Source organism: Parus major, chromosome 5, assembly GCF_001522545.3.
Source record: "Parus major isolate Abel chromosome 5, Parus_major1.1, whole genome shotgun sequence".
NCBI classification, from domain to species: domain Eukaryota; kingdom Metazoa; phylum Chordata; class Aves; order Passeriformes; family Paridae; genus Parus; species Parus major.
Window position 1 is genome coordinate 707,934 of NC_031774.1, and position 121,896 is coordinate 829,829.

The following is a 121,896-nucleotide window of genomic DNA, read 5'->3' on the forward strand; positions in this document are numbered from 1 at the left end:
GAACAGAGCACCATGAAAACTCCAGATTGGCGCTGTGATATCCATTACACAACATTCCACACGACATCCCACCTCGATGCTGCTCCCAACACAAATCCTGGAAAGGCAAGGAAATGCCAAACAAGTGGCAGCTTTCCTGTAGGTGTTTCACCTACAACAATCAGAGTGAAGGAAGGCTGATGGTGAGTGAGCAACACGAGTGAGTAATTAATTGGGGAAGGATGACATGATAATAATCTTATAAATGGACTGCCAATTAGATGAAAACAAGAAGAACCTTAGAAATTTTCCTCAGTTACCACTTATTTAATGGCCTGCCAGACTCAGAGGCCACACAAAGAGAGGTTTTCTGTGGAAAACCCAAGACACCGAAACACAACTTACTGCCAACAGCAGCCTTCCCCTCAGTGAGGAAAAATGGATTTTAAATCTCATCTGGTGGCTTCAAGACAATTATAAACAAATAAAATGGGTACAGTGATTAAAATTAAATTAATGGGAATATAAAGTATTAGTAAGTCTGAATAGCTTCTCACAGCAGTGCATCTGATGTTATCTGGCAATAATTTTAATATATAGGAAGCTTGAAGGAGAGCAAAGCACTCAGTGGCAAAGCAACATCTCCAGTCAAAAAGTGAACTTGTAATCCCAGCTTTAGAGCACAGCAGCAACAGATTTAGTTTCAACATTAAAAAAAAAAAATCCCTGATAAATACAGCAAAAATTGTATTGTGAGTCTCCTAAACAACAAAACCAGTGACATTTATGGTACACAAAAAAAATGAGTGAAACTTCAGTATCCTAATAGAAATGGTTCCATAATTCATATGTAAATGTTCCTTTATTTTTTTGCACATCCTGTAGTGATAATTCCCAGAGAAAATCATGGAGCTGTGAATTCAATAATCATGTTGTGTGCAAAATGAGGCAGAAGTCAATCCAGTAAAGTATTCCTCTATGTGCAACACTGGGCTGATCCTTTCACAAAGTGATATTTCAAAATATAAACTACCAAGTTTATATTTTTACATTTTACCAGACCTGCTGTTTGGAGGTGCCACAGCTGGCAGGGTGACTTCTCAAGGGGCTCACAGCAAGTCAGAGGACTTGCAACACCAAAGGCTCAGAGCCCTGGCTCCGAGCAGTCAATGCCACATCCTCCCTTCCTGGCATTTCTACTGACATGACATAAAGATTTTGTACAACAGCGCTGAAAATCCCATTTAATCAACAACTGAAACCTGCTGGAAAGTCGAGTGTTCCAAAATTAGAAAATGTTCTTCTTACAGCAGCCTTTGATTGCAGACCCTTTCCTCCAAATCCTTGCCTCATTCAGCAGAGGGACTAGATAGCAATCAGGAATTAAGATGTCAGTTCATGTTTTCCTTTAATCATCCCCTTCACACCATGAATTTGCCATATTTGCTGTGTGTGCCACGCTTCAGTCGTGAGTTCCTGTTTCCTGTTTATCACTGAGGATGCTGTCCCTAACAAAATTCTCTCAGCCATTCCCTAAATGGAAAAAAAAAAAAAGAAAAAGTCTTCACATCAAGAACTGAGGTACAGAAAAATTAGTGCCAAAATTTATCCGCTCCTCGCTGGTTTTGGATATAAAGTTGGAACCCCAAGAACCTGATTTTTCCCAAGCCTGTTGCTCTTGGGGTGTCAGAGCCCAAAGTAAATATTAAATATTCATTTTCTGTACTGTCTTTTAAAGAAAAAAACCAAGACAAGGAAATGTAAATAGAAATGTAAGTGACATATCTGTAAGTGCATGGTATGGGGAAACTGAAAGAACTCAAATCTTGTACATTTTCCATGTCTTACAGAGCAATCCACCTCTTTCTCTCTCTCATCAGGTCCTCAAAGGTGTTCTAATTCAAACCTAACTACACTCTGAGCACCTGTATTCAGGCATTTAACTTTGCAAGCTGCTGTTCTTCCTCCAGACCTAAAAGCTGCAGAAAGGCTTGTGCCTCTAAACCAGAAATTCTGTCAGCTCTGCAAGTTGTTCCCAATAAAACATCTCATTTATAAACATTGTCCTGCTTATAACCCTGCGCCATCCCAGCTGCAGCAGTGCCAGGAACAAGGGGAGTTTAAAAAGCACCAAGAAAAAGAGTCTGTGAGATGATCTTTTTTTCCTCCATCCTTTTATCCCCATCAGAGGTTTTGCATACATTTTATGGACAAAAGCATCAGCAGAACATGTAGAAACCCTAACCCCTAATAAGCCAAAGGCACAGGGAAGGGATGTACAAATTCACACTTATCCAGATCTGTACTGACAGCAAAGAAACAATTTTTCACACTTGGTCTGTGAATTACAAAACACCAAAGTCTTATTGAAAATTATCCCAGGATTTGCATCCTTTGGGGGAAAAAAAAATTCCTTAAAATTGTAAATACTGAGAGCAATATGGCCCACAGCTATTTCCAGTGAAGTTGGTGCTACATGGGAAGGTGTAAACATTTCTGCTGAATTAGGGAAAAGTCAGCTATTGATTGCAAGGGGTTAAAAATAGCTAAGTCAAGTGATTGCAAAATCATTAGTATTTGTATTTTCCTTTGTTCCTGTTGAATGCAACAAATATCTCATTTAGAGGAAATATTCATGGTAAAGAGATGGTTTCTTTGCAGAAGAAAGTGAGACAAATGGGGTATTTTTAGGAAATGTTATTAATTTCCAGAGTGGGTTTTGATGTGCCTCTGAATAGCCATATTTCTGGCTTGCCCACAGTTACAGAAATCAGTGTTTTCCCAGAGTCTGACTTGATGTGTGTGCTTCATTTTTCACACTCAGCCTTAAACCAGGAGGTGGGATTGGTATCCCTCTCTTCAAAAGACTTTCACATGTCCAAGCAATTCTTTTGTTTCAGCATCATCACAAAGTGTTTATGAAATAAACAAGTCCAGTGCAAGCCAAAAGCATTTCTGGAACTGTTCAATTAAATGTGGAGTTACCTCTGCTCCACACCCTGAAATCAGGAGATGAAAGCAGGCTCAAAGCTGATGTATTTGTCACTCCCACCAGGTAAAACTGGCCAGATTTTATCTGCCATAAATCAGTGTAAATCCACTGATGGTCAAAGCATGCCAGGAAAAGACCTGTCCACTTCAATATTGTCCCATAATCACTTAAAGAAGTTCATAATTCTCCATGGAAGCAATGTTTAATTGTTCTGTTGCAATTATTTAGCGCTTTAATGATGCTGTTACTCGTGACCGCCTTGCATGGAAAATATCCCTTTTAAGAGAAGAATTGGTGGTTTCTCATTGCAGTTTATTAAAATGTTTAAAAAAGAGCAAAGAGGGATTCCTTTGGAGCCAATCCTGGCTGTGGCACCTGAGCAGCACTGAAGGCATGGTCAGTGAGGCTGGGGTCCCTTCTCTATCCCAGGGGAGGAGGCAAAGGGAGAATTCCTGAGCCAGGGCAGTGGGACAGCAGCTGGGACAGGCCAGAAGGAGGTGAGGAGAATTTGGGTGCTGTGTGAAAGTGTGAGAAGAGCTGGAGCAGTGGGATCAGAAATGATCAGAAATGATGTATCCACACAATTTATCCAAATTTTCTCGTGGCACAAGCTGAAGTAACCCTTCCTGCAGGCACTGAGACAGCAAAGCCCCAGAACCCGCCCCACCAGGTGGACAACACAGAAATTAGATTTAAACTTTAGATTTAAAACTGGCAAGCTGAAAAAACAACTAGAGTGCTCCCTAACACTGGGTGATAGATTCATGATTAACTGAAAGGATTGATTTGAATGCACCTTAAAAAAGCAGGTGACAGAGCACGTGAGAAAGTCTTTAAAAAAAACCTCCTGGTGTTTCTCAGGGAGCAGTAGACATTTTCACAAAATGCACAGACATAATACCAAAAAAACCCAAAACAAACAAACAAACAAAAAAAAAACACCACCAAAATAACCAACTATTAAAATATTCATTAGAGAAATACAAGCTAAATCAGAATGTGAAGAGACTCAGATTTTGCTCTCAGGCTGTGGGATGAAGATTTTCAGGGAAGCAGCTTGGCTTGCATTTTGATAGTCAGAGCCAGCAGATATTCACCTGCATGTTACCAGCTAAAATTGCACATGCTGCAATTATATTCCACTTCAAACAATGTTTTTAAAATGTCTTAGAAATTCACTTTCCTGCATCAAAGTCACTGCAAAGTGGTACTGCAACAGCCTCTGCAAACATAAAACCTTATAGAAAGCCCTGTTATATCAGCTCTTACAAATCTGAGACTCATAAATCAAAACTCTGATGCCTTTTCTACAAAACACAAATGGGTTTTAATTAAGTGTGTGGTAGTTAAACCAAAAGATCAAAGGTATTTCATTTTGTGTATCCTGTATAGTCAGCAGCCAAGGGAATTGCGTGAGAGATTCCTGCAAATCTGGAATGGATTTTGGACTCCAGGGCTCAGCTTTGGACAATAATTCCTTGTGTGAGCCTCTGGACAGTATTTAATCCCTTCATGCTTTTGTGCCCCACTTGCAGGAGGTGTAAAGAGTGATCATGTGAGAGGCAGTGGTCTCATCTGAATTATTTTAATATTTACAGAAGCTCAATGAAATCCTTGGATACAGGGATGAATAAAGGGGTTGGCACACATCCTCATGGCAAACCTAAGGCAGAAGAGAGGTATTTCAGATCTGAGAGGAGTGGGGGTTTATTAGGAGAGGGATCTGCCAGCTAGGCTACCTGCCTGGTGGATTAGAGACCTCCCCAACCAGGGCTGTGACAGGGTGACACACCAAAGGAGAAAGAGGCAATAAAATAAAATAAAATAAAATAAAATAAAATAAAATAAAATAAAATAAAATAAAATAAAATAAAATAAAATAAAATATAAAATAAAATATAAAATAAAATATAAAATATAATAAAATAAAATATAAAATATAATAAAATAAAATATAATATGATGAAATAAAATATAAAATAAAATAAAATAAAATAAAATAGAAAATAATAAAATATAATAAAATAAAATAAAATAAAATATAAAATAATATAAAATAAAATATACAATATAATATAATAAAATAAAATATAAAATAAAATAAAATATAAAATATAAAATAAAATAAAATATACAATATAAAATAAAATAAAATATAAAATAAAATAAAATATAAAATATAAAATAAAATAAAATATACAATATAAAATAAAATAAAATATAAAATAAAATATAAAATATACTATAAAATATAATAAAATAAAATAAAATATAATATGATGAAATAAAATATAAAATAAAATAAAATAAAATATAAAATAATATAAAATAAAATATACAATATAATATAATAAAATAAAATATAAAATAAAATATAAAATAAAATAAAATATAAAATATAAAATAAAATAAAATATACAATATAAAATAAAATAAAATAAAAAATAAAAAATAAAATAAAATAAAATAAAATAAAATAAAATAAAATAAAATAAAAATCATAAATCTGCAAAATATATAATTAGTTTTCAAAGTTACTGTAGGAGCACTGATGCATAACAATTCAGCAGCACAAAACTCAGATTGAGATCTGTTCATTCCAGGTTTTTGTTTAGCAGAGTGACCCAGATGATCAGTCAGTACAGCAAACATTTCCATGCAGTTCCCTGGAAAACAGATCATAGCAATGAATAAGGCACAAAGTAAACATATCTTATAGGAAATTCACTCTCATCCTGCACACAGCTTTAGAGCTGCTGTTATAAATCCACTGCAAACAATCAAAACTCCCATCAGCCAAAAAAGAATCTGCCCAAAGCATCTCAAATTTGCAGGAGGTTACAGGAGGTCTGTCCTGATGGGATTAACAGCCTGGGTCTGTGCTCAGAACATTTCTATCGTCAAAAAAATGTAAATTTGGTCTTTGAAGTGGTCTTCCTATAATGAACCTCACTGGTTTTTAACCAAAGGGTATAGAAACTGCAAGACACAGAAATTGTAAAAATCAGTTTAGAGTTGAAGCCTTGATGCTACGACTGAGGCAACAATATTCCATGCTCTGGATGAAAGAGAGTAGTAATTTAGTATTGGAAGACACAAAAGGATTCATTTTGCTGCATGCAAGATCCAACCAGCATTGCAATGATTTATTTTATGGCTTTAAACAAATAAATATTGAATAAGTAAAGAAACAAACCCTTTTTACACTTCGTTTTCAAAGCACCTCTGAAGTGGCTGTTTTGGGGGGTTTGTTCTGATGTCATTTTTACTGAATGAGATTTGCTACTACCAAGAGATGGAGCCAACATCCCTGTCAAGAAGATGCAGATCCTCATGTCTTCTTCCCATGGCTAAGGAAATATTTTTACAGAAAATATTCTCTGAGGGAAGAGCTTTGAATTTTCAGCCCTTTCAGCACAAGCCAGCCCTGCAGATGGCAACGAAAAGAAATGAGTCTGGAGCCCACCAACCCAAAGATCACTTGTGCAGCAGGAATTTCTCCTGTTCACACAGAGAAGGAACCAAAATTCACCTGTGCTTTCAGCCATTCTGCCACAACACTTGCAATGCATTATTTCCAAGTGGTGAGTAAGGAGGCAAAGCCAGTGAATCCCAGCCCATGGATTAATGGAAGTTTTATGACACCACTGAGCTGGTTTTGGCTGCCCTTCTACTCATCAGGCCTCCCTCTTTGCAAATATTGTCTGAGAATTACCAACTGTATGTACATCACAAAACAATACCACGGCAATGGGTAGATCAAATTTGTTTTTATCTATCCTGTGCAGGGGGGAAAAAAAAAAATCTACAGCAATGGAAGACATGAAAGGCAAAAAGTTGTGCTAACAGAGACTTTGCTGCTTCCCAGGAGCACAGATTAACACTCAGAGTAGCTGGTGAGTGGGAAGATGCCTAATAGGCAACAGCAAGTGAGTTGGTAGATGTGTCACTAGAGCTCCATCAGCAGCTGTGTAATGCAAAGATTAGATATTGGTTACATTTTGTCAGTCCTCCCCAAAGGACTCAGAGCTCCGTTTCTGTCCCCAGGCTAGAACATGATCACCATCCAGTCAGAAATCTGCATTCTCTGGTGCACTGGCATGTATCCACAGTGGGGTGGGGAAGCCTGTTAGTCACAGCACAGAAAATGCATCTGGAAGATGAAAGTAAGCTGTGAAAGGGCTCAGGAGTTAGGAGCAATAAATAAAAATGCTTGCTGTCTTACCAAACACTGATTCATTCTTCCAACCTCTCTACATTATCAAAATGACTGCTACAGGCAACAAGTGCAGAAGCAGAATTAGGTAATACCCTCTCAGACATATTAATAATAATAATGCATCTTTCTCATCATATGTTGGCAGCAGGAGAAGCTCTGGGGCTTTTGTCCAGAGAATCCAGTGAATTTGTCACGCTGTCCAAACAGAAATGGATCTGCAGCTTCATGGTTTCCTTCACAGCCCAGATCTTACAGCAGTTCTCGGTTACATTCAAGCTTGTTTCGTATTTTTTTCTCCACACACACCATCTGTATTTTTTTTGGAGTGTCTGCAGGGCTGATTTAAGGGGCTCTGCCTATCGCAGTCAGATGCTGTTTCTCGATAACTTCTGGGTTAATCTCCAGAAGATGCACTGCTCCTCTCAGCTCGTGGGCTGTGAGAACAGCACGTGCAGGGGGTGGTTCTTCCAATGGTGTAGGATTTTTTAGTAAAGCTAACCCTCCCAAAAAAAAACAGTAGACAGGACACAGCAGTATTTTTTCCTTCTTAGACAAAGCTTGAAACTCAGAAAATGCCTTGAATGGATGTGCTGGGTGTCTCCAAAGGCACACTCAGCAAGACCACACTGAAAACAAAACACATGCATGTATAAAATAAAACACAAAATAAGGCCAGGAAACTTAACAGCTAACTTATTCCATGGTACAACAAGTATTTAAATAGAAGCAATAACCTAAACTAAAATTATAACACACTGTTCTTATAGTCTGGTTTTGTGGGATTATTGAACACAGTTCAGCTTCATTTTGCAGGTCCAGGTTTTATCCATTTTTCCTGTTCCATTTCCAGCACTGGATTTCTTAAGTTTCACATAAAGCACATGCAGCACAGAATTTCTTAGGAGTTCCTTGCTCTTCCACAATGACACTATCATTTATGTGCCATGTTTTTCCATTCCTCATTTAAGTGCATCAGATTTTCTTGCAGTTTATTTTACTTATAATAAAATCTAAAAAAAAACAGTTGACATCTACTAATGGGAAGGGATGTTATGAGTAATATCAAATGATTAAATTATTAAATTATTAAATTATTAAATTAGGATTTGCTTTGTCAGTCAGGAGTAACTGCTACATCCTCTACAAAGCTCTCAGAGTAACTGAGACTGAATCAGACTACAGTGTCTATAGGGCACGTCACAAAAACAAAATGAGAAAAAATCACCACTCTTACACACCTTAGAGAAGGAGATTTGAGGTGTTGTACTGATTTACTCCCAGAAAACATCAACCCAAGTGCAACTGTGGTGAAAAAAGGTTTTCCACCACGAGGCAAAGACAGTCAAGGGTTTCTCAAGCTCCATGTTCACTATGAAGTGCTTGGACCCCATCCCCACACTCACACTTAAATACTGTGAAATAACACATGAATCACCTGGGGAAAACGTAATTTTAGGGTTCCATGAAGCAGTTAACAAGCTGGACCAGTCTTTTCAGAGAACATTTTGTTGAGTGCACTGAAAGTTTCGATGCTTCTTCCCACAGCCCTGCCAGTCGAGCTTTGCTGCTGCCCACAGTTCATCTGAGAACACCCAGCTTTGGAACAAGTAAATAACAAGTGACAGGTGTGACTCAGCCAGCTCTAACTGAGACTGAAGCAGCACAGCAGCTATTGACAGATTGAGGGGGGGAAATGGGGGAGAAAGGAGAGTTATGGTGATGGTCTGAGCTTAGGAGCCCAAGGGATATTTCCACAGTCAGCAGATTGACTGGTAGAGCCAGCTCTAACTCACAGTGGGGCTGTGGAAAGCAGAGGAAAATGGTTTTCAAGAGATAGAGAATGACAAGGCTATGACAAGATATCCACACTGTGCCTGGCTGCGGGGTAATCAGTCCTGGCCAGTAAAAAATGCCATCACCTCTCACTGGCAAATAGCTGAATTTTATTTCTAAAGTGAAGTTGCAACCTTTCAGACACAATGAAAAACCCTGATAAATCTTAGGCTTCACGTTGACTTATCCACCACAGAATCATGAGGCCTTTTCAAAATAAGTCTAGCTGGAGAAGTCCTTGGTTCAGCTTGAAAAGGACATCCTGATTAGGCTGCAGGATTGCATGTGATGGTCAACATTATCTCATGTTTTCTCTGTCATCTGCTGGAGTTCTTCTGCCCATTCGCGTAGTTTTGCTCCTGAATACCAACTGATTCGATGTTTCAGTTGATTTAAGAATTACAACTGACATATTTTATCTTGTCAAAAAGCATTTGCCTCTTGAGGAAAGTCAAACCAGGAAGCAAAATAGCAGAGGGAGGTTCCTTCTCTGCCCCTGGAGCTGAGAGACCTGCGGGCTGCAAAACCCTTGATACCACTTGACATGGAAGGGACAAGAGAGGGACAGAAAGAGATATGGGAGCCAAGAAAAAGGACAATGGAAGTGCAGCCCTTCAGTCAGGCCAAGTGTGCTGTATCAGTAAAGATTAGATTTTGATTAAGCAGACTTGCTGTGTGGAGGAGAGCACCCAGAGCAGAACAGGGCACTGAGAGAGGAAAGAGTGGCTTCAGGAAACCTGAGTAGAACAAAAAAAAAAGTCCCTCTAAACACAGGTGCTTAACCTGCCAATAAAAATCTGTCACATTTCTGCATTGAACTGACCCTTTGGAGCCATTTGGAGGGGGCTGGAAGGAGCTGTGGGCAGAATCCTGTGAGCAGCACCACAGAATGCCTGAGCTGAGCAGAGCCAATTTGCTGCAAAGCATTTTGCTTCTACTTTTGCACATCTACTTCCCTCCCTGCCCAGTTCTGCTGATGCTGGATTTTATGTGCTCCTGGATCATTCTATGTAATGACCCATGTTGAAATCATTAGGAAACAGCTCATTAATGATTGACACAATAAACTGTGTCTTATTTAACTGTTCCGTTGTCAGAGCTTATAAATATCTCAGAGTTAAGCGGGTCAGTTCATTTCAGACTTAATTTTTCACTGCTTTTCTTTCTAATGGTCTTAGCCAAATCACACAGGGATACTTCCAGTGTAAATTAGAAACCCAGTGGAATAATCCCTATATGTGTATGGATAGGAAGCTGCAAGGCCAAATTTTACCTCCATGGAACTGCATAGGACACAGAGCGAGTTGAATTAAACCTGGAGTTGTGGAGGGTTGTTGAAGGGATGAATTTGAATGCAAACACTGATTGTGTTTGGAGTTGTGCTATAAGATTCTACCTTTCTTTGGTCTAATCACAGACAAAAGCCAAGCCCATAATAATAAAATCAGATAATCCCACTTTCAGATCTCAGTTTCGCTCTAGCAGCTCTAAAAATGCACCTGCTCCACATTCCAAATACCTGTCATGGTACCCTGCTTTTCAAGCTTAGTTCCTGCACTGCTTCTGTGGTTTTTAAGTTCCACACTCTCTCTCATTTTGTTTTGTGGGTGACCTCCAATTCTGCAAAGGGTTTCAGGTGTGTTGTTATAAATTTAAGTCTGAAATGAGCTGACCTGCTTAATTTAGGATGCCCATCGAGTTTAATGGAACAACTTAGTGCTTCAGGTTTTTTTGTGCCAAAGGCTCCTGATTTCTCACAGCTACAACAGAGACATCTAAACTCAAATTGTAATTTCTAATGCTGTTTGTAAAAGATTCTGCACAATCTGGTCACATCTTCAAAGCCTATTTCCCACAGGTGCAGCCATTTAGTGGAAATCTTGCTTTTTGTACTTGACTCATATCTTCCTGGAAAATCTTTAGTGCCTCTCCCCCTACTTTGGGAGGGGAAATGTGTTTGATAACCTCAGATCTTCACAAAAAGGTGGACTTGGTTGTGCTGCAGAGCAGCACCTGTGGTGGCCTGGAGAAGACACAACCTGTGTCACACAGCTCCTGGCAGGGCAAGGAAAAACGAGCTTGGTGGTCCATGTTTCTGAAAAATTCAATTCTTCCCTGCAGGCAGATGCAGCCCCATGTAGAGCACACCATCTTACACAAAAACTTGTGCTATCAATGTGCCAACCCCTTCTCCAACCTCTACCTTCTACTGTTTTCCTGAGCCATTTTGAAGCTGTTTCTTCATTATTGCCTTCTTCCAAGCAAGGCAGCAGAAGCCAAGCTGCTGTGGATGAGATCCTGGCACCATGCAGGGTGTTCATGGCTGAGACCAGCCCTGTTTGGATGATAAAATTCCTCCTTCCAGAAGGGGATCTGTAAATCATCGCCTCGGCCTCTGTGCAATGTTGCAGCCCAGAGTTATATATTGTATGGATTTGACCACCCTCACAGTAAAAGAGGTTTTTCTGCCAGTGAGGATGGCACAATGAGTAAGCTGGGGTTATAAACTTCTTTTTCTTGGTGAAATACTATGAAATTCAACAAATTTCTGTGTAACTCTTGAATGACCCTATAGGAATTCACTGAGTGCTCTCTGCTGAGCTGTAGAGATTTTTAAAGGAAGTCTCATTTCTGTAAAAACCACCAATTACACCCATCTAAAATTCTATAGGCCTATTCTCCTGGGGTTTGTTATGCCAGAAATCCAGGTCAAGAGCAGTGTTCAGCTACCATTCACTCCAAAACTCAGACTAACAGGGTTTGGGACTACACAGCACCTTCTGCAGCTGGGCAGATGCCTTGATCAGCCTCAGAGCTACCCCTGCAAGCACTGCAGGTGATATTCACATTTTTCCTTCAGTAATGAACCAAAATGCTCTGATCTGAGCATGGCAAACTGCTGCTGGAGAATTGTTCACCATGAGCCAGACATTTTCTAAACACTCATAAAAGTAATTGCTATTTAACTCTGGCTGCACATCAGTGGATGTTCAGAAAGGGGCTGGTGCAAGTTTTTGATGCAACAGGAGGTCCACAGGTGAGGGGCAGCCCAAAAGGTGCCACAACACCACGGGAGGAGCACCTTCCAAGGAGGGAAGGAAATTGTCTCTGTTCCTCTGTTTATTGCACCAGCAGCTGAGTCATCACAGCCTCAACAAACATCCCTTAATTAGACTTGTTCATTTTATCAATACTAAGGAGCTCTGGAGAAATAGCTGTAAATATTTATTATCATTTCAAGACTGAAGTGCTTTTGCCACACTGCATCCTGCCAGGTATGTCTTGGCAGCTCCTTTAGAGGGGAATGAGCATCTCCCTCCAAAACCAGACCTAATGCTGTGAAACCCTCTTAATAAAGCATCGTGAATCACAGCCCACTGAAGACTTAAAGAGAAGGGAAGGCAAGAAATTCCCCCAGTGCTGATGTACCAGACTGGTAAAGTGAGTTGAGTTCCCAGATCTCATCTGCAGCTTTGATGGTGGCACTCTGGATGTGACAGGCAGGGCTGTGGCAGAGGCATCCCTGCTAGGGACTCCTGCAGCAGAGCCTGCTGAATTCTTTCCATAATGCCCTATTTTCACTTCTTTCTGTTTTCTAAACTGGAATATTCAAGAGGAGGTTTTGTACAGAGAGGATCTTTAAATCAGACCTGGAGATAAAGGGACGTGGGTTTTCAATAAAACAGATTACAGAAAATTCAGGATGAAATTTGCTATTCTGTCCTCACTGAAGTTCCTGCAGGCTCTTTCTTTGAGAAAGCATACAAATTCTTCTGAGCAGGAGTGTGAAATACAGAAATGTGTCATTTACTGTCCCTATGATTATCCAGCCAGATCTACTCACTGTGAGCCTCTGAAAAATGACAATTCACTCATTCTAAAGACCTGTTAGAATTTGGCAGCATTGTCAAAACTCCCTCTTCTCAACACATCTTCTAAATCAGGCCCTAGATTTCTCAAGCCAGACACTCAGGAAAAGGGTAAACTCAAGTTTGGTTTGAAGCATTTTGCGTTAGCATGGCCAACAATCCCTCTCGTGCTCACTCTTTGCATTCAAAAGCACCAAAAGGCAGCTGCCTTGTCCCAAGAGACTTTTCCCTTTCTGCATTTGTTCTCCACAGCAAAAATCATCTTCCAAATCCTACAGCTGAGACAGTGCTCTCACTGATAACAGCCCTTGCTTCACAGCCCTGCTTCCTCCCCAGCTTTTGATCCATTATTTACTGAAACAGATAAAAACTTTCAAGGGTTTAAAAACTAAGTAAGAAAAAGAGACTGTGAGATGAGAGACTGTTGTGTAAGTATTCAAAAGTAATGTTTCCTTGTTTCCAGACTTCTGCACCCTCCTTGCAGCATCACTGCTGTGTCAGTGCATTTTCTCTGGTTATACACTAATAAAAAACAACAGCAGCTTCCCCTCACCACCAAATTGTTCCCAGGTCTGAGTATTGCTCATTAAGGCAAGATTCTTTCCAAGTGTATGGCCATAAAGGGGCAGGTCATGAAATGATTTTACTCCACAACCTGCAGTGCTGTCTGGTAATACAAGCAAGAAAAAAGATCATTTATCCAAGGAGCTGTTAAAATCTCCTTACCTTGGCTATAACTAGTGAGGCTCAGTGTGAGCTGTAAATTGTACTGGTTACACTTGCCACTTGAAATCCAGTCACTTCATCACTTAATTATCAATATGGCCCAATAATAGGTCACTTGTTTAGTTGCTGTAACAGGGAATTCTGCTAAATCTGTAAAGGTAGTAGTTAGCAAATGATGATGCACCATTGGAGTGCTGGGACCAAACTGGAGTGCTGTCAACAGCAATTCAACAAAAACTGTCACATGGAGGCTTCTCCTACCCTGATCAGCAATATTCAGCCATTTTCAATAAATTAATAGCAAATGAATTCTGCTTGCAATGCAGAAACTATCCCATAATGAGCACACTTTTGCTGGAGAGGTTTCATGGAAGATGCCTCATTCCACATTCTCCCTCCACTCCCTGAGCCCCTTTGGAGGAGAAATGAGCTGAGAGGCTCAAAAAAGAGAGTACAAAAGCAGGTATCCTGTGTTATGACAAAAAATTTCCAGGTGTGAATCAATGCCAGACCTCCTGATGCAATAAACCATTAATAACAGGAACACAGGCAATGTACACCTTGAGGCATTAGTGCAGTTCTGCTCATAAATGACATTAATAACACATTAATTCCTCACTGCAGGTGAGGAAAATCAACCCTGCCATGAAATCACTGCGTTCATTCAGGAATGAGCTCATTAAAAATTAAAAAAAATAATAATAATTAATGATTAGCCCTACATTGCATATGATTTTCCATTTTGATATGAATCTGGGCTTGTTACACTGCACTTTCAGTCCAAATATCTGCCATAGCAATTTGATATAATTGGTTTTTTCTGTTAATTTCACTGAATTACTTTCAGTGCTCTAAGTAATAAAATGCTGACTCCATTTCACTGCTGACTGACAGACTCTGCTCAGTGTACCTTGCTCACTATCAGGGTTTAAAATATGTTCATACAGCTTGAAAACCCTGCAAGCCCTAATCCAGCAGATTTGGGGATGTTTCCTGAGGATAAGTAGCAGCCTACCTTAATGTCATGTTTTACAACAACCATGTAGAGTTCAGTAGTTCCCCATGAATTAGAAATGCCAGAAAAGAAGGTAATGGAAGAGGTTTGATTGAAAAATATTACCTTGGCATAACAGAAGGCATTTTAGGAGAACTTCACTGTGTTCTCCCTCTCCTTCCTGCAAAATGATAATTGGAAAACAACCCTGAGCCACTGAGTTTAGAACCCATTATCCCAATCATGTAATGCAATGTCAACATTTACGGGAAGGATTAATTAAAAAATGCCCCATGTAGCTCCCTGAAGTAAATTGGCTGTACTTTCAGCTAGGAAAAGTGGAAGGCAGACATTTTCTCACTTGTAAATGCTTTCATCAGCAATGAAGAAAACAGAATGCACATCTGGGGAAAGGGAGGAAAATCCAGGTTTGTGGTGCCAGAAGACATTAACATTTCATTCCTGAACACCTGATCTAGGAACTGTGTGGACAAAACACCCACAGAGTAATTTGGGAAGTTGAAAGGAAGAGGAAAACTACTCCAGCTTAAGCTCAAAGCAGCACAGAAGGCTTTGCCCATCAGCAGTGGGCTGAACAGGACACAGCAGTTAGTGGTAAGAAGCCCAGGTTTAGAGAGATAAGTAGCAAATAAATAGAAATAAATGAAAATAGCTAGTAGTGAGCCTCTCTTCACTGCCTTGTTCACTTCCATGAATGGTAATTCATGACTGCAAAAAAACTCCATTCATCTTTTTCAGGCTGAAGAATTTTAATATGCTCCTTCCTCACGAAGCGAAGGCCAAGGATGGCAGTGATGGAGACACCCAGAGAGCTGGGCAGGCAGGATAAACACAAGTGTTCAAACATCTCCTCTAACACACAGCTTACAGAACAATTCCCATGTTCCTGTCACCTTAATTCCACTGCTGAGCACCAAGGAGAGCAGTGATGGGAGGCACAGGGAGCCACCCTGAAAACGTGCACGTCCCTTCTGGGTCACTGCACACCTGCAGAGAGCGTGTGGCACCTTTGGAGTGCTGCTCTTTATTCCATAAACTGTTTATTCCACCAGCTCTGGGGGTGCTGCAGGCAGCAGAGGCTGCAAGGCTCTCTCAGCTCTTCCCAGTTTTCACAATTTTGTGGAAGGGCTCTCTGGTGTGATTCTCCCCAGCATCCTGCCCAGTTCTCCCTGGCAGGGATGCATCTGTGCCTGGAGGGGAGTTTGGAAGGAAGACAAAGTCTGCAAGGGCAAGGAAGCAGTGTGAGGTTAAATATCCCAAAAACATGAAGAAATCCTGCAGAGAGGCCAGCTGAAGATGCCAGCTCGGTGTCTGGCAGAGGTGTAACCCTCTGTGCTCCTCAGTGCAGGGGAAGGGCACATGTGCACCCACACACACAGTGAGGAGGAGACTGCTCTGCTGCAGAGCTCTCCCCAGCTCCACCAACCTGTGAGAAGCAGTGTGGGTGGCTCCCGAGTCAAATGCAAATCAGGAGTGAATACAAATTTGAGGAAATAAATATAGGGAGAGAGCTAGTTTCCATTTCTTTCATATATTCTGAAATTGCAGCGATTGTTAATTCATTAACATAAATCACAGAGCTGGGCACCCTAAATCAGATCAAATATTCATGGAAACAGCAACTCTAAAGATATCACCTTCAGATAAACAGATGCTGGCCTTACAGAAACATGGGGGGAAAGGTAGGGATTCAGAAAAGCACATACATTTGCATACGAGCCACGCATACACATACAAATACATTCATTTAATATTCCAGTCTAGCACAGAATATTCCTTGCCATATAAAAGGGCATGAAACACATATGAACACATGCACAGGGCAAAGGATTCTTTCACCTTTAAAAGGGCATTTGTGCCTCTTGAGAGCAGAAGTAAGCAGCAGTCTTTGCTCACAGGCAGCACTGAATAGCCCAAGCATCAGCTCTGCCTAACTGCTGCAGAATTAACGCTGCTGTGTGCCAGCTATTTTTAATTCTTTAAGTGCAGGCAACACGAAGGGCTGGTGCTTTGTGCTTAACACTAAAGGCAAGCAGAGAGACTTTGAGCTGAGTGCAAGCTCCTGAAAGAATGACCTGCAATACGTAACCCTGCAAACAAACCGGAGCAGGCAGCGCCTGCACGGGTGACAAAACAAACACGAAATTAATACAGAGCTGGGAACAATTCATCACAAGGGCCTCAGGGGCAGATTTACAAATGAGGCATGTAAGTGCCTTGTAAGATTTGCAGGGGCTGCCAGCTAACTCACTGGAGAAACCAGCAGCCCCTTGAGGAGGCAGTGCAATTCCTGTGCCTGAATTCCTCCAGTGATCTTGGTTCCCATCTGCAGCTGCAGGCACCTAAACACCTCTGGAATCCTCAGCAGGCAGAGCTCTGCTGCTGCTGACTCACTGGAAACCACTCAGCCCTGCTGCCTGAACTACCTGTGGTGCTTAAAACAGCCTTTAGAAACCCCTGGGGACTTACAATGCTTTGTTTCTTTGGCAAAAATGACAAGAAATACAAAATAGATATTATATGTAATATATATATAATATGCATATATAATATGCATATATAATATATAATGTATAATATGTAATATATAATGTATAATATGAATATATTATATAATATATAATATATAATATATAATATACAATATACAATATATAATATATAATATATAGTATATAATATATAATATATAGTATATAGTATATAGTATATACTAAATAATCATAATATATAATATACAGTATCTTATATAATATATACTATATACTATATATGATATATAATATACAACATACAATATATACTATATACTATATATGATATATAATATACAACATACAATATACAATATACAATATACAATATTCTATATTATATATTCTATATTATATCTTATATCTTAAATATAATATATCTTATATCTTATATCTAATATATAATATATAATATATAATATATAATATATAATATATCTATTATAATATATAATATCTAGAATTTAATATATAACATACAGTATAGTATATATGTTTTATACTATATAAATTATATATGTATATAATATATATATAACTGGAAACTAAATAAAACCTCAGCCTGTGGCCCTCAAAAGCCTCGATGTAAATCTTGGCTGTAACACAGCACCCACTAATGAGGAGTAGCACTCCAACAGGTAAAACACCGAATATCAGCACACAGGGAGGAGCCACCCAGGTTGCTGCAGTAAATTGTCACATCCAGAGGATTACAGGCAGAGTTCAGCAAACTCAAAATAAGGATGAATTCCTGCTGGGATCCCTTTTCAGTCCTGTAACCATGGGAGCACCTTCACGAGTCCTGACCCAGCTCCCAAGGAGGGATGAGCAGGTTTTAGTTTCATTCCAGGAGGCAGCAACAGGGAGAGAGAAGCTTCCAAGAGCCTGACTTGCTATTTACTTCTGAGCATTTTCTGAAAGCTCCAACTGGAACATATTGCTATTTTTGCACCAAAGTTTATGTTAATTTCATCTTGTTTTACCATAAAAGCTTAAATCACACTTTGTGATAATGTAAATCACTGATCTGAAAACTCCCCACTGCAGCGTGTCTTCTTTTTTTTTGCTCTCTCTCCAAAGAAATGGCTGAGCACCAGTGATTTGCATCACCTCTTCATGGGATTACCCAAAAACTTGATACCAGTTAGCTAACAATTTTTGAATAATCTCTCAGAGGAAAAAAAAAAAAATCAGAAAGCTTATTTTGAGAAAGCTGTTGAGTGTTTGACACTTGATAAATGCAAGATATCTTGGAAGACAAAATATAATTGCGTATCATCTTTGAAATGTGCACTGAGGGAGTTTGGGGTGGTTGTTTGGTTTTGGGGGGGATTTTTGACAATGGAAAACTGCTGAAGAGTTTAAATTACTGCCAGAGTGATAAATGCAGGACCCAGAGCTGAAAGGGAGCAGGATAATGCTGATGGAATAAAAGAGGACTAGTGCATGTGCACATGTGTTTGTGTAAACAAGACCAAGTGCTGACAGGAGTTTTGTTTCAAACCAGAAAAGCCTGGAGAAATAGGTCAGACCTTTTAAGAGATAATTTGTATTTCTTGGTACCATGTGTTGGAGGAATGAAACAACAACTGTGCCAGCAATGTCTCTGCAGCTGCACTCGTGGTGCTTGGCTCCTGGGAAGTGGGGACAGATGCTCGTCATCCTCTCTGTCCCTACACCCAGAAGTGCCTCCTGGCTCCCCACCCAGCACCACAGCCAAATTCCAGTTTGTTTGCCATTCAGGGCATGGCCCAGTACCCCTCTGGACAATTAAACAGGAATTGATGGGGTGGTCACCCCTAGCAGAGGAATCCAGCTGGCCCACACCTTGGGAAGCCCCTTCCCCTCTTCCTGCCTGTCTCTCCCCATGCCAGCACCCCAGAGCTCCCAGCCCTTCCTTCCCCCAGCTTCTCTGCCACCTGAGAGCTGCTCCATCCCACGCTTGTGCTGGTTGGGAGCATCAGGAAATGTCAGATAAAAGCCCAGCATCTGTTATCAGCTCCCCTCCATCTCTGCAGGCACGGAATTTTATGAAAGCAGGAAGAACCTGAGACAGCAGACAACTCTATCTCTGACAAACTTGATGGAAACTGGCCAAAGGATTAAGAAGTTACTGAGAAAGGTTGTACTCTGTCAATCTGTCAAATGGGCTGGGAAGAGAAAGGCAAAATCCACGGCTTTAGTTTTGTTTCCCTAGGAAAGCAACCAAAACATTTCAAAACGTTACTTCGTGTTTCTGTATCAAAAATCAGTGCATTTGCAAAATCCCAGAGAAGTCAGAATCGTTTCTGTGAGAGATTTCTGCCAGCACCATCAGGCAGGGAGCTGCCTGAGGGAGGAGAAGCGTGTACCCCAGGGATCCAGGCAGGCTCTGAGCTACATCCCAGTGCTTTGGGTATTCCAAGCTTCAGGGTCAGTGCTCCCACCCTTTCCCTGGGTTCTGTGCCAGCCACTAAGCAGCAGAATCCAAATGTAACTCAAGAACAAAATGCTACATTTGTTTTGATCACATTAAAGTCAGAAGGAGCTATTAAAAGAAGTTGTAGCAGATGACTGGGTCTCAAAGAACCACGGGCAATAAATTCACATGGCAGTTTTGTTTCATAACTTCAGTCCTACTTATTCTTTCTTTGTCCATTCTAATTATTCCCTGATATGGAATTAATGTAGAAACCAAATTAAATGCTCGGGAAAGTGCATGAATCAGCTGGCCTGAAAGAAACAACTATTAAAAACAATTAGATAAAAAAACCATCAATTTAGAAATGTTTCTGCCTGAGTCAAAGAACAAACACAAAGACAAAATGGAGAGCTGTGATGCCAGGAGAGGAGCAGCCTCTCAGGCTCTTAGGGAGGTGTTTGATAGCACCATGCTGGCATCAGTTTGGTGCCTTCAGAGAGCATCAGGGCTGGCACTGAGGAGAAATACATTCAGATTTATATTGCTCCATCACAAATCCTCCCAAAAGAGTGCTGGGATGTCAGTCACAGGAACACTGGGATGGCAAACACCCTAAGCTTGGAGCAGGGACATAGCACTGGACCAGGCAGATTGGCTGATCTGAATCAACCCAAGATAACATTAAAAAGTGAAGATGAAAATGTGATGTTCTGTGCTGAGATTAGCTCCTCAAAAGCAGCCACAGGTAAGGAAATACATCACAGTAAAATGGATCAGGGCCCTCTCTCCCCTCTGGATTTAGAGAGAGAAACCAGCCCATGACCACTGTTCCCCAAGAAATACATAAAGAAACGAGGATTAATATCCAGAGATTTTTGAGTGCATTACTGACTCTGCATGGGTGGAGCTCCTGCAATTCATGACATTTTTTGGAAGTAAAATGTGCAATAGTGTGGACTGTAAGAGCCTGAGCTCCCCAAATGTAAATGCTGCACCTTGGAGCACACTCATTCTCCAGAGCTGATGGCAAAAATTAACATCATGTCATCTCTGAAGAGCTCTGCCAGGCAGAGTTGAACTGAAGTGTTGGAGTCAGAGGCACAGAGTGTGTGCCTTTATCTCTGATACCTGGCTCTGACATCCAGGAAAACACTGAATTTCATATAACACCATGAAAACAACTGTTAAAGTTGGATAGAAAAGCTACAAGTGTGAGTGTGTAAATTAGGGAGTTTTCTTAAGTCACTGAGTGAAAAAGTTAGAGTTTAAGATAGTTTAAGAGAGCAAAAGACAAGATGGACGATTTATGGTGTTGTCTTTTGTCCTTTTTTCTTCTTTCTGCTTCTTCTCCTAGAGGTTTTTGGGTAGTAATGAGTGATTGGATAGAGAATGCCACAGTGCAGCACTCAGGTGATGGGTCATTGGGTCATTAATAAAAATAATTTACCTGTCTATTGTTAATTGGATAAGAAAGAGTATAAAGATAAAAGAACTGCGTAGTTCAGGGCAATTTTGTGTCTTCAAAGACCAAAGTGAGCCACAAGGCCATTCTGTACCATCAGAACAAAATGAGCCAGGTTGCAGTGAATTAAACTTGTGCAGATAATTTGGGAGAGACCTGCCAGGTTTTGTGATAACATCCTAATAAACATGAAAAACAAGATCCTAACGAGCTTTGGAGTTTTCTTCTGACCCAAAGAACTGAGATAAACAGAACTCCCCATGAAGGAACATCCCCAAGGAGCTCAGCTGAGAGGAGCTGAGAAATCCAGGAGTGAAAAGCAGTGCAGAAGAAGCACAGCAGCAGGATCAAGAGAGAAATAAGAAACAAAAAGAATTTTAAAAAATTCTACAAAACAGCAACACAAACTCCTTGCAAGCTCTTGGGGCACCCACAGGAGACATTTCCTGAAGTGACTTCACCATCTCTCTCTTCTTGAATACTACATCTTTTCTCTGGCAAAGACAGCTTACCCAGTCAGCCTAAAAATACTCCTAAGAGCAATTTTCAGCACACAAAGAGATATGTACAGGTTGGCAAGTCTTTAAAAATAATCCCTATTGCACCCCACTGACAAAAATACACACCCAGAAACCTCACTAAATGCCACACTACCAACACTGTCAGTATATATTTTAGGAATAAAAAAATGAATTCTTGCACAAAACTCCATTTATTCTAGGTTTCCCAAATTGTGTTGCTGCCTCAGTCATAAGAATCCACTTGTATTGAATAGAAAACATTTCTGTGATCTGAATTGAGATTATGTTCCCCTTTTGGACCTGAAAATTATCAAAGGTGCAGTGTTAATAGTCATAAAAAGTCTTTTATGGAGACTTTGGCATTGGCTAAAGTAGCAAACCTTGAGTTATTGACAAGAACAAATGCCAATATTATCACTGGGAAAAGTACTGATCTAGCAAAAGGATTCCAAGTGTCACTCAGATGGGGCTAAGTCTTACTTCATCCAGAAACAGAGAGATAAAATACATAACTTGTCTTTATGGAATTGCTACCATTTTTGTATCATTTTTCATGTGTTTAAATAGCACTGAAGAGAAACAATAATACAATTCTGATATTAGAAAGTCTATAAAAAGAGGAATGTGCTCTGTAAGTGATAAATCTTTGTTTGCAGAGGCACACATTGAGTGCTGAAGAGGCAAAACCAAAAATTTCTATCAAGATGTGCTGAAAGCCCCAGATATACAAAAAGATACGGAAAAGGTGGAATTTGCTTTCACACACACAATTTGACTCACTCTTTAACTGGTAGTTTACTGGTGGGTGATGTGAGGTAAGACCACTTTTCAAGTTAATTAATGCCAAATTAGATTTCCACAAAGCAAAGGAAACAAGAGAGACCAAACTTTTTCTAAAAAGAGGAGGATGAATGAATATAGTTGTTTTCACTCTTAACAAAATTGTATTTGGATTTAAAAAAAAAAAAAATAAATCAGTGAGAATACTTATATCACTGTATTTCTTTCTTCTTTCTGGAAAGAGAAATCACCAATATCAAAACAACAACTGTGCACCACTCTGAACTGGAATAAAACTCACAGCATTCCTGAAAATGTCACACTCACACAGAGCAGAGGCAGAGATGTCTCAGAGCTAATGCAGCTAACTGATTTAACTTTATTAGTAATTTAAATAATGCAGGTTAGTCCACTTCACACTGTTGTCTGGCTAGCAATTATATTTCCCAAAAAAACCCTGCCTTTTATTGAAGGGGGAAAACCAATTTTAAGAAGGTATAGATAACTGAAATGCCACAGTGAAGTTATTTATCTTCCAGATAAATCTTTATTTATTGACATTGTCCCAGTCACTGAAAGGCTCAAGAGATGAGAAATACAACTTGCTGGGCACCTTAAAATGGCAACTTCAGTTTGTTTAAGCCTGCTCTTTGGGAGAGGCTTTAGGAGAGACTTTTAGGAGAGGATCAGTGTCATTTTCTATACTTGATGCTCTCCGTAAAAGTTTCACCTTCTTCCTTCGTGGTTGTTGCAGAACAAACAAGAAAAATCCTGAAAACCTCTGAAAACCTTCTGAAAACCTCTCCCAGCTGGAAGCCTACAAACTGAGAGGAGAAACAGCCCATTCCTCAGAGCCAGCTCACTGCTCAGAGACTCCGTCCCCAGCCACTGATGTCCCCAGGATTCCTCCTGTGCCTTCCCTGACCAGCCCAGACCTCACAGTCAAGATAGCCCTGGTTAGACCTAATTAGCCACAGAAATACCCAAGTATTTTATGCAATTCAACATCAATTCAGTGAATTTAGGCTGGCTACAATGCTCAGAATTTTGCTCTGTGTGCACAAGTAGATGGCATTGATTTCAGCCATAATTGCATAGAAAGACAATTTTAGAAACAAATTAGCAGTTAAATAATTGTAGAAATTATACAGAGAGATTTCTTTGATTGGACAGTTGTAATAATAGCTGCAGAAATCTGTTCTACACAGACTCTGCACAATATGCTACATTATTGTAGCCTAAAGTTAATATTGTTAAAAACCTCACCGCATTCTTAGACCGTGCTCCTGTAAAATTATTTCTTGGAGGTGATTTTAATTATCTGCATTCAACTGAAACTATTGGCTATATTGAAGAATCTGACAAACCCTGAATATTCCAAACACTATTATCTCAGTCCTGCTCCCGTTATCTGTTACTTTTAATTCACCACTGGTTTTTTATTCCGAGAGAGCTGCTGGTTTTCCAGCAGAACACACCTCCCAGCAGGGAGGAGCGTGGCACAGGAGTGTAATTTCAGATAAGCAGTGGATGTGCTTCCCTTGGAGCATTCCAAGGGTTTCATTAATTGCAGTGGTTGACTTGGGGCCTTTTTTGGAGGACAAAAATGAGATTAATATCAAGGTGCAGCTCCCATCTCCTACCTAAGGCACCGAGGCCCACGCTGCAAAGCAGAGGAAGCCAAAGCTCTCACAAAAGGAGGAGTCCTAGAGCCAGAGGGAGAGTGAAGCATCAATAAGGGTTTGGTTTGGGTTTTTTCCCTCAATTGTTGATTGTCTCCCTATTGCTAGTGCTAGGAGACAAAGCAAAGAAAGAACAGTATTTATCTTTGTTCTGTGATACTGTGACATTTAAACAGGGTAGATAGGCTGGATTAGCAGAGAAAGGATATGACTGATGGTGGAACAAAAGGAGGATGGAATAATTAATGCCCAGGATTGAATTTTTATGGACAATGAGCTACTTTAAATTCACTTTATATTTCTATCGGACTAAATTTTTGATCTAGTGTTCTTTAAATTTCAGCGAGGCATTTGACTTTATATCTCACATTTTGCTTAACAAAACATAAAATTGACACAGTGCATATGCAATAGGCTTTAAATGATTAAATTGAGCAGCAGTGCTTTTAATAGACTCACGTGGGGACTGATTCTCAGCCCTGAAGCCAACATTTTAGTCAGGAGGAAATCAAAACTATCTGATAAAAGCTCTCAGGGGACAAGTGGGGAGGTGATGATCAATGAATGTTGAGATGCAGTCAGGTACCAGACCACACATCTGGAAATAAGGACTGGAGACACCAATTTTACAGGGTAGGAGTGTCTGTGAGGGCAGCAGTGGTGGAGGGATGTGGCCACTGAGCAGCTGCCACAAGGAGGAGGAACATTTGAGCTGCAGGGTTGTTAATCTTGGTTCTCTCAATTCCACCAAAGTCTGCAGAGTAGACTTGTTCTTAAAAAAAAAAAAAAAAATGAGTCTTGGAAGCAGAGATGAATAATCAGATCAATGGGCACCACTACAAAAGCAACCTTAATTCAACTTTGGCATTTGGGAAGATCAGCACTACAACAAAAACCTGGATCTGGCGCTGCTGATGCCCATTGCTGACACCAGGGAACACCAGCCCAGCTCGGAGGCTGCAGCTTCAGAGGGACACCAGACTGAAAACACCTCAAAGAGAAGTCACAGGAATGGTGAAAGACATGGGAAATGCATCCCTGGTTGGGTTTTCACCTCTGAGAACCCAAAGCAAGAGGCATGACTTGACCACAGTGCAAAAGCTGCTGTGCCACGTGCCCATCAGTCACTGCAACAAAGAGAAAACTCAAGGCTCACGTTATTCAGAAGGCAAATTTCACACTGGTGGGCCCTTTGTGACCTAAATGCTTGAAAATGTTTTACCAGAAAAAAGTTTTCCCGTGTTCTGCACTCCTTATTGCCAACCAATACCCTTCTCCAGCTTGCACTTAGTTGTATTTTTGGATATGGGATTACTGGAGGAAAACTCCAGGTGTAACCCCATGTCAACAACATTTTGTACATGGATTATCTGTAAAACATAAAGGTTTTGCTTCACTCAACACAAAGAGCTTTTGGGAGGTGATAATCAGGTGAAACTCCTTTTGAAAATAACTCAGTAACTTCACGTTAATTATGTGGTAGGAGTTCATAATCCTTTAATAGGTGTTTCACCAGCCTAAAGAAAGGTACACACAGAAAATGATGCTTTTTTTTAATAGCAGGACAGCCACAAAGAGCACCTCATAAAATGTCTAATCCACACTCCCACTTATTTATTTATCAAGAGATCACTGCCTGTAGACAATTTAGAGGTCAAGTGCTAACAGCCCAATAAACTCAAACATTTGTTTTTAAGCAGCAACACATTTTAGATACCAAACCTTGCATAGGGCAATATACTGATAAATACAGGAGGCTGCAGCTTTGAAAACATCCCTGTGGTATCCACTGTGAGAGCTCTTTTCTGTTTATGGACTGACAGGTTGGTTTTTTTCCAGCTCTACTTTTATGTGTATCTAATTCAGCAGATACACTCAGTGAAAAAAAAACAAACAAAAATTTAAAAACCCCCAACAAAACCAACCGAATAAACAAACAAAACCACACATCAGGGTTTGAGACTTTCAGATCTGGTGAGCACCAGGAAATTCAGACAAACTGGGCAGCTACAACAATCAAGCCTGTAGCAGTCTAAAAAACATTCAAATAAGACCACAGAAGTACTTTAAAAGTTACAATATCATGGATGGCCAGACCAGAATATGTTAAATAAAACCAAAACCATCAGTTTTAAAAATTTTTGAAAACTACCCCTAAAAATTACAGCTCTCATCGAAGAGAATGACAGAAAAGTGTCCTGATTAGCCATGACCCCTATAAAAATCCAATTTTTCACTACTGACACATTCATCTGCCAAAGCTGCTCGTCAGATTAAAGGAAAACTACACAAAGGAAGAACTCATCAAGCCTGTAATGGCTTCTTTTAAATCAGTTTTTCAGAACTTGAGTGACAGAGAACATCAAATATGCTAAATCATTTTCATTATTTTCAAAACAAAGAACAACTATCTGGTAAGAAACTGCTTCCTCAGATAGACTTCCATATTTCAGCTCTTTTCTTACCATTTTTACATTGGTTGCCAAAATATTTTGCTGGTGTCAGTTATTTCATTGATTAAGATATACCACAGAAAAATAATACATCTTTGTTTCCCATTCCTTTGGAATCTGGAGGGGGTTTTTTTGACATTTTAATTTCAAAAATTAAATTTTTAACATTTTAATTTTATATTTAATTTCCATGCATTTAAATGCTTAGCCTTTTTCTTGTCTTAGTAACACTTAAAAATCAGTCTCTTAGCCATGTGAATGACATGCATGTATGTATCAATCTTGTATTCAAAATATATATATATCAATCTAGGAATTATCCCAGGTTTAATCTACAAAATCCTCACCTCTCAAAGGCAAGGCACCAATTTGTTTAAAGACTTCTCACACCTTTTCAGCTGAAGACACTGCAGTGAGATCATCACTAGGCAGCAGAGTGCTGCAGGATAGTTCTGCTGCTTTTTTTATTACCTGGGATACAGATGGGTTGCAATTTATTTATCAGCTCCTTCCAGGAAGGTTTTATCACCACCCATCTGCAGGAGCACTGAGGGAAGCACACCCCAGTGGGCATCCCAGGCACAAAGACTTTCCTGGAGAGCAACCAAAACCTCTGCAGTCCACACAGAGACTCTCCAGCCACAGCCAGGAAAATGCAGGGCGATTCAGGAAAAATATAAAATATATTTTAGATATATCAGCTAATAATTCAGGAATAATTTTAGATATATCAGCTAATAATTCAGGAANATTTTAGATATATCAGCTAATAATTCAGGAATAATTTTAGATATATCAGCTAATAATTCAGGAAAATGGGAGGGTGATTCAGGAGAAATTTCAGAAGAAGAGCTACAGCTGCTCCCCTGCTGACAACACCTGAAAATTGGAGGCCCAGACTTACGCTGTGTGTTTACAGTCTTACACAGATTCTGCTCTAATTTCTCCCACGTATTCTTCCCACTCAGACTCAGTGGGAATCAGCTGGAGTACTTCCCTAAAAAGGTTGCTAACAGGTGTTAAAATGACAGACAAGGTGTTGTCGACAGTTTCACTTCTGCAGCAATGAATGGTGGAGAAAACACAGAAATGGGCACTGACTTATGAGTCTGGGGTTTTGTTGATTTCAACTTTGAATATTCTTTCATTTTCTTCCTTCTTTCCTCCTGCTCCCAGAATGCAGGAAGGTATTTCTTGTGATTTAACCTCCAGATGGAGTAGAAATATGTGCATATTCTATTTGTTTTAACAGACTCACATGGGGACTGATTCTGTGTTTCACATATTTCTAGATGTGAAATGTGGTAACATTTTGCTATACATGCTGTATGTGCCTCTTAAAAGTAATCATTATTTAAATATATTATTCATATCAATTATAAATTATATAATATTACATAATAATATATTATCATATATCATGTATGATTAATTATATATTCTATATTAATATCTAATTAATAGCTATTAATTTCTAATTAAACACCCTCACTGGGAGTTTGCCTGAGTGCTGTTTGAGCTGAGAAATGTCCTAAGCCCCTCAGTGCTATCCCACCTTGCTGGTTTTGCAGTTCAGGAGGTGCAGAAGGGAGTGAGAATAGTAAATAACCACCAAAATGCTCATTTCTTTTTTAATGAAATGTTGACATGTTTGGACACTGAAGCCTAAATTCATCTGCAAACATTATCAGTATTTACTGCAGCAGAAACAACCTTTCCCACATGCCAGAGAAAATACCATAAACAGAAAATTACTCACAGTCCCCTTCCTCTTGTTCATCGGCCTGACCTCGAGCAAGTGTGAAAGACTGAAAAAAACAGAACACTAGGAGGATGCAGTACACTGCTGGGTGGGTGAGCATGTCAGGAAATAAGATTTAAAAGTTCTTTTACCATTGGCCTTAAACAGCCAGTCAGAAATTCCCTACAGGAAAAAACATGGATACCCTTCAGCCTCCCCTGAGCTACTTGCTTGTCTGAACAAAGAACAGCTTCATTGGAGTGGTTTCAGTGTAGATGAATTTAGAGCATTCTCTATCTGTGTGGATACTAAACCCCAGGTTATTTACTAATTATTGATATTTAATTATATAGCAGCTAATTAATTATTATCATCTCAGTTCCAGGCATGCAGTGGAAGAAGGTAACTCGCAGCTGGAGGATCTGTGCCAAGCATATCCATCAAAAACCTCAAATCCTGCCAAAGAAGCACCTTCTGCCTGCTCCTGGTAGCCCATTCTTGCAGCCCTGATTTGATTTGATTAAAATGAGGCAGAACTGGGACTTTTTGCTGTTCCTTCCCAGGGTGACTGAGATGTCTGCACGCATTTTGCTCTGGTGGGGTGATCAGAACATCGAAAGAGCAACAGGACCAATCTGAAACTATTGATCTTCCAAAATGCTGGGCTGATAACCATGGAGAGCAACCACAGGAGACAGAGGGTGCCTTTTCCTGTGTCCTCATCCCTTTCCATAAGGCAGGGCTGGATGTAGGGCAGGACTCGTGCCCCTGCAGCGGATCCTGTGGCGGTGAGAACGCCGACCCCTGCGCTTCCAGGCACCCCAAATCCGCTGCTTTTTGGGGAGTCTCAGGAGCTGAGAGGCACCGAGACAGGGCTCAGGCAGCTCAGGGAGTCCGTGGGAGCTGGAGCTGGCAATCCAGCAGCTGGCACAGAGCGCTCTCCGAGTTGTTCAATCAAAGCTCCAGCTGCGAGAAGCAGCCACGGCGCTGGAGGTGTCCTTATTGTTTGTGAAATCATTGTTAATTAAGGTGAGATCTCACTGTGCTGGTGTTCAGCCAACACAGGGAGAAATGGACCTTTCCCTGACAGGTTTATCATTCAAACTGGCTACACGAGCAAGCATAAAGGATGATTCAAAACGTAAAGGGGATATTTTATTGTTTCCGAAAACTTTATGTTGGCAGGTCCCCCACTGCAGCCCCTCTGATTAATCTCATGAGCAACATAACCATGAGCAATATGTGCCTTTCCCTCTGCTCTGCTCAGACAATAGTGGCAGAGGCACTGACTGGCTCCACCAACACCAGATCAGCTTTCAACAGCTGCCTTCCAAAACTGTGTCTCTCCCCTTCACCCACAATTCCCACCTCTGAGCCAGTTCTCCCTGGTTGGAGCATGGTAGGAGTCAACCCAAACCCTCACATTCCCACCTTTGACTCCTGCTGCTTTACTTTTTCTTTTTTTTTCCTGTAATCTTGATTATGGTGGGCAGTGTAACTTTGTTTTTAACCTGAACTCAAGCAGTGATCCCAGGGGTGACACACTGTGGAAATTTAATTATTAGCTCAGCATGTCACTGGGTAGTATGGCACATGGCCAGCTAAAGGAGCATAAAATACTTGTAAAACAACAAATAAAGCTTCTTATCTGATGTTTGAAACCTAATCACTCTGTAGTCCATGGTGAAAATGTCCCAGGGCACTGACCAGCACTGAGTTCTGGCTCTGAACCCCTAACACAGAGATAATCAATCCCCCTGCTCCCAACAGCTGGAAACCAAATGCTCCTGCTGCCAGGATCTCTTTTCAAGGATACTGTTGCCCTTTGAGTTGAATTTTTGTTGAAATCTAAGGAAATATGGTTGACCTCAGGGATCAGGAAAATTTTGAGCTGTCTTCTGAAGCAGCAGCACCAGAGTAAAACAGGTTTTTCCCTCCACACTCCTGGTTCCCCGCTTTGTCTTCACAAAACGCGATGCCAGGTGTTGCACACAAACCCAAAAGAAGACTGGAGCATTTATCCATGAGTGTGTGCATCTCTACAGATCTAATTTAGCCAGAGAGGCAAATATTGCCCAGTGGAGGAAGCTGTAGTAAAAATGGTTCATGACAAGTGCTGTTTACTGCATCCTGTATCCCCACTTGGACTCTGTGGCAGCACATCAGGTCTCTTAATCATACACATTGCTGTAGTAGTCACCAAAATGAGTAAAAGCACATTTGCTTCAAAGAAATCCAGGCCTAGACTGCTCTTTATAAACATTCTTAGACACAAATTACGTTCTTGATTGAAAATTTGGCTCTGCCACGTTTTGCTCCTGGTTTCAATGGGAGGCAGCATTGCAAGTGCTCTACGCCTCTGGGAGGCAGAGCTTTTAAGGTTAATTGACATCTAATTTATGCACCTCAGCAATCATATCCAGTGATCAGCACGGCACAGGAGTAGTAAAGTTTTATTTGCAATTTCAGCTGTAAAGCTCAAAGCTATCAAGTACAACAAATTATGTTTAGTATCTTCCTTTAACTGCCCAATAATCCAAAATTCCCAGGCAAAGCTTATCAGTGACAGTGTTTTCCTCTGTGTGGGCTGTGTACACCGTGATTATGTACTTTGGCTTGGTGCTGTTGCTGCTTCTCACCTCTTTTCCTCTTTTCCAAGCTGTTGGTTGTGAGACACCTACAAATATGGTTTTTAACTCTATTGGATTTCCTCACTTACAAATGAGATCATGGCTGTGCCATAAATCTGTGCCTACCACAAAGGAAGAAACAGAATATTAACTCTATTCATCCTGCTCTTGAATCTCACCCTGGAGCACCAAAAGGTGTCTTGTTGCATTGTCAGAAACACCTCAGCTCTGGCAACTGGGCTCTGAGAGCCTGGCTACCTCCAAGTGAAGGAACACATAACCCAGCTGTGGTGCACGAGTTCCTGAGAAATCCAGACTGACTTGACAAGCAAAGGTAAAAAAAAATGAGCCGTTCCTCTGATCATGGGTCCATTTGTCTTACACAGGTAAATCAGACCATGGTATTTACATGCCCAGCACAAGAAATGCAGTAAGAGGCACTGTTCCACCAACCTACAACCTGCAGATGACAAACCTTATTATTTTATGGCTGTAAAACTGACATCAGTCGGACACAATTACTGAACATACACGTTAACAGCTTCAAAACGTGGACTCACATCCCTAGACCTTTCTTAAATCCACAGGAATAATCTAGCCCTATATCAATTTTAGCCTCTTTTAGCATAGCCTCAGAATTATATTTGGCATCTCTATCTGGCACATACAATAACTGCCAGCAACAGGAACCATTTCTGCATTGAGGTCACCGAGTATATCCACCGCTGGGAGAAGTCTGGAGAGCACAGGACACTGCCCGACTCCAAAAGTCCAGGGAAATAGGAAAAATATAACCCAGAAATTCTCGGAGCTTTTCAGCCGCATTTGAGATGAAGCGCTCAGATCTCAGATCAGAGCTTGCCCTCTCCTAACCCCTCCTTATCTTCCCCTCCTCCCCACCACACACACACAGAGAGAATCACTAGAATTGATTCTCCGGTTTAACAAAAGCCTCTCCCCGTCCCTTTCTCTGCAAGGAACGAGACCTAACCCAACTATCCCGTCCCATAGGAAATGCGCCAGGCAGGCAGCCGGCGGGTGGCTGTGTCGGGGAAAGGCACAAAACGCGAGCATCCCCGGTGCACAGAGAAGCCTGTGTTCCGCCAGCAGTAAGAAAGGATGCGGCAGACAAAGAGAAGCGCCCGGCTGTGGCCGCTCCCGGCGGTGCCGGGCACCGGGCGCGCTCTCCCCGCGCCCCTGCGGGAGCGGCTCCGCAGCAGGTGAGGCAGCCCCGGGGAGCCCCGGGCGGCTCCGGCCCCGGCCCCGCGCTCCTCCCGCACCCGCGATGCTGCTGTGCTCTGCTGTGCTCTGCTCTGCTGTGCTCTGCTGTGCTGCTGCTTACCCGGCTCGGCGCGGGCGCTCGGCAGGACGGCCACGATGAGGGCGAGCAGCAGGACGGAGGCGGCCGGGCCCGTTCGGCCGCCCGCGGGCCGGGCGCTGCGCGGGGGCGCCGGGCCGGGCACCGCCTCGGGCCCCGCGGGGCTCGCCCCGCTCCGCCCGCCCGCCCGCCGCATCCCCGCGCCTCGCACGGCCCCGCCGCGCTCAGCGGGCAGCGCTGCCCATCGCCGGCCGGGCTCCGGAGCGGCGGCTCGGCAGGCGGGCGGCGGCGGAGGGGGCGGAGCGGGGGCCCCGCATGCCGCCCGCGGCTCTGCCCGCTCGCCGCGGGGCCGGGGATGCTCGGCGGCGGCGGCGGCGCGGCCCCTCGGGCTCCGGCGCGGGGAGCGCCGCGGAACGGAGCTTCAGCCACAAAGGGCTCTCGGCGCCGCCAGCGCCGGCCCCGCTCCCCGCCCTCCGAGCGAGGGGAGGCGGGAGCGGGGGCGGCGCTGCCGGGGCCGCGGGGACCCCTCCGCCGCCCCCCGAGCTCCGCCGGGGCCGTGGGCTCGGTCCCCGCCCGCCGTGCACACAGCGGCTCTCGGGGGAGCTGTCACCTCCCTCTCCTTTCCAACAATCGCTTGTGCCCGGCGCTACCTCTGGGTGCAGCCGTGCTGCGACCTGGCGAGGCTCAAAGTCCCTCTCTGCGCACTGGGGAAAGAGTTCCTCGGCAGCTGATGTCCCGAGCTGGGAGTCCCTGGGCCGGGACATCTCCAGAGATGTCCCTCGTTATGCCAGGCACCGGCCAGCACCGCCTCTTGGCAGAGCAGCCCAAGCCCGGCCGATCAGCCCTGGCAGCATTTCTGGGAATAAAGAAACGCGAGTGTAGAGCAGGAGGTGACCGAAGCGGCCGCTGCCTCCGGGACCCGCTGCGCACACACGGGACAGGTTTTCTCCGGGATCCTCTCTCCTGGGCTCGCTCCATCACTCCCTCCCCGCCTGGGATGGGGCTCGGACATCCAGACCCAGAGGGAAGCTCCGAGGCAGAGGTTCCTCTGTGTTTTGCTTTAAGATACAGCGGGAGCTCAGCACGAAGCGCACGAAATGCGCTGCGGACAGCCCAGGGGTGAGCCCCTGCCGCTGCCTCGGTCCGGTCACACCCAGCACCGGGCCAGTCCATTTAGTGTTTTCTGCAAGTCCTATTTGCAGCAGAGGCAGAGTGAATTCTTTATTTTGCTATCCTCTCTTTCCTGAGCTGCATCCACGAATTCTTTTAGTTCCAGACCATGCCTGCAACAGGCAGTGATGGTGAGAGGAGGAGGAGGGAGTGCCAAGGTGGTTTTGGGGCACCACACGCTCCAGGACCCCGAGAGCTGACCCTCAAAAGCTGCAGCGAAGCTTACCCAACCTCCCAGCAATTCTGCTCTGCTGGAAGCTGTCGTGCTGAGAAATTCTTAGCAGTCAGGTTTGAGGTGGAGCAAACCTCAGCATGGGCCAGCCACAGCTTGACACCCTGGTACCCAGCCGCTGGCAGCATCCAAAGCCCTGACAACCCATAATTACAGATTTATCTCATTGCTTCAGCACACTCCCGGCGTCACCAACACAATTATGCTGTCCCATTTCCGGCGTTTTACTTTTCCCCCAAATCATTAATTCATTCCGTGCAAAATTAGCTTCCCCTTGATGACTGCTAGCGATTATCCAGAGCAAAGATGGCAGTTTATGATTATTATAGTGAAATGGAGCTTGCTCATCACTCTGCTTAATCCAGGGCCAGCACGTTTAGTGCGGGGCCCTCTGCTGGCACTTTCAGGGAGCCCTGCACAAACCTCTCATCATTTTCCTATTTTTCTAGGTTTTGTCCTAACTTGGCTTTGTGATAGAGCCATCAATAAGCTGATTTTGACAGCACTTTTTTCAGTCTAGCTCTTAAGCATTATGGTTTTCTCTTAATTTTCCATTACAGTGTGTTGTGTACATTACATAATGCATAATACATTGCATGCATTATGCATAAAATACAAGTTTATTTAAGATTGAGTTGGTATTTCAAAGGATTTTAAAAATGTGTATTTTCCAGAATGAGGAATGGATCTTTTACAGCTACTGATAAAATCAGTGGGGTTTTACCAAGAAACTGTAGTTAGCTACTTCCTAAACTTAATTTTTCTAATCCTGTTTGGGTTGGTGGTTTGGTTTTTTTTCTTTCCAGATCCAAAATTGCCTGGCTTGCTACTGCACACATTAAGTCTTGCTTCTTTTTATGGGGGAACCCATAAGACAAGGATCTCATCCACAGATGAGGAGTGACTGTGGCCAGGCAGTGACTTCTTGGTGAAGCTGGTGGCAAGCCATGGTCTCTCTTTGCAACATTTTTCCTTTTCATGAACTTCTCACTCCCCAAATACACCCACAGAGTGGAGTTCAGCTTCCAGGCATCTCTGCCAGCCGGGTATAGATGCTCCCAACCTGCCATTTCAGGGTCTAAGGAGAAGAATCCATTCAAATGTGTATTTCAGCCTCTCAGAAGAAAGCTTTATGGTTCTAACAAAGATACTCATTGCTGTTCCCCAGGACAAGGGCAGGTAGAATTATCTGAGCTCTCTTGGAGCCCAAAGCCACCCCTCCTGAGAGAGAAAATGCAACTTCCTTCCTCCAGGTGAAAGGCAGGAAGATATAATTAACATTAATCACCGTCAAACCCTACCCACTGACTTAATAAGCCTTCCTGCACAGCAGGGCAGAGTGTGGGGAGAGGCAGGAGGGGCTGCAGCCTTGCCCTGCTGTTCCCAGAGCTCAGCACTGCTCCAGACACCACCTGCTGAACATTCCGGGCCTGGAGGGAAGTTACAGCTCTCTAGTGCAGAGCAGCACTACTCACAACCCTCCCAGAACTTCCACTCTGCACTACAAACCTGTCCTTTGCATTTAGTGGCAGGGAAAACAGCGAATTTTAAACCAGGATTTGTCATCCTGAAGAGAGTTAAAGAGGAAGATGACTTACACATGTCAGCCTGTCCTGGGTCATTCCTTCCACAGGATGGGGAAGAACATGGGGGGTAGCTGGACATCCTTGCTGACAGAAAGCAAGAACAGAAAGCACTTCACACTATTTGCTTTGAAAGGCTCTGGCTGCCTTTCCTTGTCAGGTGTTGCCAGAAGTGTGAGTGTGAAATGCACCAAGCCAGTGGCCCCATCTGCTATGGGAAAAGCGGGATCTAGATACCAACACGCATTTAAAAATCAACAACACACGAGGCTAGCTGTAAAGAAGGGAAAGGAAGCAGCTTTCAAAGTGACAGGAGCCTGCAGAGTTTGGGCAGAGGTGTTCACACATCACCTGAGGCACAGAGCTGCAGGAAAAGCTTTGCAGAGCCTGTGACCAATTGCACTGAAGAGTGAGCACTGGGACAGATCCACATCAGCAGTGCCCGGTATTTAGGTAAATTAAAGCTTGCTGTCAACTCTGAAATATTTTGGTATCAAAAAATATACTGCACTGACACTTGAGCCTTTTACATTTCATTTCTGGCTGACCCTTGATTGCAGAGGCAGGCACAGAAACCACCCAACCAGCAGTTTCAGCAAGCACCAACCCCACGGCAGAGCGAGCACGTTTGGCTGACGACAGCCCCACCAAATGTGCCTTCCACGGATGTCTGGTCCCTACCAGGTCCATCTGGAGCCATGGACCATGTGGGGCCATCTGTGGCAGCAGGAGCACCTTCCTGCTGGCCTGGCAGCAGGAGCCACCAGCTTGGCACCAACCCCAGCAGCAGCAGTGAGGTGTCTGCTGCTATCTGGGCCACATCACCTTCCTCTAAGGTTGTAAAAGTGGGACATCCAGAATAAAGAGCCTCCAAGGTGTGGCTGCACCAAAGATGGTTTGTCAAGACCCTCTGAAGCAAGCCTTGAAAGCTAATAAAATTTAAAATTTCAGAAAGAAGCTCTGTTGAATGATTATGTCAGAATTTTAGAGCCCTCTCAGTGACTCTTCATCATCTTTGCCTTCATGTAAAAATATAAAATAAAAATAAAAGCCACCAAAAGTCATCTGCTGCAATATATATTTTAATTCAAAGTGAATCTTGACAGTAATACACCATAAATTCTTATTTTGACACTCACCAAAATAGTCACCTGGAAAACCCGCTTTTTGTGACAAAGTACAGAAGGCTTGGTCACATTTAAATCACTGAGAACTAGAAAGAAATACTATCGCAAACTGTAAGAGACATTACATCCATAAAAAATTTTCCCAGTCCTCATATTGTAATATTGCACAGTGCAATTGCTACATGGCGAACTAGTGTAGCAGAGAAATCCAAAGCAAAAAACAAAAAAAAAAGCCACAAGTCTACAAATTGTTAAACAGTAACAGTTCAACCTCATTAATCAAGTCTCTATCACTGGGTGTTTCTAGAACAAGTCTTCCTACAGCTTGCAGTGTGATTTAACTTTTACTTAACACAAACCACGTTAATTAGCAGTAAAAACAAACAAAAAAAAATTTAAAAATTAAAACCCCCAAAAAAAAAGAGTTAATACAGTAGCATATTTGACCAATAAAACACCCTGAAGTTAAAAACCGAACACAAGAAATTCATATAAAACCTTGCAAATCAAAGTAATATGCAGATATGCAATTCCATAGTCATGCAGTGTTTTATTTAAAAAAGGCATTAAAAGGTATTGTGTAAAAATGCTTCTCAGAGGATGACTTTTTTCACAGAAAAGGCCCTCGCCCTGAGAGCTTTTTATTTCTGGAGATGGGCCCCAGACACTTGCAGTGACAAGAGTCCATTCTCTCAGAGTGGGAGGAGGGGGGAAAGTCACCTGGTGTGTTGAATTTAAGCTGTGGAGGGATCCCAAATATTTCACCCTTTGAAATGCAGACATTTTCTAAGATTACAACACACAGAAAGAGAGCAGCAAATCTAATTTGGGGCGCATTTACAGCAACCTTTTCCTGCGCAGGGCTGTGGTGATCCACAGAGAACCGTGTCAATTGAACAAGCACATCAGCTCCAAACCTTAAGCACAGTAAAAAGAAAGTACAGAAAATGCATCAGACCCATGATGATCCCCGTGGCCCCAGGAAAAAAAAAAACAACAAACCAAAACCAAGCTGTATTTTGTTGTTGTTGTTGTTGTTGTTGTTACCACGATACAAAAATCGATGTGCTCCGTTTGCATTGGTGGTTCTTGGTGTGTCCATTGCCTGCAATGGAGTGAGCACCAAAAATAAAGTTAAAGGGAGGGAACAGAAATCTGCCTGCTGGACCACACAGCACGAGTTTGAAGTGGTGAAGGTGGAACATCCAATTTAACTCCCTGTGTTTAGGCTTTACGTAAGTGTTGGTAAGATTTCAAATTCATCAGGATACTCCTAGTTGCTAATGTATACTTTATATACACACACACTTGTACAAAATGCATAGAGTTGATTACTAAAAACATCGACACTTTTGGGAAAAGTTAGGTTTCTTAATTTTCACTGTGATTAAAAACGTACTGCTGGTATTTTCTTTTTTTTTCTTTTTTTTTTTTTTCTTTTTTTAATGATCTAATACTGTTGTATTTTAGTTATTACTTAAAAAATAAATCAAATGTAGGCACATTTATTTCATTCAGACATTCATTAAATAAAACACTGCTTGTGTTAGTGGAGTAAAGAAAAAGATTACCAGTTATTAGCTTATTGACAGAGTTAAACTCAAATGCTTTGCACTCTTATTCCAGTCAACATTGCAAGGATTGTATTCCAGATTTTGTTTTAAAAAAAGTTAAGTCAAGCCTGCAAGATGCAGCTTCTTAAGTGTCTACACAATGCCAATATGAAAACATAAAAAAAAAATTAAGTTACATTAATACATCCACTTATATGCAGTGATGAGCTCAAAGTTAATGGAGATAAAATACTGATGCAAATAACACACCCCAAAAAAACATACGCAATCATCTTCCATCATTTACAGTATAGTAGTTACGACACTTCAAACATGAAAACAAAATAAAAACTAAAAAAAAAAATATAATTAATAAACCAAACCCAAAACCCAGCTTCTATTTCATGTCATTAGACTTGTACAGAAATTAGAAGGCTAAGAAAGAACTAGTTAATCACCTAATTTCACAGCTATCTGAAGTGGCAATCATTATATAGCAGCTTATCTATGATACATTCAAGATAAATGATACAATTTATTACTTGCCCATAAGCTAAAACACGGCCTCAGCTTAATACCTTCTGTTAAATCCCATCTCTACACTACAGTATACTTGAGGTCTATGAAAAAGTAGCTACCTTTTATAGGAAATGGATGATTAAGTCTTTGGTGCTGCAAAAGCAACTTCATTTGAACAAAACAAACAAAAACAAACAAAAAAAAAAAAATGAAAAGACACACTTCCTAAGGAGAAAAAAAAAAATAAAATAATGCAAAAAGCATGTAATTTACGTCCCTGACGGAATGTATTAAATAAGCAAACACCCACAACAGGCTAAAACAAATACTATTCATGTAAAAAGACTAAAATCTCTCCCATGCATAAATGAAAGATTGCACACAAAGAACTCACATCTTTTTCAAGCTTCAACAGTAAATATTCTGCTACTAGTTATTAAATACTGCACGGTTTGCTCAAGCTAAGATGAAACCACGTCATGGATCAATGAGCACTTGGCTTCTCCTTTCATTATCTAGTCAGTCATGCCTAACCTCACCTCTAAACATTTTATTATATCCAATTAGACAAACACTTTTAAAATAAAACTACTTAGGTTGTATTGCAGTTCCATTTACCAGTATGAAATACTGTCTTGTGTGTCACTACTCAATAGCTACTGAATCAACTTTCCTTAAGCACTACTAAAGTCCTGTCTTGAAGCTAGATCGTTCTGAGGGGGGAAAAAAAGAGACAGCAAAATTCAGCTACAGCAAAACATGCTGCCTTCTCAATCAGGAAAATACACCCAATACTAAAATAATACCACACAAAACCCAAAATGAGCGTTACGCTATCAAAAAATCAGCAGATCTGAATTTTTAAGTGCTGCAGTCCTCAACATTTATATATAAGTAATAACATTAACAACCTCAAATATTTAAGGCACTATGTGTGGGAACAGTTTACAATGCAGCTGAGATTATTAGGACAACAACATTTAAGAGCAATGTTTAGGCCTTTTCTTTGCCCATGCAAAAGACACATGCAATGTGAAGAACAACAGCTCAACTTTTAGATAAGTGACTCAACATTTAAAACACCAAGATACGCAACACAAACAAGTTACCTCTACACTGTACTGCTGACACATGTGCATCTGTTGCTCTAGTTCTGTACACTGAATGGCTTCCCAAATGTAGACGTGTCTTGCACTAGTTAGAAGGCAATTTTATAAAAAATAGCAGGAGCAAAACCAGATTTCTGCTCCCATAAGTCACCTGTCTAAAGTTACTATATAAGAAGATAACATGACCAAAGACAAGTTATACCAAATGTGCAAAACACATTAAAAGTGAGTTTGTTTTTTGTTGTTTTTTTTTTTAAAGCTCAAGAGTTGTTTAAATTGCACCCAAGTCTACATGATTCAAAAAAATAATTTTCCTGTTGTGCCATGGCTAATACGTAATAAATACCATGTTTCTTCTTAAACCAAGCTTCTGCTCCGTGGAGCTCTCACATGAAGGGGTACTGGCTGAGTTTAGTGGGGCTGAGCGGGAAGCCCGCGTAGGCGGCGGGCGAGGCCGCGATGTACGAGTGGGGCGGGAAGATGGGTTTGTACTGAGTCTGGTGCAGCGTGGGGGAAGGCAGCAGGCGGGGGTTGATGCCCACGGGCAGCTGGTGCACCATCCCGCCGGGGTGGCTCAGGCTGTAGCTCGGGTGCTGGAGCAGGGCTCTGGAGGCGCAGGGCGAGGCCAGGAGGTGCGCGACGGGCGCGGCGGTGCCCAGCGGTGCCGGGGACGCGAACGGGAGGATGGCGGGCTGCCCGCCAAGGTGGCTGGGGCTGCCCTGGGGCAGAGAGAACGCGGGGCCGGCCACGGTGGCGGGCAGGAAAGGCTGCTGCTGCTGCTGCTGCTGCTGCCCTCTCCGCGGGGCGAAGTTGCCGTTCCACTCCTGGAAGTGCTGGACCTGGCCACACAGACAGAAACGGGCAGGGCTTAGCGACCGCCGGAGCGAAGGGAGAAGGGAAAAATGGAGGAAGATGCACTAAAACTAGTCAACTTAAAATCGGGAGGATTATAGAGACAGGAATTATTAAATGCTTCCACGGAACGAAAAAAAGATATAGTAGCTATTTAGGCAGCAGCACAGACAATAAGAGATGGAAAACGGAACACAAGTTATTTTAATGCTCTTGCAAAGGGCGGAAAAAAAAAAATAAAAAAGGATAAAATGCCATGCTGGGCTGTTTTAACAGAAATACCATGTATCACATGAGCAAGGTGCTTATTCCACTCTACTCAGCACTGGCTTGGCATCAATTGGAAGTGCTGCATTCAGTTTGGGCACCATAATGAGGCACAAAGAGGACAAATAGGAGAGAAATTTTAGAGGAGAGCAGAAAAAATAATAAACGGATTGAAAATATCTGAGACAACTAAGCAAACAGAAGTCTAGGTCTATGATCACAGGAAGATGTGGCAATCATTAACACTTATAAAGAGAAAAGACTAGAAATCAATTACTCCCATTAAATGATGCAGACTTCAAACTACATAGGGCATCTACCAAAGAAGGAAGGATCAGCATAAATTTTTGCAATGAAAATAACGTTCTGCACTTTCTGCCAAGAGGCTGAGGAGCTGCAGACATTGTAGAGATTAAAAATTAATACCATGCTGATCATATTAAGGTTTTCTTAGAATTAATTAAACCAATCCTTTTGCATAATCATGCAGGAGGGGAGACTGTGTCACCCACCCAAATGTTTCTTTCAATCTAAACTATTCAAGTCATTATTGCTAAATCCTCTTATCTACATATAGCATGCTTTCATTTAGCATTTAACTTACAATATTCACAGTTTCTCTGAAAGGCTTAGACAAACAGGTACTGCTCTCACATTAATGTACCTCCAGCTATCTAACCAAAAGCTCAATGCAGCTCCAGCTCCAAGATAATTAATTAAAAGGGGCTTTAGCTTGATGTCATGTGTCAACTTCAGTTCTCAGCCACAGCAGACACGTTTACTGTGTTGTTTGGCAATGATAAAAGTAACTTTTAAATTCGCTTTAGGTATCTTCTAACATAGGATGGGAACTACAATCACAGTCTCATCTCCCCTCCAGCTTCACTACCTGGCAGCAAAGGTAAGAAATAGTTGGGTTTGCTAAGCTCTATCTCACCTCTGAATACTCAAACTAAAAGATTTTCACGCACACTACTGACAGAACAACACTGAAATACAGCTGCAGATTTTAACTGCACACTATGAGTGTTTTAGCATTTGGATGTAGGAAAAATAAATGCTAACACATTTTTCTTTTTGTCTCGTGCTTTGATATTGTGCAAGCACTGACAATTTTCCCAGTGTGGCTTTTCTGTTATTTTTTTAAATAGTCAACTGTTTTAAGAAAATGACCCAAAATGAAATTTACTTATGACTTGCCCAGTAAGTCGAAATCCATTTTCCAAGATTTGAACGCTTCTTTAATCAAGCTGCTGAAAACCTGCAGCTGCCACAGACAGCAACTGAAACTGTGAGCATTCAGTTTGGAACTCAACTTCTCCAAATCCACGTCTGGAGCTTGTAGGATGCAACTGCACATACCTGACTGAAGTTTCCATGTTGCTGATGGAATGCTGACGTCAGTTTCTGCTGACGGTTTCCTACCGCAGAAGACTGGTTTATTCTTCCCAGGACAGACCGACCCTTTCTCAGTGGCTGGCACGTAGCATCTTCCAAGACAAAAATAAACAGTGTTATGCTTTTGTTGTCAATATTCTCTTCTGGCAAAAGTTAGACAAGGTTTCATTTGCTTAAGCATGCAGGGAGAAATAATAACAACACCTTACACCAATTAAAGTCAAACCATAGCAGTGTTTAGAAGTGGTTACTACAGATTAGCAGTTGTATGAGTAGGTCAAAATCTTCATGTATTTATTGAATAAATATATTGAATGAATACTGAAACTTCTTATCTATTAGCACAGAAAAACACCTGAACTGACTTACCTGTATTCACCATCTGTTCCTCAAGATGTAACCTGTTTTCAAGTCTCATGGGTGGTACCACTACTGTGCAAACAGTTGATTTGGTTTCAGGGTTAACTGAGGCTCTTGCTTCCTTATTTTTATTGTTATTGTCTACAAAGCCATTTTCCACAAAGGGGCTGTCGTGTCCTGAGGAGTCTGAGCTTGGGGAACCATCCACTGTATCACACCCACTTTCCTGTTCGTCATCTGACATGCTGTCCGAAAATAAAAGTATTGCAATGAAGCAAAGAGATGTTCACAATACAGGTACATTTTCTTAAATTAACATATTAAATTTATAAAAGTGAAATTACTCAAAAGGTGGATAAAAACGATGCCTTGTAATTAGACAAGTAGATGTATTCAAATTCATCCTACTCATAAATTGCAAGTCTCGGAGAAGAGAGATAACTTCTTTATATTAAAAATTGATGGAATATATGCCTGACTTAAAACATACAAGAAACAGCAGTGAATTCATTAATGCCTAAACATTTGATCAAGTCCTTTCAGTGATTTTACAGCTCACATTGCATGTTCTTATTGCATGTTGTTTAAAATAGGAAAATGAAAAAAACCCACCTATGAAAATTGACTTTTTTGTGAAAAATACTTTAGTACTATGAGGGCCAGCACAGAAATCTGAAGATTTAACCAACAGAATCAGGTAATTCTGAGTAGTTTTTTCAAGTAACAAATAGTGATAATGTGACAACTACTGAGTAATTAATTGTGCTTCTGTATTATTAACTTTTGATTCAAGTTGCTAATTATATGACTTAATATAAGTAGAACACTACTGAAACCAGAATCCAACACACTCCTCTGCTATTGACATAAAGTTGAATTACCAAGGGGAATTAAATTACAGGTCAGCTCCTTACAAGTCAAATACCATAAAATCAAGTGGGTCTTTATAAAAACTTATCTGAATTTTTGAATGGTTTGATGTTAAAGAATATTAAAGTACTGACAATGCTAACTACCAACGAGTAAGAGACTCAGACTTCCACCTCCTTGTCAATACATGCTCTGATAGAATCTTCAATTATTTTAAACAAACTTTTTTCTTTAGGACCTTAATTAGAAGTCATTTTGCACAATGAAACTGCTGAAGGCTCAAGCAAGACATGAGAAAGCGAAGATAAAAACATTTAAAAACTGTTCACATGAACAGTGCTCACCTAAGTGAGCCTTATTTTTGGTAGAAGAAAAAAATGCCATTAAAGACTACAAGATATAAAATGGGAAAAATTAGAGGCTGCAAAAATTAAAAAAAAAATACGTGGTGACCAAATCTGTCACGTACTACTTTGCCTTATTTAATCTTGTAACTAGAAGATTTTTATTCCAAAGGAAGTTGCATGCAACATGTCTGTATTTCCTGTATGAACACCACTCATTCAGTATTCTGAAAGTTTCCAGTGCAGCAAGACAGATCTGTTAGGAGTGAGAATAGAGAAGTCTAAGCTGTGCAACTGCAGGCCAGTAAATTAATTTTTAAACAGATCATTTACCCTCACCGGCTGGCAACACAACAAAACTTGTGCATTTTTTACTATGAACTGGGCCTGCTGTATACCAAGATCTTTCTTTTTGCTGAAAGGAGGCTGAGTTTTCTTTCACCTGTTGGATCTTTTGCAAGGAGAAGGGCTGGACTGCTCGGAGGAGCTGGTGCTGAGCGTGCTGTCGGGGCTGCTGAGGGAGCACACGCGCTCGATGTTCAGCGTGTTCTGGCAGGCTTCACACTCCAGGCTCCCTTTACACCTGCACACAGAAACACAGAAAAACACCATTCACCACTCACTTAGGTGCAACTGTGGAATAAAAAAGGGTCCATTATTAGAAAAAGCCCCTTAAATGTAAATTAACACCCAATTCATTGCTTCTTTTACATCCAAAGCAGGTTTTTAACCTTTTCGGTGTTCTTTTAAAATTCTACACTAAGCAAGGAATTTTTGAAACCTACTAAATGAATACTTTTTTTGCTGAATCAATACTAAAACAAGAAAATTAAAATGTTTTACTACAGCAGTTCAGAGCCTTGAAAACTTTCACAAAGCTTAGATTTAAAATAGAAATTCCTCCAATTCAGAATTATTACAAGTAAGGATAAAGTCAAACAAACATTAAACTTTTAAGCTTTGCATGTTTCTGTGATGGCTCTGTGAAAGAAAACCCAGCTGGGGGACAATACCCAGCACCTGCTTTTGCACCCAAAGGTTCACTTTTTCCCACTGTTAGAGAAGTATTAGAAACCCACAGGTATGTAATAGTATCTACTGGATGCTACTGTTAGGATGGTAACATTGAGTATACACTCAAGAATATTGCTCTTCAAAAAATAAATAGGGCATGACATTATGAAAAAAAGAACCTAAAAAACCTGTGGTTTGAAAAGGCACACAGATCAATGAGGTAGATTTTTGACAGTGTTGTTCCCTTTCAACAATAGAGTCCTACAGAGTTAACCTCCTGCTGAAATTTGATTAGGAGCACAATGTTTGTCCTTTTTAAACTCAGATTCATTAGCTGTGCTGATGCCCAGAGAGGCTGCCTGGAACAGAGGCTGGGCAGAGTTAAAGGAATAAAGTGGGGATTTATTAAAAGGCCTTCAAAGGATGCTCCTTGGGCAGTGCAAGAGCCTGGCTGAGGATCCACCCAAGATGGACCCAAGATGGGCCCTGGGGCAGGAGTTTCACACTTTGATAGGTTCTGGTCCATTTCCACATTGGGGTTAATTGCCCAATTGCAGCTGCAGGTGATGCAGTCCCATCCTCCCAGATTGCTCTCCTCAATTCCCTGCTGCTTGTGCTTTTTGGGCCTGTCCTTGGTTCTGGGGCTGGAAAAGGATTGTTGTATCTACCTGAGCTGTGAGGAGAGCTCGCTGAGACTTTCTATGAAGCTCAGATTTACTAATCCAGTACAGAATCTGGAAAATGTGAAAGCTAACACTGAAGGCCTGAGTGCTAAGACAGCTGCATTTAAACCCAGCTTAACAACAACAAAGGCAGAGGCTCACTCCCTCAGCGAGTGCGTCCGCGGCGCGCCGTCCTCGTCGGTGTCGCTGCTGATGGTGATGACGCTGACGGCGGGGCTGGGGGACGCCAGGAACAGGGTTTGCCGTGGGCTGCTGGGGACACAGGGGTCAGGGGCCAGCCTGAGCGAGGCCTCACAGCAGCCACCCTCCCGTCCCTCCGAGTTGAGACTGTCCTGTGCTTCTATACAACTTATTCTCTTGACAGCCTTCAGGTTGAGGATCTTTGGAGAGATGAAGGCTGAATTTTGGATGTTGGTGTTTTGTAGGATGTTGCTCCTGAGAAGGGAAGGCACGGTTTGGGGTTTAGTGAATCTCTGCCAAAAGACCTGGAAACTGTGCTGTTTTCAACAAAACCAAAGCAGGCAATGTAGGCTAAGCCACCAACTTAGAAAAACACAGAGCAGTAAACACAGGCAAACATATTTGGCATGGATGGTTTCAGACATTAACTAAAAAGATACCAAGTATGTAATATCAAAGACATCAACACTGAATACAGTACACTGAAAATTCCACCCTCTTATAAAGGTAAAAGCAAATGAGAAGTCCATATTCTGGTGAAAAACAAAACAAAATCCAGCCAGATTTCCCGCTAAGATTCTCCCTGAGAATAAAACCTGGTAGCCTCCAGATGAACCCTTTGCTTAATACAGGACTGCTGACAGTGCCCACATAACCCATACTTTGCTCCTTTTGGAGCATCCCACACCTTTGCCACTACTTTACATGGCACTGGGGCATATTTTCTTCAGCAAGCAGCTGAAGTATTTTTGGCTATCAGTGAACAATAGTTATAGACAGAAAGCCTGTTATACAAGCTCTCTTTATTTTCAGTTGTCAAAAGCTGATATATCCTCCCTCATGTAAACTTAGGAATATCTCATTAGAGCTACCTCAGATATTCTTATACCTTCCCAAAGCCTGTAAAGACAGCATTCTACCATGATAAGCACATACTAATCAAAAAGAATTAAAACTAATCAGCATTGTAAGTATTGTCCCATCTAGTCTACTACCAAAATAACATTGAAAACTTGAGGAGAAGTTAATTCTAAGAGGAATTGTGTCCAACAAAGGTCACTTTTACAAGTTGTTCCCTTGCCCACCAGACAGCAAGGCCAGGTGCATTGCCTTTCAATGTTCTAAGAAATATTCTACCGACCTGTTGTGGCACAGTTTGTTCCTCTTGGTAGCTGCAGGCTGAGGCCAGACAACGTGTGCAATGCCCACACTAATTGGCTGAGGGGCAGACAAGGTTATCTGATGTGTTAGAAGAGGCTGTGGTATCACTGAGCTGTAGTGGGTGCCCTGGGTAATCATCTTCCTGAGGAAAAGGAGAAAAGGAAAGGCAGGTTTATACTGCGGGTCGTTGGCACCAGCACCCCTAGCCCTTGCTCAAGCCCAGGCACCGAGGTGTGGCACAAAAGCAGGAGGACTCACCCCCAGTCTCCAAGCCTCTGTGGGCCAGCCACAGGATCAGAGGCCAGAGATGTGGCTGGAGCTGCCACTGGAGCTACCTGCTGCCATGCAGGAACCAGGATCTGCTGCGCCTGGCTCGACCACGCCTGTCGGGAAGCACAGCAGGATTTAGGGACAAGCAGCTCACTGAAGTGACATGGAGTTCAGCACAGACCAGGAGGGGGACTGGGACAGAACTCTGCATTTAAAAACATTTACCAACTAAATAAGTAAGAGTTTTGCTTTCAAGAAGGCCAACCTGAGAAAGGATTCCTGCTCGAATCTGTAGCGGCTGAATTGCGTGGGCTTGGGTCACCAGTGGAACTGCATTATCCACCCTCAGGGAGAAACTGGTGGGTTTGCTGTGGTTTGTAGGAATTCCTGCCAGGAAAAAAAAAAACAACCCAAGCTTTAGGCAAATAGCAGTCTTACATATACTTTCTGAGCAAACACAGAGGGCAATTTTAAAACATTTCACTATTTTCATAAATGAGTTTATGATCTAATTCCATAATTTAGACTTTCCAGCCAAACAAATTAACACTTAGAAGATTTTTGTACTGTAACTTATCTGCACAAATATTTGAGCTGTAGCTTTCAGAAAGAACTGCCAGTAGCTACTAGTTGGAAACAGTTTGACTACTGGGAAAAGGAACAACTTTGGCACAAAGTTCTGCAGAGCTAAGCATTTACTCTTTATCACAAACTACATTCAAAGAATTTGAAAGGAAGCAGGCAAAAGTAAGCAGGAGTGAATTTCAAAGCTTCTCAGAATGGACTCCTGCACACCTCATGCTCTGTACTTCCAGCACGTTGAAACTCATTCCTCTCAGATTTTTTTAGCTGGCACTGCCACATGTATAATGTCCCTCTGTAAAATCTTCTGTGTCCCTCATCAAACATTTTCAATAGAATCCATAATCCTATTCCTCTCTTCACCAAAATAATGCAAACTGTAGCACTGCTCACAAGAGCATGATACAAAAAAGATGCATCTCATGCCCTGTAAAATTTCATTATTGGCACAGGAAACTAATACACACATAGCAATGCTGCAATGTTTACTACAATGACATTTTTTTACATAGTAATGTCAAACTACAATGAAAGAGAAAATCTTAAGAGATATTGCAAGAGAACAGCCAAGCTTGGAGATAATACTGGCTAGGAAAAAATATCCCTGAACTGTCTCCTAACTGCACTTCATGCCTTGTGCTTTATTCAAAATTAAGCAATGGGAAACTGCTAAAGAATTACTACACTAAAGTTTGTAAGTGTTTTGGTTGAGTCTTTTTTTAATCTTTACAGTACAGGATGAAAGAAAGTTTTCATCTGATGTAATTCTCTCATGTCATAACACAACACTGAGTTATAACCACGCACTTCAAAGCTTTTCATTTTGAAATGCATTTGACTGCTTTTTTTTCCCCACAGCCATCTAGAAGAGCAACATCTTAGCTCTGACAGAAGCAGAGAGTTTTAGCACTCCAGATATTCCACAGAGCAGCCAAGCTGGGAGACTTTGAAGCAATGCCAGATACCATTAATATCCCCTTTTCATCTGTGCCAGCAACTCATCACCTATGTGATGAAAACAATATATCCCCTTCACTTCAGCTGTAGCAAAATTTAAATTTGGAAAGTTATCATCATATTAAGAATACAGTATACAAACCACAGATAAAGTGTCTGCCTGTACTGTTTCCTTTTCTATAAATCACTTTATTCATCTGGGAATAATGAAAACAATAGGGGTTTTTTATTATGGAGCATGTCATTGTGTAAAGAACATACACAATTTAAGTAACTAACTGTGTGAAGCAGCTTTACATGACACTGCCTGGTGAATACTCAGACCTTTCCTGAGTTTCTGGAACCCAAGGTAGTTGCAGCTGCCACAAATAACATTACTGATAAAGTCTGCTGTATCTGTCTTTATCTGTAGAGATTAAGACTTCCTGGGTTTTAAGTTTAGGTTGAATATTTTTGGTTTGTTTCATTTCAGAATGCATCTAGTGTGATTTCTCAAACTTTAAAATGCAGAGGGAAAACTAAGGTCATTCTTAAAAAAAAACTACTCCCTATAAATTCCATAACTTCAAGACCTAATCTCAACATGAAGCTGAACATCACCAAGACAAATAAATTACATCTTTGGAACAAAAACTATAATCAAGCTAAGTTAATAAGCAAACACTATAACCACCTTCCCATTTCCATAAATGATTATTATTAGGATAAGACACCGATACTCCCTTCATCTTTCCTGTTTCCTCTCAAATTTTACTTCACAACTCCCTCCTCATTGCTTCTCCTTTCACACTTTTTTCTCCTATTTTAGCCAAGACGTAAATTTATATATGTACATGAGCATATGAAGATGGGCTCTGGATTGCTTATATCATTTTCTGCAGGTGCTGATTTGCTGTTTCTTTCAGAGAGGTGCAATGTATCTGCATCTGACTCACACACTGATTTTTAATGACATAATTCAGTTGGTTTAAATATAAACCTTAAGTGGATAATAACAGAAAACTCAAATATTGCTAACAGCCAGCCAGTAACACTCATATTTTAGGAGCTGTGACAATTACAGATAAATATACCTTGAATAGCTGGAGGACATATAATCAATGCTTGCTGGAAAACATCACTGCAACCAAACTGAGCAGTTCCTGCCTGCAGTGGAATCCCTTGGTGCAGAACTGAGTGGGCAGATGCAGTTAATGCCTATGGGAACAGATTCAACACAGGCAACGTTATTGTGACTGTCAATCTACATCTCTCATGCACTTGTCCCACTACTTTATACAGTAAATAACTAAAACAACTTCTAAGAATGAATATTTCAAATCCATTTTGGGCCACTGGAGGGCACCAGAATACAGCACTGGCAATCCCAGCTTGTAACTTAATTTGAAATATATTCTAAATGACTTGTTTAAGAAAACATTAGGAAAAAAAGAGAGTGAAAGACAGAAGGTTTTACCACTTAACAGATGTCATCTTTTCAATTATTAAATTAAGTAGAAAAGCTACATTAACTGAACTTCTAGTTAAAACAAAATAAAAGAAAACCAAACCAAACCAAGAAAAACATGAATAATTTCTTTTACCTGACTTCTTACTGGACCAATTTTGGTGAAGCTTGCAGTCAGGTTGGCTGCACTGCCTGAGGCAACTGATCTCATAAGTGATGTCTTATTGCAATTGCTTAAATCATACAGGTTTGATCGGCATTTGCAAATATCCATGATATGAAAGCAGGATTTCACCCTATCAGAATCAGAAAATGAGTTGCTTTAATCATCATTTCATGTTGTTAAAGGTAAAAAAAATGATACCCCAAAACAAAAGGAAAAATTCAAACCCCATATTTCCCAGTTTCACAAGAATGGGATCATCCACACAGGTAGAAAAACAGAAACACTGCTGTTACTATGGTCACATCAAGCCTCTGTGATGCATATTTTAAATTCAATAAAAACACTGCTGCTGTTTCCTTCTCCTTGCATCTAACACCATTTTCTAACAGCTGTGTACAATCAGGAAAGACAGGAAATTAAATAGGTGGATAAAGCTTGCTTTTTCAGTGAAATGCTTGCAACTTTAGGAAATCCATGGTGAAACACACAACTCCAGAACTGCAAGAAAACTTTCAGTATACTCCACATGAATCAATAGATGAAAGGAAGTATCTGAGATGTTAACCTCAAGAGGAAATGCCTACCCCAGCCCCCAATGTCTGACAGGAACTAGGGCTCCTCACACTTCCAAAAATCACGCCCAAGTTTCCGCAGTGCTGGAATTGTAACAATCAAGCATAAAAACAACTTAGAAATCCATTGCTCTTTTACTTTCTGAGAAAAACAAAGTTATTCAAACAGTTTCCTTGACCCACTAGATGTATCTAATACTGCAAGCACTTGAAAGAATTTTCTAAGACACTGCAAAAATGATGAAAGAGTTGTTGTTTTTTCTCTCTGACAGCAGGAGAAACAACACTTTTATCCAAACGAATTGCAACAACAGAGATTTCTATGTTACATACTGGTTGCTATGAGGAAAATCGAGGAGGTGCTTCATGGTAACAAAAGAATGGTTCAGGGTCTCAGCTGGAGTGATTCTTAAATCAGCATCAATAAGCAACATTTTCTTCAACAGACTGACAAATTCCCTCCTATCTGCCTTCTCTGCCAACAGGTCACTTCCTTCCAAATCCATCACCATGTTCACCTGGCATCCAACAAAACAGGCAGACAGAAGATATGCATATTAGTTTAACTCCTTCTGGTATTGTTTTCTGCTATTAAATATTGATATTCAGCATTTTTATCACATGGGGTACGGTGGATTTGTCTTATCTCAAAACAGCTGGCTTGGAATTGGTGGTTTTTTTAGGCATGCACACCATTCCCCCCTTGCAACCTCCCCAGTTAAAAAATGCTGTAGGCTTTATTGCAGTCTGGGATTTGGAATTTAAGAAGTAAGATTTGCAATAAAGATCATGGTCTAACTCAAACTACAGAGTTAATCTTCAAAAAACAATTTCAAGCATGTATTAATGCCAACCTTGCAACAAGATTTGATCCTTTTTTTCAGGATATGAAAGGCAACAAAAAATTGCCTTTTCTCATTGACTAGAGGTATAAAACTAAAGAAAAGTGAAGAAACAGTTATGTTTTTAAAAACAAAATTTAAAAAAAAAACTATACTTAGAATTATATTGTTAAGATAACAGAATGATACTTGAAACCATGCAATAAACAGGTTCCATATGCATTATTTGTTTATTCTTTGCCACAGTGGCAGATAAGGTAGAAGAGAAAGTATACATTTTACACAAAATTCAAGGGTTCCCCCACCACAAGGACAAATTCCACTTTTTAACACAAGCAATGGAAAAGGAAGATCTCTACTAAAAGCTCAAAGGGCTGACACAGGCAGACATTTTCCTCAGAGCAGCAGAGAAGAATGAATATGACTGATATATGATAAATAATATTCTAAAAGGCATTCCTTTCAAAACCAGTGAAATGTTTTAAAATCACCAGTCATTCCCACACATTCCTTCTGCAGAGGAAGAAGGGTTTAATACTCACATGCACTATATCATCCAAACTGTTGAAAATATACTTTCTGGCCTCTTTAGACTTCATACCTGTTTCTGCCTCGTGTTCTTCCAATGTCTCAAAAATAAAAAGAAAAGGAAAGCTGAGTTTAGAATCTGTCAGTAAAGGTCATCTATAACCATAAAGTAACTTGATGTATTTATTGACCTAAAAAACATTATTTTTTTCTCAAATAATATCAGTTATATATTTTTATGCTGCTTTACTGGCTACTTTCATTCTCTAAATCAAAAGACAGTAACTACAATATTTTACATCTGACATATCACAGTATTGGACTGAAACAATAGTCTATGAATCACACAGGAAGTGCTGAAAGCCTAGCACAGAGCAGTTTAATGAAACTCTGATATTTTTATGTATCACAGCTTTTCTATGATTTTATTTTACCAATTTCCTTAAACTCAGACCTTAAACCCGAAGCAGCAGCAACATCACATCGCTGTGAAAGAAATAAAACAAATACCAGGCAGTATCCCTTTGACTTCTTTGTCTTTTTTTTATACTTTTATTCCTCCACATACACAACAAGTGGTGTTAATATTTTAAAGACTTAAGTATGAAATAAAAACACCCTTGAATGAACTGTTTATGAATTGGTATAGTACTTTCTGTCACCAGTTTTCCCTCATCAACACAGACAGCAGCAGTAGGCTGGCGCTGCAAGAGACAAAGGTGGGTACTTTAGGGAAAAAGCTTTCAACACACAGATTACAGAAAAGTTTCCAGAATGAACTATTGCAAAAACTGCAAATAATGAGCAACAGTCCATATCAAAACTCCTAATTAACCTCTGCAAGGTAACAAAGAGCTCCTGGAACTGGGGAGGGCAGTTTGCACCAAGAACTCGCTCCAAAACGGAGAAGCCAGATGTAAAGTGTCACCTAGAGACCAAATGCTTGAGAAAGCAGAGTGTGGGATTAGCCAGGCTGGTGTAATTGGAGAAATCTTACATAACCCCAGTGCAGCCCCTGCCCAGAGCTGCTGGGGATTTACCAACTTGCTGGGGGGACTTATGCAACTCGTGCTGGGAGCTGGGCAGCTGCTTGGTGCTGCAGAGATCTTCTGTCAACCCCAAATGCTTCCTGAGACCTCTGTAAACCCAGGGAAGTTGGGCCATGAAACAACACAATTTTTAAAAGGTAAATTATTTGTGTAGGAAGCAAAAGCTCTGCTAGTGGCCTGAGTGCAATTGTTGTTTAGGGAAATCAAGGTGTGCAGAACGTAAAAAAGCACATTTTGTTTTAACTTTGTCTGCACTCGCTGTATTGCAGCTTTCAGCCAACAAAGGCTGTTTTAGCAGGAGATCTAAAAGAAGTGAGCTGTACACAGCCATGTTACTTCTTAATCTCCTTTTTCTCCTAAGAACTTCTGATCCTGAAGCCAGTTGAGGACAAATGTTGATAGAGCAGCGTGGGCCTCAGAGACAAATTCCTGACATGAACTGAAAAGCAGCGACCGAGCAAGAAAGAGAACAAAACAGAACAAACCCACTCATTTAGTGCATTTAGGCTTAATTTGAATTCCCCACCTGGCAGCCACACACTGGCCACAGCACAGCCTGGCAGCTGCACCTTGGGGAACAGGAAAAATGGAAGGGATAAAGAGCAGGAACTGGTAAAAACCACAGGAGATGCACCAGGGAGACAACAGTCTCATAGTGAATCCTGGCTTCTCTGCTCACAAAATGTTGTGCTGTTTTCTACCACATTACACTGTTTACCTTTAATCTCCAACTAGAATATGGTGCATCCGTTTCTCTACAGAAAAATCTTGCAGTTTTCGTTCCCATGCTTAACAACTGCTCTCCTGGCAAACCTTGAGTCTGTGAAATGTAACGAATCTGAGGGGAAAAAATAGAACAGGGAAAATAATTTACCTCTTGTTTTCACAATGTGATCCTCACACAGTTAAAGACTTGTAATTTCATTTAAAAAATGATAAAATGAACCATTCTCATAGTATCACAGTTTGACAGCTACACCTTACAGAGGGGAGAAACCTAACCCTGAGCACTTGGTGCTGCTGTCTCCATCTCTAGAGAAAGCCACACATAAACAAACCTCTCAAGTGACCTATATAAGCAAGTTTTTTAGGTTGGGTCACAGCAACGAGGAGCTGGGGAGAGTGGCTTCTGTTACCTCCTCAACCCACTCAAATTCTAAATGTATTTTTTTAATTCTAGACAGGAAAATCAGTAGGAGTGCTTCATTTGCTTACAGAACTCTGATGGTTTTTATTTTTTTTTGCATGTTCTCATTATGTAACTTAATAAAAATCCTTCCTGTTTGCTGTTTCCAGTGTATCAGTCTTTTACACAGCTGACACACCTGAATTTCAAGGAAACATTCCATGTGGAAAGGGAGTGCCTGTACAAGCTGCAGGCAGCAAAAGACAGTGGTGTTGTCCAAGAAAATCTACTGAGTGTGATTGGGATGGAGTGGCTTTATGCCTGAAAGAAACTTTGCTCTGCAATGATCAAGATGCATTATTTTAGAAGATGATTTACTATGCATTTTGCACTCCCTATCATAGTTGGTGATTGATTTCCTAGAAAAGTTAATTTTGAAGGCTTCAGCATAAATCTGCTGAAACATGATGTGTTTTAACTACTGTGCATACAATGTTAACTCACTCTACAAGGGGGCAGTTATCCCAGGAGCAGTACTGCTTTCAAAATTAAAAACTACTTTGGAATTGGAACAATAATTGGAAATAATTGAAAACCAAGCTTGTTGCAGGTCAGGATGGAGAGGGTACATTTTCCAGCAGCCAGGGTTGAACTTCTGAAGGGCAGGGTCCCACACCACAGAGGGACTGCTGGGCTGAGCCAGCCAAGGAAAAGGAGGAGCAGCCAAGGAGTAAAAGAGAAGAAAGGGAAAAATCAAAAGGAGAGACTGGCCAAATACACCAAATCAGAAACTGAAAGATGTGAAGATAAAGTCTATGAAAGAGAAAGGACTTGACAGCTGGCAACACCTGAGAGGAGAAAAACTGATGGGGAGTAGAGAATAAAAGGAACATGCTGAAAAGTGACAGACCCAAGTGGGGAAGAACTAAACACAATGCTGCCAACTTCTGGTTTAGTATCTTCCATAATTCCCTACCTCAGGGAGCAAGGAGAATCCTACTCTGACCAGAAATATTTCTAGATCATTTATAATGTCCTCAGAAAACAAATGGTCTTAAAAAGTAGAGGGGGAAGAAAGACAGTGCATTCATTTAAAAGTGCAGCAGTTCAGCACCTGTGCCTGTTTCTAATGAGCATTAAAGCTCAGAAGACAGGGCTGTTTTCCACTGAGAAATACAGCTGTTACTGCTTCTAACCACAAATGAATGGAAGAACTGAGAGCTCCCCTTTCAAGGGCCACTGTTGGTTGCTACAGAGCAGGGGACAGGGGGGAAATGCAGCACAAAGCCAGTTTTTTTACTCAGTGACACACACCACGTAGCAGGACAGGAATTCCCTTGGAAACCCTTATCTCCTACTCCTGCTGCACTCATGGATAGTGAGAAAAACCCTGAATCTGGTTTCTCCAAAGCAAGTTTTTCAGACCTGCTGTAGCACAGTTATGAGCCTGGTTAAAGTGAGTTCAAGGTAATTCCTGTTGGTGCAGAGGAGGCTGTAGCCCCTTTTCCACCATGACTGCTCCAACATGAGGATCAGGCAAGTTTCTAGATGAGTTAGGAACTGAGACTTCAGCAAACTTCAATAATATGTAAAAAGTAAATAAATTAACTGAGTTCTTGGAATTTTTTGAGAGAGCATTATAGATTCTTTCCAAAAAAAAAAAAAACAAATGCCTTCACTCTATCCTTAAAAAAGAATAGTGAATTAAATGGGTTGTTAGATGTTTCCTCTTTTATTTTCCATTTTAATAGCAATAGTCTGCAAAAAGGTCTTCTAAATGCATCAAAGCATCAACCCACATTCCCTTTGTAGCTCACTTTCCAGGTGAAATAATAATTATGAACTTTCCCTCTGTTTTGTGTAAATGAAGGAAACTGAAAAACATTACCAACATCAACACAAAATTAATTTATCCCCTGAAAATGCTTCTAACAAACAAGTTTTCAGAAAGGTAGGTGTGATCTGTAAGTGCAGGGAGCCAAAAGCCCACTCCATGAGCAGGATCTGAACAACCTCAACATCCTCTGAACTAAATGCTGAATCAAAGATTAGAACTTAGCAAGAAGCCAGGGCTGTTCCTTCTGGGGTTTTCAAGAGATTGGCTCATTTGCAAAGTTTAAAACCAGGTGGGCATAGTCAGGATGCTGAATGCATTCCTCCCAAATTCCACGTTATTTTCTAAGTGTTTAAAATAAAAACATTCTACATCTTTCATTAGAAAGAAGGTGGGGTTTTTATTGAGTTTGCTCACTAATGTTGATGGTGTCAGTAGCTGAAAACTCCAACAAAGCAAAGGCAGAGCTTCAAGAGCTCCAAGCTTTACCCCTGCCTATCTACAGTGTGATTGTGACAGCTCATTCTCGTTCCTCATGAAGTACAGGCCCTCAAATCCTCGAGCTTTGTTGGGTTTCCAGAAAGCATCACAAAGTATTCAGAACACAATTAATCCTGACATCTGAATAGACATTCCAGAGTCAACCCTGTTCATGGCAAATGAAAGAGAGATTATAATGCAATGATGGTAGCTGCAAACTTTGGTTGCCATCAGGAAAAGCAGCTTCAGTACCAAAAACTACTTTGTAAGATGGAGGGAGGAGTAACAAATGGAAATTTCATTCAAAATAAGCAGCACAATATACAGTCTGGTTCAGAATCAAGATTTATGTTTCTAGGACAATCAATAATTTTAATAAAAGCACAGAACAGACTTACAGGAATGCTGCACAATAGGGGTTATGATTAAAACTCTGCATTTAAACATTTGAAATCCTTAAGTGTGCATATGCTTGTGAAATTTATTCTACTACCTGGTCATATTCCAGTGCTCCTGGGTACAGTGGCCATCCAAGAAACAGCTCTGCAATCACACACCCTAACGACCACATGTCTATGGCTTCACAAAACGGCAATCCCAGTATGATCTCTGGTGCTCTGCAAATTAAACATGGTTACTGAAGTTTTTCTCCTTGGGGAAGAAAGGTCATTCAACAATCCAACATGACAAAAAAAACAAGACAAAAAAAAAATCTGGGTATTGATGTTTATTTCAATAAAATCACAGCATCAGAAATTGCATTTTTATTTATCTAAGTAACCTGTGGTGATATTTTGCACCTCCAAGATTTTTATTTTTTTTTTTCCTAAAAGTACAAGTTTGCTATGTACATGAAAATAACTGATATGCCTGGAAAACAATGTCCCAGAGGCAGAACTTTTGCCTTTCCTCCAGTATTTCTCAAATGAGTTACCCACTCAATGTCATATGTCTGTAACTATATTCCAAATGCATTAGTCTTTTATCTCAAAACAAAAAAACCCAACTAGAAGTTTTATCTGAAAATCCACTTGCACACTTCTCAACTGTACAGTACAATTAAAGCAATTAAAAATATCTATTTAATTACACAATTGCAAATCCCTTAATGTACTCAAATCAGTTGAATGTGATCAATATTTAAATCACTTAAATGAAAGCACTGCAGTTGCTGAACAGAGCAGGTGTTATTTTTCACCTAAAACAAATGTGAATTATTTAACCAATACCATCTGAATTTATGTCTGCACTCAAGAACCAGAAAAATTGGTATTGACACAGCTGCTGAAGGGGCTTTTAACATTTCTGTTCATGTTGAATGGAACTCAAGCATTTCACAAATATCCATTTCCATTGGATTTATCCTTTTAAAACCTTCCCTCCCAACTCATTCAAGCTATTAACAAAAGGAAAAAGAATTTATTCATATCTGCATTCTAACAAGGAAATACACCTAGAGATGTAAAGTATCATTTAAAGCATCACACTATAAAGGGATCTACTTTTAAAGGAGATAATCTGTAGTTCACTTAACATGTCACAGAACAGTAGGAAGGGTAAAAAACAAAAAGGAAAAAAAACCAAGAGGGTAATTCCCATTGCAGCTGGGCAGAACAGGAGTATCCAACTGACCAGGCAACATGGGATTTCTCACCTGGGTAAAAGCTCACAAATCTTGTGCTTCAGCACATCCTGGCTTAGTCTATTGACATTCCACACACAAAACAGACTCTGATCATAGTAAATACCTACATATCTCATTCTCCTCTGACATTTACCTTCATCTAAATACTTAAATTACTGACAGGTACTCTATTGGGAACACATTCCTGGTTTTATGCTACATTGGGACAGAGAAGTTGTCTTATAGCTGTAGAGCAGCCCTAGAGCCAAAGCACTTCCATCCATTTTCACAAGGGGCAGTTGGTAGAATCTGAACATGGACATATTTCAAGCTCCAAGGATGCACATTCACCACCAGGGAAAGGACTCCCAATGCTCTGCCCCATCTCTGACCACTGAAGCCACTCAGGCTTCTGCCACAGGGAAAATCCAACAATTTCTGTGGATAACAAAATCTATAGGACAGGATATTCTGTTAAATAATTATGTATTTTCCATTCACACTAGCACTTCAGTTCTCCCCATCCTTGCCACAAACCATTTTGGATGTGATTTTACAAAGGCTAAATCTTGTCAGACCAGCAGTGAAACTGGAGAGGCTCAGTTTTCCAGCTGCCTCCAAAGATTTGACTACAATAAACTTCTGGGGATCAAACAAACGTGTTTTTACAATGCAGGATCGTGACACTGCAGTAAGTCTTAGCTAGTTTTGTTATCCAAGAAATCAATTCAATATCTCTGGATGCCACAAGACAGAAATAGCATCGAGAAACGTCTGCCTTCCCCCGCTGGCTGGGTGCCAGTCTGCCTATGGTTGTTACAGATCTGTGTTAAAATACACTTCCTTTTGTTGTATTATGTTACAGCCCTGAATAACTAATGAATATACACACAGCCTATGGATACAGGGGCTTTAACAAATGCTCCTGCTAAAATAAGCTCTGGAAAACCTCTTAGGTTTACTCAATGGTTAATATGTGCGCCGTACAAAAATAGCCGCAGTCCGTCGGTCTGTCGCGCGTCCCCTCGGAGAGACGGGGTCACAAAAGAAGGATGGGGGTAGGAACAATGCCAAAAGAAACAACAAGAAAGGAATGCTTGCTGCATTTCAAAATGCAGTAATCTGTTAGTTTTTCCACAAAGAAAAGCACTAATAAGTAAGTCTAAGGAAAGGGGAGGTATTTCAGGAGAGGAGAAGCGCTCCTCTCTTGCCAACACCAGACCTACCATCCAGGAAGGGAGAGGAAATAAATGTGCTCCTGAGCACAGCTCCCTGCACCATCCTGCAGCACAGGGAACAAAAAACATTTTCAGGACAGCTTGAAGAGAGGAAGATGAAGAGCTGCTGCTCAATTTTGCCTACCACATCTCGTGTTAGTCCTTAAAATGGAGCAATTTTCTCACAGTGAATTAAGTTTCATGAGAACTGTAACTGAGTTTGGTTATCTTTGGAGTGCTCTTAACCAGCTCAAATATTTTTGTTAAATGAAAGTTTGTTAATGCCATGCTCAAAAACACCTGCTTCTGTTTCTCCTTCTTTTAATCCTCCTGTTAAAAATCCGGCTGGAGAACTGGAGAGAAAAGTGTTAAACTGGAGAGAAGCATTCTTCAATTTTTATTTTTAAGATGATCCACAGCTTTCTCCTGTAAGGAATATTTCACCATGCACTTCAGAAGGAAGGTATTCCCTTTCCTAACTACAACCATAGTCATGAGAGTGGTAGCAACTCCAGACACTCAAAAAGCAGTGTAACTTAGTGCTTCTCTCTCTCAGAACAGCACCACACACACAAAGTCCTGCTTGGTTTTTCCTGCAGATCACAGGATGCTCAGGGCACCAGAAGATACCACAGTCACCTCAGCAAACAGCACCTGCTAGCCCAGACCAAGATATCAACAAGGAAAACACCAGGACTTTCTAAATTTCTTAAGGACATTGAATCTTACTTAAATGTATTTTAATTAAAAGCAAGATTTTATAGAGAAAGCACCTATTTTAATTATCATTGTTAGTTACACTTTAATTAAAAACATCATAAAACAGCACAACTTAGACTTTGCAATTAGAAAGATCTGAAAATATGAAAGACACAAGTGAATATTTGCTTCAGCTGTTTGTATGGATAGTCACATTTCTATTTACTACATCACAGACCATAAATACTTATGCTATCCTGTAAGTTTTGTAAGCTTGTGAGGAAAGAAATCACACAGTTTGTTCCATTCACTGTTCAAAAACCAGAATATTTCATAAAATAGTTTAGCTTCAGCATGTTAGCCAGCTTGGAATAAAGCAAAAAAAATAAACAAATTTGAAGAAAAATTAGATAGTTCCTTGATGGAGGATTAAAATAAAAACAAAAAACAAACCCCAAGCAAAAACTTGCTGAAAAAAAATCAAAACTGTGGCATAGTAATAGAAAATTTCTTCCAACCCTGACATTGGGGGAACAAAGAATGAAGAGCAAGAATTACCCACACCACAAAAAAAAAATCATAAAAAAAATCTGTAAGAAGCCAAACCATTTCAGATGACCATTACCTAGAAACCACTGGTTAGAAATCCAATTTAGAACAGAAGTTACATGAAAAAGCCAAAACTCAGTCACTGTACAAAGTAACAACTGAAGAACAGCACAAAACAATAAGCAGCTTCCCAGAACTGTACTTTCACAAAAAAATTCAGTTAAATGTGAGAATAATTTATCAAATATATTCCCACTGAAGGTCCTATAACACAGCCACGCTGCACATAACCCCTGAGAGATCAAGGAAATGAGACTAAAGATGAGAAATTTTTATTTCTCCTTTCCTGGCAGTGTAGGAGGGTCAGTGTATGGACTGCTGATCAAAGCACTGATTTATTTACTGACCACTCTCCAGAGTGGGGAGTATAGAAAGAGCCTTCCTGCCCTCCAACTTTATTACCTCTGTTTACCTCTGTCTGTGCTGACAGTGCCCAATAATTACCTACTCTGGACAAACACAATGTCACCATGATAAGAAATACTCATGCAAGGAAGCCATCAAAAGGGTGGGATGTTAAATTTTTTATTTTTTTTTTTAATGAGCTGGTGAAAGTCCTGGTATGGAGAACTCATGTAAATGAATCCAATTTGCAAGAGTTAAAGTAAAACAGATTACCAGCCTGAGAACACCTCCTTCCCCCTGCTGCCAACATGAGCACAATGCAAACATTTCCCTCTGAGAGGAATAACCACATTTGGGTTGTGAGATGTGCAGTTCTTCCCCCAAAGAAAGGAGGCCTAAGAGAAGGATCAGATGCAGTGAATTAATGAGAGATGGCAATGGGAATTCTGATGAGTTTTCTCATGTACAATTCCCTCTCTTCAGCTTTACCATGTGGAGCAATGCAAACTTTCCTTCATAGATCTGCAAGAACAAAGGAAAGACTCTTGGCTGGAGGGAGCAAAATCAAGGTGGCAATGCCCAGAAAAAACTCCCAGGCAAGTACACTTCAGTAATCTGAAGGATGGAATGGGAAGGAGCCATGTAATGACAAAACCTGGAAATGATGAAGGATATGAAGATCAGTTTGCTCTATAGTGGATTCATGGTGGTGTTTGGAAGGAATTTCAAATATGCAATTAAATCAATACAACAACAGGAAGTAGAGCATACATGGTGTATAGAAAACCATAGTGAAAATTAATGTACCATATTCATTAATTACTCAGAAGAAATTATGTTATAAATTAACCAACTTTTCCATAAAAAATCTAGATAACTCTACAGATTAGTCAAGAAAAATATTTTACAATTGGGAGCAAAAATAATCAGGACATCAGTATTTATTTTTCAAGGACAAAGACATATAAAAAAATATTATGTCTTATATAAAACTAGTGATATTCCCTCACCTTGAATAGTGTGTGCTCACTTTTGAATTCTGGGTTCAGTTTTGGTCACCCCCATCTGAAAAAGGATACATCAAATAGAAAAGACGCAGAAAAGAACAATAAATAAATAAAGACTTGAAGAGATTTGGGTACAAGGAGAAACCCTGGTTAGAACTATAAAGCTTCAGGGAAGAATGAATGATCAGTAACATTACTCAAATTATATAATAAATAAGGGAAGAGAAACAGACAGGTGTTTCTAATGCCCTGCCTCACTCTAGAAGACCAAGGAACCCCCCACCCACTTTGAGATAAAGACTGATGTAAATATAAAAGTGGATTTTTAAAGCCAGAATTATAATTACTCTCAGAATCACAGGTCACTGTTGAGATAGAAAAAATATTAGGAGTATTTAAGAATGAATAGACAGGAAAATATCCACAGGGGTTCTAGATTATACATGAATGCATGTAGAACAAAAACAGCCATCACTTGTGTAGAGCTGTAAGAAAATTGCATCAGAAGACACTGAAGTGCAACCTTGTGCTACAGTAAATTCTCTCTCCTAAAGACCAGAACACACAGACTGCTGATCTGAGAACATGTGTGCATCTCAAAATCACTATTCTTGCACAAATATACGAGTTACCCAAGCAAATCCAAACTACAATCTTCTAGTCTCTACAATCTTCCTCATGGAAATAATTGTTACTTGTCATTTGGTTAAAGTAAGAATTATATCAATAAAATTTATAGGCATCTTTAAAATAGTTGTGTTACACATAAAAAAATCACTCAGCTGCACTTCCTGAGAACACTTTTACAGTTGATTCTCTTGCTTTTAAGCCAACTGAGATGTCAGAAAGCAGATTGGAAGTATCATGTGCTAACACACATTTGATCTTTGAAATTCAGGTGTGGCACACAAATCCAGACAATGAGCCTTCCTCCCTATTCTTTGGAAGGAACAGGAACACTGCTGCAAATCAATAATGAAAAACTGAATTCTACATTTACATTCACACTCCTGGCTTTTGTAGTTCTCTAGGGTTCTTTGAACTCTTTTATGATTAGGCATTAGGAAGTACATAAATAGCAAACTCTGATGGGGGGGTATTGTTTTTTAAACTCTAACCATGCAAGAGGACTTGGAAATCAAAAATATAAGTGATCAGACACAGACTGAGGAAATGTTAGCTAAGCTGGATAGGGGCACCTTTATCTTTGATGTAGCAGGAAAGACTCAATCCCACCACGGTCTGCAATTCAAGGTTATGTCACCACACACCTTAAAATACAGTGAGAATAATTATGGTCAAGCTGATATGGGAAGTTACCCCCTCATTCCTAGTTTCACTCCTCCTTTGAAAGAGTTTGGTTACATGGGAAGTGGTAGTGAAGACACAGAGAAATCAAGCTCAGTCACTGTATCTCCTGTAAAATCCTATGGCCACAGTATGAGTTTTTCTACTCCCAAAATGATAAAACCTCATTTTTGTCTAATAAAATGAATATAACTCAATAGCTATTGTGTGCTCAATAGCTAGAAAATAGCTACTTCCCCTCACAGCTTCCCAGTGATTAAATATATATTTTTATATATATAATACAGAATATTGCCATGCAGCTGCCAGTTTAACTTTGAACCTTGATCTGCTCTAGAGAAGGATTTCAAAATCTTATCTCGAAAGCAGCCCACATAAGTGGCTACTTAGAAAAAGAATCCCTTAAAAAAAAAAATCTTTAGAACTTATGGCTCACAACTGAAGGGGGAAAAGAAAATTCAACAAGAAATTAAATGAGACAAAAAATTAAATCCTAGGTAACTCCCTCAAATAATAAAAAAATCACAACCAAACTATCCTAGATCTTTTTCCTGATACTGTAAAACAATTTTGTTTTGAAAGAGCAAGCACAAATTTTAAGCTGATATACTTTCTCTAACCACTTATCAAAAATGCTGAAGATAATCATTTAGTTATTCCTGTTTGATTTATTCAGATGAGGATAATAAAACAAGTGATTTCAGCAGACTCTTTTCCAATTATCTACTATCTCTCATGAAAGGAGGAGTTGATTTTATTAAAACCAGATGTTTATGCTTCTGCCTTTTCATGATTTTGATTTTCCTTGAAAAGACTTACCAAGTGATTTATTTATACACTTGATATGTTACGCAGTTTTTGAATTACATTAAAATTAAGCAAAGTAGATACTGATGTAGCAACAGAATGCACAAAACTCTGTAGATATAAACTCTTCAGATGCTTTATTGATAAAAATAAATTTTGGATAGCAAAGTGTCAATATTTTAAGTGTCAAATGAGGTTACTTACCAATAACTGAATTTGGACAATACCCTTTATGTGCCTGTAGGATTTACTCCTAACTGTGGGACCACCCTGCACTGCTTTATCCTTTATCCACTGCTCAGAATTTGCAAGAGATGTTCACACACACATTGCCTCTGCCCAGAAAAGGAAAACATTAAAAACCTTGTACAAAACAAAGCCCTGAGGTGAGCTGCTGAATTGTCCAGAGTATTTTTGAAGAAAAGCAGGCTTGAAATGATCTTGTTTGGAATAGTGACTGCAGTCAAGGCAAGCACAAGGAGCTGCAGAAGGCCAAGCAGTTGGGGCTGTTGGCAACCACGAGCTGACCTCCACCCAAGGAGAGGATCAAACACAGATTTCCAGCTCTGGAGGAGGACAAGAGAAGAGCACAGCGTGGGATGTTTCAAGGCCTCACAGCTCAGACATGTTAGAACTTAATTCCCTCCCCACTTTGTTATTGTTGATCCTGTGGGAAGAACAATTTCTGACTCTATTATAAGGGTCTACATGGACTTGCAGTGCCCAAAACAGCTGAAGAACAGGTAGAGAGTTGTACAGAAGAGTAAAAAGCACAGCAGGATTTGCTTGTAGCATCCTTGTCGAGAATGCCAAGGTCTTGTGAGTCAGTTTTCTGCAAAGGCTTTTTATGTTTTAACCTTGATGACAACAGTCCTACAACTGGACTGAGGGTACAAAGCTACAGTGGTGCTACAGAAGCAACCAGACAGATCCTGCTGGAAAAATACCCCCAGAAGGCAATGGAAAGAGGAATTATGTTCTAAAATGACTGATTAGCATGAGGATGTCTATTACCGATATAGTTCACATTAAAAAAAAATAAATTAAAAAAAAGAAAACACAAGGACGTTGCTGTTATGTCAAGAAATCAAGTGAATCGTAACATATTACTTTATTTTAGCCAACTATTAAAAAAAAAATATATATCCCCAAAACAATACCAAAGAAAAGTCTAACCTGAAGACACAATGGAAAATTTCTTCCATTCCTTAGCAAAACTTGTAAAAATGTTTGCCTTCCCACACAGAGCAACAAGACACCTGGCAGATCTGCAGCTCAGCCCAAGAGTTCAACAAACCATGAAACTACTGAGCTATTTGATATCATTTTCCAGCATAAATCTGTTGCACAGCAATTCTCCAGGCAGGCACACTGCACTGGAGATGGACACACACCACAGATATTGCAGAGAGTAAGAAAATCTGTTCACATCCTTGTTCATTGTGCAAAGGGATTTTTTTTTTAAACTGCTGATATCTGCTCATCTGGGTGATGTAAAGTGATGTTCTGGTGAAATTTTGCAGCTCAGACTGGTAAATTTTGATTTTAAATTGTGTTGTTTAAATTATAGAAAGAGAAAAAATATAAAAAATTAGAAGGGGAAAAAAAGTTTAAAAAAATTAATCTTAGAAAAAACATCAGTATTTTCATTACAGATAATTTATGTAGTGATACTGGATTATAAAAAACATTGTCAAATCAAGATTCAACACTGGCAACACGATAAATAGAGATAGTAGGCTTGTCAAAGCTGTTTAATTTTGAAAGACAAGCAACACAGACTTGTAGGAGAATCTGGTATTTTAAAGAAAAAATTATCTATTAAAAGCAATGTGATCACTTAGAATTCAAATATTCAAAACACTTAAAATTTAAACAACAGTGCAGTGCAAAATGTTGTGTATTGATGCCTCACCTTCACATTGGAGATTCATGTCCTGTTCACTAAATAAGTGGAACACCAGAACCCATTTCATTTTGGATACTCCCCTATATAAAGTGTTATATAAACACTTAGTACCTATGCTAGCTGCTAAATTAAACACAAAAATTAGAAAAAAGAGTAAAAAAAAAGTTATGGCAGAAAACCTACAGAGCAGCAACTGGGGCAGATGAATTAACACACATGAAATTAAATCTGCTTTCTCAAGATTACACTAGTAGAGACCTTTTGGTGAATAAAAATATTTTTTAAATGTTTCTAAGTACTAAATGTTCTGCTGGATTCATACCCAACACTTCCATGTCTGGCTCAATGTCCTGTGGGAATCTGTAACTTCCACAGAACGCTGCAGAAAAATACACCCAACACACGGTACAAACCAACACTTAACAACCTTAATTTGAATTTGAATGCTGCTGCAGTAATTTATGCTGCTCTGGCTGACTTGGCAAGTTTCTAGCACACAAATTTCTATGATTAGACCCGTGGTGTAAATATGACACCACCAGAACAAGTCTCCTCCTCACCCATGGCTTAGCAATGCCACTAACACATCCATGGGGAAACACAGCAGCACCTCAGCTTTGGGGCAAGACACAAAACCACCTGGTAATGTTCTGACAAAGCTAAGAAATTATTTAAAAGTTGTTTTTTCCCCTTCCCTGATGAATCTAACCTATGGACTGCTAATGAGGAAAACTACACAAGTCTGTTTTGGTAGCTTGAGTGTTAGAACCTCAGCCTTCCAGCACATCCCATCATCAGCCTGCTGAAAGAATCCAGGTGAAATGGTCCCTCCAAACGTTTCCTCCCAGCCTTGAACCCCACCAGCTGGTTTTTCCCTCTTATTTTTCTCCTCAGATGCTTTTCCCTCTCAGTTTTTTTTCCTATTTTTCCTTCTCTATTATTCCATTTTAGTTTATTTGTCCTTTCCTGTTGAAAGGAGAGCCTGTCTATTCTTAGAAGAGTTTTGGATCCTAAAATAAACTGCTTAACTATGTATCTATTACATTCAGAACTGATGTCACATCAGACCCTGACAACATGCTACGACAGGAATGTGACTACAGCAAAGAGCCCCAGCATTCCTGCAAGCCCTGCTTGGCAAAGATTTTTGAAGTAAATTTACATTCAAAATGCATCTACCCAAAGATTAAAACAAAGGGTAGGGTTTTTTTTTCCATTTCTTCTTCTCACTATATAAATGGTGATATTTTTAAAGCAGTTCTTGTCTAACAAGATATCTAACACTAAAACCCAGACCTTCTACCACCATACTAGAGGAAGAAATCAGAGCAACCAGATTATACTGGGAATTCTTTTTAATCACACTGAACATTAAAATGTTGCTGTGAGCACACAGAAGTTTAAAACAGGCAGAGCAGTTTAAAGAGAAAAAGGGAAGAAAAAAAGATAAAAATGAGATCTAGATAATAACTGGATAATAATGGGAGCCTTTCATCTGAGTGAACCCTTTGAGTCTGGTCCAGGACACTAATAATTGCAAGTAGCTCATTAGTTATGGCTAAAAACTTCATTCTGTTCCCAATATAGCCAGACACTGATGTTAGGAAAAGGCACACTTGTTGACAATAATTACAGAAGCAACAAGGATCAAATAGACAGGGAACTTTCCCCTCATTTACAGAAGAGCTACTGCTCAAATTGGGCTGAAGCACACAGACTACTCAGTGACCTGAGCTGGGGCTGAAGAACTTTTGTCTCCAAGAAGAAAAGGAAAGGGAAATCATCTTCACTGCCTGCACTTCTCAGAGTGCAGAGAAAGAATTAGACAGAAGTTCACAAGGAGCTCACAAGGCTCTGCTGGAAAACTGTAAGGGGCAATAGACATTTCCTGGACTTTAAAAAATACCAGCAGTAGTTATTTCAAGAACACAACTGTCATTTTGTCTGAACTATTAAACATGCATTAATATAATATCAGTAAAGATTATGAAGTACTCTCAAATATGTCCTGACCAGAGAATAGAAATATATATTACATAAAGCCCATAATCCATCTATGTACCATTCTAGGCCAGGGAGATATTCTGGGCTCAACTTTCAAATGACTTCTACCAAAATACAAAACCGAGATAATGGCAACTAAAAATTCCTTCAAAGCATCAACAACTCACGAAAATCACAAAAATAAAATAATTGTGAACTTGGGCTATTCTATATTTGATGGCCAAATCCTGAACACTGCCCTAAAGGCTGTGGTATTATGAGAGTGTGCACTGGAGTGGAGTGGGAATATTTACCAGGAACATCCAGGAAAAGATGAAAATAAAGTCCAGTTGACAAATCTGTAGTCAAAAGGTAATCAGTAATTTCCTTGGATATGTGTAGAATTCCACATTGGTTTGTTTCCAGCATATATGAATTTTCCATGGGAGGGAAAATAAAGACTATAAATCCTCAAATCGAAGCACTGCTTTTTTTTAGTCCCAGGAACTATTTTTAGGTTATGTTGTCACACCACAAATTGATAGGACAAACTTTCAAAGGCCAGCCCTGCATTATGTCATTGCTTTTTAGTAAGGCTCCCAGCACTGGCCTTGCTATGTCTTTGCTAACAGAGTTAGCATTTCCTTGTAAGTCAAGTCCATTAAATTTTCTGGCAGTTTTACATTGTGCTTTTCACTTTTAGAAAAAAGTCAACCTGCAAAAAGTAAGTGTAACCTGCACATGCTAAAACTGGGAGGAAAAAGAAAAAAAGTCTTATTGAAAGGGGAAAAAACACCTCCCAAAAGCAGCCACCTCCAGCTCCATTTCAGCAATGTCCTACTTTGCTGCCTGCACTCTGAGCAGTCCCTACACACACATTTCAATTGATGGGGGAAATCTTTATGATTTTCTTCTAGATTCATCAACTTGCTCTTCTGAGTTCCTGAAACTGCCCAAAGTTTATAGGTGAAATCACACAGGATCACTATCATCAGCTCAGTGAGACTTTGTGTAACGTGATTTCCCCCATAATCAGTTTTCCTGAATGTCTTCCTCACAAAATGGCAATTTTAAGACTGACAGCAGTAAAAAGCATTGACTGTACAAGAAAAAGAAATGATATTATCCATGAATAGGGTAGCATAAACCACCACAAGCAGGCCAATACACTAAATGAATCCTTGGCAGTAATCCCACTTACAAATTTGTTTACAATTACCCAGGAAGAGGTGCTGTCAACCAGCCTTGTCATGGCTCTGTAAACAACATATACGTTAATGATGATGCTGGGAAAGGAGCAGCAAAATTATCCATTATCAGACAAATTGCTGAGATGCTGGAATACTTGAAGCCTTATACAGAGATAGCCTCTTGAGAATAAATAGCTGGAAAGAAGAACAGGATCATATCTACATCAAAATCAAAATAGAAGAGATTTAGAGCCTGGTAACATAACCTTATGAGGAAGAGTCCATTAGAGCATAATGATAAATACAGGTATTTTCATTAGTCATTCCAGAACTAGACAAACTCGTTGTTATTTTCTGTCTCTGATGCTGCAAATGGCCTTAGGGCAAATCAGCTTGTACTGTGATTTAAGATTACAGATTTTTACAAACATAAATAAAAATAACCAAGTGAGACAGACATAAAAAACCCAGCAGACATCCAAAAAAAAAAAATCCCCAAAGACACATTTTAGAAATAAATTTGCAACTGAAGATGAAAATCACTGAAGTCTACAAAAAGTATGTCAGTGACTTATCAAGCCTTGTACTGTAAGTACCTAAAGACACAAAGCTGCTTTGGTGAGGTACCAAGGAAACAGGCTTTTACCTTAGCGACCTCAAACAAGCGTCCCTGGAAATAAAAGGCAAGATGGTCCTGTTACAAAACAGAGAACATTACATTCTGCTACCTTCTCAAGTCCTCTCAGGATGGCCAACGTGGTATTACAGCATTCACTTTAAGGTTTATTAACCATCGTGTAGCAATAAAGTGCATTTTGATTCCTAAGTGCTTTCCCCAAAGTGCTTACAGCTCCATAGAATCAGCAGTGATCATTTTTGCAATTTAAAACCGTAACTACACAATAAATATGTATTTGTGGAGATTCAGCAGTTAAACCTGATGTAAACAGGTCTAGTGATTTATAAAACTATAGATGGGAAGGTTTCTCATAGATACCAGACCTGTTTCTAAATCAATTTTATTATTTTAAATGTGACAAAAACAGAGTCAAACGCATATCCCTGATTAAATTTTAAGTTCATATGAACTGTGGCAGATGACAGGTTGCCACTCACTAGATTCCATCCCCTTTCCAACCTCAAAGCAGCACAGTAAACTGCCAGGAACACCAACCAAGCATCATCAGACTTTATCTGCCAAGGTTGGGGGAGAGGGTGTTTGATTTTCAGTGATTATAGTTTCATCAGCAGGAAAAGAAAAATAAACAAGCCTACCAAATTCAAGAGGAGTACCAAAAATAGGCTTCCTTCTACAGAATAAGCACATACCTCACTGTGTTGTGTATTTCTTATGCCCCACTGGTGCCAGCACACCCACTGAAATGAGAGACAAGTGAAATCATAGTGGTTTTTGTTTCGCTGTTCAGCATGGAAAAGAAAAATATGTTAAAAATCTATTGAGAGATTAAAGTTCCACCAGGAGTTAACTGAAGGAAGTCATCATTTAACTGGCTCTTCCTCCTTCTAGGTGATTTTGTGGGGCAGCCTCTGGAAGGGGAAGAGGATGGGAGCTGAACTGTGTCCAGGGCATCTCTAAGGGTGAAAATTGACCCCTGGGAACACCTCCTGACCAGGTAAAACAGAGGATTCACAAACTTCAACAAATCACCTGTGGGTCTCAATGCAAGCTTGCTATGATTTAGAACTGGTGCATAAACACAAGCTTAATTACAATTGTCATATGTTTGGAATTTTCTAAACAGTAAACAGGAACAGGCAAAAACTAGCTGATGAAGTCAGTCCTACATGTATCAACACAGCTTTAGATAAGAATGTTCTGAAATAAATACTATCCAAAGCCACTGCATGTGCCACTGCTTCAATAAGAAGTTATTGCTGTGTCATAACTGTGTCAAAAAAAGAAATCACAAAAATATCGAGGCAATGTTTACAAGTTGCATGATTACTTTAAAGGTAATTATTTGGCTAGAACACATGACTCTTATTTCCCTATGAAAGGCTCTCTACTTAACTGGATTAACACACTATTGATAGCTAAATTCCACTGCCAGAGGCTACTGTCAAGTCATCATTTCCAGAACAAACCTATAAGCTATTTTCTTTATCCTGTGTGCAGCTATTACACCGAGCTCATCATGAATTTGTTCCCAAAGTGCTCTAAAAAAAAAAAAAAACTGCTGCAAAGAACATTCAAGAGATGCATGACACAGAATTACCTGTTCTAATGAAATTAGACCATACATCAGGCACAGGTTGGAAGGCTAAATACATTTAGCAGCCAACCAAGAAGCCAACATTTGATTTTCAACCTTGGTGATTTTTTTTTTTACTTTAAAGATGATTCAGTTTTGATGCTGTCAAAGTTATCTATTGCCTGGAAGTCAACTTTCAGATGTTTTCTAGGGAAAGCAAATCCAGCTCTGCTCATTCTCAGCAAATGCTTCTCATGAGAATGTTTACATTTTTCTTATCAAAAGCAACCCTCAGATATGTACACTCACTTTCTCCACCCATTTCTTAGCACAAGCAATACACAGGTTTTACACAGAGATGTTAGATAGGAAAAGAACAGAAATAACCTTCTTCAAGATAACCTTTCCTGCACAAAGCTGTATTCAGGGTAATGCCACTGGAAAATGTGTCCCATCCTGCTCCACTCACCTTTGCATTTCTCTGGGATGGTGACACAGAGTTAAACAAGAGAGAGAAACTTCTGACCTCTCTGCTTTCATGGAATCGTCAAGAACCATGTCAATACATTTTTTTTTTATCTCATTTCCATTTGCAGCATCTAACTAAAATCAGAAAAAACTGAAAAATAAAAACCTCTGAAAGCAGCATCATCCTTTGTTAATACTGCACATAAAGGGAATTTATTTTAAAGTTAGGCTTAGTGACAGGAACAAAAACAATTTAAAAAAAAAATAACCTAATTGGTACCAAACTGGGGGATTTTGAAGTCTAACTTCCTTCCTCATCTCCCAACACCATTCTCTGTTTCCTGATGTTGATAATGCCTTCCTAACCAAGGGCCCCAAAACACCCCTAGGAAGAGCCAAAGGGGAATAACCAAAAAAAAAAAGTTGAAATACACAAGGAACACAATCCAAAGAAAACATGTTTGTTAGGGACAGGCCAGGCAAATGTGCTGGCTGCACTAGAGGACTGGAGAAAAGCAAGTTACAGTTTCCTCATTCTGAACTGGCAAAAAGCACTACCCTACTGCACTGCCAAAAGGCTGCTTGGAAAATTTCCTGAGCCCATCTTTCCAACATAATTTACCCTATTTTTCTGGGCTCTTGTCTGCCTCAGCAACATCAGCAGCCAGTGATCACATTTCATGACCACTGGTCACTCATGCAATAAAATTGCCTGTTGCACCACACAGCAGCTCCTCATCAGGACTTTGTAACACAATAAATACAGAATAGATTTCAGAAAACAGAACTGGACTAGGGAGTTCCACTGTGCAATGCCAGGCCAGAAGTGTAGTATGTCATAAATAAAAATAGAAATAAAAAATTAGCAACAAAAAACTACCTCAGAGGCTGAACACTGACAGCATCTTTGAGCTTACATTCTTCACAAAGTTATTAAAGACAGCTCTCTGCCTCATCCTCATCTTTTACTGAATGGGTTATGTTTGATACAGGAAAAATAATGAGACTGAGCAGAGCATAGGAAGATTCCCCCTTTACAAATTAAATTATGTTGTAATGACATCTAGGTCTATTTGAGATACGTTTCTTGATCACAGAAATGTGTGTCAAGCACTTCTTTTTATTATTTTAAAATGTATCAAAAACATTACCCCTAAGCATGCAGTTGTCAATTATGCAAATTATACAAATCAAGTTTCAAATCAGGACAAATTTTTTACATTTTTCTTAGACAAGCCAAACTTGAGCCTAATAAAGAAAGAAAGACCATAGCTAATGAAAAAGAAAAAAACAGATTGGAAACTTACTTGTGATTATAAATGAGAAGCACAAAAACTAAAATATTTTTCTTAAAATCCAGTTTAAATGAAAAGCTAAATTTGACAAAAAATAAAGTGTTAAACCACATAATAAATTAGCACCTAAAGTATTAATCCATTTCAGCTACCAGTTCTCCAGGAATGCGTAACAGTTCATTCAATGTAAAAAAAAAATTAAAAAAAATAAAAATATGCAATAACTGTTGTACTAGAGATTTAAGGGGGAACAAATATATATTTTGACTTGCAAAAGAAAATACTGTTAATTGCAGACAGTCCCTTTTGCACTCCCATCTCTTCTGCACCCTGAAATTCCAGCGTGCCGCGTCGCCTTGAGCCGGCCAGGAGCGTGGGAAGGGTCCCGTTGCATAAGATGTTATTAAGGCAGCAAAGCCTGGCTGCTTAACTGCAGATACTTAAATACTCAAAATAATTACACAGATTAGGCAGCCAGGGTGCTGGAGCAGCAGGGAGCTGTTCCAGCTCACCCTCTCCAGGTGTGTTCTGCACCCCCAGGCTGAGCTGGGAGATGCTGACCCTTCCTTGGGTGTTTCCCAGGAGGCAGAACGGGGCTGACCTCCACTCCTGCTAGACCCACACGCTTCCAAGTGATGGAAAAATGCCACAGAACTAATTATGCTTTATCAACAAGGTAAATATGACTCCCACTGAAGTTAATTTACAGGCATGAAGTACTTTTCCTTCCTGCTCAAGCCGCTGCAGTTAAAGGACAGTGCTTTGTAGAAATATGCGAAGAATCCCACATTACGCTATTTCAGATGTCAAGCATCGAAGCATATTCTAGAACAATCTGGGCTTATTTTAATTTTTCAGATATTTACTGATAGGTCCAGACCTACAGAAGCCTGGCACGAGATACAACATACTAGTTTTAAAGCAAGCAAGACATTATAAAGTATTTATTTCTTCATGGGATGGTTAAAAACCCAACCAAAGGACCTAACAGAAGCAAAATTAAATACAGCAATACACTGCTCTGAGAGGGCAATCCTTTAAGTACAGGTCTGTACAGCTACAGATATCTCTGAGCACGCACTCCCTTCCCATTTCCCAGCACATTTTTTGGGTGGGGATGTCCTTTGATTTTGGGGGTTTGTGGCTTTTTGTTTGGTTGCTGGGTGGAGGGGTTTTGGTTTGCATTTGTGGGGGTACAGCTGTTTTGTCTTGTTTGTTTTGTTTTAAATACAGTTCCCTGTCCTGCCTGCAGAGCTTTTTGTTCCTCTTGCAGTGGCAGTGCCATGAGAAGCAAGCATTGAGCAATGAGCTGGAGAGAGAACCAGGAACCCAGGCTCTTAGTCAACATCAGGAAACTATTTCCACTTCACAAGTCAGGAACCTTTTTGCATTTGTGCCTCATTCTGCTGAAGAAGAGAATCTGCTGTCATGCCACACAAATGTAAACAAACCCATCAACAAACACTGGACATTAACTATACTTCACTGTTGCTATTTCTTCAAATTTGCACTAGTACTCTTCCCAGACAACAATGAACAACCCTCAATCTCTGTTTTGTTTTCTATAGCATACAAAGGCAACACACGTGTTATTGAGTTAGTCCAGAGCTATGCACACTCTCCCTTGCCAAACAGCTACTGCAAAACACCAAAGACAATTACCAACTTCTTCCTTTTCACCCCACAGAAGTCTGAATCTTCTCACTGCTCTGCAGCTGCTGTTCATACCTCTGGCACTTTTTCATCTCCTGCCAGATTTGTGTTGAAGTGCTTGAAGGTTCAGTGGTACTGGGACAAAGGCACACTTTATGCACATTAATCAGTCAGACAAAAAAAGCTCAGGTCAGCTCAGAAGTTTTTCCAAAAATCCCCACTAGATCACAGCCATCCAGCAAACATCAGATTTCTTATTGCAGGAGTTTTGTGCACCACCCATTTCAGAAGTGCAAGTGCAGGCCACCAAATGCCCTCTCCAACAAGCTGATCACAGTCCATTCTCAAAACAATGCTTTTGCTTGTCCTCACAGCTCAACCACTGGGAATTTAAGAGGTGGAACATACACAGAGAAATTTGAGAAATTTATCTGTAGCTATTCTTTCATTAAAAACTCAAAACGTACAAAGAATCTTTAAGAGGAACTAAATGGACGCTGTCACATGCAGAAGAAAAACTAAGGATTAAGCTACATCACTTTAAAAACTGCAAAATTAATCCATTCCAATGACTGCCATTGAACAACTTGCACTACTTTTTGATTTGCTGAAACACACTAACCTGTGTACTGCCTTTTATCTCAAAGCATGTAAATCACATGCTTGACAAAATGTTCAGTTTGTCTCAAAAAGGAAAGACCATCTCTTAAAGCACAGTCACAAGAGAAAAAAAAGGGGGAAAATGTTTGAAAGTATCTTTCTAACCTTAAAAAGCAAAGCTAAAATCAAAGCACAACAGCAAGGAGAAACGAGTTGTAACATCCAATTTCATACATGGAAACCCAAAACAAGGACCATGTTAAAACCAGGAAATTGCAGGTCTCCTGTGTCTGGAGAGAGAACAGCACTAATTATAAAGTCATTAACTTCTGTTAGAATTCTCATTGTGTCAGTAAAGGAGAGGGAAGGGCTGAGGTTGCTGTTATGCATTTGGCATTCCACATTCATGTAACACCACCTTCTTTGAAATAGTAACAGTGAATCCTGATTCTGTGTCTTGGGGGAATGTGACCTATATCCATTGGTTTACAAAGTGGTTAAAGGGCTATTTCACCTTAATAATGAAATATTCATTATTTCATACAAGCCTGCAGGAGAGAGTCAGTGGTCTCACAAAAGCTCAGTCCTCTGGATACAGAGAATGAAAATGCTCGAATGTTAAAAAATACCTGCAGAACAGGAAACCACATTGGGCATGACCTCCATCCAATTTAGTAAATTAAATATTACACTAAGTTTAGGGGTTTCCCTTTCAATTTTATATCAGATACCTCTATGTTAGAACAGATTCAGTGGGGAGCCATTTGATGGTATTTGTACACAGTCTAATAATGATACTACAGACACATGAGGAAAATTTATATATTTATATACGTAAATGCTTAATAATCATAACCTCAGAAGAAGCGGTGTGTAGAGAGATTAAGTGGAACAAAATTAGTGCTAATTTGTCTTAGCCAATCTTGAAGATGCTCTTTCAGGAAGGCAACTACATGGCTACAAACTGAATATCCCAAATGGCACACAGCACCACTCCACAAGCAACCATCCCTGTGGGACAGTCATTCCAAAGGCAGGGTGGAGTATTGGGGCATTAATGATAATTCCTAATTATCCTGTTATGTAACACCCTGCAGGATTGCAGGGGTTTTCTCCTGTTAAATATCAGTTAGTTTCCTAACTTTATTTTATAGGCTTTTAGCAGCTAAACAACTGCTGCCTATATTAAACAATAGATCAAATAGGAAAATTACATAAAGCAAGACAACACTAGGGATGAAAGCAGTGTTGGTCAGAAATAAACAGATCACTGTCAACTCAGTGACAAAACATTCCCAGTTCATGGCAGGGCCAAAAGACCAGTTAAAACCAGCAGAAATAAACTTGAGAATCAATTAAGCACCTCACTTCTTTTAGTGCAGAAGATGCACAGAACTGTGAGAAATCAACTACAGAGCTGTCCCAGCTCCTCTGTGTGCACAGCAAAGCTTTCAGTTTAAGAATACTTTCTTACTGGAAATTGTTGAAATAATTCAAGGCTATATGAAAACCAAAGCAGTCAGCAGCCATACCATATAATCTACAAATTATATCCTCCTGGTTCTACTTTCCAGCCCTCTGCTCTACTTCCAGCTACTTTTCCAGAGAGGTGAAGTGTCCAAAACCAGCTGCATCTCAATGCTGAGCCAGCAGGACAGTGGAGTGTGGCTGGTGAAGGATCTGGAACATAAATCCTGTGAGGAGCAGCTGAGAAAGCTGGGGGTGTTTAGCCTGGAGAAGAGGTTCAGGAGACACTTTGTATTCTTGAAGAATACCTCAAGATTTTAAAAACACTCAACAAAATATGTGTGTAGACACACAGTACAATTTCTATTAAAAAAAATAAACAAACTAGATCTTGACCAGATGGAAAGCTGTGAAAAGAGTGAGAAAATAAGGAGCTCAAAAATTTAAATATTAACTAGGGTTCAAAAAAAAGGCACCAAGAACAATATCCAGTGTTAGTGTAAACGTGGCTTTTGCCATCATATCTTTTTGTAAAGTATCAAGTGCTACTACTGATCTATGACCTACAGCACACCCTAACAGTTTTCCAGATGATAAAACAAGAATATGCAGATTAAAAGCTTCATATAAAAGCCTTGTACATAAGTGAGGTGATGCTTCCAGTTTTTCAAAGAAGCTGTGAAAAGCACATTGAAAGTTATCAGGGAAATAAGTTTTATTGAGAGAAAGTAACAAAAATAATGGTAAAATCTGTTTCAATTGGAATCAATTTTGGTCAATTAAAACATATTTTAAATTCACAGTAATTTTGAATATTCAACATTAAAAAAAAGGTTTCGTGCACTACATCTGAAACAATAAAGTGCACTCTTGTGAAAGATTTCATCATGGAGTACTGGGTGGTTTAAACATTTTGAATATTTAAAGATTCACTCCAAGGCTAAGACCCTATCATTCTCAAAAACATCCAAGAAGGCATTAAAATACTGATGGAAATGCAGCAGTGCAATTCTGAAAAAAGGTAACCACATAAAGAGATGATATTTTGTGAGAGACTGCTGCACTGTCCTGGGACAACCAAAATATCCCTGGTATTTACAAAGGGGGAAATGTTCTTAAGGCAACATCATAGTCTCAAAATGCAACTGCTTGAAAATCTTATCTGTGAAATGCTTTTGGCTTGTTTCTCCCAGCCCTCTAATCCCAGTTCACTTGCTGGAAGCTGTTTTATTACCAGTCCAAACAAAAAAAAAAAGCCTTGAAAACATTAGCTAGCACTGTAGGAACAAGGACCTTCAAACATACAGTATAAAATTTAACAGTCCAGACATTTCAGGCAATTTATTGTCATACAAACTTTAATTTTACTTAATTCTATCCCAAACAGTTATTTTCACCCTAGACACCACACCACTTTCCAATCAGTGCCTGAATTCACAAAAGGTTTCTTCTCTTGTGTTTTGGTTTTTAATTCCCCAGTATTTTATTGCTGGTTTTGGTCTGACTCCACATGATATCGATCTGCCCTTGCTCAACCTGCTTGATTTTCCAGTCAACAAATCTGCTCCATCCTCTTCACTCCTGATGGAAGCCATGGGTGCAGAAGGAGCCTTCACCCAAAAAACATCTCTCCCTTCAAGCCAAGGATGTCAGGACGAGACAAGGGATGGTGCAGAGGCTTGGATTCCCATCACGTTGGTTCAGATCTGCTACCACCTGCTCTTACAGCAGCAATACACAGCCAGATTTGCAAAAGAGGCCCAGTGGGAGCAATTTGTCACAATATTTACAAACACAGCACTGCAGTTACTGATATTGGTGGTATCAGCACCGCTGATATTTTCTGCAGCTGAGATATCTGATAGAGCCACGCTCACGTCCGCACAGATGTACGATGAACAGATCTTTGTGACTTAAATATCAGTGCAGTGAAAAAAAAAGGGGGTGGGGGCATCACATTTCACTAGATCTATTTTAATGTGTGAAAAATAAAAGCTGCTTCCCAGAACTTTAGCCATGGCAAACGGGTCTATCATTCAACCTCAGCAAAAATGAAATATAGCATGAACCGAGAGCTCTTTTGCCTTGAAAATCATGAAAGAATTTCCCTTCTGTTGAATTGAAGCAAGCAAAAGACTAAGAGAGCCCTCACCTGAACTCTGATTTACATTGTTGGCTCCAGCCATCACGATTAACTTGAAATCTGGGCTGAAATCTCTAGAATCTCCAGCAGGTACGTGGTACCTTCAAATGCTTCATGTGTTATCCCAGGTTATATTACTCAGAAAATGTCTAGCTCAGGGAAAAAACTCAACTTGAAGGCTGGATGCCATTTCATCCACTCGCATCCCCATGAGTCTCCTCTGGATCTTCAGAGAGGATTGACCAAAAAATTTAAAAAACTTGCAAAATTACAGTAACCTTGACAGTCTTTTCTATAGAATTAAAAAATTCCCAAACATGAAACCAAAAACCCACGTCAGTGCCAAAAAACCTACTCTTGTTTTCTGCTTTCTATGAACAGAGAATAATAAGATATTAGAGACTACATTATGTTGACTAGAAAATAATGAGAGAATCAAAAAATACATTTATTATCAAATAGTTACATAAATATGAAGTTATGATGAGCTAAGATTGCCACTTTTGGATGATACTCATAGTGGTTTTTGTTAGGTCCCATGAATCATGAAATAGAAGTTTAAAACGGGAATGCAATAAAACAATTAATGAACAGTGTGCAAAAAGTACAAATAGAGCCTTGCCAAATCTATAAAACAATTTGTTCACAGACACAAGCCACAAAAGCTTATCTTGACGTTAAGTTCCGTTTGCTCCGATAAGGAAACAAACCAGCAGCCGCGGCTCTGCGACTTGAAAGAGGAGGGAAAAAAAAATTGTTAAGTGTCCCAATTCACTTGTAACAGCAATTCCTTCCATTATCAGGACTCTCTTACACACAGCACTGACAGTAACCATGCTCACAGCAGAGCAGCTGACTTTGAACAGGCTGACCTTGAGCAAGCAAACGACCTCAGCAGCATGTACTTCTGGCTTATTTCACTGCAGCAGCGAAACTACCTCACCATCTATAGAAGTCTACCATCTCTGGCCACCACCCCTGACTATTTTAAGATATCCCAATACACTTCAGTGATGCACAGTTCAAAGTGATAGAATAACATCTGCTAGCATGTTGAAGTGTAAGTTGTTTACAGAGGCATTTTTAGCTTGTTCTCGCACCACGCTTCCCAAACCGACAGAAAAATCGATTGATGAGCAGAGCTTTGCTTCTCATTTAAAACATATCAACCCCAAAATTTAATAAATACTGAGCAAGAATTTTAGGCCTTGTGAAAAAGCCTCAAGCCACCCCACTCTAGATAAAGCTCATTTAGAAACTTGAAGTATGTGACAGCAATGGGTGAACTTGAAAAGGCAGTTTCTTCCCGAGATGTCAGCTTTGCACAACTTCCTCCCCTGCTCACTGCTTTAAAGAAAAGCTGTATTAAGAGAGATGTTTGTTTGTATACAGGTTTGTAACTGCTATTTTATTTTAAACATACAGAAGTTGTATGCTGATCTGATAATAGGGGAAGAAAATGGTCGAGTTACTCGGATGCAATGATTGTGTAATTGAGTCGTAACAACGCATCCTGCTGACAGCCCCAACCTCCAGAGAGAAAACACAACTTCCAAAACCCACTCCAGGGAGAGTCACTGTCACCCTGTGTTCTCAGGAGTCCCTGGAGTGACAAGGACCACATCTAACCAAGTTACACAGGCCAGGGAGAAAACATCTGGGAATTTCTGGCCATGAGAATTTTTTTTTTCCTAATTTAAAAGAATGCGTGTAAGAAAGGAGAACAAGAAGTCAAGTAAAATTGCATAAATTTGAGGGGGGAAAAAAACCAGCATAAGCTGATGGTGGTTTATTCTGAAACTTAGCACGAAGCTGCAAAAGTCATAAATACAAAGCTGTCCTGCTGCAACAGCCTCGGAGCACGCACAGAGCCCTCGCTGAGCCCAGCCCATGGGTAGTATTTAAACCACACACAGTTCAACTACTTTATTCTTCTTCCAAAACCCTTTAAAACAGAAGAGCCCATATCAGACCAAATGGCTCTTTAAGCTGCAGCAGAACTGACTGGGCAAGTGAAAACAATGACCACAGAACACAATTATTATCACTTTTCCTCTGTCCTCGCTGATCTTCATGGGAGAGGAGGGCAAGAGAAGGAGAAGGGGAAAAGCCTGCTCTCATCCACCAGGAACACATCCAACAGCAATGTTTCCATCTCTCTGAGCTCCACTGCAACGCTATTGACATTTGGCATTTTGTCTGGAACGAGTCTGTTGATTAGCAACTACCCTTAGCTGGAAAGCTAGAGGGGGAATATCACTGTCCAGTTCTGGAATGAGGTGACTGCACCGAGGGCATCTACTCACATCACTTGCTTTTCCTTGTGAGTGCACTGCTGAATAGCCAGGATCACATTTTACTGCTGTCACCAGGGGAAAAGCGTTTCTGAGCTACGAGCATCTCTTACCAACCAGACACCTTCCACTCTGCCACATCTCTGCAGCTGCCCACCAGCCTGAGGGGTCCAGCTGGTGCCCAGTTTGATCTGGAAGATCAGCTCTGTTGCTTCCCACTTGTTTTGTTTTCCCAATGAATTTGGCTATGCTGAACAGCAGTTTGCCTGCAGAGCCCTGGATGCCAAAAGGAACATCCTTTGGCCGGGAAACCAAGTGCTGATCCTCAAAACACATTTCCAGTCAAGCTTCCAGCTGCACTCCACCAGCAATATAATCTGACACAGCACAAAGATGATGATGTTTTCTTTGGAGACAGGAGGTGAAATAACCACGGAGGCAGCTCCATGGGCTGGTGATGAGCCACTGTTCAACTCCCTTTGGGGGCTGTGCTGCAGGAATGGCACGTGGCTACCATCAGACCCACGATATTACAGGGATTTTATGAATGATGAGCTTGGTAAGGTTTACTGAAGACTCATTTCCAAAATCCCCCTAGGAAGACAACCCAAATTAAATCAGTAAAAAGGTGATTCCGCTTGGAAAAAAAAATAAATAAAAAATAAAAATTAAGCAGCAATTCCCTGAAGAGTTACCTCTGAATGCAACACACTGAGAAGGCCACTGCTTCCCATGACAACAGAAAAGAAAGTAACCTGGCTCCCTGAAGCAGATGGGCAGCAGCACCACCTTGACCATTTCCTCTTGGAGGTTACTGCTCACTGCAGAGCCATTCTGAAGCCTCTCTTCTCATACATGCTCCCCTAAATGCATTCACCTTGGGAAAGAGGTGAAAAAAGGGAAAATGACTTCCAGAGAGAAACACCATGCCCTGGGAAAACTTTCTGCATTGCCAGATGAGCAAAAGAGACCAGACTTAGAAACAGATGTTTTGATTCTCCTCCTCCACAGCCTGCACTGCTTTCCATTTGGGATGAAACACTCCCCTCCTCACGATTTGGGGCACAGCTGACCAAAAGGACAGCAACACACTTCTCACACCATTTCCATAAATGACAAAGGCTTGATCACCTACACCAGACGTAAGGGTGTTTTCTTCTGAAAATGTACACACTGCTTAGTTATTTACCTCCTCAGATCACTCATAAAAGGTCAGCAGTCTTAATGTGTGAGGCCAGAAGCAGAAAAGGGCTTCAAATACCACATCTCTCTAGTCCACAGCTATTAAAATCCAGACCAGCACAAAAAGAACGTCTAAGCACAGACACTGCCTTTCAAGGAAAGAGCATTGAGAATAACATCTGATCTTTAAAACAAATCAAAAATCATCTGTGATTTCAGACAGTGTGTTGTAGCTGGTATTTATTCATACCCATACTCGACAATTTCTAGCAATATAACAAACAGGAGCTTCCAAAAGGTAACAAAATGTCAAAAACTATTTTTCATACTTCTTTTAACCATTTTTTTATTTTCTCTTTGCTTGACAAAGCTGAAACAGAAACAGGAAAACATCAAGTCATTATCACTCCATACAGCCTGTCTCCATTTTTCTGCTTGCTCATATCCTTTTAAAATTGAGTTAGTCTCACTTGTTTGGGACCTCTCCTCAAATAATAGTACCCTAAGATCTCCAAAAGTCATCATCAGATCACCTCTCCTTCTGCTATAGGCTAAGGTAAGTCAGCCCATTATCCATCCACCTGGCTGATGATGTTCCCCTCCTTAAGTCCTAATCCTCTTATTACTCATTTTTCCACCTCATTACTCACTTCCTCTTACAGATACAAAATAGTGACACTAGAATTCAAAATAAACACCCTAACACTGGACCTCATGGCATTCTCCATTCTCATGATCATTAGTTCACTATGGTCCCAGGAACAAAGAAAAAAAACAGAAGGAATGATCAGACTGAGAGGAAAAAAACTCCAAAAAAAGCCCAAACAACACCCCCCCCCCAAAAAAAAAAAAAACAACCAACCAAACAAAAAAACAACAAAACCCACCACCAAACAACCTTTTCTCTTTATTCAGTTTTGTAAAACTTGTTTCAACATGTCATAGTCAAACAGGTCAAACCTGCACTGTCACTCCCAGGCTCTTCTAATACAAAAATACATTTAATTACAGTTGTATTTTATATATAAATGCTCCTTATTTGATTGACAAAAAGCAGAATCTCTTTTAAAATAAAATGCCATCTCAAAGCAAGATATTCTCTGAAGGCCTTTTTCATTCTTCTGTAAGACTTTTCCTGAAACTTCCCCAGCACCATCTATTTAAAAACCTTTTTAATCCAATCCCTATTTTCTGATATCATTTACACTATTCTGATGCTTGCAATGGAATAAAAAGAAATTTTGAGGAACTGCCAAACACAATTAGTTTCACTAACACAAAGTTAGTTTCAATCACCCAACTGATAAGAGCTACACCATCCATGATGAAATCCAGCATGCTGAAAATCTGTTCAAAAGTAAAACCTTTTGCTGAAAATAATGTCAAAGTATAGTTGTTTTGTTGTTTTTTTTTTTCAAAATTATCTCAACCAATATTTATATATTAAAAAAAAAATCTCAAGTAGATGGACCCTATTTTTCTTCTTATGTCCTTTTGATTTTCAAATATTACTGACTTGGATGCTACTTCATAGAAGGATTATGAAATTGTACAAAACAAAGAATATGATCTACTGAAGCCTGAATATTTACAAAGCATTTAAGCATAACTTACTAAGCAGGAAATTTTAGGTGCACATGTCATATGGGTCCATATCATTCAACACCATTGAGGCAAGACAAGTATATGCACCCACAAATCTTATTCTTGGGGGATGATATTATTGAATAAACATCCACAGGGAACCCCACTTGCTCACATTTGAGTGCAATACGAGCACATCACAAAACAGAAATATATTTTGAACTGTAGCATTCTATCTCAAGGATTTTCCTGTTCTGAAATCTGAAAAAAGTATCTAGCAACATCAAGCCAAGTAAAACAAGACTACAGCTACTATATTTTTATGTAGGCAACTAAGAAAGAACAATATATTGTTTATTGAGCCATCTGAAACAGAAAAAAAAATTGCTGAAAGTAGTTAATTGAGGCTGAAGCACTACAATAGGACCACCCAGCCTGGCTGTCCACAGCCTCTGTCAGTTTTTGGGGAGGGAGAAGGGGAAAATGGCAATAGCTCACAATAATTTGTAATTGCTTCAATAAATAGAAAAGCCAAAACAGGTAGAGAAACATTCTCAGACCATACAATCTGCTGGATTATGGTTCTGTACAGACCAGCTGAAGATAAGACCTTTGCACTTGTCCAGAGCCTCTTCAGAACTCCTGCCATCTTTGCAAGCCTTATTTGTCCTGAGAGTCCCAAAACCTTAAGTATCTTAAGAAGTGTACAGCTTTTCCACCAAAATGAACTCCCAAATTAACACCAAATGAACACCAAAATTAAGTTACTTAATTTTTTATTCCCTCTCGTATATATTTCTGTATAATGTGGGCATGCATCAATCCATAATGTTTCCCAATTTAGTTTTCTGTTGATGAACTCTGTGTAGCTTTTAAATCCTCTGCTGCAGTTTGCAATTAAGTAATACAGAATGCAGGTGATGAATTAGAATATTTTATGTGAGCACTGTACATGAAGCATTCTTGTTTACAAGCTACAGTCAAAAAATAGATTCCTCTGGCATGAACCCCAATCACTGATTTCATCAAGCCTGGAATTGCACTGCACAAGTTTTCATTTCTAGCATGAACAGCTGTAAAATATTTAAAATTTTCTTCAAAGTACTCATTGTCCTACTTTACTAGCTTCTTACTGAATCGGCAGACGGGCAATACACAGCACAAACGACTGCCAAGAATGCAAAACAGAACTGAAAAAGATCTTCAATCAAGACAAGTTTAACTTATAAGGAAAACAAAAGAACTAAATCTTGATAATTCTCAAATGTGAGGCAGATTGGGTAACTACTCAAAGAAAGCTTTAAAAAAATAACCAAACAAAACTACTGAAAGCATATATTCATTTTCAGGCAAAGGTAGAATGCAACCATATACCAAAATCACTTTAAATGCCCTTCTGGTATCACCCTAAACATTTAAGCATCCTATTACTCCCTAAATCCAGAAGTTTACTAAACTCTACAGCTGCTGAAGGTACTCAGTCAGAATGGAGTTTCTAAGAACTAGGGAAAATATTTACAAGTGCTGGAGAAAAACAGAGGCATTTACATAATCTTTGGCAACAGGATATAGAAACTTCTAGTAACACTGTCCAGCTGCTTAGAGGGAAAAAAAAAATCCATCATGTTAGGAAGCCTGGAAAGACATCCTAAACAAGCAAGATTTTTTTTCCTTTTCTTTTTGAACAGAGGTCTCAAAATAACATTGATGACTTCGGAGAACAACACAAAACATCCTTCCAGGAAAAAGACAGCACTATAAAAACATTCAGAGCAAGTTCAAAATGGCAACCAACTACTTAATTTTCACATTCCTAGGTGGTTTTATCTTTTGCAAATTATCCTTCCTGGAGGAGCAATTATTTAAGCCTTTAACTTGAAGAAATGCTAAAACCTCGTTCTTTAACAGGTGAAAAACCAAAATAAAGGACACCTACCTGTAATACCGAGATTGTAAATAGGTTGAACAAATAGTCTTTGATACATGGCTGGCAGACCCAAAGTCTATGACTTTGACCCGGTAAGGCTGCCGAACGGGATCCACCAACATAATGTTCTCTGGTTTGAGGTCAGCATGGATTAAACCCAGACTTTTTAGTTTTTTCAGTGCAGTGGCCACCTGTTGCAGAATAGGCCTTATTACTTTCAGTTGCAGAGGGCTGAACTTGTTTTGTTTCAGGAAGTCGTACAAATTCTGTTCCAACATCTCAAAAACCAGACAAGTATGGTTACGATGCTGAAAGCATTCATAGGCTCTCACAAAGTTAAACTCATCAGCATTTTCAGTGCTCAGTCTCGCTAAGATGCTCACTTCTATCTGCCCTTGGCGCACGTACGAAGGATGATTCTTCAAGATTTTGATTGCCACAATCTCGTTTGTCCCCCTTTTCCAGCACTTGACTACTTGTCCAAAGGTCCCTCGTCCCAGGAAATCCAGAACCTCGTAGGTGTTTTTCACCGAGCACAACACCTCGTGCTGCACTAGCTGGTAATCTCCATCCCCGCTGGTACCGCTCGGCTTGGAAGCCGCGGCCGTGGTCACCACCGTCACCGGGTTGCCCACGCTGGTCTGCAGCATTGCAGGCAGGATGGACAGCTCATCAACGATCTGCATCGTGCTGCTCTGATTATCCAGCTCCTCGCTCTTACGCTTCAATCCACATCGCTGGGCTCCTTCCAGGATATCCGACCGGCTTCCCCGTGGCCCGGCCCGAGGGGCCTCCAGCTGAGGTTGCTGCGCCCACGCTGCCAACGCTTTTGTAGCACCTGCAGTATTTTTTAAAGCAACAGCATTTGACTGCAACCAAAAGCTCTGTCCTCGAGGTCTATCAAATGGGTTTTTAGTCTGAAAGAAAGTACTAACCCTGTGGGGAGAAATTCCAAAGTTTTTACCGTTCACATAGATTTGCGGGTAGGTTCTTTCGTGGTACACACAACTGCTTGGTTCTAGTTTGAGTTTCTTCACACTACAAAAGGCACTTGACTGGGTTTGATAAACATATGGTGGATAGACCAAGACTTGTGAGGCCATACCTACAGGGGGAGAGAAAAAGAAAAAACACGTGAAAATTGTGTGCATTTCCAAGCTTTCCAGCAGCCGCTACTTCTAAAAGAGAAATCAGGACACAATTATGTTCTCCAAATGAGCTGGTCTAAAGTTGTTTTCTGTTTAGCTTCTAGTGGCCAGAACAAGGCCTTACCAGTGCCCACACGAGGACTTTAGCAGCAGCAGGTTACTGCAGTTAAGTGCTTTAGCTGAGACAGGCTACAGCAGAGCACTACATGTCATTTTTCAAGCTGGGGTTCTACCATTGTGCTATTAAACTCAACTTTCATTTAAAACCTCCCACCATTTCTCCACACAAAAGTAGCACAGTGTTCAGTAACACAAGTGAGAAACCAATTCAAATGTTTAGCAAGGATGCCATGAAAATAACTCAGAAGTTCTTAATTGTGAGTCACCGCTACCTGTTACACAAGGTGCCCAACCTATTCATTGTAAACACCACCAGGCTTCCAAGAACAGACAAATGTCACAACTGCCACAGATCAAAGAATTTCACTGGGACGAAAATGAAAGTGATCAAGCCATGTGATGGAGCCCAAAATAACTTAGGGGGCATGGGTATGTAGACATAAACAACGAGAACGTTCCAGTAACTTACGATGTACAGTAACCCAATCCATTGACGAAAGGCAGCTGCTTTCCCTGAGCTCTGTTCCACCCCATTGCAGAAATTTGTGTGTCAGTGACAGAATCAAGGGGGTAAAGGAACTGAGTTTACCTTCCAGGTGTCCTCCATGCACCGACCCAGTGTCCCCTTCCAGACTTGTCAAACACCAGCCCTAAACTTGTCTATCATGCAGTTAAGCCAAATACTATGAAAAAAGGTTCTGGATGGACCCTGGTGTAGCTACAAGGTTTCAGGGAAGTTATGGTTTATATCAGTCTGATCAGCTCCCAGAGACAAATTCAATACCAATAATAACTTAATTAGATCACTTAATCATACCAAGCACATGAAAATTCTGGTAATAGTACTTAAATTGCAGATGAGTCACATAAAACTTGAGCTAGATACTGCAGTGACTCTGATCAAATGAAATCTAACCAAAAGCACAGCATAATTACTCTGAAGCTGTGATTTGATTTATGCAAATGAACATTTAGATATCTGAAGAGCAATTAAAATAATCATACCAACACCTCAGTTTAGAATCCTCTAATGGGTTTTGTCCCAGCTGCAGAAGAAAACTTCAAAGCCCTCTCCTTCCCAAAGCTGTTTTCTCAGAGCCAGACGATGTAGAATGCTGGAGACAGCCAGGAAACAGCCAGCAGCTGGGCTCCCCTGCCACCAAACATGATGGGACTGCCACTGGCCTCCTGCTCCACACCAAGGATTTAACACTACCTATTAACCTCAAAACACAAGAAACAGTTCCCCAAGCTCTTGACTTCTCCCCTAAATAATGTGCCTCATAACGAGGTGCATAAGCATTATTATTGACTATGAGATCTTACCGCCTTTTCTATCATTATTATATTTAAATAAATCACCCTGATAATATTATTTAATCAACCCTCACGGACTGCCCAGAGAACATGTATGTCCAAGCCCCTCTGGAGCTTCCAGTGGCATCTGCAGTTCAGGCCAAGCCAAACCTTCTATCAGCACCTTACTATTCCTCCAGTCTGGGATGACTCAAATACCCCATCTGCCAAAGAGACTAATATATCAAAATAATATTTTGCTTGGGGGTTTTATTCTTAAAACCTTTTCAAGGTCCCCATTAAGAAATACTCTGCTTGCTTTTTTTATTACAATCCCCTTAATTTTTGACACACATGTGCATGAAACAAGTAAAATTTTCCAACTCAAAAAACATTTACACTTCAAAAGGAAAGAAACTTCTGAAGGACACAGCAGTGTGTTATCCCAGTTTGCTGACAGAGGAGTTCAGAATCACTTTCCTTACTCACAGACAAATCTAAATGCTGGGCATGGCCCTGAGGCACAGCCACACCACGAAGCCCCTGGGCAGGGACAGGTCCTGGGCACCTCCAAGCAGGAGGGAATGGGGACAGCTGGCCCACGGGTGACAATCTGGCCAAGCTGCAGCAGCCCCTGCAGGTCCATTTGTCCTGGATCTGCTGTGATCTGACAGCAAAAATCCTGCCCCATTTAACTTCTGGAGAATGTATTTGCCTGTGTAAACATGTCACCAAAGTGGAGGGCACTAGAAGATGATGATAACTACTTTGAAAAAGCTACACTGAAATTAAGGATGTTTTTGGAAGACAGGACATCAGTCCAGTATGAGAGAGAACCAGAGCTCACTCAAATCCTCACCTGAGCCTGTGAGGACCACTGCTGTTTAAAACATGTAAATATTCTATTACAGAATAATATTATCTTATTATTATATAATAAATTATTATATATAAATATACAATAATAATTTATATTATATATATAAATTCTGTATTTTATATATAAAATATATACAGAATTTATATATATAAATTCTGTATTATATATATAATTTATATTATATATGTAAATTCTGTATTTGTAATCATAATCTATTATATTGTATAACAAATATAATAGTAATCTATATTACTATAGAATATTTCTATTCTATTAGAATAGAATATTCTATTCTAGGTCATGCTGTCCAAACCAGTCCAGAAGGTCTGGAGGAATGCAGTCCCAACATCCATTTCAGTTGGATAAGAAAAACTATCACATTTTGGGGTCAGTGTGTTTCTTACAGGCCTAATTCCATGACCCTGAACCTCGACCACAGTAACAGCTCTGTTTGCAGATAAGAAGTGTTTACTGAGTTATTACAAGAACATTTTTAGCAACTCAAAAAAAACCTGAAAAAAAAAAAGAAAATTCAGCACTAAATAGAAGAGGTAACACACCCTGGAAGAACAACCATGGATACAAGCATGACAAACTGAACTAATAAAATAAAATTTTACCCCACACAAATAAAAATTGACTTGTACAATCACCTCATTTCTTACCCTCCCCCAAACGCTTCTTCATATCTCCCACAATTTTGCTTGCCTTTCTCTAACCTGCCACTTCTAGATGCCAATGTCATTTGGAGAAGCTGCAATATCTTCATGTAACCAGTGAATAAAGTGCTCCTGTGACCCAGGCATGTAAAACCCTGCAGCATCCCACACCTGGGACTGCCTAAAGCCCTCTGCCACACACTCCCAGTGCTCAGAAGGCATTTCAGACAGAAGCACACTCTACCCAACACACATGCAATGAAATCCATCAGAACAGCATGCAACTATCCAATACAACCAGCTGCTGGAGGCCTTTGCTTTGAGAAGCTAAGCTGATAAACAGAACTGATTTCCCCCCAAGCCAGATGAAAATAAACCCCCCACAGGCAGCAGAGCTGCACAACAAACCTTGAAGAGAAAGGGAAAATACCACAACACCCTCTACTGTAAAAGCACTGCTGTGTTGTAAAGGGTTTTTTGTTGTTTGGGGGTTGTGGGTTTTGTTGTGGTTGGGGATGGTTTGGTTTTTTGGTTCTGTTTTTCTTGCTGGGTTGATTTGTTTGTGGGGTTCAGAAGCTTTTTGTTTTAAACTATTTTGAGGTACTTGGATTACAATACAATCCTATGGATAGCTACACCTGAAAGAATAAAGAGTTATTGTGTTGTAGGGTTTTTGTTGCCCTTTTTTTAAACCAGGACTCCCAGCAAAAGAAAATAAATACACAGCACTTTTTCACCTAGCAAAGAGTGGATCTTTCTTTTCCCCCCAACACAAAACATTTCTCTGAGTTCACACATCTTTCTGCATACTTCTTAATGAGACTGCTCCTGTTTCCTCATGCAGACTGAAGCTGCTCAGACCACACCTTCATTAGCAAGCCCAGCAGCAGAATAAGAGAGGGATGTGTAAAAACAACCAGTGCTAAACTAAAGGAAAGAAAAATCATCTGTGCTCATTTCAGGGAGGTTACTTGAGCCTGAACACACATAACCAGCTGGTGCACATCCTCCAGTTAAATTTAATTTAAAATAAAAGCCAAATGTGTGCACTACAAGACCCCTCCAGGATGCAAACCAAAGCTGAGTAAGCAGAAGCAAGAGAAGGACTGAAAAGTGAAATTTCCAGGTGCCAGTACCACAGGCAGCCTCTGGATACTCAATAACTCCCCACCTGACCTTCAGTAAGACTCTGAATTCTGCTTCTGAAAAAAGTATGAACAGAGTAATGAAGCAAACATATATCAATTAAGTAAATTCATTGTTTATTCCCTTAAATAAATGAACAAATATATTTTCACAAAGTGATGCCAGTGAACAGGAGGCACTTCAGTTTGTCCCTTCCAGCCAAGCTTCTCTCTACAGAAACTTCCACACACAGATGTGTCTCAGCAAAATGAGGCACCTCTGGTTGATACCTTACTGATGTTCACCTAAGTTCAACAATGCCCTTTTCCTTGTCAAAATGACATCTCCAGCCTTCTCAGGCAGTTCTAGACAAACTCTGGAACACGGTGGATTTGGCAAACTCCGACAACCTCGAGCAGCACAGGCTGTTCCAGGCCTGGCCATCAATAATTAACTATACAGTGACATTTCCACATGACTGAGTGAGGGGGCTGTGTGGCAAAGGAACTGGTTAATAAAGCCACTGCAGGGGAGCTCAGGAGAAATTGCTACACTGCTCCCTTAATTTGTCATTTTAATTCAATAAATTAAAATGCACAGCTCCTTCCACCTGTCCCCAGCAGTGCAATCCATGCTGTTCCTGGGTAGGAAATTCCCAGTAGTCAAAGCCCGGCCAGCAGCAGCCACCTAATAATAACAGAGTTAAATTGTAACCTAAGAAAACTTGTTTTCCAACTTCTTTCAGGCCTCCACGGGCAAAAACCAGTCCTAAAACTCTCACATCCTTCTTGCTGGGCATCGAGGGAAGATTTCTAAACGCTCAGTAACTTCCAGAAAACGCACAATTTGAGCAGTGGCACTCACAAAATGTTTTGTTAACATTATGATTACATTATTTTGTTTACATTATTATCGCTTTGGAAACCCTGTAAGGATCCTAAATGACATTTTTTCCAGGTAAAACAATTGTTCTTTTTACATTAGGTGTCACTCAACTTCTCAAGTTATTTAGTAAACACAAAGCTGATTTAGTTGCCCTCTCTTTCTGCACAGATGAAAGTTTATTAGCAGTAGTAGCAGCACCTCTATGTTATTGTTTATTTTGGATATGTAGCTGAACAAGCTGTACTGATGCAAGTACTTTCATACCCCCATGACCTGTTCACCCTAAGGAATTCCCTCACTCCAGCTGTACAAGTAATAACAAAGCACTGGCAATTGAGGTTTCATGCAATTTATAAAGGAAAACAGAGTGGGAAGCGTTCAGAAATACAAGCCCAGGGAGTCCCACCCTGTGGCCACCTCAAAACCAGAGCTGTGAGCAGATCTGTGACCCACAGAAAGGAGAGAGCACAACAGAGGAGAAAGCACTGAGGTGTTCCAGATAACTTAGAAATATTTATATTTTTATTAATATATAAATATATATTTATATAAATCACTAATAATATATATTTATATAACATATTTTATATAATTTATATTTAAGTTATAAATATATATGTTATATATTTTATATATTACATATATATTGTATATTATATATGCAATATATTTTTATTATATATATATAACAAATATAATTTCCATTTATAAAACTTACATAAATCATTTCCTCACACAACAACAGAGGCAATTCTGGACACAAACTGCACAGGCACACACCCACTGCCCTGCAGAGAACCAGGAGATGCAGCTGATGATATCTCACCAAAGAAACCGACACCAATTCTGGGGTAACAACCAGAGATGCAGTTTAATGACAAAAGAAATCACTGCCATTCTCGATTAAAAGATGTATTTCAAAGGTCAGGGATTTCAGCCCATCATACACCAAGAGAATTCAGCTGAGCCAAGGCAGCCTTTGCCCAATGTGAAACCTCGGTCCTGGTGGAGGCTGAAAGGCCAAAGGTTGGTCCCAAGCTTGAGAGAGTTTCAGTGGAAAGCAAAAGATACAATGATCCAATTCTGCCCTTGTAGAACTTAGTTACTAACCACCCAAAAAAAAAAATGTTACAAGGATGGTTTAGGTCTGTGCTACACTGGAGATTTCATTTCAATCAGACACCACCAATGCTGCACTGCTAGCAGAAATTGAAAATCCCAGTTGCTATAAGCGTGATACAAACCAGTCTCAATTGCACCATTGTCTCGATCCTTGGAAACAGAACTGACGCCATACACTGAGCACAAACATATTTTACATAAAATATCAGAGTGAACTGCTATGACTCAACGCTGCCATAGCACCAGTAGCAGTACTCAAGAATACAATTGCTTTATTCATATTTTCCACAAATATCAAAAGCTAAATCTTGTGATACCAATATGACTGCAATCATAGCTAAAAAGATAAATGAAACAGTACTTGAAGCATTTCTTTTTCTTCTGGCCATGCTGCTGTTGTGCAGCTGGAAAGCAGCAAGCACAAGCAGTGCAGTATTGGCCACCAGCCCCCAGTGAGAACATGCCCTCCAAATCAGAATGTGCCACCATCAACATAAACAGCACACTGCAGCCAGCCAGGGCTTCACCAGCATAATCTCTTCTTTTAGAACACTAATTCTTTTTGAACCTGGAAACAGCAGGCACACTCAAATAAAAGTCCCTAACAGTGGGGTTTAGGAGAGCTCACACCTTCTGCACAATAGTAGCACTGAAGGATGTTCAAACTACTGCCACTGTCACCCTGCAATGCAGGCAGGAGGAACCAAGACAAGCAGAGAGGCAGGACACTTTTTCCATTGCCCTAAGTATTTCCAAAAGATTTTGCCACCTTCCCTAAAGCAGGAATAAAATTTGGTAGAGAGAATTAGCTCAAACTACATGTTGGATTATTGTGTGTTCAAATGCTACTGTAATAATAATAATAAAAAAATCCTTCTTAGTCCTTTTTTATTTCCTGTTATTTTATTTTTAGGCAATTCCTCATTTTTGCATTTTTTAGAATGCTGGGCTTTTGTTAGAGTAGAAGTGGAGTAAGCCAGCTAAGCAATTTAATAAGAATTTTCATTTTAAAATAGCACTAGACAATATCAAACACAGCTCCTGTAAAAAAACACATCTAGATGTTTGTTGCCACTTCACAGAATATCTGGCAGCACATCTGCATGCACATAAAGGGGTCCTACTTACATAGAGTTCAATGAGGAGGAAACTCATCCAAAATTATCATTCTGCCTCTCCCTAAAAAAATATTTTCACCTGGACAAAAACAAACAAAAGCATCCCCCAACAAAAACAAACAAGGAATAAAAAAATAAAATAAAACAAATAAACATCCAACAACACCACAAAATTCCTGTTCTCCCCACAGGACCTGTACATTAAGTCTGCAGCAGCACAAAAAACCTGTCGAGCTCATTGAGTCTGACATTCAATGCAAAAATCTGCAAATCAGGCTCTCCTGTACCAAGGAGGTGAATAAAACTGTTTCCTACACATTGAGAACTACCTGGTGGTAATATCTGAGTTAAAACTTTGCCCAAATACATGGAAAAAACAGTCTCTCTTCCAAGAAGCCAAACAATAATGTCATTATCAAGTTGCTACTGAGTTGTCAAGACAGCACACCTAGAGCATACTCAGCTTCCTCTGCAACAAAAATGTCAGGGTAAATAAGAGCTCAAGCCTTTATTTGTTTTAAAACTGACTTAACTGTAAAATAATTAAGGCATCTAATCCAACACACTTATCTTGATTGATCTTTTTCTGCTGCAGTTTTCAGGTCAGTTGCCCCAGCTAGATCCAGTAGCAACTTTCAAACATACACAGACTGAGGTAAATACAAATACACACAGTAAGCAAATGTTTGGAATGTGTTTATACATTCACAGACAGAAAAAAAAACTTCTGTGAAGTCCCAGTATTTTTCCCCATAATAAAAATTTTCTATTTAAAAGTGGTTTGAATATTCTGCTTTTATATAACAGCTGTTTTTCCTTCCTTGTAAACAACATCATCATGAAAATAGCTGTATAAATTGGACTTGGCATATGTAGAACAGTGAAGAAAAAATAGAGGGAAAAGGTGTTTACCACTTCTTTCAGCTTTCTAAGGATGTGGAGGAAGCAGTATTTCCTGCAGGTAAATATCAGTGCATTAGAAATCCATTCTCACTCATAGAAGGATCAGTCTTCTGCCTCCTAATGATCAATAACTGTAATAATTATAATGTTTCCCAAAGCTACCAGGGCAAGAAATTTCTCCCCCTCCCCTATGCAAAGAAACTTATTGATTTAACTACACAGAAAGCATGTGAAAATAAAGGCAAGATTATATACAGCATATGACCCACTACCATATATAATAATACTGATAAATGTGCATACATTTTCTCTCTGTTGTATTCCCTTCCATCTTTAATAATCCTTCCACTTGTAGCATAAATAAACTTTTAACAGCTGCTCTCATTTTCATTTTCAAAATAATATTTAGACACTTCTGTGACAAGAGTTTTAAAAACACATTTAGTCTCAAACAGCATTTATCACAAAAAGCTCCCCAAGTGTTTCTTGGGAAAACTTCCCACCATGTCCTCTTGCTGGGCTCAGAGCTGACAGTCCAAAGGAAGAAGCCAGCCCACAGCATCATTACAAAAGCCATAAAGTTATTGAAATCACTCTGTAATATCTCATGAAAGCAATCCACTCCTCTTAGGCTGACTCCTGACTAAATTCATGAATCACAAAATAAGTTGGTATTAAAAGGAAAGAGGAGACAAAGAGGTTTTTTCTCCTCTTTGGAACAAATCTGGTTCCTTTTGAAGGGCTTTACAAGATCTCAAACACCAAAATTTCCATGTTTAACAGACTCAAATGCTGAAAAATAAAGATTATCCAAGTACCTCTCTTCTACCCACATACAATCTCCATAAATCTTCAAAAAAGAAGTTTTGGAAGAAACTTTAACTGGAACACAGACTGGAGACAAGCAACCAAGTCCAATAGTTAAAAACAAAATAAAAAAGGGGAAGAATTAAAAGGAAAGGGGTAAGAAGTTGCAGATGACCTAAGATTCTAGGAAAAACACAAGAAGGAAGATGTTGACAAGACAACAATGCACATCAACACCTTCAGCCAAAAAGGCAGAAAGGCATCTTACAAGCAACAACTAAAATTCCTCCTGGAAATTGGGTAAGTTCCACCAATTGGGCCAAAAAACAGAAAAAAACTGCACCATAGGTAAGAGGGAAAAAAATTAATATGTTTTACTTAAAGTAGTGGAATTTGGTAAAAGTTAACATAGCATTTCTTTTAAAATGCTGACAAAGGACCAAGAAGTAGTAAAAATGTTGAGACTGTGGAAACACCAAGAGAAGAATTGTTTATTCTATATACATATGAAAAAGTAAATTATTTTAGCAAAAGTAAATTAATGAAGCTTTAGAAAAAAGAATAAGTATCTAAATATTTTTTATGGATACCTGATACTAGTGGTTATTCTTGTGTTCCAAAGGGAGCTTAGATCATAAGTATGAAAAACTTCTTTTCCTCCCTTTTAAAGTTTCTGTTATTGGTATTGAGGTAGTTTTCTCTCTGCATTTTTGCCTATATAGGTGAGGTTCCTCATCCAACCTCTGAGCCTGCCCTGGGTCCTCTCTGCAGGCAGAGTTTCAGTCTATTCCTGCAGGAACAGGGAGAGGTTCAGATGTCAGCTGACACCCAGAGACCCCAGGGATCAGGCCCAGAGGGATCTGGTCATGCTAATAAAAGCAGCAAACATCTCTGCAATGAGGACACTCCAGCCCCACACAAAGCACAGCTGCACCAGTTATTGCAATCCCAGCTCAAGTTGCTCTCCTGGCACTTTTTGCTGCCCAGGGACCAGTTTTGCCATCTCACCTCACCACTGCAAGATGAGGTCAGCACAAGGCGAGGAGATCCACTCCCATCTCACAATTTACAACCCAGACTCAAGAAAAACTGAAGCAAAACTCCTAAAATAACCCAAAGCAGGTTTTCTCAGGTAGTGGTGGCTGCTTGTCCCGAGGCAAGGAAACAGCCAAGCCAAGCTTTGTGATAAAAATCTTGCCTCACCCAGCAGCAACTGAAGTTCCTTGGAAGCTGAGTGTCCTGGTCACACAAAGAACAGCAGAGCGTGGTGACCCAGAGCAGCTCAGCCTCCACAACAGAGGAGAGCACAAGACAAGCAAACCAGTGGATTATGAAATCCAACAGGCCTGGGAAAGTGGCCATGGGCATCTCCAAAACCTCCTCTTTTAAGGATGTTCATGGGACTCAGCACAGGTATCAGGACCTGAGCTTTCTTGCCCAGTTTTCCAGCACTTATTTGAAATGGGTGGTGGCTGCAGTGCCACATGTATCCAGCAAGTGATGCTCATAGAGATAAAAGCAGACTTGCATTTGAAATAACCAACTTTTTACATAAAAAATGTTATTTGTATTTAATTCATAACATGCTTTAAAAAGCACCAAAGTTTTTTAGAACTGTTACATTATTTCAGCAAGAGTGGAAAGCATGAGTTTAAGATTACTGATTTTAAAGATAGCTTTTTATGAAGGGAGTGCCCCTCCTAACAATGCAAAAAGAGTTTTCTGTACATAAGAATCCAATTACTTTCTTAATATTGGGAGTTGCTGTAGCTTTGATCATCCTAAAAGATAGGAAAACATTTCTTACGTCTGTTTTGTCTTTGGATGTTTGACTGTGTCTTATTTTATTGTTCTGGTTTGGAACTTGAACTCAGCAATCTCCTGTTATACCTAAATACTGCAGAACATAAGACAGCTGGATAAAAGGGGGGAAAATTATTATATTTCTTACTTACAAAAAGGAATAATTTCCTAACATTTTCTAAAAACATAACTAAAGACTGTAGAAAAAGTTTACATAATGCTGGAACTAAAATATGTAACGTTAATAATACTGGGAGAGGTATTTTGAAATTACACTGACTCCAAGTCTCAGCAAAAGAAAAAAAATACAGAACTAAACTACTTGAGTTGATTTGTTTAAAAAGCTGTTCAGTTATTTGGCTCTTCTTCCTTTTCCAAGCCCAACTGCTATTAACTCCCTTTTGTCAGAACATTACCCACGCTCAAAAACGGAGTATTGAGATTCTATATGGAAAAAGTGATATACCATGAAAAAAATACTACAAAACTTTTAAAATATTATCCCTAAACTGCATCTAAAACCAAGACTCACACCAACTTTTTCAACATACACTATATTGAAATAAAACAACTGAAGAACTGGGAGGAAAGAACCTAGCCTGTAGGAAATACTACATTATCAAATAAAGTCACCAATTAAATCCACTTTCACAGTTACATGTTGTTCCCCTGCTCACCTGTCACTCAAAGCTGTGAAGTAAAACAAAGCTACAACTTCTCTAAAATTCTGTAGAAGGGATAGAGGTTCTAAATTAAAACAGTGTCTAAAAGGGGAGCGGGGGAAGCCAAGACCAGGTAACAGGATTTTCCAGGCTTTATCCTTCATTATAGGTTATTTCAGGTTAAACAGAGGGTGTTCACTGCCTGTAGAAGTCAGAAAAGGTAACCCATTACTAACCCATATCATAGCATCAGTTATTTTAGGTTGATTTAAATACAGTTACATGGTCATTCCAGGTGCACTGCACACATCTGGAACACTCAGTGCCCATCCTGGCTCCTTTCCCTGTGGTTGGTGTTGTGCTTAGGCCAGCCACAGGTCTGAAATAAAGTTTCAAATACCTGAAGTCCCATCCTATACTTACCCAAAAGAATGAGCTTTTCTTTCAAGAGCTATTAAAAGTAATACATTATTTTCAACCTCTGATTGTCAGTGAAAGGATCTCAAGAAACGAAGTATTTCAGTGATTTGGGAACTTGGAAAACACAACACGGTACAAGCAAGGTCTTTTGAAGTCTGAAAGGTGGATACTATTGCACAAAATTCAGCAGCAAACTGGTGACAGAGGAATGTTGGTAGCACCACCACGCTGCTTCCACATTTCTTCTTCCCTAGACCAAGGATCACCAGGTGATTATCAGGCTTGCTCTACCCATCTCATACTTCTGTCACTCAGAGCAGTCTAATTCAACTGCAAGGCTTCTGCAGATCAGATAAAACCATTTTATATATTCAGAAAAGCCAAGGCATTTAATAAAAAAATATAAGAAGGCCTCTGTGTCCTCTGCTTTATTCCCCAAAGTTCTGAGCAGAAAGCGACACTGCCTGCAGGAACTATTCTGTATACCCGCATGCCACAACACCCCACACTGCAACAGCGAAATTCAGCTCCGCTAAAAGCAGCTTCTCCTTCTGTATTTAACATTCCTCCAAAATACATGTTCAGCCTCAAATGACAGTGCTGTTCCCGTTACCAACGCTGCTCTTCTCCCCCCATCACATGCAAGAAAGCCAACTACAAAATTCCCGTTTCAAAACGCACTGCTTTGTCTAAAGGGCCTTTTGTTGCCATCATCAGCACACTGGCAAAAGGGAAAATACAAGAAAGAGAACCTACAGAGGTAAAAAGAAAACTATTCTAAAAACAGAAAGTGTGCAATCCCTTGAAATAGTACAAAGAGGGGTATATACACCTAAACACAGGAGCTTGGAAAAAACACAGCCTGACATTCCTACACCTTTGGAGTGGGGTTTTCACAAGAATTAAGCACAATTAATTCTGTTCCATCCAGGGGCTGGTGAGCCTCTGCCTCTGAAAGTGCTGCTCAGCCTCCCATCCCCTTCAACAGAAGAATAATCCGACAGACGCTTTCCAAAAAAATCACCTCCAAAGCAGCATTTTTTTGTTTGAAGCAACTGCTACAAAGTGGAGGACGCGAGGAGAAAAGCAGCACATGCAAATTCGAGTATTTCTATCAGTTAAGTTGTGAAAGATGAGTTGTAACCTTCCTCCCCACACCCTGTCTTTGTCTCTGCTATCTCGTTAAGCAGGAGCCGGTCTCATTTCCCTGTTTCTGTAGGTAGTTGTTTTGAAAGAGAGGAGGGAGGAAACACGCCAACACCAAAAAAAACCCCGAAACAAAGAAAAAAATCACAAGTGCCGCAGAGACCCCAGGGCAGGGGCAGCTTCCCGAGCAATTTTTCAATGAAACTTTATTCCAGCTCATGGAATCCGTCCAATTACAAACCATGCCCAAGCCCGGAGAGCCGCACCACCGCCACCGCTAACCGGAATTAGAACGGCCAGCCCAATTTATCTACGATTAAAAAAAAAATAATAAATAAAATAATAATTTACAAGCACGAGCGGTGCCACACCCTGAGCGAGGAACTAGAAGAGAAGCCCCCAGGAAGAAGGGGAGGGAGTGAAAAGTCCAAGCCCCGTTTTGTAGGGTTACAAACACCCCCTTCACTGCTACCATAAAAGGTCCTCGGCAGAGCAGATAAAGCCGGCAGAGCTCCATCGGCATCAGTTTTCCCCCGATAAGTCCGCCTTAACACTTTGCTCTATTTATTTGCCATCTCACCGTGCCGATTCGTAATACAGTATTGACCTATTTTCCAGGTGCTTAATTAAGCTCTCTGCTGGCTGCCGCGCTTGTTAGGCGGTCGCTGCGTGTGATTTTAAATTTAGTTTGTAGAAAAGTCTAGCAATGGAATTATTATGGCAAAAAGGAAGTCCATCCGAGCTTTCTCACTTGGTGTGACATCAGAGCCGAAACTTTTTTGCGAACGATGTCATGGGAGGTAATAGTGGGTAGAAAATAAGTAATCAAAGAAACGTGCATTGTTATCAACAAGTGCAGCTTTACCTAATGTAATCGTCTCCCGGAGTAACATATTTTCCCACAATTTAAAGTCACTGAGATAACTGAAATAAACAAGGCGATAGACAAGCAGGAAAAAGCAAAATACACAAGCAGAAAGACGCAAAACCATCACAGCGCCACATAATTTCTAGCAAGTCAAGCCCTGCAGTCCGAAAAACTAAGTTAACAAAAAAAGAAACAATCGCAGTTTCTGGAATTTTAAGTCAGATGCAACAGTTAGTAAAAAAGTATAGCCTCAAAAGAACGCTCTTTATTATATATGTGTAAGCACCTAGCACTGACGACTGAAGGCTAGATTTAAATAAAAATAATTTTTATAACCCCATCACTATTTGCTACAGCGTTAAACACATGTAAACGCACCTGCCAGCTTTAAAACCGATACCACGACGAATCCAGAACAAACCCCGCACGATCCCTGCCGCAACCATTACGGGAAAGCCTCCGGCAAACAAACCCCTCTGCTTTCACACAGCTCGCTCCTGGGAACTGACCAAATTTCAAAGCGTCCACTTCCTTTCCAGTTGCTGTTAGTGATACCGGCCCTGGGCACCATTTGCCGCCCCAGCTTCCCCCCCCAGCGCGGCTCTCTCCTCGGGGCTCCGGGGGCGAGGGTCGCGTCCCGCCGGGACTGCCAGGAGCCACCGCGGCGGCGGCCGAGCAGGGGCCGGAGCGGGAGGAGCCGCGGCCGCGCCCGGGCGCCACCCCGGGACCCCCCGGCGCTCCATACAAGGCGCAGGAGGAGGCGGCGCGCCCGGAGGGGAGCGGGGCAGCGCCGGCAGCGGCCGAGGGGCGGCCACGCCTCCCCCGCCAGCCGGCGGCGGCCTCGCCCGGCAGCCGGCACCCGGCGGGGCTCGGGGCGGCCGCACGGCCGCGCCGGGGAACGCGAAACTTCGGGGACGGGCGGCGGGAAGGGGAAGTGGCGCTGCCCGCTCTCCGCCGCCGCGCTCGGCCAGGCCGGCGGCGCTGCCCCGGGCAGGGGGGTCGGGGCTGGCCCGGAGCCCCCCGCGGGCAGGGCGCGAACGCCGCCGAGCGGAGCCAGCGCCGCTCTCCGCCCGCCGGGGCCGGCCCCGCTCGCCGCCGGCCGCTCACCTTCACGGGTCGGGCCGCGCTGGCGTCCGCGCTGGAGCTGCCGCCGCCGCCCTGGGCATGTCCGGGAGCGCTCCGGGAAGCGCCGCTCCGGCCGGGCTCAGCCGCTCAGCCCCGCCGCTGTCGCTGCTGCTGCTGCCGCCGCCGCCTCGGCCGCTGCCATCTTGTCCTGGCGGCTGCGAGGGAAGAGCCCCGGCTCAGCCCGCTCGACAGACCGGGCCTCCGCCTCATCTTCCCGGGGAGGGACCCAACCCGCCCCCGGCCGCCGCCTCCTCCGCCTCCGCCTCCTCCCGCCTCCGCCCTGCCCGCGGCGGCCTAGCGGCGCCCGCCGCCGCCCATCGCCCCGGAGCGGCGGCCGCGGCCCCGCCGAGCGCTGCGGAGGGGGCGCCGGCCGAGCCCCGCTCCGGCGCTCCCCGGCCCCCGCCCAGCCCGCGGGGCGCAGCCTGCGGGGCGCTCCCGCCCGCTCCGCCCGGCCCGGCGGCAGCGCCCCCGCCCGGCCCCGCCGCGCTCCGCAGCTCCGAGCGCGCTCCCGCCCGGCCCCGCCGCGCTCCGCAGCTCCGAGCGCGCTCCCGCCCGGCCCCGCTCCGCCGCTCCCGCTCGCCCCGCGCCCACCGGCCCCGGCGGCTGATGGGCAGCACCGCCCCTGGCAGCGACACGGCGGCCGAGCCTCCTCAGGGTCTGCTGACGGTCCCCCGGGAGGAGAACTTGAGATGCTCTTACCGCGAACTCTCCTCTCTGCCAGCATCACAGCTACCTGGAGGAAGGCAACCTCGTGCTCTATAGGGGCTCTCCGAGGAGCACCTGTAAAACTCCAAATAAACCCCCGGTGCTGGGCATCCCGATCACCACACCCCAAACGCTGAGCGCTTCCCACCTCGTTAGTGCCAACTCCCACAACATTCACAGACACATCACCTACATAACGATGGGCAAAGTGGTGCGGGAGAGAGGCCTGACCTGGAGCTTAGGGGATGACAAGGTGACAATGAACAGGTGAACTCCCAATTCATTTAAATGAGTGCTCTGGCCTTAAAGGACAAGAGACTTCCCCAGCCAGCCCTGAAAATAGCTGTGAAGCACCAACCTTCCAGATGTGGTGTGACATCCTTCCCTGGCGAGCAGTCCTTGCCACGCTAGCCCGAGCCCATCGGACACACCACTAGCTATAGAAATAACAGGACGGAGCAAAGGTATTGGCCACTTTGCATCCTGCCTTACGCTTGAGCATTTTGCCTTGCTCAACTCCTCACAAAATAACAGGATACACCCCCAGTAACAACACGTCCCTAATATTATACATCACTTAAATATTCGTGGTTGGTTGTAGGACTGGGCAACTTCTGCAAGCAGCATTCTTGACCCGAAATAGTGTTCAGCTGATGTGGGGTGAAAAAGGAATTACTGTTTGCCTATAAAGTATTTAGCCCCAAGATAAATCCTTGGCTACAGCTACAATTGGACATCACATGCTTCTCCACCTCTTGCCAAAAATAACAAAGAATTTCTTTATTTACTTGCACAACTACACGTACTCTGCTATTTTTTCTCACTACTTGTTCCAGTATTTTCAACACGTGTCTGCTTGATTTTAACCTTTATTTAGAACTGATCCTTGTAATAAAGATTGTTAGGAAGTGAAGTCAGAATTTGAATTAATTAATTGGAGAAGCCAGACTTCTTGTACAGAAGTGCTAAAACCAAACATTGGATTTACTACCACAACGCCACCAATTCTCAGTCTTGTAAGTAATGAGCCATTTAATTTAGGGCTGGGGAAGAAATAGGTGGGTGTCAATGGTAGTAAATTATAGCACTCAAGAGCTGCTCATCACATCTATTGCTTACTAATTTTAGAAATATTAATCAAGCTCCTAAAAAAAAAGCATCCTACAGAGTTATTTCTACACATTTTATTAACGTATAAATAGACAGTAAATGTTGATAAACATTCTTGTTGATTACTTAACCATACAAACTCTAAAATGGCTTAACAAAAAAAAAAAAAAAAGCACATTAAATATATGCTTTATCTGCAAACTTAAATTGATGTATATCACCCCAAGTTGTGATCCACTGACAAATCTCAACATAATTTTTCCAGCTGTTTATTAGGATCTATTTCCAGGGAATTTCTTGTGGTTCCCCATGTACTTTCTTACAGTTTGATAACCAAAACAATCCAAATGCAGTTGTACATTTGAATTATATTAATCCTCTACTAACAGGCAAATTTATGAATCCAGTGCTTCAAGGACACACATGCACAACTTTAGCCAACTTTCAGAAACAGATTTTAATTTAGATTTAGAAAAAAAAAGGGTGTCTTTGGGCTCATTAACCTCTCTTATCATACTGTTCTCTCACTGGAGTTTTGAGTTGGTCACATTTGCTAAATGACAGCACCTCCTGAAACATCCCAGCACTGTCCTCATGTTCCAGCTTTTGCTAATTAGATCAAGCTAAACTTCCACTCACCTTGCAACGGGAGTATCACCAGCGTGTAATCAAACTCTCAAATCTCTTTGAAACTCCTTCAGTTGCTTTTGTGGAGTGCAGCACCCCTCTGCAGATCCATTTTTTGTCCTTATTTCCTCACAAGATCTCTCAAGAAGCTCCTTACTTTGGGAGCTGTTTCAATTGAAAGTTCCTCAGCCTTGGGACTGAGGGCTGGCCAGAGCTGAAGTGATGAACCTCCTCTGTCAGTGACTCCTAAGGATTATTTTGGCCACAAAATAGTTTTTAAGTGCCCACAAAGCACAGTAAAACAACATTAGATGTATCATCCATTAGATGTATCAGCCAGCTTTAAACACTCTGATGACCACTTCTATCAGAGCTTCTATGTGTGTCTGAGAAACCATCACATGATTTATTTTTTTTTGGTCACCTGGAAAACAGCAAACTCTTCCCTGTCCTATTTTTCTCTTGGCAGGTACCTTTGTGCTGGTAGGCAACAGAGGGGTTAAGGTGGAAACTCCTGTTACACCTGTAAGTCCTGTGGACTCCTGATACCGTTTGGAGGGGAGTGTTTTGTTTCAAAGTACTTAAGTAACTCAGTGGAAGGAGGCCCAGTGTCATTTAGATTCATTTATGAAGTTCAGCATTGAAACACACACCTCCATGGGCTCCTGTTCCTCCTTGTCTCGAAGCCTTTGCAGGGGATAAGTGCTAGTTAGTTGTGAGTGCTCTGAGGGGTAAAAAAAAACAACCCAGAAGTTAGAAGAAGATACTTCCAACAGATGTCATCTATTATGCAGCAAAAAGAAATGATCTGAGGACAAACACAGGCTAGAAGCTTTTGGCAGAACACTTACCAATGACACTTTGTGCTATTTTTGTTATCAAAAATCCCAAGTGTAGATGCAGACTGAAAATGCTTTGGCTAGAACAATTTGTTTTACTCGTCAGACTGCTATAAGCTGTATCATCAAAACACTTTTTACCGTCAGAATGAGTTGTTCATATCAGCTTATGAGTTGCTTGTATCAGCTAGACTCTTAATTTTTGAACAAGCTTGAGTCCTGATTGAGGCTCTGCCATTAGAGCAAAGCCACAAAGATAAGGAGAGGAGAAGGCAAGACCACAGGGCTGTAATTCCATCCAGGAGTGTTCAGACCCTAATAACAGGTGCAATCACATGAAAGAGCGAGGCACACTCCCAATCCATCGCTGTGCAAAGGGACAGAGCTGGCCTCTCCCAATTTCCCTGGCCTCTCCCAATTTCCCTGGCCTCTTCAATTTCCCTCTGATAGCTCTCCACTGCTGCCACTGAAAATCCCATTTAGCAGGTTCAGCTCAGCCTGCAGAAAAGGCTTCTCTTGGGTCAGGAAAACACTCAGGTCAGAGCTGGCACAAAGAGGAAGGCAGGGTTTTTCCTTTTCACCTGGGTGGGAGAGCTGTGCAGTTTCAGCTGACTTTCCTGGGTAGAAATTATGAAATCCAAACAACCCAAAAGCTGGTTGGCAATGTGTTGTTGTGACCACTGCAGGTGTCCAGGCCTTCACAGGTGGAACAAGCAAAAGTTCCACTTAAATTTTTCTTTTTTTTTTTTTTTTAAACTTGCAGACCAAAGTCTTTCATTTTTCCCACTATATTTAATAATTTGTTAAGCAGGGAATTAATTAATGGGTTCAAATTATAGGATTTGAAATTACATTTACATATTTGAAATTATATATTTACTGTTTTTCATGTTGGCTGAAATATTTTATCCTTACAGTATTTATCCTTCCCAAACAGACATAAGATTGGACAAAATTAGGGTTATTTTTTCCTCACAATTCCTTATCTAAAGCATTTTTTAAACTGATGTTACTGTCACTTAAATATGACTTGTATGATGAGAAAAAAGTCATTTGATATTCTGCATTTGGATCAAAATTTTTCAAGATCCAAATTCCTGTAAAGGGGTCAGAGTAAAACTGATAAAAATGCTCTTTTAAAATAAAAATAAATTAAATTTACAGTTCCCATTGATTACCATCATATTCAGATAAGCAGAGTTCAAAGTTCCCCATCTCCCCTCCCCATAGATGTATTTGCTAGATATACCCAAAATCCAGCCTTCTGTTGCTGGGTGTAAATGGAAAATTACTTTCAAATTTAAAGCAAACATACACTTTGCTCCTTTTGCAACAACTGGAAGGTCAGTTGAGAAGCACTGTGTTTCCTCAATTAAAAAACACACAGGTTTCTCTATGCATTTTACACTGAGTCATTTGCACAAATTTCACCTTTTATTTCCACTTTATTTTTTGCAGATTTAATGCAGGACTTAAAAAAAAAAATGTGGAGCAGAGGTGGGGGAAATTTGTTTATTGTTTGCTGTTTAATTTACAAATTCAATGTTTAATGTTCATTTTATGAAAACACCACAGGTTCCTGTGTATCTCCCAAGGGATGCACGAGGAGCCATCCACTGTGGCTAACTTCCAAAGAAGAAAATCAGATTAAAGCATTCTTCTTCAATTCATTCTTCTTGCAAGAAACCTCCTGCACCATCCTGACATTGCTGCTTCAAATTCTGCCAGGTAACAGTGGCTCTTAGGAAATGAACTTGTCTGGGATCTAAAGATAATGACAGGGTGACTAAAATGGTAACTCCTGGAAAATGTGAGAAGGAATCTAAAATCTTTTTTGGTTGTCATGTGGAAAAAAAAAGTTGGCTGATTTGAGATGAAATGCACTCCTCATCCAAACTAAAACACTAATCCCCTAATTTTTCACATCACAGAAAGGCAGAAGAACTAAATTATAGAATCATTAAGATTAAAAAAAACTCCAAGATCATTGAGTCCAACCTTTAATAGAAGAGTGATGTTTCTGTACAAGGTAAAAGGAAAAAAAACCATAAGTAAAAAGATATAATGAATTTATCTTAAAATTACATAAATACCTACTTGTTCAATTTAGATTTTAGAGAACTTTTCTCTCTCTCTTTATTTTTTCAAACTGCTTCTTTTCAACCTTATTGTCCTTTTTGGTGCCATAATTGTTAAAACAGCTAACTGGGACAACTGTAATTTAAAAATATGGCACCCTGCTAATTATCACAGATGATTTTGCTCAGGCACACTGTGAGTTACTCATTTCTCTGCCTGTGTTCATATTACAACAATAAGTGTAGATTTGTAGATAAAAGATTGCTATCTTTTAAATTTTGCCAAGATCTTTTTCATATTAACATATTTTCTTTAACAGAGTTAAATGTGATATTTTGTGGGGTGGTTGAAATATCTTTACTGGATCATGTAAATGCTAAGGTATCATGGTATTGTAGTTTTCACACTGTATTTCCATTTTAAGTCCGGTTTTTCACCTTTTTTAGAGCCATAGAAGTAGATTATTCCTCCCTCATGTACCTTAGGAGATCCACAAGGAAAGGGCCTGTCTTCAGGAAATGCATCCCAATAATGCACATTTCTAGTTTGACACTGTAAATTTTCTTGCTAATCAGCTATTTTCATGTAATCATCAGCCTTTGAGTATCTTCCACATTAGGGTATTTAATAATTACATTTTTATGCTCACTCTCTCAAGCAGGAAAAGAATTGGAAGTGTGGGTTAACAAATGTTAAATGTGTACAAAGATACAGTATGTTTCTATTTTTGAGGTGTTTGGCAAGGACAAAAATATTTTACAATATTTGACTGCTACAACATAAAATAGAGTGAATCTGATATATATTGAGAATGATAATATTCAAGGCAAACAACAAAAAATAAGACAAAAAATCCTTCCCAATTTAATGCTATCCAAACATTGGAAAAATATTTACATTGAAAAAAAATTTGAAACACTTTTTCTATGGAGGAGAGAAATTGCTTTTTAAAATAAAGAGCAGATTTAAAACTAAAATTCCAAAGATATTGTGCTAATTTTAAGAATCTTTATTAGCAAATATTGCCATATTTTCTATTGTTTTGAAATAAGCATCAATAAGCACCCTACATTTAAGAATATCCATAGGGTACTGTCCATAATACTACAATAATTTCATTTTTACAGGTGACTAATGACTTCTCTCTGAGCACAACAAATGTTCCAGCTGACCTCACTTCTCAAAATGCATCATTCCTTCAAATAAACGTCATTAAACACAAGCAGGCAGTGGAATTACAGAATTAAAACATAATCCTGCATCACTCGAGTGACTCGGTGCTTATTAGGAGGGAAACTATTGCCATCCATAAAAGGTTTCTGGGGCTGTGCTTTTGCACCATATTCCAAAATGAATAATTTGATTAATTGCCTGCTGCTCATCATCATTTTCCCATCAGCAAAGAGAAGTTTTATTGCAAGCAGGGTGTCTCAGGCTCCCCCACAAGCCGCAGCACACAGGAGAGGAGCCTGCTCCAGCTCTGGCAGGCACTGAATCACATCCAAGCCTATTTTAGAATTAAATGGAAGATGACCTCGTTACCTGGGTCTCTCCAACCTCACTGTGAAAGCACTTGAGGACTGAGCCAGGGTTTTGCTATCAGCAGCTAAAACAAAAGACAAACTGCACAAAAAGGCCTTTTTGTTGCTCTGGTGTGAGGCCCTGTCACTAATCTGTCTGCGGCACAAATCCCTCCTGAGAAGCAGTTTCACCCAAGTCCACATCCACGTGGCTTGAAAATGTCCACATACACCCTCCCTGAACAGTTTCATACACCAGCAACTCATCCATGTGTTTTCCTACCTTCTAAATGAAGATTTCCTTATTTCTCCCCTCCCTGTGTGACATCCTTAATGAAAAATTAAAAATATATTTTGAACGTTTAAATTACCAGATTCGATCTCCTCCTGGAATGAACAGAAAAGGCACATTAATTACATGAGTTATGAAAACAGATCAAACCATTTTAAAGAAAAAAACCCTTTATTTAGTAAGTATTTTCATATAAATACATTTATTCAGAGGTGCAAACATTTAACACAATTTTTACAAAGGTTACAAAACTTGTACTTTTTTTATTTTATTTTTCTGTTCCAAAACAGCAACGACCCAAGTTGGGTTCCAAAGGAAAAGGTGATGTTGGGCAGTAGTTTTGGATTGTTTTGACCCAGTGAAATCCTGCTAGCAAGGAGACACTTGGCTGAAAGTATCACATGGCAGGAACAAAAAAAACCCTCTGAGCAATCTCTCCCCAGATAATGCAGAACAAGATCAGGTAACATATCTACTGAGCTAACTGCAGGTGCACTTGGTGCTGCTGCTGGTGCTTTGATCTGTAGCATTTTCACTTTATGAGCATTTTGATGATAGTAAAAGCTTTATAAATATTTTTTTTTACTTTTTTTTTTTTTTTTAAACACCTCTTAGTTAGATGTAAAGCTCATGTTGTTTTCTGACTTGGACACTTTTGATTAAAAACATTCAATTTTGAAATGTTTTGGTGTGAAATACACAAAAATATCATGTCTACCCATGTGACATTTTAATTAGATTTTGTGTGAAGGTAGGAAATCAGTTGGGTTTTATGGCTTTCTCATATTTTGATAAAATTGCCACTCTCTGCTACAAAAACAGGGAGCACAGCCTGACATGTTTATGATCTGATGTTGAAAAGAACATGAGACAGAAGTGGAAAGCAAAATGGCAAACAGGTATCTATAAATAAAACCATGGTCATAAACATCATGTCATGCTCAACAGCAGTGAGATACAGCAGGTGAGAAAATGAAAAGACAGAAACTGCAGAGCACAAAACACAACCAGTACCCCAAAAAGACTCAGCCTGGTGAGATTTAGCTCAAAGTACACGTGCAAAAATTCTCATGGCATCCTCAGAGTTTGGCAGCAGCACTGCAATGATTTTCTGGATTTTCTTTTGCTGGGGATCACAAGAATGGATGAATTGCCATCAGGACAAGGCAGGAGAAAAGGCCCACGGCTCCAGTCTCAGATGCTACTTCAACTGAAGTCTCAGGAAAACCAGAAATACTTCTATAAATAAGTTGTTTTTGTCAATTCTATATTTGTGATTTAAAAACCACAGTTTCCACAGTTCTAATATATGCACTGGACCTCCAGATCATTTTCAGATTTATTTTTTCTTTTTTCTATGCAAACTGCATAGCTCAGAGAAAGATAATGAACTGCTGCATGTTACATAAATAGTACATTTGTCAGGGATTGAAGTACTTCCATTCTTGTGCCACATCTTACAAAGGAAATTATGAACAGCTATCCTGACAAAAACAATTTAATATGTGCAAATTAGTTTATCCTGTTTCTATCTCAGTGACAAAAAGCACCTGTATAGGCTTCATTGTTTTTCTATATGTAATAAATGTAATAAAATAATTTAAATTTTCAATTTAATAATATAATAATATAAATAATATATTATAATAATACAATAATTGATATATAATATATAATATACAATATTCAATGTATAATACATAATACATAATACATAATACATAATACATAATACATAATACATAATACATAATACATAATATTATCTAATTATATCATAGTTAATATAATAATTAATAGAAATAATAAATAAGTATAAAATAATGTAATAAATTAATTTTAAAATAGAAAATACAAATCTGAGAGTAGACATATTTTCATTCAAAATACACATTATTAATCAATTTAATTAATTATTTAATTACATAAATGTGGGACACTGTAAAGGATAGTTCTTACTCTGGATAATTCTCAAAATGAGATAAAAGTGCATCCTGTGAGGAAATGATTAACCTGTTGCTCATGTTTCACAAAAAAAACCAAGAAGCAGCTGAAGGTAATGGCTAAAAGGGCAAATGTTAGGGCACAGACTGAAACACCTCAAAATTAAGGCATTTTTAAGAGCAGGAAAAAGCATTATTTAATCTCCTATTAAATACTATTTCATCATAAAGGCATGGACTTTTCAAGCAGCCTTTGTGCAGAGGAGAAGCTACACCATTTATTTCATTGATTGTGTTTTAAGGTGTTTATTTTTGAGCAGTACTTTTTGTAGCCAGTTTTATATCTCTTTTTATTCACTTGTTTATGACTTGTGTTTAAGCAGAGATTACAGAACAGGAAAAGGGCATGCACAGCTCTTGGGAAGGAGCATCCCAGACCTTGGAAGTCGTGTCACTTCTTGGAGAAACCCAAGAAGAAATTACTGAATACTCAAGAAGAAAATTTGCACATTGACTATTTTATTTATTTTCATATGTATACAGCTCTTAAGATCAATGCTGGAATAATTGAAGTTCCAAATATCTCCTGATGCTTTGTGTGTTGTAACTACTCCATCAAAATCAATCAAAATCTCACAATCCTTATATTAAACTACTAATAAACATTTAGGGAAAGTAGCCAGAATATCAGCATTAATATTATTAGCTATAGACACTGCAATATTAACAGAGTAACCCCAATTATGGACCATAATTTCATGCTCAGGAGTCCATAATGTGATAAATATAAACCACAAAGATGGCTTCTGAATGAAATCTTCCAGAGCTTGCTATGTCAGTATCAGACAAGAGACAACAGATGGATTCAGGGAGAAAAAGAGAAGTGTACAAGGAAAGAGGAGACAACCTTGGCCAGCACTGCAGGGAGCCTCAGAGCAGTGCACCAGCTGCCCACCTGCCTCAGGAGTCCTCATTTCCTGAAGGAAGAAATCTTGCCAGTGCCAGTTTTATTCATTATTGTAGGACTGCCAACACTTTTGTTCTCCTGAAAGACAAAAATGACTGTGTAGTGTAAAGCCCAATAAATATAATGCAAGTCCCACTGAGATCATCAAAAAGCACATAAGTAGCAAGAGTGGGATCAAGGTTTTATTCATTTTCCATTTCTTCAAGTACTGTTTAAACACATATTCATCCCCCTCAAAAGTGAGACCTTGGAGATGACAATTTAATGAGAAAAGTATTAAAAAAAATCCCAAACAAACCTGGATTGTTAGTGTGGTTCCATCATCACATACCATCATAAAGACATGGGAATCAGTTTTTTATAGCCTGGCATGATGACAGCTATTTATCTCCTGAACTTAAAAGCAGTATAAATATTTTTGGTTTAACACAAGAAATGTAACGATCAGACATCAACCATTCTTTACCATTTAAATGCATTTCTTCAGGAGAAGCAAATTCATGTATTATAGTAGAAACTAATAACTATTTCACAGCAGGGTATGAGTAGCTTCTCATTCATATTTTATTAAATAGTTGTATCTGTTACATGTGTGAAAGATTGCTTTAGCCATTTATATGAGGCTTTTAAGGCAGAAGAGCATTCCACTCAGCAGATGATACTGAAAAGATCTAGTTTAATTCAATAATTAACTTCCTTGTGTTTCATTTCCAAGCACAAAATATTAACTTTAATTAAAAACACAATAGGAAATTGCCTAGTTATTTAGTTCTTTAACAATGCACTTCTTAGTGTAAGGCACTTAAAACTAATTTAACCACTGTCTGTAGCTTTTGCACTAAGTCACACCTAAAAATGAGCTGGTTATCTCATGTCCCTTAAGTTAAGCTTTATACCTAAAAAAAAAATGTGCATCTCCTGGCTTTATTTCTGATAAGCAGTGGAGTATCTTGATGGCAACAACCTGGGCATTTATGCTTCCCCTCTTCCATTTCAGTGAGTAAATCTCATATTTTCCACAATAGCCTCAGAAATGCTCTCTGGTCCAGCAGACTCAGTTCTGTCATTTCTAATATCATCTGCATTTACATTATTTACAACAACTTTACATTGCTTTTTGTATCTTATTACACTCACTAAGTGACTGTGGAATCAAACTTCCTCATTAAAACATCTTTGGCAAAGCTCCTTTCTGAATCATAATTTTCATTTAGTTTCTATCCAGAGTATCATTTTTAAAGCTTGATGTTTATTAGACAAACAATAATGAAGTTGTGAGGCCTCCAAAGTGATTTATTTTTGAGACCTCCTTCTAACCTTTTAATTTAAATCTTAATTTGGAATTAGTTTAACATGAGAAAGTGAGATCTATTTTTCATTCTAATCCTAAATCAATATTAGCTCAGAAAATTATTCTGTCTGTGCCAGAAAGCATGTATTATACCATTAAAAGTAACCTTTTGCAGGGAATATCACTAATGCTGCCTAAAAATAATTCATTTCTACCAAGCAGAATGAGAAATCTATGGGTTTTTTTTTTGCCCAGACACCTTAAAATAATTTAAATCCTTCTCTATATACTGTTCTTGCTTAATTGGTGCTAATGAGTGTGTAAAACAAGGTGAATAACAGGTGAATAACAAAGTGAAATCCCCTAAAATGTTTGCCTTGACATGTGTAGAAAGGTAGAAAAGCCCAGAGAAGGAATTGAGCTGAAGTACATTGAAAGAAAATCATGATTTAAAGGCCACAGTTTGATTACATTGCACCATGTTGACATTGCTTATTACAGATACCTACAAAATTATTACAATTTCATGAATTCTTCCAATTGGGTTGAATCAGTGTTAGTAGAGAGCCAGGTTTAATCAGTATCTCCCAGAAAAAAATAGTTAATACTGCAAAACTGCTGAACTTAATCTAGATATTAATCAAAATAAAATCCACTGAATATTTTATACTTTAAGAAAACCTTACAAATGTAATCCCATCCTGGCTCTGGAAATATGCAATTATTGAAAATCGTGTGGTTTGATTTAAAAAAAAAATAAAAATATTTATTTTAAGAAGTGGCTAAGCTGTTTCCTCTTCCACTGATAATTGCTTCCTTATTTTTTAAAGCTCTTGAGAGTTTGTCACCTGAGGCCCACAGGGTCACCCCTGCAGAATTTCCTCTCCCTGGTGCTGTTTCAGAGCAGAGTTAAACCACCCATGGATGTGTCCACAGCAGCTGTGGTGTCACTCCATGCCTCCAATGGTCCCAGCAACACAGCAGGCCTGAAAACCAGCCAAAGAATCAGAGAGAAATGGTGGTAAAATCAGATTATTCTTCCTGCCATCACAAAGCTTTCCAGAAAATTCACTTTCCAGCTAAGGGAAATTGTAGTGCTCTGTAGTGTACAAAATCAGCGGGAACGTCAGCAAAATTTTGGTTTTCTTTGAATGAGATGCTATTAAACTTTATAAACTTTACATAAATTTAATGTTATTAAATTTCACATTAAATTCAATATTAAATTTAAAATTCAGTAGTTTTTTATGATATATTAAGGACATGCTTCTCCTGGGCTTTGTGATTATTTGTCCACTTCCAGAGCCTTCCCTCCTGCACACGCAAAAGTTCCGCGCCATAATTCCAACTCTGGGAACGGAGGTTTTGTGCCTGTGCCACAAGAGCCTTCAGCACAGAGATGTGTCAGGGCACACACTGTATTCCATTCCCTGCTGGAATGGCCTCGAGGGCTTTGTCAGACAGGAGCAAACTGGAATAGTTCTCATCTTTCACCGACGCCAACGCAAAGGTACCGCTCAGATATCTGCGTTCCCCGATTTTCTGTTTCAGCCAGAGCTCTGGTTTGTCTTTTCCTGCAGGTTTTACAAGCAGCTGTGATATTCAATTCATTTTTTATTAAAGGGCATTGTATTCTCACAGTTAAGTTTCTGCTATAATTCAGATTTATTTTGGTTTGGTCTGGGGACACGACAGAGGTTAACCCAATTCATAGATCGCATCAGATGAATCATACGTGAAAAGTTTCCCAGGTCACTCAAGGTGAAACAGAATTTCACATGTAATACCCTCTAACAGAAGAAACAATATTCAGGTGACAGCTGAACAAAGACTTGCAATAAATTCTGACTAACAAGGAGTACTGGAAACAGAGTTCTCCCACATTTTGTGCTCCACGCACACAGCAGCCACGAGCCCTGACACGTACAAAGCATTGTCTAACAGTGTGAAATCCTAGTGCTGATGAAACTCTGATTACCACCCACTGAAATGCCCAATTCTTCCCGTGCCTTTTTGCACATTTCCCCCCCACCCAGCTGGCTGAGCCATGCTGCTGTAGTCCTGAGCTGTCTCTTGGGCAGAGGTGGGGTTAAGACTTTTTATTTCCAATAAGGATTTTTATTTCTCCTCTGTTTTTTGCTTTTCTTATTTCTGAAGAATGGCACATTCTCTAGTTTAAAAAAAAGTTTGAGGCAGAGTGTGAACACTAATTAGTAAAACGAATTCAACATACAGTTTTCAAGTATATTCTACACATTATCAAAAAAAAAATCCCAACCTAGCAGAGATCAAGCAGCAAAATTATTCTGTACTGATGGTACTAGAAAAACCCCTTTGACAGAAATAAAATTATGGTTTTGCAATGTCAGAAAGAAGAAAAAAAAATTAAAGGTTACCCAGAAATATCAAAAGCATATGCTTTTTGTGAAGAGCATACTGCAGAAACCATGTCATCTCCATGAATTAGCATTTGCTCATCCTTATTAGCAGACACATATGCCTGCTTGTCCTGTAACTTAACATTGAAGGCCAAATTAAAAAGATGTCATACACCAGTTTGCTTAACAGAAATTATCCATATAAAAAGTTCATTATCTAAAAGACTCTTAAGAGGATGCCAGCATTGATTTGAATTGACTCCAGGCATTTCTCTGCTTATTGTTTGGAAGGTTGTTAGTTGCACTTATGAGGTTGGAAGTGGAACTTCACTTTGACACAAAAAGGTATAATGCAAAACTGAAATCAGAGTAACAAACTCTGACAGAAAGAAGACATTAATAGGAGCAACCAATGACAAAATAAACTGTAGGTCTAAGCAATGGCTTATCAAACCTAAGAGGATTTGCCTAATTAATCCTGTGCTGCACAGCTATCCAAATGGCTTTTCCATCCAATCCATACTGTTCCTATTCATTACTTACTCTTGGCTTTCTAGAAACAAGAGACATATCACGTAACAAGCTAAACAGTATTGCCTATTTTTGAACTGCTTTACTCTACTATCCTGTAAGCAGTTAACTAATGCACTGCAAAAAATAGCTCCAGAGCTCCAAACTGTTTGGAATTAGTTTATTTTTTTTAAAAAATGACAACCCAAAAGGTAAGAGTAAGCATTAATTATTTGGAGAGCAGCATTTGGCTTTAGAAGGGAACATCTTTTTTTAGAATAAATTGTGGGGAAAGGACTTTATGTCTGCAGAGTTCATGTTTGGGTTTGAGTTCACCAAAGAAAATGTGCAGGCTAACAAGAAGTGTATTGTCAGGGAAGCCCAAATGGCTACAGTTTAAAGGCTGCTCTAATTGATAAATGTAAAATATCTGACAAAGACGCTTCAGAATGTGGCAGGTGTGTATCATGTATAGTTTTACTGTCTAAGTAAAGCAAACATATGAAGAGATTAAAAAAATAGATTAAGTGTTTTATAAGCTACTGCTAGCCTACACTAGCCAGCTGAAGGCTTTAAATAATTTAATCCCTTCAGCAACTGCCAGTCCCAACTGCAATACTGAAACAAGGTCTGAATTCAGTTTGAAACCCAACAGGTGCAGTCTAATACTGCTTCCTTAATTCAGCTACTGATCTATGTTTATGCTTGTAGAGGACAGCATATTCTTAAATCCACCATGGCATTAATTAAATTAGTCTAAGTGCCTCTTGTTTTATCCCATCTCCTACTATCAAATTTACCTCGGACAGTACTCTGTTTCTTTCCCCTCCCCTCCAGAAATGCTCTTCATGCCAGATGGAAGACAAAGACTTCTCAAAAAGCTTTTAAAATAGATTTTTTCTTTATATATAAACTTAGAGAAAAACACAAAATGAACCAGGGTAACTAAACAAAAGAAAACATTTAATACTGTTTTTCTTAGTCTGAATTTTAATATTTGAAAGTGGAAGGAGATATATAAATTTATTGGCAAGCAAAGTCTCCGATGCCACATCACCACTTGTACTCTTTTCTTTTGATAATCCAGGCAATTTAAGTTGTACCTGATGTACATAAACTATTTATCATTCTTATATGCTAATTATTTGCTAGTGGCACAAAATAATGCATATTGACCAAAGTTATAATTCACTAGGGAAAAAAAAAATTAAAAAGACTGAGAAAAAAAAAGCATCATCACCACAAAGTTCCCATCAACAGTAACAGGGAGGGTCCCCACCACCCTCCTTCTCTTTCAAATCTTTAACAAACCACAGGGAAATGCTGATTAGTATCATATTTCCCAGAGAAATGTAAAGGTTAATCTACATTTTTCTCCAAGCAGAGGACAAGAGAAGAGGAAAATCCCCAGCACCTTACTCTCTCACTGTGCTGAAGGAGCTGGCAGATGGAACAATCCAAGGCACAACTTCCTTTCCTTTCCTTGCAGACTGGGCCACGCTCACTCTTGGGATGCACACAGAGAGTTTTGTCTCCCAAGCAATTAAGCAGAATGTTTGGCATATGCAAATGAGAGGACAGCATTACCTTTTAATGCAACCTTCACTCAAAATTTCTGGGTGCTTAAGTGGTGAGCCATTGGAGTAGCAAGGCCAGCTCACAAAGTGGATGACAATTCAATGCCATTCAACCAGTCAAGACTAAAATAAACCATGCAAGGGACAAGCAGCCTTCTGAAAATGAAAACAGATTCAATGTACATTAAACAAAATGTTTTCTTAAATCCCAGGCTGCCCAAAACAGTAACACCCAGCTAAAAAAGATGCAAAGATTGTAAGATTGTCATCCATAAAAAATGATGTCTTGTAAGTCCAACAAAAAGTGAATTCTGGTACACCAGCATGGATTTGAATTCCCAACAATTCTACCAGCACAGGGACAAACAATACCCCTAAGTATATTAAAAGCATCTTGGAAATCTTTGGAATTTCCACTGTTTTGTATCCATGGAATGGAAATTTTAATTACTAATCAACAACTATTCTTTGATTATGTGAAGTAATACAGGCACCATCCCTCTTCTATTTCAAAACTGGATGGAGAATGTTGAGATAACACGATTTTATTAATATTGACAATGTGCTTTCTGATCCCAGTTGTACTTCAAAGCAGTAAATGAATAAAATTTTGGAGCACAGAACAACCCAGAGTGAATTCAAAGTTTCTGAAATGGCTCTAGCACTCAGTTTATACAAGCCTGAAATTTAAAATTCAGTTTCAAACCCATTCTGGGGTTTTGGCTTTTGAAACAAGGAAAAGACAGGAGGGGGGGAAATCTACAGAAGACATTGTAGGAAGGCTCAACAGTGATAATAACTGTATTCTATTAACAAAGCCCAGTTTTAATTCAGAACTCCCTATATATCAAATAACTTAGAATATGTAGGCTATATGATTTTATTACTGTAAAAATGTTTTTACATGAACAATTTTTAGCTATGTGAACAATCACTGCTTAATAATTCCCCACATAATCTTCTGATCTTGCAGTATCAAACCTTTCTTAAGTATTTAATGAATATTATGCATAGAGAAACCCCAACCCAAACCTCCTTGACATTGCAGTGGTAAAACACTGTACTCCATGGAGTTTTGGGGCAAAAGTAGTGCTTTGACAAAGACCTGCACTCCCAGAGATAGTTGGTACAATAATGTGTGTGAAAGTATGATATAGACCTATAAACTAGAGCTAGACATCTGAAAGACCTCAAAATAATAATAAATACTGGGTTAGTTTAAATTCCAGTCTTTGTGTTTTTAAAGCTAACTACTTTGTTTTCTTTTCCAAAACAGTTGCTCAAGAAAATCTCAGTTAACTGAACTTATTTTTTAAGAACAGCAGGATTTTAAAGAAAAACCAAAACCAAACCAGCTACAGTGAAATGAGGAGAGACTGCTAAGAGCTGCCACTTGAATAGAAGGCATTGCAGCTCCTCCTTTCTGTGTCTTGTAGAGATTTAATGGGGAGTAAAATCATCTTGGTCCTCTTGGCTATTCTCCTCCTGGCAACATTTGTGCCCAAGTGAACATACCTAGCTGGAGAAATTAATACATTCTTTCCTTGCTTACTTGCTGTGTGAAGGGTACACGATGCTCTTGGTAACTCTTTTAGCGCCTGATGCACAAAATCCAGGCAGAGTCTGCCCTTTCATTGAAAGCAGAGCTCCAAATCTGCTTTATTTTGGTGTTCATTTGTCTGCAGCAGTCCTGGTACACGACAGAAAACAATGCTATTTGCTAGAGGCAAGCACGATTCCAAAGCCACAGCCTGATTTTTCCTCCAAGATCTGCCAGAGCACAGCATTACTGACTCACAGAGAGGCTGCCAAGCTGTCCTGGTACAGTGATGTGGGTTTATGACCAGAACAGCTCCCATGCAGGCTGCTTTGCCACACTGCCCAATAATGTAAGTATCCTGCTATTGTATCAGGGTTACTCCATGAAATCCATTGTCTTATCTAATCTGGAACTGGTTAGAGGCAGGAGGATGCTTTGGTCTTCACTGTTCCTTGAGCAGCAATTGTCTGTGTTGACTCTTCACTCAGAAGGCATCACAGCCTGGGAAGAGTCAGAGCAATTTAAGGTTACACTGGGATGCCCTGCCCACTGTTGTGTTCTTTCTCTCTTCCACCCATGTGTCAGTATTTGGGACTGTAAAAATTTCTGTTGGAGCAGGCCAAGCCTCTCTAGAGATTCCCAATTTCATGACAGATCTTTGCCACAAACCAAAGGGCGTCTCCAAGTTAGCAAATAATGTTTGCCTTTGGACGGCATCCTTATTTCAAAGCTGGAAAATGATGTTTCAAACACACACTCATGCATTTTAATAGACAGAATTTGGCAGAGAAGCACACTGGAGAGAAATCCAGCCCTGCCCTGCTTGTGCCAATACGAACTTGATCACTCGTTCTTTAAAGTGAATAGTGAAGTCTCAAGTATCCACTGTACCTCTGTAAAAACAGTACTTATTAAACAGGTTAATTAATAGCTTTGTTTTATGGACACTGGAAATAAGATTAGTAACTCCTTTTTCCATCTGGGTTCCATCCCATGCCCAGTCACCTCAGCATGACTGTGTCCATCTAGTGAAGTAAATGGCAGATTTGTGACTGCAGGGTTTTCTCCACCTCTCCCAGAGGAGGAAAAGTTAATGTTAAAATAACACCTCTTCCACGTGCAAGAGGAAAACTGGTCTGCTTTGTGTCAGTTCTTCATTCCTGTGAGAATTAATTCCAAGAGCATGCTGCAGCTCCTCTGCTGTCAAGTGACTGTAAGCGATATGGGGTAAGCGATACACGGAGCAGGAGCAGTGGGCTGCACCCACAGCAGTGTTAGCACACAGAAACCTGTCACACCAAAGCTTAACCTAAACTGTGCCACTCTGCATGTTCACTCTGGGGCTCCAGATCCTGTCCCCACCATGCCACAGAGGCAGCATGCAGCACAGCCAGGGTGGGCATTTCCTTCCCTGGATTTTCTTTGGGAATGGCAGTGACTGTTTGAGCTGACCCTCCCCACAAAACCCTCACTGTGGCCAGAGATCACCCTCACCAGCTCACCAGAGATTACTGCACGTACAATTTTCAGCAGCTGACTGGTGCAACACCCACTCCTATGAACATGTGTGACCTCTGAGTGCCCACTGAGCCCCACCATACACAGAACTGCTGAGAGCAAAGGGTGGCACAGCAAGGAAAACTCCAAATACTAAACATGCCAATTCATGAATGTCCTGACTGTTCTTAGGACTCTTATCCCCACCACCACCATCCTTTTCCCTCAAGCTCATTTTCTAATTTCTCTTCACCATTTGTACTCATTTCTATTTCAAGTTGTGTGTGTAGGGTTTTAATTATCTTCTATTTTTGGGGCATTAAAAGATTCTGAATCATCCCACCTTCTGGGAGATTAGTAAATCCAGTGATTATCAACAAAAATGCTGTTGAATGACTATTATCCATGCTAATTATTCAATTAAAAAATATGCTGGAGCCATCAGCAGGACACTTCCATTTCATGGTTGAATAAAGGAAAAAACATCTTTCAAAATTGCTCTAAAGCAATTATTTTAAAAACTGGCTTTTCAGAGCTAATCTTTCCCCTGTACCTCCATGCTGGTACAATAAAACCTGTGCATAGACATCAATGGATGTGGCAACCCATGCAGAAAAAATTCAGGAGAAGCAGAGACTTGTCTTGGACACCCCACTAAGATGAGGCCCTAATTTGTTCTCTTTTTCTCTTGAGTACAGCACATTTTGTTTCTGCCTAACCTTTTCAAACACATGGATGCTGCCAACACATGTCAGTATCCTGACACTCTTCTGGTGTCAGTATTTTAAGCATGTGCTTAGGATCATGAAAGTAATTTTCAGCCTAATTAATCTTGAGACCATCAGTAGTTCAGAGTGATTTCTCCTCTTTCTAGCACTTTCTAGCACTTCAGCCCCTTAAAAAAAAATAATTAATCATGGGTTTGCAATCACAGTGCCTCTATGTCATCTTATCATCTGGCTACAGTCTGAAATGAATTA

The 121,896-nt window shown here is 40.1% G+C and overlaps 2 protein-coding genes and 1 long non-coding RNA gene across 8 annotated transcripts in view; 1 reads left to right on the top strand and 2 right to left on the bottom strand.

Annotated features, from left to right (window-relative positions):
* Positions 1-32,274, bottom strand: part of KIAA1549L (KIAA1549 like) — a 126,833-nt gene extending 94,559 nt beyond the window's left edge. The window contains exon 1 of the mRNA XM_015631448.3: positions 32,180-32,274. The gene's annotated coding sequence lies outside the window, so the exon portion shown is untranslated. The remainder of the gene's footprint in view (positions 1-32,179) is intronic.
* Positions 32,275-36,201: 3,927 nt separating this feature from the next.
* HIPK3 (homeodomain interacting protein kinase 3) lies at positions 36,202-102,270 on the bottom strand. 5 transcript variants are annotated; one of them, XM_015631030.2, is made up of 16 exons: positions 102,024-102,270; positions 85,964-87,059; positions 56,924-57,047; positions 53,709-53,828; positions 51,956-52,042; positions 50,905-51,089; positions 49,970-50,129; positions 49,460-49,583; positions 47,113-47,234; positions 46,836-46,960; positions 46,558-46,719; positions 45,378-45,671; positions 43,982-44,122; positions 42,335-42,570; positions 41,930-42,057; positions 36,202-40,287 (listed from the first exon to the last, which is right to left on the bottom strand). In XM_015631030.2, exons 2-16 carry the CDS (start codon positions 87,055-87,057, stop codon positions 39,835-39,837), a joined length of 3,555 nt encoding a protein of 1,184 aa, XP_015486516.1. In that variant the 5' UTR covers positions 87,058-87,059; positions 102,024-102,270; the 3' UTR covers positions 36,202-39,834. The 5 variants fall into 5 exon arrangements, with proteins under 5 accessions (XP_015486516.1, XP_015486518.1, XP_015486517.1 ...); XM_015631032.3 differs by lacking the exon at positions 102,024-102,270 and adding an exon at positions 101,426-101,586; XM_015631031.3 differs by lacking the exon at positions 102,024-102,270 and adding an exon at positions 101,295-101,586.
* A 373-nt stretch (positions 102,271-102,643) lies between these two features.
* LOC107205925 lies at positions 102,644-110,767 on the top strand. 2 transcript variants are annotated; one of them, XR_004497779.1, is made up of 4 exons: positions 102,644-103,762; positions 104,953-105,008; positions 106,898-107,050; positions 108,529-110,767. It is a non-coding gene; the product is annotated as an uncharacterized LOC107205925 (long non-coding RNA). The 2 variants fall into 2 exon arrangements; XR_001522198.2 differs by lacking the exons at positions 102,644-103,762; positions 104,953-105,008 and adding an exon at positions 106,678-106,819.
* The last annotated feature ends 11,129 nt before the right edge of the window (positions 110,768-121,896 follow it).

Coding starts and splice junctions, on each gene's coding strand:
- HIPK3 (XM_015631030.2), bottom strand. CDS start 87,057: ATGGCCTCACAAGTCTTGGTCTATCCACCATATGTTTATCAAACCCAG. Junction 57,048..85,963: donor TTACAATCTCGGTATTACAG/GTAGGTGTCCTT, acceptor TTTAATTTGCAG/AGCACCAGAGATCATACTGG. Junction 53,829..56,923: donor GAGCACTGGAATATGACCAG/GTAGTAGAATAA, acceptor TTTTCCCCTCAG/ATTCGTTACATTTCACAGAC.